At 38.9% G+C, this 114,212-nt stretch overlaps 1 protein-coding gene across 8 annotated transcripts; it reads right to left on the bottom strand.

Annotated features, from left to right (window-relative positions):
* Positions 1 to 324: 324 nt before the first annotated feature.
* On the bottom strand, positions 325 to 100,974 carry TMEM131 (transmembrane protein 131). 8 transcript variants are annotated; one of them, XM_080613352.1, is made up of 42 exons: positions 100,794 to 100,974; positions 79,816 to 79,877; positions 65,466 to 65,506; positions 57,504 to 57,572; positions 49,726 to 49,849; positions 48,685 to 48,801; positions 47,688 to 47,810; positions 47,013 to 47,093; positions 44,741 to 44,891; positions 44,507 to 44,563; positions 43,450 to 43,511; positions 38,130 to 38,238; positions 36,541 to 36,649; positions 35,550 to 35,703; positions 35,276 to 35,446; positions 34,822 to 34,932; positions 34,601 to 34,735; positions 34,033 to 34,137; positions 32,618 to 32,704; positions 28,758 to 28,910; positions 28,522 to 28,597; positions 28,313 to 28,430; positions 26,110 to 26,248; positions 25,893 to 26,002; positions 25,448 to 25,514; positions 24,434 to 24,512; positions 23,981 to 24,038; positions 22,956 to 23,098; positions 21,060 to 21,246; positions 20,034 to 20,219; positions 16,202 to 16,360; positions 15,044 to 15,642; positions 11,983 to 12,158; positions 10,666 to 10,793; positions 9,151 to 9,275; positions 8,843 to 9,001; positions 7,954 to 8,122; positions 7,498 to 7,619; positions 7,281 to 7,377; positions 6,076 to 6,173; positions 4,735 to 4,898; positions 325 to 1,305 (listed from the first exon to the last, which is right to left on the bottom strand). In XM_080613352.1, exons 1-42 carry the CDS (start codon positions 100,948 to 100,950, stop codon positions 1,009 to 1,011), a joined length of 5,634 nt encoding a protein of 1,877 aa, XP_080469478.1. In that variant the 5' UTR covers positions 100,951 to 100,974; the 3' UTR covers positions 325 to 1,008. The 8 variants fall into 8 exon arrangements, with proteins under 8 accessions (XP_080469478.1, XP_080469477.1, XP_080469479.1 ...); XM_080613351.1 differs by lacking the exon at positions 23,981 to 24,038 and having other exon boundaries at positions 24,361 to 24,512; XM_080613353.1 differs by lacking the exon at positions 23,981 to 24,038 and having other exon boundaries at positions 24,361 to 24,512; positions 28,824 to 28,910.
* Between the last annotated feature and the right edge of the window lie 13,238 nt (positions 100,975 to 114,212).

The raw sequence follows: 114,212 nt of genomic DNA, 5'->3' as shown, positions 1-114,212 counted from the left end.
AACTCGAACATTGTGGACATTTTTCCAGCATTTTGCTATCCAGCACATTTTCAAGTGGGTGGCCCTGTGTAACCCGAAAACAATTTCTAGTGCTCCACTGCTGCACAAACCCACGCTGCTGGGAAGCCAGATCTCATCTGCAGTTAAGTTTCTGTTAACATAAAGCCCTACACACAGTAGATTTTGGCCTGAAGCTGCCACTGCAAAGTGGATTCATGCACACACAAGTTTAGAAAATAGCAAAATAGAATTCCAGCAGACAGATATTGAAAAAAGCATTATTTATTTTAAAGTACAACCCAAAGTTGTATCCATAAGAAATGCACAAGGTATCTTGTTTCTTCCACAAGTCTTGGCTGTGTGCATTTCAGTTCAACTTAAAAATGCATTCAGGTTTACAAATGTACAAACAGCACAGAAAGTGTGTTACAGTCTCAACAGAATGCGCTTACATTCAGCCATTTTGCTCCTAAGGTTGTGTGTTGGTTTTGCTGTTGTTTGTCTTGATTTTTTTTTCCCTCTTTTTTTACATTCTTAGAACCTGTGTTAACAAAGACAGCCTTATTTTAAAAAAATACTCTGCATTTTAGCACAAAGTGCCTTTTCATTTTAAATTAGAACTTGGAGGATAATACTGGAAAAAATTTAAAAACCCAAACTTGTACTTTTCAGAAAAGTTTTGCATGCCAAGACTGCTTTAGAGTTCAAATTATTTCCTACAGAAAGATGGCAGATGGTAAAACATGAAACCAGGGAAACCGGTGGGATTTACAGCTTCAGCTGCAGTTGGGATTTGTGGCCACACCCAGACTTTTTCAAGCTTATCCGCAATCTCACACTACCATATTGCAGGACAGACTTTAAAAAAGAGCAAGTGATGAAAGCAGGACGGGTGGGAGGTGGGGAAGGGGGAGCAATGACCAGCAGCAGCCCAAAAATAATGTTTGAAAAATTTGCATTCAGAATTGTATCATGACCTGGATAAGAGTTCTTTTATTTTGCTTAACTTCAGTTTTCATGAGGATAGTGTGAATTAGACCAAGGATCTGAACTTCTTCTTCCAATTGTTGGGCTCCAAATTCTCCAAGGATTGTAGGTCTGTCCCATGTCTTCAGCAGGATTGGCAACGGTGGCAGCAGCAGGCGCAGGAGGAGCAGCGGAGGAGTTTTCACTACCCATGAGATCGATGCTTGACAGGGTGTTTGTTGGAGTGGTGAAGGGAAGGCCACTGTTGAGGTTACTTGACCAAATGGAACTGCTGAATGGAGTAGTGGACCACAGGCCACTTGGGTTGCCTAGGATCGACTGCAGTAAAGACACAGCCAGCTAAGGAGCAGCTTGGTAACTTCCACTTTCACCCTGTTTACAGCTCCCCCTCCTCTCCTCCCCCACTCCCCACCCCCCCCACACCCCAGAAAGAAAAGTATCTAAGCAGCAAGACTCATGCTGTGGAATCCCTTCCAGCTTCACTGCAACATGGAGTTCCAAACTTCCTTCACTAGAGCTTGCCCGGAGGAACCAAACTACTAACAGTCACCAAACATGTCTGGTAACTGAACAGGCTACAGAGTGCAATTACATTACAGCCTTTTAAGCTGTTTTCATTTGAGCTTGTACATCCCCATACCATTACTAATTTAAGCACTACTAGTATCCAAGCTTTAACACACAAGAGCCAGAAAGCTCCAGCTTAACTAAACAAGTTAGAATGAGGCAAATAAACATGGCTCAGGTCTTCAGGTAAACAACAAAATTCAAGTTGTAAGGGAAGGTAGCAGTGAAATCTATTCCTTGATCCTTTTCTGGCTGTTTGCAAGCTTATCTCCTCCCATTCAGGCAAGGGAATCTGTTTAAATTGTACACTTTGGATGAACCTACCTGTGCTAAGCTCCCTGTACCTCCCCATATTCCCAATGTATACTTTTTCCCCCATCCAAAATTTCTCCAGATGAAGGGACTGGCCAGATGAAGCACTGGCCATTTATCACATTTATTCCAGTAAGTCTGTCCTGGTTCAAGACATCTGGAAGTCTCTCACAAATGGATCATGGTCATGGTGCAGATGCATGTGTGCTGCTGCAAGATGTCACAAATGCATTTGGGATGCGTAGGACAGGTAGCAGCAAGCATGGAGAACACATGCAGGAATTAACAAAGCCCAGGTTTTGTCCACTGTTTTATTAAAGTCCAAACAGTAGCAAGCAACAAGCAGGGGAATCTATCCCATGGTGTGGTGGAAAGTGATACCCAGAAGCAGACAAAGATGGAGATGAGAAAGGTGGCATAACTTTCAACCTAATATTAGCACAAAACCTGCTACATGTAGGCGTAATGCAACTACATACCTCAGTGCCAACAGATTTAGTGTACATATGCTGTAAATTCAATTTGCAAATATACAGTAAACGTGATACATCCAAAAGGCAGTGGACTTGTTGAGTAAGTGCTGTAAGGTATAAACAACCTTAAGTTTGGATTTACTGGTTGGAAACAGGGCATCCCTTCCCAAAATCTCTGCCTTTAGATAATGCATACTAAAGATTGACCAGTATCAGCATACTCTGCATCTGAAGATGAGAATAAAAATCCCTTTAGAAAAGGAAACAAGGTAAACTGAGAAAAAGTGTTCCTTTCAGGGTTTTATTTACTTTTCTGGAATGAAGATATGCTCTGTTGAATCATACTCGAAACTGGTTGGACACTAATACATTATCAAAGGGTCCACATAAAATTTGACACTGAGGGCTGGGCAGGGGTTTTCAGCATACTTAGTTAGCCAGGCCAATGCTGTTGGAACTCTCCAATGTCACTTGGAAGCTGAGCTAAACTAGGGTCACGCTGTAGTCCTGTTACATAACTACATGGTTATATTTAAGCTACACAAACATTAGGCTACTGAGAATACAGCAGGAAACAGTCTGCTGCTCAGATATCAACCCTAACACGCTAAAAGTCCACCCTATTTCCAGATGTGGGCAAGAGCCAAGAAGTGTTCCTATGTGTCCCAACACTGTTTGGGAGAGCTTAAGAGAAAGGCAACTGCTCATAAAGTAGAAGCAACCAGGAAAGGAGCAGCAGGAAAAAAATAACTTAGATGAGCTCCCTTTCAGGGCTGGTAGAGGGAGGTACAAAGTGGCTGGCAGAAAAAACTACAGGCAGGGAAATGGAGTAAAGGAAGTGCAGTTAGAAACAAACTTGGGAAGAACTACCAGCAGTGCAGCAAGGCCTGAGGGGAGACAAGACCCCAAAGTCAAACGCTATTTAGTACAGAAGCAAAGTTGCACATAAAGTGTGAAAGCAAGAGGAATAAGAAAGTAGGATAATCAAAATCAACTCCCCAGAAACCTTTCTAGAAAAGAGGGTAATACAGAAAGCACTGTGTAAGTGTGGTCTGCAGGAAAGGATTTGCTCTTTTGGAGAAAGCAGAAAGGACAGCGCTGGGGCCTGGTACCTGCTCTCTCATCTAGCACTCGGAGCAAGGAAGTGCAGTAACAGAACAGCCAGGTTTTCCTGTTCTGGCTTACCATAAGCACTTGTAAAAATATCACTATCACTACAAAGGCTTTGAATATTTCAGTCCATTTGCTGCTTCTGGTTTATTAAGTGATCTCTTTGAATAACCTCCTTAAAAGACTTTTCTCCTTTGTCCATGAAGTATTTAAAGGGAGAGACTGACAATTCTTCTATACCATTTGTCTGGCTTCCATATCAATGCTTCCTGAAGCACACTTCCAAATATCTTTTTCAGAAGCAGCCAGGAAATAGAGGTTGGGAGCCAGAGGATTGTTCTGGTGGTCCTCAATCCCTCCTTCTGGCAAATGCTGAGAAATCTGCCCTCCATGTGACTAAAAAGCAAAACTCTTGCCTTACACAGTTTTAGTGAGACAAGGGTGGCATCAGTGAATGGGTGTCTATAAGAAGCTGTGTGACCTTCTTCAGCCTGCTTGCCCTTCCCCCCCACCTTCCCCCACTCCATCTGAACTGCTACCAGGTAGAGTAAACACTGCCTCTTACTCACTACAGAAGCATTTTCAGAAGACATGATGAATGATTTCAGCTGGCACTGAAGACAGCTGTTGCAGTGTAAGTTTAATCCTGACAGAGGCACAAGGATGGGAGAGCAATGCTACAATCTGCATAAAAGTTGCTTTTTCTTCTTCTTTGGCTATGCTCAAGATCTCCATCAAAATTAGTGGACATTTTAAAGGCTTTGCCTTATGCTCAGCCCTTTAGTGTTTTTTCTAAACTGAAAATAATACATCTGCAGGCTTTTAGATACGGTTTTTTTTGACCTTTTGTTAACTTACAAGTTGGTGCAACACTGGAATGAGGAAGCAGAATTGAAGTCTGAAGGTTACTATATTGGCTATTTTGCAACTGTCCCTAAAACTGGAAGTGACAGCAGCAGTGTCCAGCCATGGCATGGGAGGAGAACAGCTCTTTCCGCAGTCCCAAAACACATGGTAATGTAAGTGCTGCTCTTGGGAGAAATATTTTTATGTAAAGCAATTTATGTGGATTCATCATCCACAAGGAACAGACTACTCACTCTCTAACAGCCATGTCAACTTAACTACACAGAGACAGGAATATGTATAACTTTCCCTTTTCCTTATTTTTCCACTGTTGGTTTGGGTTTTTTTTCATCCAAATTTGAAAAGCCTTTAAATGAAATCAGATGGCAGAACAGGTTGGTAACAGGAATAAAACACTGGATTTGAGCTGAATACTTACTGCAGTTGTATGAGTCGGGGAACTTGAGCTTGTTGGCCAGGAGGGTACAGAATCTGTAGCTGAAGGATCCCAGATGGATGATGGAACATTATTGAATTCACTCCAGTTTCTCTGAACATCCTGCCCGTAAGCAGATCGAGCTAAACCAAGTTTGCTAAAAACCTCTAAAAATAAAATGAAATAAAACTGAGTATGTTACTCTTCCTCTTTTTCCAAGAACTATGGCAGACTAATACTCTTCACAGTTATTTCCCATATTTTTTCTAGCAGGTCCTGCTGCAGCCCAAGAACTGAGATTAGGAAAGGTCACACAGTAATACAAACTTTATCTCATGTGCCCTGTGCTAGTTCTTCTAACAAGTAAGTTAGCTGGAGGTGCCTCTCATAACCATAGCTCTCACTTGCCTTGCAGCAGTTCCCCCCTCCCAGGTAGCTCCTTGTGCAGGAGGTAGCACTGGCTGTGCCCAGGCCCCATCCATGTTCTGAGAAGGGGATGGCAGCACCAGCACTTATGGTTCACCTGGTCCCATGCACAGAACTGACCCCCAAGCATCTTACTGATGGTCCCCAGAGTTGCTGGTGCTGAGGACTGCTAATGAAGACCAAAGAAAGAACCCCCCAGCATTTTTCCATAAACATCCCATTTTTTCAGCAGATAGCATTTTTTTCAGTAGACATACAATCCATTTTACACATGGCGCATACTACGTTTGCTTTGCTTATCATCTTTTACAGACACCTTAAAAATTACCATGCATCCTCAAACATAGTATGCAAATCTGTATAAGTAATTACACAGAGCATCCATGCTCTGCAATGCAGCCTGCCTGCATCAAAGCCCATCTCAGTAGTCACTTCTGGAAGGTTTACCCAAATATTTAAATACAGGAATTAATTGCCAGGTTTAGCATGTATCAGGTCATCATGCAGCTATACAAACATTAGAGGAAAGCAACATGAGGGATTGGCCATTGCTTCATATATACAGCAATGGTTTTATGCAGGTGTAAAGTGCTCAGGTGACCCCTGGCCTGGTGGCACCCTTTTGAGACCTACAGTAGAGCTTCAGGGGGGAAGGAAGACTAAGGAAAAAACAAATGTAATTGAAACAGAGAAACTTCAAAAATTAGTATTTCCAGCCAACAAACACTGTAACAACTTCCACTAACTCTCTGGGCTGAAACACTTGCTACACCACCAATTTTTTAATACACCTTCCTATGCAGTCATCTTTTTGGGGGGCAGAGATGGGAACACTGTACTTAAGACCAGTGGAATGGAGACACCCCCCTTTTTTACCTGTATTTGAATATGGAAAAATATTTGAAAACAAAAACTCACCTCCAGTTAAGTTAAAAGAATTGCCAAATGCAGAAAATGAGTTGAGAGGCGTGAAGTCAGGACTGCTGGGGCTGCCGACAGTACTCCACAAACCAGAACTAAATATTAGGCAGAAACAGGAAAGCAATACATAACTCATTAACACAGTACTACTGACAGCTTTAACTTACTGATATAGGTACACACGTATATGTGCAAAAGTGCGTGTGTGTATATAACTATATATTTTTAATGGTGATAAAGAGTTAGGAAATCAGCTTGGCTTTGTTTTATCAAGAGAGTTCAGTGAAATACCATTTTCCTGTATATATACCCACTTTGGTATATATACACACACTGCTATAGCCATAATGCTCTAATCCACAGACTGAGCTCCAACAGAAACCTGACAGTAGCTCTTTTGTCAGTTTTTCAGAAAACTTACTTACAGGGTCTAAGCTGTAGCACAGATTTTTTGACAAGCAGCTCAGAAGGGTACAAATGCTCCCAACTCTGGCTTTTGGGCAAGCTTCTTGGAAACACAGATGAGTTAGCTGGAAGCAGTGATAAACATTTACAAACCCAAACCAAAATGCCATCCACAAACTTTGCTCACAAAAGCAATTCCTTTGCGTACTGAAACTTGAATTCAAGCCTCTCTCCTATTCCAGAAAGATTACAGGACACTCACTCACTGCTTTTTACAACTGAGGCAGCCATGCACTACCAAAATATGTCAGGAGTACAGCATGCCTCAGGGTACGTGACTGAGCACAGCTGTATTCTGCTCCTGGTCATAACACAAAACGCAGTGACAGTTCTGGTCTCAGTGTTAAAATTGGGAGTGAAAGACACTGCTGTACAGCAAAGATACTCTGCCTGCAAACTATTTCAAGCAACTTTGGTACACACTCCTCAATACCACAAGAGCCAAGCTGATTTCTCAATATTTGGATGCCCAGGAAACACAAGATTGTTGAGTTACTTGGAACAAGGGGGAGAAAGTCCCCATCACATTCAGTACATCCTTCTCTCTGCTTCTGAGTCACTCTTTAAGTTCTACATTTTTTTGCAAGGTGAGAGATGCTGTGCCCAGGCTTTGAAAAGTAGTTTAAAACCCCAAAGGAACAGGAATGAATTCTGTCACTACCTTCAAAATGCCATTAACAGCTTACAGTATTCTTTCCTAGGGCCCTACGTATCTACCTAGAGAATATAAAAATTACCTGTCAGAGCCATCACTGTCAATGACTGTGTGAGAAATGCTGATATTGCTGGAAACATCTGTCTTGCTCAGAGAAACCTTTGGTAAACCACTGCCACCTGCAAGAATACATATATACATACATATATATAAAAAGCTACATTTAACAAAAATAACAAAATAACAGAATATTCAGGAAATATTCAGAAATATTTAGAACTACAAACTGGTTCTAGTACCTGGGCTCTTGTCATAACCTGCAGCTACAGCAGCAAAAGTGGGGTTACCATTCCTGCCTGGAAGAGAAGCTGCCTTTGCCAGCTTATGCTTGGTACCATTAGGCTGCTTGCTTTTCATGTCACTTGAAGGAGAGAGGGGAGAAAAAAAAAAAAGTAAGGTTTTGGACTTGAGCAGCTTGATAAAAAAGCAGTAACTTAAGCTAGCATTCATGAAGATGTTAACAACAGATCAACAGTTCATGTAATTTGCACATTTTTCCAATCTACCAAGTTGTCAGAAACCCCAGAACAATATAAATAGCATGGTAAGACATGCACAGTAGTATCTGCCAAAAAGCAGTTTCCACAGGAAAAGGAAATGGGTGTGAGAAAAGGGAGATGCACCCTCTGAAGCACATGGGTCCTGCCAGCATTCTGTGCTTGGGAAGTCAGTGGGAGGTACAGATTTGGACTCACTGGCTGCAGCTGCTGTTCACAATGCTACTGTAGGTGCCTCCTCGTGGCCCAAAGGCAAAGGATGCAGGAGGAGGAGATGGAGAGGCGGGTGTTGGGGAGGGCTGTCGCTGCTTCAGGAAAGCATCTGCATTCAGGGTTTGCAGAGAGAGTTTATAAAGGTTGTCTGTGGCTGGAAAGAGAAACAGAAAACATCTTCCTGTAGTACTTACATTACAACAAGGCTTCCCAAACTTCTGCTATCCCTTCTCTTCAAACTGAGGAATTATGACAAAGGCTGTTCCCAAGTAGCAGCTCCTTCTCTATATTTACCTATCATTATTCAGGTTATATTATACTACCTGTTTTCGGAGAGACTGTATTCCAGTAAGAACACTGATATGATAAACTGATTCGTACAAAAGTGAGTGCTGTGGAGAGGGATGACTTTATGTAGACAAGCAACCAAGAGGAAAGTGATTTAGCTCCCACTCAAGGGACTTACTTATAACACAACCAGAAAGCTTATCATGGTGTCCCACACTAACCACTTCATTAAGGCATTTTCTCCCTTAAGGACAAATCAGCTAATTAGCTTCAACTTTAGCTCCAGTGGACTTGACCAAGCAAAACCCATCTGCTGTTGAAAATACATTTTGTTTTTGAGTGGCAATTCTTATTTCCTCAGTTCCTCTAGCAGCTTCTGAATCCTGCTCGTCACTGAAGAGCCCATGTTCTGCTCACGCTGTTTTCAAACCTCCCAAATCCTACCATGTGCTATCAATATGAGGCCTACAGCAGAAAACAGGAGCACTACACAGTGAAAAAAAGACAGGGAGGTCTATTGACAGACCAAGCCTACCTATGGATATTCACTGCAGACCAATTCTGTCATCCTCTACCGATTACTTACAGCTGCCAGCTTTGTGAAGAGGCACAGAGTCCCATTCTGGTGGTGGAGAATCCTTTTCCCCTTCAGAGCTGCTGGTGTTTCCTAGCTCCTGTCCAGAACCACTGGGGAGAAATTTTGCTAATACTGATGGCCTGCTCTCCATTAACTTACTGTTGGTACCTATTAATACAGGAGAAGAAAAGCAAATCCGTGGATAGTAAAATGCACAGCTTCCTTCACACACCAGACATAGAATTAAGCACTCAAAAGTGATTACAAACAACCAAACAAAACTCCCAAGGTATTTATAAATAACAGCCTTGCACTACCTCTCATTTTGGGGATGTTTCTTGATTTAGACCCATTCGTCAAAAGGTGCTGTGTAGATATCTTGGATGGAAAGGTTTTGCGCTGCTTGTTTTCCAGTGGGGGTGTATAAGATAATTCCAAGGAACTAAATGAAAACAGAGATCCATTTATTTTCAAGCTCTCAGAAGCAATGAAGAGATTTTATATATATACACATATGGTTTTATATATATGTGCATGATATGGTCTTACAAAAGACTGGTCTCCTGTGGCTGTCTCACATCAAACTTGTGCTCATCTTCAAAGCTATTCATAAGCAGAGTTTTGTATTTTTCCTACATGCAACTCCACCCTTCTTAGCCTTGGCTCATTTTCTATCTACACTGCTCCACGTATTCATTAGGGCTCACTCACTTCCAGGAGAAGCTTCAGCCTGGAGCTCCAGGATTACAAAACCTACTTGGATATATACAGAGGCAAAAAGAGAGGGCTACTGCCATTTTTTTTCTCTGCCCCCTCTCGCTCTTGTTTGATCACATGCTCCTGATGATACACTATTGCTCTGAATGTGCAGGATCATCTTTTAGTTGATGGCACAGAACTGTTCAAACCCACCACCAAATTCATTTGGATATACACTGTTCTTTTTCTCCAGATATTAGATTATGTCTCTCAAACTTTCTAGAGAGGACCTATTTTATCCATTTCTAGCAGAAGAATTCCAAACTGGCTCTCATTGTGGCCTTCAAATACTGTCACATGTAATAAACTTGTGATTCATGTGACTGATCTATACGACAAAGGAAAGTAGGTAAGAATAAATGAAATAAGGAGACTTTGGCAGGCAATGTTTTTAGAAATTTTGAAGAAAATTAATTTATACTAACTCCTAATCTCAGTCTAGCATTAATTACAGCAACAGGGAACAGAAGCCTCAGTTTGGGGAAGTTTATTTTTGTGACACTTGGATAACTGTTTTCAGAATACTTTTTCAGAATGAACTAGGTGTAGTAAGATTAAGGTTATTCATTTTTCTCTTTTCTATCTAACTTCTGCATTCAACCACCTGCCAGTAAGGGAAAGAGCCAGGCGGCAGCAGCAGCCTCCTTTAATAACACACCCAAGACTGATCCATGATACGAAAAAGTAAATTGCATACTGTAATTTCACCAAGAACAACTAAAGGCTTGCATGTTAGCACTGGCTTACTCTGCTGCCACTAGAAGCTCCTGTAGAAACATTAACCCTATTTTGTGTATGTGGGACCTGTTACAAAAAACCTTAGCATTGCTTAACCTGATTTGCTTCACTAGATTTGGTTCTCATTTATGCACCGTATCACCATTAAATAATTTATCATTAGCAAGCTTCAGATATTCCCTGATATCAAGAAGGAAGAAGCATCTGCTCAAAAGTACCTGCTGTTGGCATTAGCCACACTGACAGTCACAGCAGTCAAATACACAGATTTTTATCACTCCATCTTCCCTTCAAGCATGATGCCGCCCCTGCTAAAAAGCCTTTGTTGTGCTTACCTGGTTTTCACATCTACAGGGATTTCTTTCTTGACACTTGTTAGCAGTTTTTTAGTTTTCTGTTTTACTTGGACTGTTTCATTTTCAGGTTTTTCTGGTATAACTTTTCCCTTTTGTTTTTCAGGTTCCTATAAAAGGCATTATAACAACTTGTTACTATTGAGGAGAAGTGAAGTCCCTCTTGCATCACAACATACATAAGTGTAAGCAGGGCTGAGGAAAGAATGCTATTTGAACACATGAGCATTTTTGCAGCTCAGAAGGTATTTTTTTACTCCTTAGTGAGGATACCTATAAAGCGTGGTATCTGTTTTTTCCTATTTGGAAAAGGAGAAATGGAAATAACCAGCAAATTAATGTGTTCCAAGCAGATATGGGTAACTCAGGCCATGGCCTCTGAGTCTGCTTCAAAAGACCTATGCTGCACTTGTTGTGCACAGCCCTGGCCATCTGAAACAAATTCTTCCACCAAGCAAAGAATAGGAGCAACTTCACCACCCAATTTATTAGCTTTTTTAACTGCATTTCTAAGTGCAGTGTCAAATAGCCATCCCGAAAAATCAAAGGTGATTTTCAAATCACCTTCTAAACCGTAACTTTTAAAAGACACTACATGGATTTCTACACCCCACCTCCCAGCTTGAATCCCTATCTTAACTTTTCCAAAGTTCAAATTTAAGACATGTCAAAAATTAGGCTTGGTATTCTCTTTGCCATTGCCTTTGCTTTGGTTGGTTCTCCTAGCACAAGCTTTAGGACAGAACATTTACAACAACCTGACCACCACACAAATTCTTAGAGCTTTAGTCTATTACTTAGAAGCATGTAAGCCAAATGAGTAATATAAAGGTAGGGGTACTGTCAAAAGCAAGTCAGTTAACTACCTGCTGACAAATTAGCACCCCTGAATTGACCCTTTGTAACTGTTGAAATGCATGGCTTTAGCCTGCACCTTAATTATTGAGTAAAATTGATGTCCGTATGTTGGCATTTCAGTCTGCAAATAGAATAGGCTAGGAGTGTGTGGAGAGACAATTACCCCGATGCTGCTGACAACCAGCAACTTATTGAAGCCAGTCACTCAGGCATGTTCAGTCCTCAGACTGCATGATTCAAGCATGTTCACACTCACAGATGAACAAATCTTACAGAGAAGAAGTGAAGGCGAGAGTTGGGAGAGGTATTTTTAAATTAACGTTCTTCCTTTGTTAGGTTTTATACAAAAGCTGGGGGTGGTGTGGTGAGAAGAGACTGTTCCACCTTTAACAGGTGATCCACCAGCTAAACAAGAGCCTCCTTTTATGAGCAGTGCCATACCTCTTTGAGAAGTGGTTCTGTATCTGGGTTGGAGGTTTCGGTTGTGGTTGAAGAACTATCATCATCTGCCAAGGAGTCCTTCAGTTCATCATCCTGTTGCTTTCCTTTCCCTCTTCTGTCCTTTTCTTCCCGCTTCTTCTGTGGCTTAGCCTTCCGCTGAAGCATTTTCCCTTTCCCTAGGAAGGCAAGGATGCTTCAGTTTTCAGTAGCAGTGCTCAGGAGATGGGCTAATTCACTTCATTTTGGAGGGTGACAAACATGATTAAGCCTCTGAAATTCATCATTTGTTTCAATACACCAACCATTTACAGCCACCTCAGACCAAATGTGAGCAATAGCATCACACCTGATGAACCCTGATCTCCACCATCACATTTATGCTCCTAAGCCCCACCTCTGTTGCCTCTCTGTAGATGGTGGACACCTGGCTACTGTGATTCTTCTCTGCTCTGGTCCTGGCATTCCTTTTAAACACCTCAAAATCCAATCTGACAGTTTAACTATGTAAGACTAGATTTGAACTGCAGAAGCTGGCACAAGCTTTATAATCCAAACAAGTGAAGAACAGAAATCATTAGCATGTTTGTCAGTTAAAAAGAAAACCAAACCAAACACAACTTGCAGTAAAACTAGAGCAGGTGAGAAAAATCACTAATAGTATTTTAGCAAAGATGTATAAAACCCCACCTCCACAAACCTGAAAATCTCCCTCCCAACCATATTTTCTCCCCTTGACATATTTAATTTTTTCAGAGTAGACTATTCTACGAGGTCTGACGAAGCTGACTGTGAAATAGTTTGGCTTGACACATCAAAGCGTTACTGCATCTCCAAGTAGGGGAAACAATGCGTTAAACACTCCAGGGGATGTTTAAACAATTTTCTTGAAGCAATCCCCATACAAGTAAATAAAGCTACTGGAACAATTACATTTTTCCCTGCAATTTCTACAGGCTAACTGAAACGAAGCATAGGATAAGCTCAAAACGTAGAGGTTTAAGAACCTTCCAAATTAAGGTCCTGGCACAATGATAGCTGTCCTATTTCATTTGGCAAAATGCCCCTCAGGTAAAGTTTGTACCAAAACGTAAATTTGCCTTCAGTATTTTGTCAAATACCAAATACATACCAAAGGGAAGTGCCTTCAAACTTTGGGTTTTTTTCAGACTTAATGTTTTCACTATCAACAGCTATAAAAACATCAGAGATAAAATATTCCTTTTAGTGTGAATACAAATAGAAGTGTGAATACAAGTGGATCTTTGTATGGAAATGTTCAAAAGGTCAGCTTCCAGCTGATTGCGGGCATTGGGGATATGCCTCAGAAGGCCTCATTCTAAGATTTAATTCAAATTTAGTCTTCATTTGGGATTGCTAAACAGTTTAATGTTCATCATTAGAAAACCTATGTAAAATGTTAGCATGACATAAAAATGTAACGTGAAGCAGCTGTTTGACAAAATACTAATCTAGCCTCTACAGCAGTCTGCTAGGATCCAAGTTTCAGGAAGCTGAAACAGAACACTATGGAGACAGGAATCCTGCATGGGATGTTGAGACAGGCAGTTGTAGTCCAGAAGCTGCTGCTTCTGCAGATGTCTGCGAGTACAGTTCTAGTTATTCAGACAAAGCCAGACAGCAGTATAGGTATGCAGATCCAGACAGATATCGGAACTTCCCCTGCGGTTTTACATTTTTAAAGAGAGCAAATGGAGATGGTTGGGTTTTATTGGATGCATGGAGCTTTTGTGAGTCAAGTTACGGTTTACAGATACTGTTGGGGTTTTTTTTATAAAGCCTGTCCAAAAAGCAATCGACATGCATAAATCTCATTTATTCATCTAAGATGATGAAGAGGTCAAGAAAACTATCTGAACCGCAAACTGTAACATTCATAATGTATTTTGCAATACAGAATATGGTTAAATATTCAGCATACCACCACGTCAAAGCACAAGTAAAGCAAAGCCTCTCTAACAGGAGAAAAACCATGAATTTATCTGAATGAATTCGTAGTTAGAAGAAAGTTGCACAGCAGGAAAGTCATGCCAAAAAAAAATGGAACCCCTGCATTATCACATCCACTCTGAACTGATTTAAGAACTTTCTGCTCATTGCTGCTTAACAAGAGTGAAGCTTTCGTCTTGGTGGCACATGATCATACAGGTGGCTTCAGGCTTTATATGCCTTTCCACATTCATTTTCTTAACTTTAATAAGGAACACAGCACCAGCACTGTTTCTGTGCAACAGAGTTGTTAGGAAAAGGTGAAAAATTCATTAGAATCAAACATACATTTATAACCACATAACCCTAGGACACAACTGAAATAGCTATTACAAGAAGCATGATTAGAAGTTCTGCTCTAATGAAGGGTTTATAAGAAGGAATATAACCGACAATTTTATAAGTCTGAACGTAGATAATCTATGAACTGCAACACATTATTTTAAGCATTAGACAACTGAAGAAATGCATAAACAATTCAAACTAATCTCATGCAAAGATGAATGCTACTTATAAGCACAGGTGCTGTATATTCATTTGCTGACCCTCTATCATCAAGGATTTTCTACAATGGCAAGTCTGGGCATGACAAATTCCATTCCCAAGCAACACCCACAGGGTTATGCCCATCTCCCTCTCTCCCCGTTTGTTTTCCTAACACACTAGGGTAACTTCCTTTTCCTTTCCTCAAGCCCCAAGTACAAACACTGGAGGTATGAGGGATGGAAGCCAACCCAAAGACAAAGGAATACCAACTAAAAGAATCTTTCTTCTTCAGAGAGTCAGATGCTTAAATATTCACACCTGCTTTCATCAAAACATTCCCAAAACACTGCATGAAGAATCACAAGCTAGCATTGTAGAGAATGTCACTGCCATAAAACAAATGAAGTGTTCAAGACACAGGCACATCCAGCAGAGTAGGGAACAGCTGAGAAGCTATCACTTTCCATGCTATGAAAACATGACCTTTACAGTTGACTAAATCTTGTTCTGTGGCTTATATAATGAATCATCCCATTAAAAAAAAAAAAAGCAAGCAGAATTGCATTACCTTTGTTTTTTGCTAGTGGAGATGGGGGCTGCTCTGTAAACACATCCGGGGGAGGGGATTCTGGGTGGTCAAAGTCTTTTTCCATAGTTTCTATGAGCCCGGTTAGATCCGAGTCCTCTGAGCTGTGCCTTCTGCTCCTGGCACATTCGCTGTGAGGTGGGCTGAGGAGCGTGAGCTGTGGCAAAGCACCTTCAGTTTGCTGCTCTTGCTGCTGTTGCCCAGGTGCAAGGGGTTGTTGGAGGGGCTGCTCTGCCAAAGCTGCTGCCTGCTGCTGCATCAGCTGCTGGTTCTGCCTCATCCCCTTGGCTCTTTTGCCTGCAGCATGAGTCTGAGCTGTGGCACCTGAATCCAAGGTAAACGGGCCCCCGGCTCTGTTCATTGACTGCATGGAAGCTCCTTGTGCTGAAGTCCTGTTAGGTATGCTTGAACTGGGTTTGGATTTGATGTTTTCAGCATCTGGTGCATTTCTATTGCTGTGAAGGTGTGCTGTTGCATTGCATTGTTTATGATTCCCTGCACTGGATCGTGAAGATGAACTGCCTGTTCCATAGATCCCTCTGGATGAACTGTGATTAGAATCTGATCCAAGTGTGTTCAAGCTGGAAGAGCAACAAGTGTTTAAAGATACTCTACAAGTTTCCATTCTTCCACATGAAAAAAAAAATCACTATGCCCAATGGAAACCTTGAACTACACTGTTCTTGGCGTATAACTGGCAAAAATGCCTAGAACTTGTTTGTCACGTCAGCAGCCTTTGCTATTTCCTGTGCGCTTGCTCACTGTACATATGAACGAAACTCCAGTACAGTGACAGTCAATATATATGTTGGAGAGAACACTGAAAGGAGAAAGTAGTTTTTGAACTGAAGACACCAAAGGTAGGAACTTCTGAAAGGAACACCTTTCTTTTTGGAGAAGATTAACAGGAAGCTTGACAGGGTTTGGTTTCGGTGGGGTTTTTTTCCTCTCCTTTTTTCCCCAAAAGATGAGAATTTCTCAAACACGAAATCCATCTTTTTATCCAAGCCATCTTTTATAAGTAACTGTGAGGATCTTAATTTATTCACCTGTTCTGAAGTATTACTTTTTTATTGGCCTTATAAGTAAGGAGGAAAAAAAGAGGAAAACATTCCACAAAACCCCCAAATGTATACTTACTTTCCATCAGATGAAATTCCAACTATTCTCCTGAGATCAAGTGGCCTTCCCATATCAAAGGGAGGGTTTGAGGCCTCAAAGGACAAGCGTCTCCTAAATGGCTCCCAAATTCCTTGAGCTTCTAGATAGGCTGTTCCAATTACCAAGAGAAAGAGTACACTGCAGAGAAGAGAGGCAGTCATCTCAGTATTTCTTAGTTTTGAGCATTTTAAGGAAAATGAATCTAATCACACGAGGCAAAAAGATTGTATCTGGTACTGAAAATAGCATCCAAACCACACCTTTGTCTGATAGAAACATAAAATGCATGAATCTAGCATGATATTACACATCACTGACACTGAGAATGGAAGCTAGACGCAAATCTGACACGCAGTTGCCAAGAATATTAATCCAAAAGAAAAAGAAAGATATATAATTAAAGCATTAAAATGGCTTCCAAGTGGTCAGCTCTCGCAGCTTGTGGGTGCGATCCCATTTAAAAGCAGAGACCCTCTGCAGAGAGTTGTACTGTTGCTCAGGGAAGTAAAATTCCAGAGCACTATTTCAAGGGCTTTTACAACTAACTGCATCTGCTGCAATACCGTGTTGGGAGTTCTCCACTTACATAATGCACTGCAGTGAACTACATTTTTGAATGAAGCAATAAAATCACTGCAGAGACCTTCATTGCACTGCTATTGCTTTCATCTTCTAACAGGTGGGAGGAGACACAGTGACGATGACTAAAGCTTGCCTTGCCTATTACCCTAGAAAGTTTATGAGAAAAGAACCTTAAATTAGCAACTTCAGTTTCCGTTCTCCCCCCTGTTCTGACTGCCAGTTTTTAAGCCAAATGTATGAAACCCAGCATCAATTCACAGAAAAGGACGAGATACCTCTTGCTTTATGTTAGCTGAAAGAATCTACTCCAGAAGATACCACCTTTTAACTGTCACCAAAAATACAAGCAACTCTGGAGACCAAGTCAGCTGTTGATAGCTGGTTATCAGTGTGTTTTTCCCCTGCCACAAGGATTAAAAAGGATTCTAGATGCAGAACCAGATGGGAGAAGGTTGGAAAGATAACTTTCATCCAAGATGTTAATAAGCAAGAGAGAAGTTAGAGAAATAGGCGGATTTTTCAGACAAGCTTACATAAACTATTACTCAAAGGAGTAATTCTTGCTTTGGGTGCCATGCCATCAAAAATAGAATTATCTTTGGGATGTAAGGAATAAGACATAATCTCTTTCACTTGTTAATTGCTAATCCATGAGGCTAGTTGAAAGTTTTACAAGACTGATACCAACAAGAGCATCACATCTCAACCACCATAGTGCTACACAAGCTCGGAATGAAGTGCACAGGGTTTTGGTGCACTGGGTGGCACCTTACCCTCAGCCCCCTGGCACCCCCCTCCATGGCATCAATGCTGGGCTATGTAGAGGCTGTACAGGGGAGGCTGCAGCAAAAGGTCACCTTGAGCTGACTCTTTTTCACTTCACCTCCTCTGCCACTCTCTGGGTAAGGACTCCACTCCCTCTGCTGAGGTCAACTTTGGTGTTTTGATAAACGAATATGAGCTTTGAAATGAAAACTAGAACAAATCTTGTTCTGCGTCTTTTTAACTGCCCTGTCTGGTGTTGGGCTGGTGGGGGTGGGAGCAGCGGTGCTTTGGGGGTTTTGACTTTCAAAACTATTATTATTGAAAAGGAAAAAAAAAAAAAAAGTGGAACTAGCCGGAAGTGTTCAGTCATTGAAATGCCAAAACAAATTAGTGTGAGGAACACCACACAGTGAGCAGTAACAGGGTCTGGACACCCAAGAACTATCTGGGTCCATCCCTCTTCCACCCCCCACAACACGGTTTTATCTTGGAGCACACATATGCCCAGCTGGCAAATTCTTCACAAAAAGGACTGGCTCCTTTGTTGCATTTCTACATACCCCATTAAGTTTGACTTAAAACCTTGGAACCACAAGTATGGTAACAATCCAAACCAATAGTGATTTAGGGAAGGCAGCAATAAAAATATGAACTGGACAAACTCCTACAGTTGTTCATTCCAAAATTAAGGACAGCTTCACAACAATATGGAAGTATTGTTTTAGAGGCAACTAGCAAACCCCAATGTGACAGCATCCTAAAAATCAGAGGCTGCCTATGCACAAAATCCTTGGAATATTATGAAATAGTTACATCAGGTCTCTTCTCTAGTTTGCTGCTAAGGAGGTTTTGTACTTACAGGAAAAAGATGTAGTGAGGGAAAGTATTAGTGTTCTGTATTCTTTTGTAAAGCCTAATTAACACATACAGTACATATAAAATTACCCCCGTAAGCTACACCTGTAAACTGACAAGTGTTATTCATGCTATCAATAAACTAAAGAGAAAGTAAACTTTAAAATTTCTAGCAAATGTACAGAAGAAAGCCACTTACTCAGCACTTTCCTAAGTAATGCAGTATGAGCAAGGAAACAAAGTTACCTAAGTGGATGGAATTTTCCTGTTACTTAGGAAAACGCAGTTTCCTAACTAACACTGCATTACTTAGGAGAGGACTGAAGAGTCAGAAAAGAAAATGTAGCAGGCAGTAACTTTCTTTTATCAGTCCCTCAAAGGAAACAGAGAAGAGCCAAACTGAACATCAGTGCAATACAGTACAGCAAAAACGCCAGAGCCAGCATCTTAGTGAATAAAAAAAAAAGAGCAGGACTAGTATATGTCTGTGATAATGCTTTGGATCTGCAGCACACAGAAAGACCCCTTTTTCATCATAGGTATCTACAGCAGCAATCCATCTCACACTAAGATAGAAGCTTAACACTAATGACAAAGGAGAACAGCATTTGCTGTTACTGGTAAGTAACAACTTAGCTGCTAAGTGTCTATGCCAGGACTTTCTCTGGGTAAAGAGAGTGGGGGAAAATGTCTCTCATTCAAGACGTGAGCAGGGACATGCTGTTTATAACCTCAGATTTCAAATAGATATAGATAGGTAGAGGCTAGACTAGGAAAATGCGGTGGAATTTTCAACTCATATTTCAACCAGTCATAGCTAACACATCTGCTTGCTGACAAAAAACTGCACTAATATGCTACTATGTAACCTCCAAGTGCACAGTGTTGCAAACAAAACCCTTCAGTTCTCAGAAATTCCATTATTAGTATCACCAGTTGCCTGTCACATACAAGTGGCAGCAAAGTTTATAATTCATCCAAGGCATCTGCTAAGCTCATTACAGTCACTGCCTCCTATCTCTCTAAAGCATGATACTCCAGAAGGATGCTTAAATTCCCATGGGAATTCATGGTTAGCAGTGCTTTAATACTTAATTCAAGTTTGGCTTAATTCATCAAAAGCCTTACACATTACCAGAGTACACAGGAGTACGTACATCACTTTAGGAAATAGACCCAAGCCAGAAGTGTATTATTTTATAGTATCATAGAATGGTCTGGGTTGGAAGGGACCTTAAAGCTCATTCAGTTCCAACTCCCCTGGCATGAGCAGAGACACCTTCCACTAGACCAGGTCCCCCAAAGCCCTGTCCAACCTGGCCTTGAACATTGCCAGGGATGGGGGACAGCCATTTTGCCCTTGGTCTGAGCACGAAGTCAGTACTCCTCAGCCTTAAACTTTTAGTTCACACACAATCCATAGGAGTGTTTCTCTCTTCTCCTTTCTGACCTCACCCTGTTGGGGTTTTTTCACACCAATAATTTTACACAAATACAATTTTACATCAATGGTAGTACACACTAAATATAGTATCTCCTTCTCTATAACCTGTATGCAAGCAGTGGTAGCTTGTGTGCACATACTAGTAAGAACAGACACACACACTACCTCATTATTCCTGAGATGATTATGTACAGTGCCAGTTCCCAGTTGGGTCTGGGTAGTGCTTCTGCACACGTTGCTAACATGTGATATGGAAGAGATGCGTTCAAGATAAATACAAATTCAGAACCTCCTGCAGTGATGAATTTTAACTCCCGTATAACTCTGGAAGCAGTGAAATCAGGTGTAAACCTGAAACCAAAGTAAAGCATGTCAGAAAGTTTAATACGAACATATGAAAGTTTGAGGTAATTGATATTAATCATAAATTAAAACAAAACAAACAAACAGCTTCACCAATTACTGCCATGACTGGCATCCCAATCAAATATTTATAACAAACAGCCCTATTGGTACAACTAATAACCATCCTCACAATTAGCCTAAAAACACTTAGGAGTGTCTTTCAAATACCTCAAGATATGCTTCACTAAGTTCATAAACACCTATACTTCACACATCTGACACTAGATTACCTCTGATACACGGTATGAAGATATAAGAACTGAAAATAAGTTTTGACCAAATCTGTTACAATAAAGCTATGGATGCAGTAAAAAAATATTAACAGCAGCTGTAAGGAAGCAATGGAACTGACCATTATGTGAGCTATGAAGTTTTTAAGCACTTCACTTTTAAGTCACAACAGCATGCCTGTTCAAAAACATCACCCCTACATCCCTGTCTCATCACAAACTAGGATTGGTGCAAAATCCTAGTGAAGCTTCACTGCCTGCAGTATCTTGTATATCCTCACAGAACAGAAGCATCTTCTGAACTGTTTAGATACTGTACTCTGAATAGTTAACTTTACATCCAAGCAGTTAAAAGATCAGTGTTAGGTGTAAAGATCTTTTACAATAAAAACTGACAGAGTTAAAGAATTATTACCCTTAAGGCAACAGACAAAACATTTAAGACTGAAATGCTGTGCAATAAGGTAATAATCCTTAGACTAAAGGCTCTTTTCCACTTACTGCAGCCCACCAAACCCACATGTAAATCTGTATCTCTCACTTGTATCTCACTTACAATATGACAATGTCTTTAGAGGCATTGGCACTTAGTGCAAACTCGTGACAGTTAACTACTTTAAATCCATATCCTTCACATGTGTAGCCACTGATTTCCATGGTTTTCACATTAATCTGCAGCTGCCCTGTGTTTTCCACTTTAAATGTTCTTCTCAGTGTGAAATTCGGTTCTTTGTATTTCATTTCTAGGAACAAACAGCAGAAAGCGGTTAGCATTGTGCTAGACAAATATCCTTCACTATATTAGATTCTAGAGCAGAAGAGTCCTGTCGGTACTGTAGCAGGAAAGGGGCTAGCGAGGCCCATGGAAATCTTTACGTAACCTGCAGGAATGTATCTCTGCAGCCAGACTCATCACTGTCAAGGTAGGGAATGTGTGCAATTCCAGAGCACTCTTACTCACTGGGGACAAAACAGAAACCTTCAAACCTCTGACAGCACTACTGCCTCACAGACAGAAAAAAAACAAACCCAAAGCAAAACATCTAAGCTGTAAAGTTCTTTGATGTACTGCTCAGCAGCCTGGTACTCTGTCAAAAGTCAGAGCATGAGCATTAAAGCTTACTCTTTTGTCTCTCAAAAATAAAATCCACAGCTGAGATACTGTCCTGGTTTTGGCAGGGATAGTGTTACTTTTCTTCCTATTAGCTGGTGCAGTGCTGTATTTTGGCTTTAGGTTTAGGATAATGCTGATAACACACCAGTGTTTTACTTGTGGCTAAGTAATGCTTACTGTAAATCAAGGACTTTTCAGTCTTTCATGCTCTGCCAGTGAGGAGGGGCAGGAGGAGCCAGGAGGGAGCAGAGACAGGACAGCATGTCATGCCCAGTATATAAACTGGGTGGAGTCACTGAGAAGGCCCAGATCAGTGCTTGGGTCAGGCTGGATATCAGTCAGCGGGTGGTGAGCATTTGTATTATGCATCACTTGTGTTTTTTTCACTTGGGTTTTATTCTCCTCCTCCTCCTCAGCCCTCCTCCCTCCAATCATTATTATAATACTTTATTTCAATTATTAAACCGTTCTTATCTCAACTTGTAAGTTTTACCTTTTTTCTGGTTCTCTTCCCCATCCCACCATAGGGGGCAGGGGATGGGGAGTGGGCAAGTAGCTGCATGGTACTTAGTTGCTAGCTGGGGTTAAACCATGACAGCTACACTTATCTTATTAGCTAACAAATACCTGAACCACAACATGTAAGAGGTAATGACTAAGCTTTACCTGAAGTTTTCTTACTGATCCCTCAAAAATAGGGATATAATCTCAAATAATAATTAACATGGCACCTTACAAATATGCCTGGAGAGCTGCAAAGCAGCAAAGGAGAAACATCTCCATACCAGATACAACCAAGATATGACTAAGCCTCTTTTACCAGTTCTTTTTAGCAATACAGGTACTCTTAGCTGTACTCTTAGCTGACCTCTCAGAAGCAAGCCTGTGGCCACAGAGCGAAAAACCTCTGACCCCAGAGTAGACTCTTGTTGGGATTTAATTTTTATCAAGGAACATACCCTATCTTTTTCCCTGCTGGCTATGTGCATAAACATTCTGAAGGTGTGAGGGAAAAAGAACATACAGAAAGTTACATCTGTGATCCAATTTGTCTTAAATTTAGGAATTGGAGATTATCCTATTAAATATACTAGGATCTTCACCTCCTCTCATTGGATTTTAGTGGATGAAGGGCTTTTGTTTCCTCTTTCTTGACTTTCAAATTAAACAAAAAAGCTAAAATACTTATTTTTATGCCTAGAGAACCAATTTTACTGTATTCAGATGATTTAAACTTCTGGGGCACTAGAACAGGAAACGTATTTCCACACATTTCAAGTTGTACGTATAGAATGCAAGTTCTTTTCTGCTCAGCAGAGCAGCCCAAGAAATACTCACTTTCTGAACAGTCTTTTAATAATGCTTCTGTAATTTTAAAGCGTAAAGAACTTCCTGGACCAGGAGGTTTGCCTGCAACCTTCAAGCTCTCAGTCGTTCCTTGTCCTTGTACCATTATGGCATCTATTACAGTCAAATTATTTCTGTGTACAAAGAAAAAGGAGAAACATCCGTGAAAGGATTATGCAGTCTATTGGCCCTGCAAGCTTCTCCACAGACTATGAAGTTACATCCCAAACCTAGAGGACAGCAATATAAGCAGTTCCACACTTAATTCCTCACAATATGGAAGTAAACAGTGGGGATCTCAAGCACAGTGTTTGCAAGACAGAACCTTAAGAAATCACAACATAGCATACAAATAAAAACCCCAATGGAGTACTAGTTAAAGTTCATATTTCAACATTATATTAACGCATCATACCTGATACAAAAGTGAAATAGTTATTCAAACAGAGCTCTTTACTAGAAAGATTGAACTACATTGCAGCTTGATCTTGCAAATGGCATCTATGACTAGAGTCCCTACTTTCAAGACAGCATAGAATGTATTTAAGAATTCAAGTCATCAAGTACTGGTGGATGAAAAACTGAACATGAGCCAGCAGTGTCCATTTGCAGCCCAGAAGGCCAACTGCCTCCTGGGCAGCATCAAAAGCAGTGTGACCAGCAGGTCAAAGGAGGTGATCCTGCCTGCCTCCTCTGCTCTCGTGAGAACAGTACCTGCAGTACCGTGTTCAGCTCTGGGGCCCCCAAACACAAGAGGAACATGGACCTGCTTGAGTGGGTACAGATCAGAGGGCTGGAGCAGCTCTTTAATGAAGGCAGGTGAGACCATTGGGGTTGTTCAGCCTGGAGAAGAGAAGGCTCCAGGGAGACCTCATTGAGGCCTTTCAGTATTTAAAGGGGGCTTATAAGAAAGATGGGGGCAGACTTTTCAGTAGGGCCTGTCGTGACAGAACAAGGGGTAATGGTTTTAAACTGAAAGAGGGCAGACTTAGATTAGATACAAGGAAGAAACTTACAACGACAGTGGTGAGGCACTTGCACAGGTTGTCCAGAGCAGTGGTAGATAACCCATTCCTGGAAACATTTGAGGGCTCTGAGCAACCTGATTTAGTTGAAGATGTCCCCGATTATTGCAGGGGGTTGGACTAGATGACCTTCGAAGGTCCCTTCCAATCCAGACTATTCTAAGATTCTGTGATGTTGATTATATATTTATATGTACTGAATACAGTTTAATTACTATAAAACATATGACAATTACATTTATCTTTATCCAAACACATATGATTCTGTACCTATTATTGTAATAGCGACAGTTTCTCATTAACAGCTAATCATGAGTATGATATTATATGCAAGTGAAAAACATCAGACAGTTTTGAAATATCTATCATACCTGATAACAATTAACGATGAAACAGTTTTATTAAGAACTGGAGTGAACTTTACTTTGACAGACTTTCTCTCACCAGGTTTTAGTATTAGGCTTAAAACTGAATGACGAGCCATTCCCTTTGTAAGTCCTGCAGGGCTCTGTAGTGGCTGTACCTTAAAAGAGTAAGGAAAACAAAATGACACTTTTAGAAATAGGATTTTCTTACATATATTTGATAGAAATTATATTATTTTAGTTAGAAAATTGGTTTTGTCATAAAGAAGTGTACTACCCAATGACATAATGGCCTTTTTTTAACCAGAAAGTTTGATAGCACATATATTCCCCTACTTACTAAATAAACTATCTGTATTTATTAAGAAGCAGAACACAGCAAGACAGAACTGAGCTAAACTACACCCTGTGGATTCATAAAGTTCTAGTAGAACAGAGAGTTCAGAGGTTCTTAAATGTGCATTTAAACACTAAATTAGCATTAAGCCACTAAGTAACACTTTCTATCCTTCAAGATCTTCCATTGTTAAAATATTTTGGGAATGTATAAAGGGGGAAAAGCAAACTTAAAGTAGAATAACTATTGAAAAAAAGTGTATTTTGCTAAATTTGCTTTTAGACACTGTAAGCACTGAACTGTTAATCTAAACCAAAGTGCAAATAGAGGGGAAAAGGCATGTCCATTGCGCAAGAAAGTGTTCAGGATATGGCATGCTCTATACGAGAGAGTGTATGCACTTAAAGTTGTCCACAAACCCTGAATCACCTGAAGAACAAAGCAATGGAAAACTCAATACTCTCCTAATTTTAGAACTAGCAACCACTACACTGAAGAAAATAATCTTGTATCAGTAAAAGAATAATTAAACAGTTTTCCTGTAACTTCCACAACTGTATTATAATGTAAGCATACAGAAAAGTCACATTTTAACTGTTACATCTGAAGAAATACTATTTTTCCCAATTTGCTGAGAGCATCCAACAAAAGCACCACATTTTTCACATTTGAAGAAACATACAACTGAACACATATTAAAACATAAAAAAAATCATTAAAAGTTTAAAAATATAAAGAAAGCATTGAAATACTTACGCAGTTTCTGAAGACCTGGAACTCTAGAGTCCTCAGGTTGAAATTAGCTGGCTTGCTCAAATTAAACCTGAAACAGACGTACATTTTGTTTTTCCTCTGCGTCAGGGAAAATAACAACAAACTTGCTTTCATGGATTTCACCTCTCTATGGCAGGACTCAAACAATACGCAGCTGAAAGGATCATTTGATTTTTTTTTTTTACATCCCTCCCCCATCCATCAAGTTAAGGAAGAAATTAAACATAATTTTAGCTCAGCAAAAAATACAGATGTGTGTTCAATGGCAATCAGCCTAGATTCAGTTCTCAACTGGCCTCATGATTCAATTCTAAAAGTGGCCAACACTGTAACTGCCAACACAGCTGCCAAATACTGCATGCAGTTTTTGCAAAATGCATTTTGCGGCAGAGTGAGAATGCCCAAAGTACTCTAAAACAATGCTTACCGTTCCAACATCTTATCAACAAAAGCGGATGGGTTAGCATACAGAGCAATAGGAAGGAACTGAACATGCACAGGAACATCAGCTGGATTCTCTAGAAAAATTTCTTCTTCCTGTTCATAAACACAATTTTTTTAAGTTTACATTAGGATGAATGTAATTAGAAATAGTTATTAAAATGCAGTGCTTACAGAATGATACCATCAACAAAATAACTTACTGATGAACTGTTAGTGTTGGTAAGAGGGAAGCTTAGATGGCGTGGTGAGCTAAGTATGGACGGCCAGGCCATTTCTGCTGTAATTTTTAGCCGGACATCCTTCTGGAGATCTGTGTCTACTTCAAATACGGCATTCAGTCTGGAGAAACAGTTATAAAACTTACTTTACAGGAAGAAAATAGGAAAAGCCTGGAAAAATCTGAGGGCTTAAAAGCACTCTGACAACATCAGTTTGAGAAATAGCACAAAACATTGTATTTATATCCACTTCAGAAACCCATTGAGCTCTGCCCATATGTACTGCTACTAAAATGCACAACAGAAACGATCAAAACATGCTATAGGAGTCCAACCCAAAGATTCTTAAGATGTTCTCTATGAAGTGTTATTGTCAACATCCATCCATTCATTCCAGGTTCTGTTATGGCCTTTCACAGATAAAAGTGAGCAGAAAAATATGGCAGGGCTTATGCACTGCATCATGAATCTTTCGTATTTGTATTTCTCTTAAATCACTGCTCTCTGGACAGTGAGACAAAAATGCCATCTTTCGTTAGAAAGTGCCCAGCTCCTACTATTGCAGAAACAAATTTTTATAACATAACTAAGATTCAGATCAGTATTTTTCACTAAGAAAAATAACCCAAAATATGTTTGATGATTTGCAAAGGCATAAGCAGTAGGAAGGAAAAACATCAGTCCTGCTACAGTCTGCTTTCAGCACATTATCCAGACATCCATTATCCAGAAAATGTATTTTGCCTGCTCATTTGTAATGTAATGGATATATGGATATATCCTCTCCATCCGTGGAGAGAAGGGATGCCATCCAGTGGGACCCTGACAGGCTTGAGAGGTGGGCCTGTCCACCCATGCTCATGGCAGGGGCTTGGAACTAGATGATCTTTAAGGTCGCTTCCAACCCAACCATTCTGGGGTAGTAAGTGCCTACACTCCTGCCTAACAAACCTAAAGCAAAGCTGACCCAGTCACACTTGGTGACAGCTACTATTTCCGTCAGTGAATGAAGTTCTTTGCTATCAACCCACCTCTGTAACAGACTTGGTTCCTGTTCTTTCCTACAAGCTCTCCACCATGAGCTGAAACAAGACTAACAGTATTGAGTTCTCCAGTCAGCACAACAGATGAAATGCTAGACTTCAAACCTACAGAAGCATTTTGGAGACACTTCAAATGAAGGCAGAACCTCTCTGTATTCAGAAGGAGCAGTTTCTCCTTTGCTGAATGCTACCTTGGTTAATTTTAACTCTCTTTAAAAGCATTACATATTTTAGGTTATATATTATATTGAATAATATTAAAACATTGCATATTATTCTAGCTAGAACTGCTACTTAGTAGTTTTTAATAGAATTTTCCTTCGCTGTCCTGTTACTGTAGGTAATAGGACATTCTTCAAGTTAAACAGATTTTGTTTAGATCAGATTTGTTCAGGAGTTACCAGTATTAGAACAAAAAGTGATAATGAAGGTATGCTTTAGTTACTCTATTTAGCTACGTACAGTCTTTTTGTTTCTCCACAAACACACATACATTTTTGGAAAGGTAGTCTGGATGCTATCATCACAGAAGACACATGCCCTCATTGTTAATGTCAACTCTGTCTCTTGGAGATTAAATCACCCTATGCATGAGAAGGCAGATGTTTAAAAGGTATACAGCAGCCTACAGAGTTTGACTTTTCCTAAATATTAAATAGCAATCATTAATCACCTTCTATTTAGCAAATCTCAAGGAAGAATACCAGGCAATTTGATCACTCACTGAAATGCAATAATCTTAGAAGAGTAGCAGTAGGAAACTTTATGAAATATTAGAGGGATATTGAGGTTACTACTTTAAAATGGATTAAGCAGGGACACTGTATAAAGATTATAATCTGATTTTGGAAATTTTTGCAGAGCAGAGACTGCCTTGCTGCTGCCATGTTTTCAACAACTGCAGCATAAGCCAGTGGAAAGGAACTGACATGTCTGACTTCAGGAAATTAGTACTCCTTTTTAAACTTCTAAAATATTCTCATTAGAGGTTTTGCAGAGAAAGCCAAGTAACTCCTTCCTGGCCCCCTCCCCTCTCAAAGAGCACTGCAACATTAAGGAACCTTATATTTTGTAAAAGCACACATACACAGAATTATCTTGTGATTTAAGGCTTGAGAAAGTAACAGGGACAAAATACTTACCTATGGCTTGAGTTCTCTTTAATTTCTGTCCATTCTTTGAATAAGTTCTCATGCAAATCCCAGTCAGAATCCCATGCATCTTCTTGCATTGCTATGCTGTGCTGAGCTTTAGATTCCGCTTTAAGAAATAATGTAATTTTAAACTCTTCATGTAAAATCACTGCTTACAGAGAAAACTTTAAGGCTTTATTAAAGTTGAAATTACTTACATTTAGATAGGAAAGGCAATCCTACATAACAACGATCTCCACATTGTAAACCAGGATCAAAATAAATGTTTGCAATCTGCAAAACAGGTAAGAACAGATCAACTAAGAAACAGCACAGTAAATCTAATGACCAAAGGAAAACAAAAGAAATAAGATTTCTGATGACCAATGAAGCTTAACATATGGTATATATAAGAGAGAACTTGTACACATGTAGAAATGAGGCATAAGCAAACCTTTGACTTTTTTCCGGGCTCTAAATCTTCCTTATTGCTTTTTAGTCTTTTATAATAAAACCTTACATCTTCTGTCAGGGAGCGTATGTGTTGTATTTTCACTTTCTGAGAAAAGGAGTTCATGATGTTCAGGCTGTGGTGAACCACTTTCCCCTAAAGAAAAGAAAGGATGAAGAAAGTCTGCAGGATATGCATATGTATTCACTTCTGCAGGCTGGCAAAGACCACAGCAGAGGGGAAATGTTAAACTGAGACTTTTAATTATGCTATCTTAAAAGAAAAAAAAAAAAAGCCACTTGTAACACTTCAAGGTAAGTTTCTGTGAAGTTCTATTCTCTCCTCCATCTGCTTCCAAACACAATTTATCCCTCTTTCAAAATTAAGTACACCTTAAATGTCTCGAAGAGCTGCGACATGAGTTCTGCTTAATCAAATCGTGTTAAAAAAATAGCAGAGGAGGAATGGCAAAAGACAAACTTCTGTTTTCTGAGCCTCCTATTACAAAAGGGAAACAAGCTTCTTGTAAGAGACCCAGTATATAGTTGTTGGTATTTAGAAAGAACCTGAAAGGAACTTTAGTAGTAAAGCTACAGGTTACAAACACTACAGGTGACAGAGGGCATTTAAGAAGACAGGTACAACCCTCCTTCTCACTCCCATAGAACATGTAGTTTAATTGTTCGTCATGATCTGGATCACTACAATGCTCAAGCTCTCCCCCCACTCTCACTTGTAAATACATGATTCCATAGCCATGTTTTTTGCCTTATCTCAAAACCAAACCCTGACAAGTAGAGAATAAACAATAAATAAAAAGCAAACCAAACCAAACAATGGAAATGCACAACTCGGGACCACTGACAAGAATCCAGGTTTCTATAAACTAAAGGAATACAAGCAAATTTAAATACTCAAGACTATTTTCTAATGAACACGACTGGAGTTTCTCATGTTCCCCTTAAATCAACACTTTCAGCTTTTTAAAAATTTCTCTAAGGTCACGACTGAAGTGGAGAGATGGGAGAGGTGCACTTCTGCAGGCTCAATCTGCCTGTGGCCTCAGGAAATAGTCACATACTATAACAGTCTCAAGAATAGCAACTGCAGAGGGAAAGCAACTACAAGAATAAATCTCTAAACAGTACAGTCTTGTTAAAAGCTGAATAGGAGGTATACCTGAGCCTCAACTGTGGAATTCTATGAGTAACAAACTACCATCAACTGGGCAACATAAAGGTTTGTTAAGCTCTGTAGAATAAATCAACAGTATTTTACTAATGCCCTTATGCAGCATTTAGACATGAAACAACAGATAAGGGAAGTCTTTACCCATCAGTAATAAAAAAACAGAACAAAGCTACTTAACATACAGGTACTCAAAGATGAGCTTTGACCAGGGAAGAGTTGAGAGGCAGCACTGTGAACTGAAAATGCCATTATAAAGCACAAATCAATGCAGTTAAGATCTGTTTAAATCAAGACACTGCTCTTTACAAGGCCTGTATACACTGTCAGTGTACTGCTGACAGACTTTGACAGAATACCAGAAATCACACTTAGGTGCAAATACACTAAAATTCTAAAGCCAGCACTGGGAACCGGGCAGCTGCAAAAGGATTACATCCCAGGTACGAACTGAAATCAAGTGTTACTGAAATTGTAGTGCCTAGTTATTCCTGGACCTTATAGCTGTCAAATGCCTCTTCCAACACTGAAACATGAAGAACTGATGCTATTTTACACTTATTGTCATAAGTAATGGAGGCATTACAAAACAACTACATGTAAGAGTATCATGAATTCAGTGATCACAAGTTTAGTTTTAAATGAATCTAAGAAAAAGGAAGACTGCTGTCAATGTTCTCAAATATCAAAAGAGCTAATAAGTAGTAAGTGAAGCTGACTGCTCTGAAAAGCTTGGGGCTTAAACAAAGAAAACAGTCTAGAATCTTGTCAAAGGTGATAATTACATCTGAATCTACACCCCCGAACAAAATGCTGGAAGCCAAAGGTCCCCTGAATGAATAATAATGTGCAAACTACTAGAGAAGAGCATGAAACCAATAAAAACCACAGCAGTCTGGGGATGAGAAAGAATGATGACAGCTATGGCTTAGGGGCTGAGAAACAGGTGCTACAAGTAGTAGTACCTGCCAAAACAAAACAAAATGAAGCTGACCAAGACCTTGGGCATATACTAAGATACACTGAGAAGCTCTTCAGCAATTCCAGTTAGACCAAAATAAAGCACAGATTTAAATAAAATTACTGCCTTGTGGCCCAACATGGAACAAAGTATTTTCATGTGGCATTCAAGAGGGACAATGATTTTGCCAGGAATCAAATCAAATCAAATTAGGATACAGAATATAGAAATTGCTCTCTTTTTAGTGAAAAGGAAACAGACCTTTAAGTTACTTCAGTTTATGAAAGGCTTATCAAGCAGCTCGTAGATGAGGTTACAGATACAGTAGTCAGTGCAATAAATATTCATATAACGGTGAGGCCATATAGTCAAAGAGAAAATACAGATCCTCAAGACAAAAAAGAACAAGTGATCTTTGCAACTGTGGGCATGACCATTTGATCTCAAGAGTAGCAAAAGACTTCAGAACAAATTGTGAAGTGGGAGCACAGAAGGGAGATAATGGGGCAAATGCAGCAACGATTTACTCAAGTCCTGCTGTCTGACCTATCTCCCTCCGATAAGATTAGTGCATTACTTTGCCAAAAATTTACCATTTATCTACTAGACATGAGGTAAAGCATTTAGTAAAGTGCTAGTAAAAAATTACTATTTGAGAGTGCACAAAGGTAAGGTAAGCAGGACACACGAAGGAACTACTGGAAGAGGAGGTGAGAACGGAGTGCTCTACAACAGACAGACTATAAAGGACAGCAAGAAGCAAAATCCATTTCCCCCAACATGCATGGAGTTAGTTTTATCCTTTCAGAAAACTGCCATCTCTTTTTGCTACTTCCCTCCCTCGCCCCAGTTTTCAATCTGTTGATTTTCCTATTATTTTCCCTATGATTTTCCATCATATTACATTCCCCACTAATCAGAAAGTCACAAAGTTCAAACTTCAATGAAATACCAACTGCAAAGTCAATATACTTTGACTGCCTATGCTTCTCTGGTTATTCTGAATGCCAAGTGAGAACAAGTATTATGTGGTTAATAGCTTACTGCCTGCGTCTGTAGCCCTGAGCAAAGAAGCTGCTTTCAGCACTCACTGAATAAACACTACTGCAGGAGCAGGCATGAAAATAACCATTACATATTTTGGCAGAGAGCTGCAGGCCCACATGGCTTGCTTGATTTCTTGTTCATGTACTTTACCATGCACCCTCCAGAGATCTGCTTTCAGAGTGGAAGGACTACAGTAATACTTCCACAGAGACTAAGGACTTCTTATACTAAGACACCAGTTAATTAACTGACTTTGTTGTCTTTGGTATTACACCTGAATTTGAAAAATGCATTTGTGTAGTTTCATCTCTCTCCTACTCTTGGTGCTAAATAACACAAATTAATAATAACCTGCGACCTCAGCTATGTCACAATGAAGCTGCAAAGAAATCAAGTTTGGGATCATATCAGTATTCCATGATCCCATTCAAGTGGGCAGTAGAGAGGATGTAAGGATAACTCATGTTGGGGGGGGAAATGAAAAAAACTAAAAACCCAGCCAAAACTAGTGACAAACTGAACCATAACAGTTCAGTAGCACAATTGTTCCAGCAATTTGACATGAAACAACTCAAGACAGTGGTTTCTCTTAAAGAGAACATAATATAAATAATATAAATAAGAACACAGCACGGAAACATGAAATGCTATGACCCAATCCTCTTACCGGAAAAGAAGGTGGAAGAAAAACATGTTTGGGGGAGCAGGTCAGCGAGCCTACAGCAATCACTGCCTTCACTGGTATGGTTAAAATCTGGGGGGAAAAGAACAAATAAGTTTTGAAAAAATATTTTAATTTCAGCCTTTAAACATCTCTTCCACTTTTAAACTGGACAGAATAACAACCCCTGAAGCTCTACAATTAATGCAGTCTAGGCTTATATACACATTTAGAACATGAAGATATGATTTCAATACATCATATTCAGAACAGTCACTCCATATCACCAGGAAGCACACCTTTGCTCAGTCATACTTAGCACTATTCTGTATGTAAAAGAAAAGCACAGTTAAAATAGAAGCTCTCCAGTGGGGTATTATATAGGTCTCACTTGAATGGGGCTTACTTTGTTGGAACACAGGAGGATAACATCTTTAAACTAAGTGAGTATGAGGGAAGACAACATAAGTAGTCATGGTAAGACTGCAAAATAGATGTAGACTTAGAAAACAGGAGAGTGAAAGGGATGGCAATGAGATCCTTTCTCTGTTTTATTAAAGCTGTCTTTTTATATCATACATATATACATAAAGGTATATAAATATAGCTTACATAGATTCTATAACTGAAGGGTCACATACCTGAACGAACATATTAAAAAAACCAAAAAAGCTTAAAAATCACAGCCAACTGGCAGAAATTGGGCATTTCCCCTTTTTTGTAGCTTCATCAGAACCATACAATAAGTTCTGACTTCATAAGTCATGCCACTTTTTTTCCCCCTACCTGTATCACTCAAAGATATTTAATACATATTCCATTATGTATTAGAATCTCTCTTTTGAAAAATAATTTATTAACAGGGAAGGGATAAAAAGTTAAATATTTACTGGTTGTTCTTCTCTCCCTTATTAATCTTGGTGTAAGGACTCTGTTTCATCAACTGTCAGCAAAGTGTAATTTCTCCAAAACAACTTTCACATCGGGTTTTGACACAAAAACCCCCTCTGAAATTATATTTCAATTTCAGTAAATGATAACGTACCCAAAAGTACATTGTCAGCATGTGTTATGCCAAAAGATCCATGCATTGATGCTTTGAGCATGTGTCAAGTCATTGATGAACCCATGCCTCAAAACACTGGGTCAGATTTAAATGAATATTTCTGAAAGCCAGATGAAAATCATAATGAATATCATTCTTTATTCCTTCAGAGAAGACACAGCATAAGTAGCATTACTGTTGTTTGACATGAGGCTAACTTGCAGAGGTAACTTGATCTCCAGAGGTCCCTTTCAACCTAAACTTCTCTCTATATTGCAATCTGCCCACTAATACAACTCTTAAAACTTCACATTTACAAACTGGGCACTTAAAAAAAATCATATGGGCAACACTCATGAATATACAACCAATATACCTCATAATCCGTCGTGATTTGTACAGCTCCGTCATGAATTCCTTCAAGTTCTTTTGCTATTAGTTTTACTCTAAACACAGCATAATAACCCGATGCTAGTATCACCTGTAAATGGCAGAAAGAGTATTTCATTACACGGAAAGAAAATTCACTAAAAAACATACCCAACATCATCTTATTTCTTTTAAGTGAATCAAAATCCAACTGAAATAACTGTCAGTGGTAAATAGAAAAATTCAAACATGTAAGATACTAGCACAAAAATTATTGATTCCTTGAGGTGATAAATTCCACTCCTCACAAATAATGAGCATCATCCGAGGGTACTGAAGTTACTGTTTCTGAGGCTTCCCCTTTCAAAATCCAACCAATCTGAACATAATATTGCTTCCTAAAAATAAATCATTAAAATTCTATATGCTTTAGCATAGTCAAATTCAGACAAAAATTAAGAATTCATATCCTTCTTCCCCCCGGTAAAACAAAGCTGCAAGCAGTTGCGGAGATTTGTGTTTATTTTCCCCCCTCCTAAATCTAGCTTTAAGCAATGATTCAAAGGATTACTTACTGAAGACTGATCAGACGCACTAACATTTTGTAGCTCATGGTGGTTTGCAATTATTGTTGTTCTGTTTCCCTTTTCAGTGGTCAGAAGTTCTATGGCCAAACCATCCCCTATAATATGCCAACTTCTTATAGCCAGCTTAAAAAGAACAAAAGGGAGCGTTTTCAGTAACAACACTGATGTAGATTTTTTAAATGGCAAACTAAAAATAAATCCATCCTTACCTCTATTGGATTGCTGTTGATGACTGCAAATAAAATGCTCGTAGCTTCTGTTGCACTCAATATGCCAAAATCTATAAACCGTTCCTCAGTTTTTGGAGGCAGTACAAAGTACTAGAAAAAGTGATAAAGGAATTCTAGCATAAGCTAAATAGAAAAACGTGCTCAAACTCAAAGCTCATTAACAAATGCATTAATAAATCTAATACAGCAGTACTGGGACAATCTCAAAATTCTGTACATTTTGTATGTAAAACTAAAGGGAACAAAAGAATTTTTCAGCAGTGCCCAAAGCTGTTTGAGGAAAATCATTTTTGGTAAATGATTGGTAAAATCATTTTGAAATTAAAAACCCCATCCTCCCATAGAAATAGAATAAAGAATTAAAACAGTCCTATGAAGTCTGCCTCTAATTAGACTAAAATACCTACAGAAAATAGAAAGGGAAAATACTTACATCTAAAAATCCTGTGTATGCTCTGACAGGTAGGTTAAATTTAGAAGCATTGGTGATAAGTAAAATATTATTATCTATGTGAACAGATGATGTGGAAGGCATAAAATGAAGTGTAAAAATATATCTGGATTCATTAGGCGGAATTAAGACCGGTTTACTGAAGTTCTGCACCTAGATCAGTGAACAATGAAGATCAATGTTACAATTTAACAAAGTGCAGGACATTTAAATGTTTACTATTAGGTAAAAAAATGTTCACTGAAATGGGGCTTACTTTAAACATTGGTTTTGCTTCTTCTGGTAGCACAACATCATGTATAAGGACTGCAAAACTGAATGTGTTTGTTAGATAGATCAGTCTTTCCACGGAATCAGCAGCACTGTCACGGATGTGAAACAGTGTGGCAGCATGATCAAATCCTAAATATCTATTTTAAAAAAAAAAAAAACAGTATGAGAAAAACGAAGGCTTTCCTCAAACATGCAGTGGTTTTCTTGCACAAAAGACTAAAATTCAATTAATAAAACAGCAAAAAAGGTACATATCCCACTGCATGCTGAAACTATATTATTAGCATTTGCAGGTACATTGATCATTCAGGAATTCAAACAAGATAAGAATACATAAATCAGCACATTAAGAAGAATAAAAACAAGTGTTTAAGTATTAAGATGGTCTGCAAATCATGCATATTCCTTATTAACCAAATCAGCCATCCACAGCACAGAAATTCTGATAGGTAAGGTTTAGTTTGTTTGCCTTTCAAATACTCTGTCAGTTCTGTTGATAAAGTTGCACACTGGATTTCAACAGTATTCTACAAGTCAACTTTGCCACACTTTGTAAATAAATATCAAAAATAAGGAAGCCCTGACAATTCTTTTTTGATTAAAACCATTTTCTCCACCCTTATTTCATAAAGTGAAAGAACAGCAAATGCAAAACTGGAAAAATTTCCAGTACTGCATTTTTAAACTGTGTCATCTGCACCCTCAAACTGCTCTGAAAAAAACAACTCACTAAAGTCACTTTGAACCCAAGCCCTGAAACTAGCTTATGCATTAAACTAAGACCACCTCACCTTCTACTGTAAAACCTGAAAAATTCAAACAAGTAATTGCTCTTCTAAAGGAGCTCCAGATTGAGAAAACCTGGGTATTAATTCTTTATAACCCCTCTCTCCCTGAAATGGCTAAATTCCCTGCTACATCTGCTAATATACAGCATTCAGTTTTTGAACTGTGCTCAATTACTGTAAGCTTACCCATCCAGCACTTCTGCTTGATACGGTATTTCAAGTTTAGAGTAGCTCTTCTCTTTTGCTTTAACAGTTATTTTCCCAGAAGACTGTGATGCCTTTTTTGCTTTTGATGCTGTGCACGTAAGAATATAAGAAGTTTGTTAAAGCAGACAAGGAACAAAAAAAAAAAAAAAAAAAAAAAAAAAACAAAAAAAACCCCCACAAAAACCCAAAAAATCTATTAGGTTAGACCAGCATGGGTAGAAGAATAAAAGCACAGAGCTAGCTCAGAAGAAAAACAGATCTTGAGGACTTTTCAGTATGCAACTGACACGGAGTAAGTCTAGGAAGTCGGAGTTCAGAGTTCTGAATTCCTCCCCTTTAACACCAGTTAGCTGATCTGCCTAAGTAAGTAAGCTTATCTATGATAGCAAAGCCTGGCTGTTTCTGTAAAATACGTAACTTGGACACATGATTCTATGATGCTATGTCCAGAGCATAACTCAGATCCCAGGTGAGCTGAATTCCCCACTTCAAGATATAAAATATATATATATACCTCTACTAACATAAACTTGAGATGAACAGGCTCCTCACTTAGAACTACCAGACGAGCAAGACTTTGGGCAAGGACATTTTAATTACAAAGAAATCAAAGACATGCTAAACTTTACAGAAATAGAATTGGAATCCATGTACAAACAAGAACTAACAAGCTCCTCTCTATCCATACAACTTCTAAAATTACATCTGAAATGAAAAACATTGCATCTATAAACTTCCATTTTTGAGCAATCCAGGCAGAAAAACTTACAGCACTAGCAAATACCCTGAAGTAGTAACATCATTCTGATAGCTAATTAGAACACCTATAAAAATGGAGGTCCCTTTCCTACAAAATATCAGCACAGTGTTTACAGTCGTACTGTATAGGAGGAAAATAACAGAACACTTCTTCCATGAAGATACAAGTGAAAGTCAGTATCAACATGCATAACATATCTTTGTAGGAAAGGTACCAGTAAAAGGTTTTTCCACCTTCACCTCCCTTTTTCTTAAACATGAATTCAAGATAGCAAAATCAAATAAGCCACCTTTCACAGTATGGTTCTCAAGAGCACGACAGAGCTTTGTTTCCATGGGCATTCCAAAATAAAATTTAGAAATAAGACTTTGGATTCTTTTTTAAACTTTGTAAGGATCAAAGGGCAATCTCTTCTAATATGCATTACTGTGAGGAACGCATCCTGGTTTGCTTTCATCAAAACTAAATCTCTATTTAGACTAATAATGTATTTTAAATAATCAGTGTCTTAACATAAAAATAATGCTTATTATTTTTAAAAATAGAGAAATTTTTTTAATAGAAGAATTAAGAATTCCTTCTCTTCTCACCAGTATTTACCAGTCTAAGTTACCTGCTGATTATGATCAGACAATCCCTTCAGAAATAACTGAAGGTAGAAGAACTGTAAGCTTTTTCCAGGTAGGAAAATTCCATTTCCTTCTCAAAATTATAAATAACATTTTGTTAAGAGAGTAAAAATAATTCATGACATTTCAAAAAGTTTTAAGAATCACTTGAAAAGTTCTAAGACGACAGTAGTACTTACCATCAAAGCTAATACTTGCAACTTTGGTATATTTACTTTCAGAGGCTTTTAACGTAACTGGCTTGAAATGTACTGTAATAGCTTCATTCTGTGGTGTAGGTCTAACACTCTGCAAACAGTCAAAATAGGAAGTAAATTTATCATCATTAACACACTATAAAGCCTTCACATATCCTTCAAAGTGATACAACTGCAACTAGTTTTGGCTGAGTTCCTACAGGCCTGTCTTTCCTATAATAAAGCAACATTATAAAGAGGCTTTCAAACTTCTTTCTAGTTCTGCAAATTACTCAGTCTGCATGCAGTAAAGTGGACAACAGAGTTCTGCATGGGAATGCACGATGAAATGAGAATATAGCCAGAAACATCTTAATAAAATAGAAAATAAGCTTTATTTAAATTAGTATTTATTTTTTTGTCTCATTGCTGCAGGGTTACACTAGCTAGATTATTTACTTCTGGTGCACGCATTAACAAAGCTCTTGACTTGTGTAATTACTAGAGCTGATATAGACATCTATCTTGTCTCTGATCCCATGCTATCTGCAGAGCTGCCACACCAAAAAAACCCCAAGCCCCCAAACTCTACCAAACTGCATAGAAAATGGTTTTGCAAATCTGAGATGGCACTCGTTCTATACCAACACTTTACAAGATCACCTTTTGTATCTGAGGATTACTGTTTTAAACTAAAAATGAAAAAGGTAAATTGGCCATTACTAGAATAGCAATTGTGTCAGTTATCAGGCAGAGATGATTTGTAGAGATACTCATAACTATGCAGCACAATTATGGATTCCATGTCAACATCTGAAAACTCTATAAAGAGTGCTAGCAAAATCTTTATCTAAATTCCATGGGAGAATCTGGGCATAGAGCATTTAAATACTCTAGCTCTTGTTTTGCTTAAAATTAGGATGGCTGTCGTGACTTCTCGTCCCCAGATGTCTTCTCCTGCTGTAAGAACAGCTCAGTTGCTCGTACAGCAGCTGTTAAGCTGCCACAAATCACAGGATGCTGTATTAGGGAAACAAAATAAGTGCTGGTTTACCTTATGCTGGGCTACAGAGGTTTAGCACCTGCTTCATATGCAACTGAGCCGTTCTTGGTCAGAGAGGAGCAAGGGGAAAGCTAGTGACACAAACCAGTAACAGTTCTTTCAAGCTAAGCTGTCCTTGATTGTAAATTAAAGCCATAAAATCATGCATACATAATTAAGTTCTGCAGACCACATGATCCTCAGAGGAAATCGGCAGCACTGCTCCTGCAGCTAATGAATAATCTCTGTTAGCTCAACTAGAAGTTCTGTATTTTGGATTTATAGCACTGACCTTTGCCAGCCATCTGCATACACATAGTGCAAATATTTGCTATTTCTCTTAATGAGGCAGTTCATAATTATCACCATTTTATTCTAATGAAAATCCATGCTATGTATCTGAGATCTTGAGGTATCTTTAAAAATAAAAGCTCTTAAAGCAGACGAAACCAAAGCTGCAATCAAGTTCCCAACTTTTGCATAGCAGAAAGCATAACCATTTCTAGCACTTCTCATGCAAGAGCCTGCTTTTTGATTATTGAAGTTTCAAATTATGCTGATTTCATTTAGTAAATCAAATTGAAAATACAAGGACAGTCTGTTGCCAGAAACCTGGCAGGTTTCACTTAAACGACAAGTGTAACATCCTAGATGTATTTAACCAAAATGTCTACAGCTAATGAATTCAGTTAAGGAAAGAATTCACACTGTTTTGTTGAAAATTTCTTAACTGTAATTTCTCATTTGTTGCTTGACTGCATGCTATAAAAGGAAATACAGAATTAATACAACTAAAACAAACATCCTTAAGAATCCTTTCAACTTCACTTTCCCCAAATTTTAACCTATATCAAATAAAGCCCAAGCAAAATCTGTCCTGAGATGTGCCTTAAGAATTATCAAATACAGACAGGTCATGAGGATACAGGCAAAACAAGTTCCATCAAGAATTTAATATCACCAATTCTCTCAGAAAATCTCCTAACAGCAACTTCTGTGCGGAAGAAGGATTTTAAACAGATACACTTCAGTAACATTTGACTCTCCCATGGAGTGCATCCCAGTCCAGATTCCTGACCCTGCTGTATGAAAATGCAGTCAATATTTAGCATAAAACCATAAAATTGTAACCTTAAATGTTCTTGGAAAACACAGAAAGGGAAGATAGCTTTGTGCTATTGCAGCAGTAACTGGGAAAGACTTCAAAGGTTTAAAGACTCTCTGACTACACCTATTCTAATAAACTAAAGAGGAGAAGAGTATGGGTTGAAACACTGGCACATGTTCATCCACACTGTTTACCTGTCAGCTAGCTTCTGAAAGTAGTTTTGTCTTGCCCACCTAGTATGTTGCTCTAAAGACTGAGCAGGCTGTAGACTTCTACTTTACAGATAGTAAAGACACAGCTGCCATGCTGCAAGAGGGAAAAAGCCCTGTGGCTACAGGCAGCAGACTAAGGCTGATTCCATTTGTGTCAGAATCACCTCTGTATGGTTTTATTTGCTTTTACAGACACAATTATTTTGTCAGTAATAACTTGGCCTTCAGTTTAAACAAGGACACACAACTAACTAAAGCTCACTTTCACCATAAAGCACCATTTAGAACAGCCACTACCTACTAGATTTTAATCCTTTAAGGTAACTTTCACTTGGTAACTTTGAGACACGTGCAGACTGAAAACTCAATGCAGAAGTAAACTACTTCTTGCAGGTTGTGAAGAGAAACAAAAAAAATCTACTCTGAAGTATGTGAATTGTGACAGATTTATGTAAATACTTTCTTACACAAACACTTATCTTCAAACTGACAGAACTCAGCTCCGATATATGGCTGTCCTGAAGATTCAGGAGCTCAAATTTTGAAGTGCACCTCTGCTTTTAATAGTCAAATGGGCTTAAACTGTCTTAAGGAAACACAAGATTTTTGTACTAGAGAAGGTATAAAGAGCTCAACAATCTATAGTTACTAGATTTTTGACAACATGGCTTAATTGCTGCATCATGTTCATCCATGCTGCATCAGTTCATCCAGTCATGAATAAACATGATTCTCCTTAATAATGATGAAACCCTACAAAATGCATTTAAGGAAGCTTTTCTTTGAAGAGTTTTAGAACTCAAAAAAAGGAAGTCAAGTGACTTGCTCTTATTTTCCTCTGCCAATTTGCTGGACCACAGCATGACTAAGTATTTAAAGGCAGAACAACTACAACTACAACTGTGGCAACAGTATTAGCAGTCTTGCACACACAGATGACCTGAAGATATTTAGTTCCTCCAGTACCCAGCTTAAATATATGCTAAATATAGCCTTGGCCTTTTCTTCTGACATTAAGATGAAATTTGTCACAGAGCTTTGTCCCATTGCTTTTAAACCCTAACTCTAAAGGGTCAGAAATAAATTTCTCAAGCTTTCCTAGAAATAAGCTACTCACCAGGCTCCTTCCAAAAATTCTTTACCCTTGTTCAGCACTTTCTAATTCCCTGATTGGCACAGCAGCAGAAATTCATACCATCACAGTGCTTCAAATGCTAGAAAGGTTACAGACTTACAACAAAGTTGTGCCTTAATGAGAAGAACAATTGACTTGATGTGCCATATGTGGCACATTAAAAATACATCATATCTGAACCTTATGTGCACCACATTTACTGCTTTGATAGACAGCAAAAGAATAATTCACCTGGAAAAGTTCCGTCATGGCATGTATAATGGCTATCAAATGACAGCCATAGACTGCAGTCTACGGTTTACAGTCTATGATTCAAAGACCCTAGCTTAAAAAAAATTGGGTAGTTGTGTTTTTAAATGGGGGGAGTATGAATTACACACTATGCTATGTTAGAAGTGATACTGATGGTTTGAACATACAGTTATTTGCACTCAGGAAGTACTATACATTTCAGGGGGAAAAAAAAAAAATACCAGAAGAACATAACCATAAAAAACCCCAACAAAACAAACCCCACAAAATCCCATTCCTGTGCAAAACCCTGGCAAACCTAAGATGGACACGATATAGGATAGCAGACAGACGGAAAAATAATTTAATAAATTTACCAATTCTCTAACTGTAAAAATCATATGCAGGAGCTTTTTTTTTTTCTCTCCATTAAAAATCCTTCATGAATGGCCACAAAAGACCTTACAGGATCATCTGACCTCACTAATGCCATATGCATTAGAACTTTAATAAAGTAAATTCTGCCTGTGCTACACTGCAAGTTTCTCTCCACTTGAAAATTATTAGTAAAGAACAACTTAGCAAACATTGCAATGGACTATTATCACAGTGGCAAGTTATCCTCATTACTAAAAGAGTGTCCTGTTTCTAGTTTAAATGCATCTAGCTTCAGCTTCTACTACTTTTTTGTTAAGTTTTTATTAGACCTCTTCTATTAAAATACCCTTCCCTACAGTCACAGCTATAAGCTTTAGAAACACAGAAATGTTCTCCAAGAGCTCAACAAGAAACTTCTGCCAATCCTTTAGTCATTCTTCTGGCTCTCTTGGTTTCTTTTCAACACTTCAACACTTTCTGAAGTGCACTAGAACAAGGTATGGCTAGCTATACAACTAAATCTGGAAAACAACGAAGACGGGAAGAGGAAGAAGTAAGAAAAATAGTGGGCAATGAGAAAAATGACACAGGAAAAAGGTATGAATGAAGAAAGGCAGACTACCAGACCAGAGCCAAAATTCTGTAATAGAAACAGAACGTAGAAAATCCAAAACCTAGAATTCTGAAGCTGTCTGCAATATATGTGCAGCTGCAGTGATCTCATTGTAAAGGGCTCTAAAGTGTTTGCAGTCATTTCTTATTTCAAGCTACAAAGCAGATAAGCCCAAGAAAACAAAGGTCACTTTACAGTCTGCTCTTGAAAGCTACTCCTTGCTCATCTTAAAAGATAATGTTGGGCAATCACTTTATACACTCTCATGGGAGTGTGCGAGGAGGACAAAGAATCCCACAGACTCTGCATTCATCTCTCACTCACTGAACAGGAGTTAATGTTCTCAAGTATAAAAGCTTCCAGAGCCTTAGATATTACAGGCACAACCCATAAATGCCAGAACAGCCATTCGAAGAAAGGTATGAAGCAAATGTATTTTACCATGCATATAGATTATTTGTCTTACTACTAAATTACGTTTTCAGTCACACATGACTTATCTTCCAATTCTGAACTTTACATGGTGAACCTGTGAATGATTAGTTTCTAAAAGAGAAAGTAAGTTCAAGCAGAAAATTTCAAATGGAAAGGAAATAAAACTTACTGTGATTGGCACGTCTTTTGTTCCTGAATTTAATAAATGCAGATTTAAAATTTTTGGCAGATCTGTTAAAGAACAAAAAATACACCTGGCTATTAGGGTATTTTAACATAAGAGCTTCCTAAAAAGTCAACTGTACTAGCTGGTTTCTCATAAATCTGTTGTTCAGTCTTAAAAAGTTAGACTAACACAACAGTACAACCAAAATAGTTAGTCTCCAGAATGACAAAGCTGCATTTTTGTGTATTGATAGGTATTATATGCTTCAGTTAACCATTTACATTTCTAACACATTAAGAAATGAACAAATAATTCTAAATTCAAAACATACAAATAAAGCTAAAAAACACTACAACGAATGATCTTGCCAGATGCACCAATATTCAGCAGAAACTAATCTTACTTAAAAATCTTTACATGTTAAGTTGCAAGAAAAAGTACTTCAGAAGCTACCTTTTTTTTTTCAGCTGAAAGAAGATACATAGTGTTTTTCTTTGGTAATGAGTCCCTTTTACAGTTTCAAAAGATATCTTCAGCTTTACCACTTTCTGCCACATACATACATATTTAGTTTTATCAAGCAATATTAATTTTAAATGTAAAATGTTAATCACAAATGTTTGTCACTTCAAGAAACTAGAATATCTTATCATAAGAGATTTGATTAAGTTCACACACTTTCACTATTCCTGTGTCTGAAAATTATTTAAACTTAAGCAGAGATAAAGCAACCTTTCAAAAAAGTTCACAAATTAAGTAAACTGACAATGGTTTTCAGTTTAAACCATGTGCAACTGTGTAAGACTAATGTTATTACTAGACTTATAACTGGATGTGCAAGCTACTGCTTGTTTGTACACATCTCAAGTATACTTGCAGGAGAATACATTTGTGCACTATTCTAACACTGTTGTCCTGCTCTTGAAACTCTCGCTTTTGAAAAGCATTTAAAAGTTTGCAGACTTTGCCAGAGGCAACCCTGAAGAGCACAAAGGTAACACGGCTTTCTCCTTCCCACCCTACTCCTCACAAATACTTTGAGACTTAAAGCATAGCTTACCTTGTGTTCGTAGTGTACCAAAATCTAGCATTTCTGTTGATGAATAGATTCCTGGTGCTTTAAGAAAAAAAAAAAAAAAAAAAAGTTACAATTTTCTTATTATACTTGATATACTCAATTAACTTGAAAGTTAAATAAGCTGAATAACTAAAACCAAAACCACCCAAAACCCAACAAAACAGCTAAACAAACTTAAACCCAAGCAAAAAAAAAAAACACCACTTTTCTACAAACCTGTTGTAACTTCTACTTCAACAGGGAGAATGATAAATTCTGTGCTGTCTGAGGCATTCGTTTTTATTCTAATGAAGGCTGTATGATTATCTGCTTCTCTTGAAGAAAAGCTGGCTCTCATCACTCCTTTTGTTTCATATGGAGGTATTTCCTGATAAATAATCAAAGCACATCTATGAGAGGGCAATAATTACAAAAAAAGCTGCGACACACAAAAAAATTACAGTAGAAGCATTCAGTATAATTGCGTTAAGAGCAAAAACTGCAATACCAGTAAGACATTAGCTACATGTTATTAAAATTACCATTAAATTTAGTGAGGATAGTTGCAATCACCTAATACGACGCTGATTAAAAACTGGCATATGCGAGAGGATTTTCACATCCCACTTGATTATATTTTATGTATTAAAAACATGGTAAAAAGACAGCAGACTAAATTGACAGAATTTTTTTGTTTGTTTTTTAATTGAAGAAGAAAACCTCAATTTGAAATTTCGAGCATCTTCCATTTTAAATCCAAATAAATATGGCAGAAAGTAGGAATATTTGATGAGTAGTCCTTGTATCAATTGAAGCTGTCAACTGAAATTGTTATTTCATTTGACAGCTTCTTTCTTTTGTGCTTTTGCTGAAGGAAACTAGACAGGGCATAATCCATACAGGGGATGATCATATTATATACCTCTTCTGTGCTTTCTGTGGTACAAACTTATAACAATCCATTCTGGAGGTCAAGCTGTATTTTCCATAGCGCAATGACTACAGATGTATTCTTTGAAAACTGTTGAATATCAAACTAACTAGCTTCAACTGCTACTACCTGGCAAGTCCCTAAACTAAGAAGCTTTCAGATTCTGTTTTCACACTCATTCACAAACCCAACATAATGCAGCCGTTCATTAAAGTTTCAAAGGCTGTGGTTTGTCTCTTCCGTATGTGTAACCAGGGATTCAAGGTTTGTCAGATCCCTGAAGTAACTCTGAACAGTGATTACAAAAATACTCCTACATATGCAGACTGTTTAATCCAATCATCCAAATATTTGGCATCAAAACAATTTTAGACAATGTGCTATCGCCATATTTCAAATAATTTCTTCTACTTAGCAGCTTTTTCTAACTGCAGTGCAGCTCTTGATATAGCCAATACAATAATGTATCTGGGTGTTTCCACCTACTAGCTGCTACAGGATTCAACATTCCTCTGGAGTTCTTTTGACAACAAGAAAGGGGTTCTCTTTAGAAGCAACGCCATTTGACTAAAATGGTGTCAAAACACTAGGATCTTAATTTTTTAAAATCCATTTTAATGTTTCCATCTAAGCCTCAGCATCTGTTCACTCTTTCCACTGCATTTTTTAAATGCTCATGCTCTGCATTCATACTCACTTGTTTGCAACTTTTGTATTTAGAACTAAGATACTGCTATTCTCACAGATTTTCTCCAGAAAAGCCAGAAGTTTTGTGATTGTCCTTCTTAGCTCACTTGGAAATATCTTGGCTTTACTTATTACAACAGATGTCCTGTCAGTGACTGAAATAAACACTTGAGCAAAAGACAAGTTTCGGAGCCCAGTAACTTTACGGTATTTCCAGACAAAAAAAAAAGTCATCAAAAAAAGGAATAATTCTAATTAATGAGCAAAACAGGTTTTGTATCTAGTTAGAAATTCCCAACAGTGTGATATACAGCACGGAGGCAATAGTTTACCTTCAAGGTGCTTCTATAATTTATTTCACTTAAAGGTATCAGTACCTGATACTTCAAAACTACATTCAGTGAAGAACACAATGAAAGAGATTTAATGTGCCAGACTGAGTCCATCCAACCCACTACTCTGTCTTCAGCAGCAGACATGAGAGTAAAGAGTAACTGCAGGGCATGCATGTGGAAATACTTTCCACAACAGTTTCTGGCCACTCTTGATTCATGATCTATGGCCATCAGAAGCTCACAGGCCATCAGAAGGCTTACATTGTCTTGAACACTCAGGTAGGTGCGCTTAATTCTACTGGGAATCATCTTATACACTTCAAAAAAGCATAGCTCAATACACATCATTGCTTTCAGTTAAAACTTTCCTTCAATTCCTAGTACAGACAATTAACAGACCCTGCTACAATTTCAATTTTTATGGAGTATTTTTAATGATGAAATGACAAGAAATAAACGTGGCAAAAAAGAAAAAACCAACTCAAAACCTAAAATCATGTCAAAACAAAACTTCCCCAAGCAAGTACAATGACTGCTGCAAGACACGACTACTCACCCATAGCTTCCTTGTACCTCCCTGCTGGCCTGTTGGAAGCTCCAAATGGAGATCACCTCCACTGGAATACATTTCTACAACCTGAAGTGGATAACAGGAAAATGTCAGCACCCAACTTCAAAGTGATCCTGTTTCAGTTATCAGGTATTATAATGTATAATGGCATGAGTTAGCAACTATTTGACCACTGAAGTATCTTATTAATTAACTTCTAACAATGAATGTACAGACATTAATCCTGCCTTTAACGTAAGAATGCTTGCCAGCATTACATACTAAGGTAGTCCATAAAGACACCTTCTGCTGTGCAAAACAAGCAGAAGGAAGCAAAGAGGCATGCCTGGATTAAAAGGAAAGGATCTATTTTACTTTGCTTCAGTATTTTTCTTTATTACCAGTGAAGTTTCTTTATTTTGCAAAATTGTGACAGTTTTAGAAACAGAAATTTCATAGTAACTCCCCAGTTTAGCAAATTAAGAGATCTGGGAGCAGAGTCTACAATTTCTAGAACCACTGATTTGCATTTATACGGAAAAACTTTTATATAACATGAAAGACTTGGCCTCAAATAGCTCTTAAGTTCAAATAGAATTTTAAGCAGTACCAAAATAAGCAAAAATTCAGTTTATTATTATAAGCATGAAAGAACATTCAATGATTTTCTCTTAGGCTCACCTGCAAGGGTTCACTGTGAGGGTTATGTATATTTATTATAGGAGAAAAACTGCTATTTACAGGAACTCGTGCCCCAATAAACGGGCGCAATCGATAGGGGTTCGGTACTCCAATCCCAAACACCTGATTCAGAGAAATAAGAAAACTTCAGTAGCTGTAGGTGGTTGCTGCAGAGCTTAACAGATGCGCACCAATTTTAACAATCTACCAAGTACTCTTTTCAATTCATTTTATACTATACTTCTAACTGAACATTTAAACCCAGTATCATGCTAATAAACTGGCTTAGTTTTCAGGTAGAGGGTATTTCTCACAGCTACTGCTTCCTTACACTGACATATTTAGAATATGGGAAGTCAAAATACCTTTCCCCCCCCCCCCCCCGATACTCTGAAACACTAGGTACCAGCTAAAGGTTAAAAAGATGTGAAACATCTTTTAATCACACTGTTACGGAACAGACTATCCATATTGGACTATCCATTTTTGTTGCTGTTTTCAAAACACTGCCATGGTAAGAGTCATATTCTTTCAACAGGAAGATTTCTCTCATTTTTCAAGCTCTCTCATCTGTCTGGTTTATCTTTCTGAATCTCGAGTAATTTTTTGCCAGCTTAATGAATAACATTGTCTTGTCACTGGATCAGATGAGTAGAGACCTAAAGAATGAACTGGATCACTGCAATGAGCCACTAAAATAACACACACAAACAAAAAAATGTTGTTGAGAGGATTTTAAACTTCACATAATTTCATTGATCAATCTTGCAGTACTGCCCTACAGATATTTACACTGGTATACCTCTGTGTTTCAACAAGAGGGATGGAAAATGTCTTCAACCAGGCTGATAAACACCTGCCACTCCCCCCCACTATTGTGCAAATATACTTAGATGCTTAAGCATGCCATAACATCCTTTCCAACCCAAACCATTCTATGACTCTATGATACTGCTCTGGTTGATCCACACTTTCTGAAAGAGTATAATTCTCTTACCTGATAAGTAAATACCCCATGATTAGAAGTGTTAATAAATAAAGTGTTCTCTACATTTCCCACTACTCTTGCAAGGAAAACTACATCAAACGATGTATTCCCTCCTGGAAGAATTTTCTGGGAAAACAAAATCATAAAAGAAAGCACACAGAAGAATAAGTAAAGACATTATTGAAGACATTCCACCCTGCAGATGAACAACCGTTGTTGTGCTACAGAAGATCTCCATATGTTCATTATGGAAAGCTGAAGTTAGAAAGTCTACTGCAGATTTGGAAAAGAAAAAAAAAGTAGAAGTTTCAAATAAAAATATGTAAAAAAATAATAGAAATACTAACATGTTACAACTATTATCTAGTGCAGGATCATATTTAATTGTATCTTTATGTTGAATTCTGTTGAGTTCAGATTATCATGGACATATTTTAGACCGACAGTTTACCGAACACTGGAGAAAGGCAATTACCATAACACTAAAGTGAAATAGGTTAGTTATAGACAGGTTTCCTGAGTTTTTCAGTGTTTACACGGCCCCTGCTGAGCCACAGGCCCTGGAGACAAAACTGAAACTAGGCGACTGTATCTGACAGCAATGTGGTTACAAGTTAACCCTGCTAATACCATGCTTTTTAAAGTTGCAAGTTCCTGTAACAAGATTACAGGAGTTTTAAGTGCTTCACACTAACAATTTTCAGAAAAAAAAGAACAGCTTGTTCCTGTATGCATTCTAAGGCAATGTACACAGTCACTTCAGCAACAATGGAGAACTGCTGTTCAACTGTCTATTACCATTTACACTTCCAGTGTACTCAGAACCCCTATGCAATATTTCATTCCCTCTCTTCTATTAGGGTATGTGTGTGTTTTTGTGTTCAGTTCAAATTTGCTCGGTAACTGACAGGGGATCAAGAACTGCAGTACCTTAAAACTTTTAGGTACGTAGTTCTTGCAGTAAGTAGCTTATCTAAAGACAGGAGGGAAATCAAGCTCCCATTTGAGGGAGGAAGGTAAAGCGTATTTTAAGGAAGTGGAATAACTTACCCTATTTTGAAAAAATGATGCATGAAAATGTGATGTTGTAGCAGATATTGATACTAACGTAATTGTTTCTTCTGAGCTAGGGTTATGTAGGTAAACTTTTTCCATTTTTGGCATTCCAACTGGCCTGTCAAAACAGAGAGAGAAAGAAGATTTTTGAAGTGTTAGAATTTCAGAAAATGGAGCACTCTTTGTCCCATTAAATCAGTGAACCTTGTATTAAATGTTTTTTTTTTTTCAAGTAGCATCTGTAAATTCTACCTTGAAGAATTACTTAGTAAACATCTTTTCCATTATTTTACTGATTACTTTTCCTGAAGGCTTACCTAACACTTTATCATCCACTGAAATGGCTCTTACCCAAAATGAAATTCTATTTTCCAGGTTTTTACTTCAGAACCAGAAAAGGCAAAGTTTTATATTTCTGTGCTAGAACTTCTAAATAATTATCTTAAGAAAGGTTCACAAAGGAACTTAAAATAAACAGAACACACCCTAGGCAAAAGCAGAAGTCTAACCATATTTTTTTTTTTCCTGATAAGACTATATAGGTAGTCTTGCCCCGAACCTAGAACTTTTCAGGAATTATACCTTGTGATCTACAGAATTAAGTATACAGACATGTGCTGCAATAAATATTTTATTTTTTATATTGCATTTGAATCTGTATCTTAAGGAAAGAAAAAGAAATGCTTGAGAGAAATTTTAGAATTTGTCTAAAACACAGAAGTCAAAACAGTTGAACAGCAGCACACATTTTCAGTAACAAGACATGGTAACAGTTTATTCCACACAAGCATTAGGCTTGTTCCTCTTTGCTTTCAACAGCTGAGGTGTCAATAAATTCTTCAGTTTCACCAATTACTTTTCAGACTGGTGTCTCTTCAGAATGTTTTTCATTCCTTTTAACACTTGTTAAGCATTAGCACCAAAACACCACTAAAGCGTGTAGATTATAATTCGCTCCAAATTAAATTTTGGAATCCAAAATATTTAGCTCTTAACTTTCAGGCTAGATACATTCCATGTAGCATTCCCTCCCGTGTCACCTGCTCCGAATATTGCAAGGACTGCAAAACTATTGATAAGAATTACTACCTGTAGTACCTGAAGTGATGATGACCAATAACAGGCAGTTGTTCTGCCATCCTCAGTTAACTTTAACAGGCCAAATTAATAAGCAATACTGTAGTTGCACATTTCTACACCTTGGAGGGGAAGGGGGGGGGAGAGATGTGTCTCAACAGATAGAGCAACATAAATTTACTGTAAATTAGAGGTTGCATTGAATGAGGATCTAGCAACAGTAATCAAACTATACCACAATTCAAAAAGCGACTGCAGTTGAGACAGGACCTCATACTTATGAAACACGGGCTAAACAGATAGATGCTAAAGACTATGATATTAATATAAAGACACAATTATTAACCTTCAGTAAATTGTACCGTCACTCACAGGAGACTATATATGCACTCTACAACTGTAATTATATTTGCTTTTCTTGCTGAGTCCTCCTAATTTCATGTCTCCATCAGCAAATACTTGTTCTTCCTCCTTCTTTCACCACCAAAAACAAATCTCATTTTTACTTCTCTAACTTAACTAGTACTTAAGACAATTTTAATCATTACCTTTTAAAACCTGTACAAAACTTAACACCCAGGCTAAGCCATAAAAGTATTCATATCTGCTACCAGTATACAGGGGGATATTACTCATCGTTTAGAGAAAGCGGTCATGCCTTAAACAAGTACTCTCTGATTCTACCAACACAACAAAAAAAAAGGAAAAGAAATCGAGCAGAACAGTTCCCACCAACCACAACAGCAGGAAGCGAGAGAAGATGGGGTAGATTTTAAGCACTGTATTACATGTGAGCAAGCGACATGATTAGTGTATCGCCTGTGGTCTCTATAGAGAACCAGTTCTGTACTGAAAACCTAAGATCAGAGTTGACTGAAGTGACACTTTTCTGCTGCATAATGTATGAAACATCACAAAGCCAAGAACTCCATGTTGAACGACTGTAATAGTGAAGTGCCAGACTGATGCTGTCAGAAAGGCAGTTTGGAAGTAAAACTCCATACCAGGAAATGTTTCAAATATTAACAATTATTATTAACAACTTACATTTTTAATAATTTAATAAATTAACAAATTATTAACAATTAACAAAAATTAACAGCCCTCATGCTTTCCTGGTACGGAAAAGAGGGAAATACAAGACAATATATTTGAGAGGCTAAAGCCCATAAAAACAACTAGTAGGGAACCAGCAGATACAACGGTTCACTAACTTCAGATTCCACACTAAACCACCACAGTATGATTACAGGTGATAAAGGCAGAAGTCAGTAAAAAGGAATTCTGTTGCTAGCACTATGTTTCACTTTACTATTTTGGTGACCATTCTGATTTTGAAACAATGAAACCAGTATTATGTTTTCCTCAGATACAGCTTTCCTTATATGCTTTAAGCTTGAAGTTCGCCAAATCTACAGAAGTAGGACAAACCTCACTTATCCTTTCTGCCACCAGATATGGTAAAATTCAGGTAAACAAGTGTGCACCAGACACCCTTATAAACCTACATCCCAAGCAATAATCACATACAGGCTGCTTCTCCAGGCTGTGGATTATCAAGCTGCAATGATCTGCACAAGTATAGTTTTATGTGGTGCCAAATTTTACAGCAGAATTTCCTGGAGCACTCACAGCACTTTTCATTGCAAAAAACTGGAACAGACACACACCTCCAGGCAAATACGCACTGTAAAATCATGTAAGATTTTGCTTCTGATCTTTTTGTCCCTGCATAATGCTAGGTCCACCTACGCTGATAAAAACCAAGATACCACAACCTAAATGAGAAGATGGCAATTAACAAGGGTGAGGTGCCTGTTCAAATGGGTAAAAAAGCCTGCATTAATGTTCTTTACTGTTGCAACTCAAGTCTTTCTAAAGTCTGAGTTAGTATCTCCAGTGTACTGTCAGCATGTCCTTGTCATAGAATTCATTGCTGCTTTAGGGATTAAGAGATAGACTCTTTTTAACAAAGGAAACCAGTGTCTGCATATAGACACCTCTGTAAAATGCTCACTTAATTTATGAAAACTGATACAAATCTATTACTGAAAAGCAAGAGATATAAATTCAGCAGATAAATTCTTCCTCTTCCATCTCCTATTCTTGCTAATGAAACTGGAGAGACAACTGAAGTCAACCAAAAGCTTTCCACTTAGATTTTGTTATGCTGGGAATATAGATAAATATACTCAAGATTCAATTCAGACAAACTCCTAATGAATTTTAGAGCTTAACAAATATGTCTTCCCCTAAGTATTTTCTTATTTTAGAATCTTTGGCAACTGCTGAAACAATTGTAAGATCAGTTGTCGTACAGCATAAAAGTTTCACATGGGTTAAACCAGTATCCTGTGTCAGACAGGAGAGAAAGGCAGATACCTAGAAGGCAAAAGGGCAATAATGTGAAAAGCATACTAAGTCAGGTGCCCAGAAAATTCTCCCAGCCTCTAAATGCATGCAGCTTGAGAGCTTCCTGAACCAATGCAGACGCTTCTCCAGTCAAAAGATCAGAGGGAGTCAGTTCCAACAATAAGAATTTGGGTGTTGTCTTGTAGTGTATCCAGCTACTTTTAATGAAATGAAATGAGCTGGTCTTGCAAGATTTCCTCTCTAGAGACTAAAAAGGAATGCCTTTTGTACCCCATTCTGAAGAAAATGCTAGCTCCTGCACTAGAGAATTAGTGACTAGAGCATTCTTCCTGTTTCACATGAGCATTGTATGCATCACTGGTTGAGTGACCTAGACAAGTTACTCTAACTTCAATGAAAGAAGCAACTGAATCATCTAAGCGTGAGAATGTAAATGCATCTCCAACTTGGAAAAGCAAAAGAAAATAGAAAGGGTTGGTTTTCCTACATGCACTAGCCTCTAAACCAGTTGTTTCTCAGCTTCCAGACTTCACTGGCTTTTAACAAATCAAGAAAGTTGTTTTAACAACGCAAATGTCCCATTTTAAGTCACAGATCCAACTTAGATCACATACAACAAATCATACCTTTTCTAAACAGTTAGTAAAACCCCATCTACAAAACACTAGTAACAGAGTCTTATCCAATCACGTCATCAACTGTGATTTGAATGAACTGAGGAGTGTAATAAGCTATTATTTCCTTTGCCAGCATTTTGCAGTCTATCATGATATGCTAACAAAACCAGAGGTAGAATCTGGACGAAACATCAACTTACTGTCAACAGTTTCTTACATTTAACAAATAAAGAAAACTTTATTTTGTAACATTTTTTAAAAATTCCAACCACTCTCACACATTAGATGTGTATATATCAATTGTAGTGTGCTAACCTTTGGCACATTACAGATACCTTAGAGGTCCTTTCACCATTTGTTAATGTAATAGTTTGCAATGTAACAACCCTAGTGAACTGCATGAACACTCTAGTTGCTAAAATTCTCCACTACTTACTGTTAAGAGATCAGAGCTCCTGAAGAAAGTAAGTTAACATAAGTTTAGGATAATTAGCTAAACTTATGCTAACGTTATGTTACTTCAAGTAACATAGTTTTTGCAGGTCTGAAGACCTGCAAGGAGGTCACAAATATTTAAGCATTTCCAAGCAACTGCTTTCAAGGCCAGCTCAAGCTTTCATAGAACATCCTGCCAAATACTAGAGCTCACAAACAAACATGAAAACATTATAAAAATCCCCTGAGAAAAACATTTCAAAGAAAATACAAAGTGAGATTATTTATCAACAGAAAACTGAAAGCCAGGTTTTCAGAATACTGTCCTACCAATGAGAAAACTTTGCAGAATGTGACCTTGCTCAAATTGAGTGAGGCAAGAACCTCCGTTCACCACAGAAACATATGTTGATCAAGGATTAAAATATCACTTTTGCTAAAAGTGTAATTTCATACATTGCCAATCACTTCTATGAAGCAGGGGTAAGATGTCAACTTCATCTTTAAAATAATTCCACATTGCTAAATTTTTACGGTAAGTCCTAGCTCATATTATGTTGGTATCCTAAAATACACAACACCCAAGTGCTCCATTACTGAAAATTACTTCTACCAAAAATTTACTTGCGAAGAATTCACAAGTTTACTTTTGATATAGTCAGAGTTGAATTATCACAGGTGAAGGCAATGTATCCACATCTATGAAGAGTCAAGGTTCCCCACAAAGCAGGTACAAGAACTGAATGTAAACTGCCTTGCAACAGTGTTCTTCAGTCTTCACCCAGATGGGACACCTGCAAGAGCTCGAATGTGAAGACTTGTCTCAAACACAGGAAGCCATATAGGTAACGACTGTTCTGCCAAAATAGCCACAGAGCAGCCAATTCCCAAAGCTATGGAAGACAATGTAACAGTTACTGTTTAGGTGTTAAAACCACCTCATTTATTTAATTCCCATTTTATAGCAGAAGGGGGTAACAGATTAGAAGAGATTACAAGGAACAGAAAGCAAGTTAGAATGAAGGGAATTAGTTGTGGAACTGGTTTTGAGTAGAGGGTTTTATGCATGTTCATTTTCCTTAAAGCCCCAAATCTCTGATAGCCAACATGTGGCAGAATTTGCTCTAAGGGAAGACTGATGTTGCTTTAGAAACACAAGCAAGCAGCTTTCATATTAAATAACCAAATGAGTATTCCACTTACTCCAAGCAGTCCCCTGGAGCAGTGATATGGGAGAACCTGCCTCTGTTCCACCTCATTCCCAGAGGCATAATGTATACAGAGAACATTTGAGATCTCTTTAAGTGAGCTAAAGATTTACATATCCTAACATACAGAACACATTTCCTTTGATAAACATGAAATTACCTGGCCTGTCTTCAAAGTGGTAGAATATGGTAGCATTTCTTTTATATTAGAACAGCATTAAAAAAACTCCCAACTGTTTCAAACCAGGAGTATAAGGCCACTGTAATCTCATCTCCACTTGGAACACAGGAAGTATGTCTACAGAATCTATTTATCAACTTAATTCCGATTTTGATTTTTGGAAATCCATAGATAAAGTAACTTTTAATATTATTCCTGCTCAAGTTGTCATGTTCTGGAAACATCTGATTAAACCCACGCATTTAGCAGATCAGAAATGTCACAGGAAGAATGGGTTAGCTTACAACTGAAATTAAATATTGCAACTTTCTTTAGCCTAGGAATGATACATGCATAAACATGAACTTTGAACAAGCTTGCTCTGGTAATTTTTGCATGCTACCTATTAACAAAACACCATTTAGGTGCAATATTTATTCGGAAACTAAATATGCATTTTATGCTTTTCCTAAAATTCATTATTAACAAAGAAAGAAGAAACAGAATTCGAATGTGAAAACCCTGCCTATTTTAAAAGGCAAAAGAGCTGAAAGCTTAAATCTGCATCATTTAACTTCCAAGGTGCTTGGCACCTACAGATTGTTCCCACCATAAGGTTGAGTTATTCAGCATTTCTCAGAGTTGGTTCATTTTTAATTAAATGCCAAAGTACAGATTTTAAACTGAACTTTGGGGCTTCGTATATAGACATTTTCTAAAACAGCTTCTGACATCTGACTGAAGTTTTAATAAATCAGAATATGATCTCTGCTCAAGATTATAACCTAAAGTATAACAGATACATTAATTAGCATCTACTGTCAGAAAAAAATAATGAACCAGGATCTTACATACAGGTTTCCTATTTTAATGGATAGGAGGCAGCAATCCCTCAGTACACTTGCATTTATTGCACAGAACCCTTCCCAAAACAATGTGCACTACTTTAGCAGTGTAGTAGATCTACACCCTGTTTTCAATGCCTTCAGCTCTAACAAGAACAGCTTATATAAAAAGTCAAAATACAATGAAGAACAGCTTGAAGTATTTATGATAGTGTCTGGGATCTATTTTTTACAAGAAAATAAAAAAACATGCATCTTTGGAAGCCCACAAAGTAAAGAAGCACATGCAGCTTTCTTCAGATTAGCACACAAACTAAGGATGACAGCAAAGCAAGCTATTTCAGAGCACATCAACAAAACACTTTATTAACGGTAGAAAAAGGTGTATAAAATACATTTCAAGTGTCAAATTCGGCGATTACTACAAACTGAAAACCTTTACAATTTAAAATTACTTAAAACAAAATCAATATGTAAGTTTACAGTAAGTCTAAAAAAGACCAAACTGCTTTACAAGTTTGAGTTTGTACTGCACTCACCAGTGTAATTTGTAATCTATAACCCTGCAGCAACCAGCTGCAAGGTGGAGCATGGAGCTGGGTTCTTGGAGGCTGTTCTCCCTGAGGCTGGTTTCACAAGCCTACATTACTTCTCTAATTACTGCAGATCCACTGAAAAAGTTTTTTTGCCGCCAAAGCAATAGTAAAATGGACATGCTAGAGTAGATGCTCTCTGACATGGGTTATGTACAAGCAGAAAGGTAATCTTACCTCAGGACGTTAAGTTCTACACTTACACTCTTTCCACTATGCAGAGCAGTTGTACAGGTACCTAAAAGTAAGTACAAGTACTTACACTACCAAAACCATGGCAACTTATCAGTCGCTACATGATGTTTAAGACTGAGTACACCAGCTCTCTGCAACAAGTAGGTCAACTACACTTACAGATAATCTATCACTGCAATTTGGGTATACAGCCTTCTCTGTCAGGTTAAATGCTCTTGAGATTTTTCTTCTATTTGTCTAACCAAAGAGATCAAAAGGCTTCAACTTACTGTTCATGGAAATCCAGCATCGGTGGCTCAAACCGGAGAGGTCGGCAATTTCCCCGATATAGGGATACACTGCAAGAAAAATTAAAATGCTGTAACAGATACTGTTAAATTACACATTTTTGCTCCCTTCCCATCTCAAATTGCCCTTTCTTAGTAAAACATTAATACTAATAACAGAGCAACTAATTCAAAAGAAGAAATAGCCTGACAAACTTGTCCAGTCGGAATACCTTAATTTTACCAGCCACTTACATGATTATGTGATGTCTCCAAGAAAGATTATGCAAGAGTACATATCTTGGGAACGGACATAACTGAAGTGTTAGTTTTCCTCTATACAGTAAGGGCTAAGTGAAACAGTAAACTAAATAGATTAATATCATCTTTCATAGCAATATCCAAACATCATCTTCAATGTATAACAGTAATTTACATGCACATCGAGTTACATCTATACTAGTACATAAACAATCCTGGATCCATCTGATGGTACTGAGGCCACATGGGAGAAAACAACCCATGTCTATACTGTTAGAAACTCAATCTCCAGAAGACAGCAACTCTTCTCTAGCAACATTCCTTAGCTTTGCTTACACTAACCCTCCCCCTGCAAGCATTCTAGGAGAATGTTAGTTGATGAAGACTAAAATACCACAATCCAGCAGCGAAGGCAGCAAAGAGTGGAGCATCTCCCTTATGAGGAAAGGCTGAGGGAGCTGGGTCTCTATAGTTTGGAGAAGAGGAGACTGAGGGGTGACCTTATTAGTGTATATAAATATATAAAGGGGGAGTGTCATGAGGATGGAGCCAGGCTCTTCTCAGTGGCAAACAATGATAAGACAAGGGGTAATGGGTATAAACTGGAACACAAGAGGTTCCACTTAAACTTGAGAAGAAACTTCTTCTCAGTGAGGGTGACAGAACACTGGAACAGGCTGCCCAGGGAGGTTGTGGAGTCTCCTTCTCTGGAGACATTCAAAACCCGCCTGGACACATTCCTATGTAACCTTATCCAGGTGTTCCTGCTCCGGCAGGGGGATTGGACTAGATGATCTTTTGAGGTCCCTTCCAATCTCTAACATACTGTGATACTGTGATACTGTGAGTCTGGAAACATTCTCTGGTATTGCTTGGTTTACCAGTTCAGTTACATAGAGCACAATCAATAACCCACAATGTAAGTTACAAGAAAAAGTACAAAGCAGTTTCATTGACTGAAGCATTTTCTTATTCAGAATGATGTGACTGTGATCACACTTAAGTATCTCTGTAATTCAGTAACACTTTATTTTGGGCTGAATAGAAATCATATCCTTGCAATGAAACATAACAGAGGGAGACAATAACATGAAAGAAATAAACAGGAAAGTCTAAAGAATGGCTCAAGACCAATGGCTTTCTTTTTTCCTTAAATGCTTTTGTATAGCATATTTGTTTTAGACCTTTGTTTTCTGACTCTATTAAATCCTAGATGCCCAAAGACAGAGCTGCAGCCACATGTTCCAGGCAACCAAAGCCGCTTTACAAATCCAGCCAGGGCAGCAGAACCACCCAGTTCTGTCTCAACAGAGGTAGAAACCAGGAGACGGAAGATGCCCTCTGACGGGCACACGTGGCTAGCCTTAGGAAAGCTGAGGCCTTGAATTCAATCAATATAATTCCATCCAGCATACTTCCAGTAAAACTAATTATTTATCAAATTCAGATGTCTTTCTATACTCCAGAACTACTTCAACAAGGAAGCTATTTACAGGAGTAGAAATTTAAGAATAGGGTATGAAATCAGCTCCATTCTCTAACAGCACAGATCTGGGAAACAACAACACTACAACAAATCAACAGCTTTTTAAATAATATTATCTCTCACTGACTCACTCTAGTACTCCACAACTGAATAGTAACATCTCAAGTATAATACATGCGTAAAGAGGGAGATCTATTCATACTGATCGATTTATAGCTCTCTAAGTTTGGATATCCAAGCATCTTCAATACTACTTAGAGATTAGTCATTAAAAATAGCTTCATTCACATAATATAAATAAAACACTATTGGGGCAAGAATAGGCATATTACAGTCAGCTTTAGTGCATACTTATATATGTATGTGTATACATGCGTGCATATAGATATCACAAAACAATAGAAGTGAAGATGTAATACACACTAATAGGAGAACTGTATTCAGGTCCACAGAAAATTACAATGTCTGCTAGTATTAATTGCTACTGTGACTCATTACAGTTGCTGAATGAGAGGCAGCTTGTATGTATACTTTCTAAGGCTTTGAAGAACAAGTGCCCAAAAAAAGGAAGTTTACAGAGTCACAGGACATAGGAGAAAGTTGGAAAATTATATTAGTAGTGATAAAAGGATAAAATAAGTTGGTAGTAAGTCTTTGAAGTGATCATCTCATATGTCAAAGTTTATGGTCCAGTTTTGAAGAACATTTAGGGTGCTTTTTTAAATTGATAAGGACAAAAAGCTCACTTACCTCCAAGATAACACTTGTCAAGATAACACTTGTCAAGATAACACTAGACAGAAACTACCCTTCTTTGATAATGATTTTTAAATAGCTTTGTCAATTCCTTCCCAATTTAAAAACTCTGACCCTCTCTGAACTCTTTAAATGAGCCAGAACCTCTTTTTTTATTGGTAATGATTGGTAAAAGGGCATATTATTGATGAAAAAGTTATCAGAAATGTTTATAGTATTTACAAAAGTGATAATGAAGTTCCTTATTTCAAACAGAGTCAACAGTAACTTGACCCAACTTGAACAATCAAGACATACACAATTCTCCACGTACGTGAAAAGTTCAAGGAACATTTTTTCATCTATATTATCCTGGATAGCCTTTTAGGCAACACAGGATTTTTAGATGGACGAGGTTGGTAAAGCAGTTATATCATAATGAATTCCATCTGTTATTATAAAAGTAACAACTGTAATAAGGTTCAAATGGGAACAAGCAATATTGGAATTCCCAAACTTTGCGTACTGAAAGGCTCAACATGAGTCAACTTGCAGCAGACTTCCAAATGATGATAATGTCTGCTCTGCTGGGCACTTGCTCACTGAAGGCTAGATACACCCATGGGTAGGGCAAGTTTACAGCATAATGACATTTAAGTTAATTACTATTGTGTGCATGTAGAGCTATGGCTCCAGGTCTTAAATCAGAATTTAAACATTTTTCTTTCCCTACCCCTCCAAGTTCTCTAACTTTCAAAGTCAAGAGCAACATGAAAAGGAAAAGATGCATTTGAACTGAGAAGGGACTACTGACATCTGCAACAAGATCCAGCAGACCAAGAATAGGCCAGAAGTCATCTGGACGTGTGAAGTTTCAGGAATGACTAACTCCTGGCAATGATTTAAGATGGTCCCAGCACTTTTTCCCTTCAGGGAGAATTCTAGGGGAAAAAAACCCAAAAAAACCCGAAAAAACCCACAAAACCAAAAACAACTCAAGAGCGAATTACAAATGGTCCCTGACATGATCATTACCCTCACTATACCATCCAGTCATCCAAGTTAGAGGGCATTTACCTCAAGTATTAACTACTGTACTGCTATCACTCAGAAGCAAACTACTACCAGATGCAATTCACTGAAGTGCAACTTCATGTCTCTATGAGGTTAGGCACAGATGCAGTTATAAAGACGGTCAAAACATCAATGCCTGGAAAAACTTTAGGTGATATTGATGTCCATCTGTGCTGAGACACAATTTTCTTCTAAGGACATTCTGCAGCATTTCTATAATGTCTTGCTGTTTATTACAAAGTACTCATAGGCACTCAAATTTAAATAATCCATGCACATCTCTACATTTGAGATGAAGAAAATCTTTGTAAACTATAGTATTTAAAGATATCTGCAAAGTTGGGCAGTAACTGTTTCTCTGTATCCTCATTTTACTTCTCTAGCTGTTCTGGGATTTCTGGAGGAGGTCTGTGCTTTGTGCAATCTTATCTACACCATCTTTAATTGCTACTGTGGAAAATTCAAATCTAAGCATTGCCCTACATGTATTTTTCCCACATTGCCAGTTGTTTAAAGGGTTTTATTTCCTCTCCTGTGCCGTAAGTCCTCAAGAAATAAAGACAACAGCATTAAACTGTCAAATAAACTGTCAATAAATAAAAAGAATTTATTTAGCAACAAAAACTCTTAGAAAGCCACCACTACATTATTTCCATTGACACAAAGTAAACCAAAAGTGTGTCTAAAAATAACCATGTGAACTTTTAAAATGACAAATAGGCAAATACTTCAGAGAGGGTACTTTTTGTGCCAGAATGTCCTTGAAAGTCACCTCAAAGACAGATAATTTTTGGCTAAAAAAAGTAAGTAATCAATCATATTTCCCTGAGTACATGCATGACTTCTTAATATTTAAAAATAAGGCTGAGCTGCATACATGAGAAAACATTCAAATTTTTTAAGTTAGAATTATTTTAGAAATACGGGTATTAAACACAGCCTCGGTGAGAAAGTGAATTCCCACAAAACATTTGACCTCTTTGGTATCTAGCAGTAGCCACTGCTGTAATTGCAAATGAATGAAACAACTAGCAACAAAGGTTTTTCATAAACTACACCCAGAGAGTGGTTGGCTCAGTTATGCCAACGTTAAGCCTGTATCAGGAAAAACATATTCATGATATCAAACATTAAACTTCAAAGCTTACACTTCCTGAGGGGGCTGTCTGGGGAAAGGGTGGGGAAAGAACAGGGAGAAGCTTGAATAAATGCACTGTAACCTGACCATGGGCAAGAACAAAACAAATTAAATTGCTAGTTAATTTCTCTCCTTCCAATTAGTGCTAAAAAGCAGACCAAAGAACTGAATAAACTTTCTAGATAGGGAAGAAATAGCTGCAAGCTATATCAAGTAGGAGATATTATAATTTCTAATAAGGACAATGAAATACAAATCTAGAGAAATTAAGCATGTGGACCAGAAACCTAGGGGGTTTAGCAACACCTTTGGAAAAAAAAGAAAAACGTCAACCCAAAAAACAAAACCAAAAAACCCCAACAAAACCACCTAGAACAATACTTGAAAGATCCATACAAACCCACCAACAGAGATAGAGAGAAACACAGTAAATCAGGTATGTACTTTGCAGCATGGCATCTTGGGGGACAGACCTTTATCGTATTGTGACTGAACCCCAAATAGGCTAGCGCTCTGAAGTGTAATGGACTATTTCTCCTTGGCAAACCTGGAGATATTTCAAGTCTGTAAACTGGTGTTTTATTAGAACACAGAAAGAAATCATCTTAGATGAGAAATGAAAATAAAAAAATCCAGGAAGCATATCTAATCCATGGCCTCAGTCTCATTCTCGAGGACTGCCAAATTCAGTTGTTTCCTGGGAGACAAAAAAATTGCACATAATCCCTAGGTCCCAATAAAGATATTTTCCTGCCACTGAGACTCAATGTTTGAAACCATACAGTATTCCATTTAAGCTGTCTCCAGAAGGTTTGACTTTACCCAAGACATAAAATACAGTGACCATGGTTTTCAGAAGTTCAACTGCCTTTCCTATATTCATGTTCTGATACTTGCAATCTGACTGCCAAGTATCAGTCAGATTCTATGCACCACATAGCTACAGCTGCTTAAGCTCCTATTCACAGCTGTGTCCCCTCTACCACTTTGCAATCCTCTAGCAGGTCTTGAAGAGGGGAACAAATACCCACAGCACTACAGCTCCAGTTTACAATCCATGTACAAACCCATCATCACTGGCAGGGTAAAATAAGTCACTGGACCACAGACTGCAGCAGCTGAGCCACAGGCACACATACCCACTTTCTCTGTCACAGGAAAAGAGAATCTTTGGCAGGAAGGGCAAGTAAACAACTGGGGTAACTAGCTTCTTAAACGACTCATATTGTTTGTGAGTTACGAATGACCAGAAGTCAACCATAACAGGGAAGAGAATACAACGATCACTTAGTTTAAGCTACTTGGCTTACAAAAATGGAAGTTTAGGTAGTTAATATTAGTTATACTGTTCTGTAACCTATTTTGTTTATGCTCTTCTGAAAGCATTAAGGATCATCTTATTTATCTTTCAACATACAAGAGAAGTTCAGTAATGGTATTTAAGAGCTTCTTTTACCGCTGTGCAAAGTCTGAGTGCAGGGTTTCACACAAGCAGTCTAAGATAACAAAATGGAGAAAACCCCCTAGTAAGCAAATTATTAAAGTATATAATTTTAATTTGATCTTTAAAAACCAACTATTATTTAACCTTGACCAAGATGTTACGATGTGTATGATTGCAGCAACCAGGAAAACTAAATTCACGTAACTCTAAATGCATGGTAACTTTGCATGTGGTAATTCATTATCCTATCACAGTACAGTTACACACATGGAGGTATATATACAGCATATGTAACTGCTTAACAGGGAAACTAGTACTAATACATCTTTGGAAGTTATTATGTATGGGAAATGCATGTTCTGCTTACTTAATCCAATGTTAACATGCACGTAGAAATCAAATAGGTTAGTAAAAGCACCAGGTAGAAAGTTTAATTTGAGACTTCACAGATAAGAAATAAACGGTCAGAAGTCCTAAAGGGCAGAGAGGAGCTTCCATTGCTGGTTAAGGGGAAAGAAGACAGGTTCAGGGAAGGTACAGCAGCACAAAGTTTCAAGTTTTATGCAGAACAAGATAAATCTTTTTAATTAAAAAAAACAAATGAGAAGTTCATATAACACAAGTTTGACAAAATTCACATTACCATAATACACAAATTGCCTCAAGCTTCAGATCAAAATATAAAGTAACTGCCTTATTTCAATACATAATAACTCTTTAACATTATAATAATAGTGTGAACTTAGGTTTGAATTTCACCTGGAGTGAAAGACTTGCCACATCCTCCTAAGATTCTTCAGCACCTTCATGTTCCCTCTTTCCCCCAGATATCCTGAATTTCAAGCACACTCAGAAACCCAGCACTAGGTAAGCCAAAGCTTATAGTATTTTCATATAATCCAGGAGATTTACATTGCAAGATTTACGTCCGTATCTAATCAGAACACAGAGCAGAATGATGGCAAGTGATTCAAACAGGATCAAGGTTTTTAAATTAAAAACACTGCCTTTTTTTTTTCCCCTCCAGAGATTTCTCAAAACTTGTTGCAAAGAGAATGCTCTTAAGCCCATGTTTAAGCAACTGTATGCATAGTAAAATAAGAGCTTTACACTCATCAGAAATGAAAAAAGAATGGTCACTTTATTAGATTTCCTAGGGAGGAAAAGGCCCATGAAAAAAAAAATCTAGCTATATATACCGAAAACAAGCTACGCTTTACATAACAGTCTGTGGAATGCTATTGTATAAGAAACCAGCTTCACTATTACTGCTCAATGTACTCACTAAATACACAAGAATATTTGAGGAGTTCCCAGTGAAAAATTAGAGGCTACTTCTTTTTCTTCTTAGATACTGTATATGCAGAGTTCTTTGATAACAGATTACAACGTGGGGAAGGAGAGACGGCACAATGGGAAGGAGGAAGAATCTATTAAAAGTAGCATCATAAAGTTTTTCTTCAAAAGGACCCCAAGAACTTTTGAAGCAGGTGAACAAACCTACTGCTTCACAATAAAACTTCAGTAAAACGACAGAACAAATTGCAAGCTAGGTCTCAGTCAGCCCTCTCTTTACACAGAATTACTCTATGGTATGTATTACAAAGTGAACAAAAGAATCATTCCATTTCTTATCCCACATGTGAAGTGACTTGGCTGTCCAATATTACAAAATATTTTCAGTTTAAATTTCCTCTGTATGAGACAGATAATTGAAAAATGACATGATTTGTATTTTATCTTGATTACACTAAAACGTCATTATTAAAACTACCACAAATCTCACAATAGGATGGCTATATTAAACTTTCAGAAAACCATGCTTACCTCTTCTGTTGATACGAACTGAGGCCTATAGTTGTCTCAGTCTGTAAAAGAATAAAAAACAATTTTACATTGAAGACACTGACAGCATTATACTTTCTGTGGGGGAAAAAAACCAGCAACCCAACAACAAACAAACAACTTAAACTGAGAGCAGAAAAATGTCCAGGAAATTATAGCACTGTAAGAAGCAAAAGAAAAACCTTGCATAGATGTAAGAACCAAATTACAAAGAAAAGACTATAAACCAAATAAAAGTCAAGCAATTATCTCACTGGTGTAATTTAATGAACTAGAAAACAAAGAACACTGTAATTGCCATTATAATGGCAATAGGAATTCATATATAATACTGAATTAATATAATAGGAATTAATTTCTCAGCTTAAAAACTAGAGAGGAAACTGAATCAAAGTGAATCAACTTGATTAGGAAAAGTCATCTCCTTCCCTGCTAATCATCTTCTAGCCTCTATTATTCATACCTTTACTACCACTCTGCTGGACACTACAGTCAATGACCTGAAAACAAGGTGATTAGATTGTCTAGGAAATTACAGCTAGCTTACCCTTGTCTACAAAACCCCAAGTGGTTTAGAAGGCTGCATATGGAATGTCCTCCTGATCCACAGCATTTGGGGATCAAACTGAGGATTTCAGTCCTCTCATGGGCATTTCATGGCCAAGATGAACATTCCTCTTTTGAGAGCGGGAAGAAACTTACAAGTATGACAAAGTCTACGGCACACCTTGACTCATCTGACACAGTTCACCTCTAGTATAAGGGTGTCATTTGTTTGCATGGGGAATGGGAATTTTTCATATCTGATTTCAGAACTAAAATCAAGTCCCTTGGCTGGGCATTTCACTGATTTCTATTTCAATTTTAATTATTTTATTTACTACAAATTAATTACACTTAATTTCCTTTTTTTTTTAATAAGATGAACATATTTTTTCTTAAAATGGTTTTTAAAAAATTATCTTTACTTACCATATAGACTTCCTAATTAGAGGCATTTTTATTTTGGTTTTTTTTTTTGAAGACACTAGTTTGAAATTTTGTAATTATTAATATTAAATCACTTAGTCCACAAACATGAATTTTTGGATCATTTCAAGGATCAATTCTGGACTGTAAATCTAAGGAGTGTTTCAGATTTAAAATAAAATTATTTCGTTTATTCACCCTCCAATTTGTAACATACTAGAGAAAGCTGGAAGCGTATTATTTATCATTGTAAAACAGAGCTAATTGCAAATAAATCCTCAAGTTAGAGGATTTATTAAACGTTAAGGCAGAACATCAATTCGTTTCTGTTTTAAAACTTCTGAAATCTAAAGAATTTAATCAGGAAAAAAAAACCAAAAACAAAACAAAACAACCAAGAACACAGCTCTGCCTTCTATACCTTACTTTTAGCTCAGACTGGAAGGGTGAGAGCAAACCTTCCAGTTTTAAACTACCACCAATTAATTTCTCAGCTTAAAAACTAGAGAGGAAACTGAATCAAAGTGAATCAACTGAAAGTATTTTCTCTTCATCCAGAAAGGACCTGTGCTGTCAAAAGTTGGTTTAGCACTTCATACAAGCACTTGTCCAAAACATTAAGCCAGTGATTTCCTCTACTTCACAACAGCATGATTTTATAAGCTCTGCAGAAAATACATATTGCTTGCATATTTTAAAAATGGATTTAATAAGTTTCAGCTACTTATAATTACATATGCTTATTCTTATTATCTACTTTTCTATCAAAACTCTGACAACCATGAATCACTGTCTGCCTTTCCAATTCTCTTTTTCTTCTTTTATTATTTTAAACTACATAACTGTTGCCTGCAGCTTGCATATGTACCCAACTCTCTAAAAGCATGACAGACTACACCTGGCTCTGAAGGCTCTGCAGGGTCTGCAAGAGATGCTGCACAGCCTACTCAGTAGAAACAGACTACTGCTAACTTACAAGGACTAAACAGCCCAAGTAGTTTGACTGCAGCTGAGAGATGCTGATCTTCACCACAATCAGCTACCATTGATCTAGGCTAACAGACAAATTGCTCAGTAAGTCTCAGCATTTATGAGCTTTCTACGCATCTATGATGCATGCAGCAAATGGTATACTCCAAGTGTTGATGTTGAGGAAGTTTTGGATTTGGAGATCTACGCAATACAATCAGTAATGCAGATGTATTTGGGTCATTATTGGGTACATTTTAAGTGTTATCTCTACTTCTGAAATCATCTGTTATTCCTCCCTACCAAACAACTCCATATAACTCTCTTTTTTTACTATAGCACAATCATCTAAAGTTACTCTCCTCCCAGTTTCACCAGTTCCATTCTTCTATGTTGTGCATTCACACTACGGATTTTCCTGCCTACTGGCGGGAGACAACTAAGAATTGCTGATACAGTGTTCTGTGAAAAACTGTTAACCAGCCACACTTGTTTTGGCTGGGACAGAGTTAATTCTCTCCATAGTAGCTAGTACGGTGCTGTGTTTTGGATTTATTCTGAAAACAGTGTTGATAACACAGGGATGTTTTTGTTACTGTTGGCCAGTACTTACACAGACTCACGGGCTTTTCTGCTCCTCACCCTACATCACCAGCAAGTAGCCTCGGGGTGCACAAGGAGCTGGGAGGGGGCACAGCCAGGACAGCTGACCCCAGCTGACATCCCTTAACATATGGCATCATGCTCAGCATATAAAGCTGGGAGAAGGAGGAAAGAGGGATGTTCAGAGTGATGGTGTTTGTCTTCCCAAGTAACCATGACATGCAATGTAATGCTCTGCTTTCCTGGAGATGGCTGAACACCTGCCTGCCAATGGGAAGTAGTGAATGAAATCCTTGCTTCGCTTTGCTTGCATGCACGGTTTTTGCTTTACTCATTGAACTGTTTTTATCTCAACACATGAGTTTTCTCATTTTTGCCCTTGCAATTCTCTCCCACATCCCACTGCAGGCGAATGAGTGAGTGGCTGTGTGGGGGTGAGCTGCCAGATGGGTAAACTACAACAACAACCAAGCTTACTCTATGAAGTTAACAGATGCATAAACACCCTGTATTTCTTACCAACATCCTTCAAAGTGCATTAATCACTACAATTAAATACAACTTTCAGTAACTGATTTTTCTTTAGAAACTTAACTAAAGCACATAATCAAATTACCAGCAGTTACTTGACAGTCAGGTGATGGAGCTAACAAGTTCAGATTCTATGACAAGGCAATCAAAATAGTCCTTACCAGCATTGTCCCATCCCTGACAACTAGCTTTGGCTCTAACAAGGGAGCATATTTTATTAACTTTTAAATTATTCAGTAGAGAAAGTTGTTTGTTATCTATGCTCTTAAGCATCATAAACAGCCAATACCCCCAACATTAGTATATTATCTACTATTATATATTATCCAGGCCAACTTACAAAGGGCAGTGGAGATCAAATTTAAATCCAGAAAAATACAGAAGCAAATGGAAATATGCATCATAGACAATTGCTCAACTACCACATAGCTATGGCTGCAGTTAACTATTGGGAGTTAAATTCTCTGGCTGATCATACTGCTATGTTCTGAAAGTACAGATTTGCTACTGAAAATACTGGTATAGTAACTGTACACAAAGTTTAAAAGCACAAATTACTTTGGTAGGACACCACACACGTTAAATATATTTAAGAGCAAAAATCCATCAAAGAGTCACACTTGTAAAGAAAAGCCTGGTTTCTGCTAAATACAAACAAAATGACAAATATATTTCAATAACACTTTGTGTTTTGAGAAGGAGGCTGTTCCTTTTTTTGGCTTGTTTGGGGGTTTTGTGGGAATTGTGTTGTGTAACTTTGGGTTTGTTTTGGTTTGGGGGTTTGGGTTTGTGGCTGGTTTTTAGGTTTTGTTTTGGGTTTGTTTGGGGTGGTGTTTTAGTGGTTTTTTTGTTTGTCTTTTTGTGTGGTTTTGCTTGGTTTTTTTATATCAGGCTCAATCAAGAGAGAAGAAATGGCATACCAACTTCAGCAGCCCATCAACCATGGCATCATGGAGCTCTACCAAAAATAAATCTCATGAGGCAGTTTCTATAATTGCCACTCATTTTTATTACATGCCAATCTTTAGAGTCGTGCAGTAAACAGAAACATACAAATGTGATCACTGACATGTTCCCTTTTTTTTTTTTTTTTTTTTCAATTCGATCATCAATGCAATCAGCCAGCACAAGTTTCAAGACTTAACAACCATTTCTCTTCAGAGGCTCACATCCTCAAGAAAGATTTCACAGAGAACCTGTACCTGAAAGCACACTTTGCAGACTCAACACAGTTGGGGAATGACACCAGACAACAATCTTGTGCACACAGAGAATAAAAAACCACATGCAATCTTAAGGCTGTCTCTATAAAGACATATCCATGCTGGTGAACTTCAGCCAGACAGGAAAAAAAAAAAAAAAAGAAAAAAAAAAAAAAAAAAACAAACAAACAAAAAAAAACCCACACAAAAAAACCCCACCCCCCACTGCCACCAGAGAAGTTATTTTAACGTGTCACTAGTTTGTTATAATAGTTATTCTTTACTTCTTGGTAAAAGGTCATATTTCCTAGCATTACAGTCAGTCATCTAAACATAGGCATCTGCTGCCACTGGAGATAAATGTCCTAGGGCAACTTGCCTGGTCTCAGACTGACATGCAGAAAGGCACAGAGCTTCTCCTGTGCCCTGTGTGATTATCTGCCAGGCTCCTGTAGATGTCTGGGACAGCCTTGGGCATCTCAAATAGCACTTGTTACCTATGTTTAAGCAACTGAATTAAAGCCCTAAAGTCTTAAAGGACAAAGGAGGAGGAGGGGCACAACAATGCAGGGAGACTGTCTTAATCAAGACCTGAGGTTTCTGGACACCAAATACAAACATTTATTGAATTTTACCAACATTCTCAACAAGAAAAGCATTCTGTTTTCCTACACAAGAGTAGCCACACTAATTCAAGACTCTCAGGCTGAAACTCTTTCAGTATATTTAACATAGTTATTCCCTAGTAATGCTGGTTTCTTCTTGTAGAAAAGCTGTACGCAGCTTGCAACAGAAAGTTGAGAGCTACAAAACCAGTAGGTAACACCTTAAATCTTTATTGCTCCATTCATGAGCTCTATGCTAGTAAGTAGGATAGTTAAAAGAACCATAATTAATGATGAATATCTAAGGTAATGAAAAAAAAAATGATGTAACTGAAAGTGAACTGAACTGAGTCATTCTTGCCATGCCATGCACTTTCATGACACAGATTCACATAAGAAAACAAAAATATCAGTTGACTTTAACTGATGCAACATTTGTTATTGACATTGGCTTTGCAACAGTCACTTAATCCTGGGCATCAAATTAATTATCAATTAATTATTTTTAAGGTAAAGCCTAGGGATGACAATTCTTCCTGTACAAGAAGTAGAAACTGCTATTACTTTTTCTGAGCAGCAGCAGGACTTCAGCTGCCCACAAGCAATGGCAATGAACTGAGATAACTTTTCTGTAAAATCACACGCTGGAAGGAAGCTCCAAAGACCATCTACTCAACCCTTCCTCAGAGGAGGTCTATTTAGTGCAGGTTGCTCACAGCTCTGGGCACCTCCAAAGGCAGAAATTCCTACAATTTCTTTAAATAACCTGGTCCAGTGTTTGGTAACCCTCAAGTCTAAAAGCTTTTTTCTTAGATGGGTTTGGAATATCCCAAGCTGAAATTTGTGTCTAAAGCCTCTTATCCTTCCACTGTGCACAATGAAAAATCTGGCTCTTTGTCAGCTCTATACTGCCCACAGCAACTAGTTTTCTCCTTGGTCTTCTCTTCTAAAGGCTGAAGAAAACACATCCTAACTTGAGAAGCATTCCAGACCTCTGATTATCCTGGTATCCCTCTGCTGTGCTTGCTTCAGTGTATCAGTGCCTTCCTTGTACTGGGTGGCCCAGACTGGAACACAGTACTCCAACTGCAGCCTCACAAATGCTTCAGGGGGGAGGGGGAGGGGGAAATCCCACCCATTATCTTCTGGCTCCACATTTGCTCAACAGGCTGCAAGGGCACACACCTATCAATTGTCCACGAGGCCCTCCCAGTGGGCCTCTTTTCTGCAGTGCTACTTTCTAGCCAGTCACTGCCCAGCCTGTCCTGTTAACACAGGGTTATTCTCTCCCAGGTGCAGGACTTGCATTTGCCTTAGCCCAATGTCATGAGCTTCCTGTGAGCCTGCCAAAGTCCTCTGAATAGCAGCCTTGCCTTCCAGTGTATTAACCACTTTGCTAATTTGGTAGCACCTGCAAACTTACTGAGAGTACTCTATACCATCATAAAGGCTGCTAATGAAGACATCAAGCAGTATTGTCCTCAGTATCAAGATCCATCATGGATAACTGACTGCCAGCTGAACTTTGTACTGTAGAGTATACCCATCGACATCAATGGTCCAGCCACCCTATTGCCCAATTAGGCGATCTGTATCATACAGTTTGGCTATAATGGGTATCAATGGAGATGACACAATCACAGAATGGTTTGGGTTGGAAGGGACCTTAAAAGTTCCAACCCCCCTGCCATTGGTAGGGACACCTTCCCCTAGACGAGGTCGCTCAAAGCCCTGTCCAACCTGGCCTTGAACACTGTCAGTGATGGGGTAGCCACAGCTTTTCTGGGCAACCTATGCCAGGGCCTCACCACCCTCACAGTAAATAATTTCTTCCTCAGTAGGCTTTTTTTAGTAAAAAAAATTTTACATTTCAAAACCCTTTTAAAAGTCAACATACAATATGAAAACTTGAGGTAATAAAAATACACAATTAAAATTTACACCATGAAAACACTATCACTGATACACCAGAAATAAGTGGCCACTTCTATTAAGATACTTCTTTACCATGCCATATGAAATGAAGATCATGCAGAAAATATTAAATTCCTCCAGTAAGAGATCCGCATTGCTGATTCCCACGCATGTAACAGTCACGTAGCTTCCCAGTTGCAAAGCTACTCCAAAACATGTTAAGTTTCCCGCTATCTGATATTTAGGACCATTGTAATTCTCATTACAAGCTTTTGCGACTAGCAGTTTACAGCAGCTTATGAGCAAGGACAGAAAATATGTGTTAAGTATATATAACCACACAGGTTTTTTTCCTCTATTTTAGCTATTCTGCAAATCAGTATCAGTAAAACAATTTCTAGAAGTTAACCTGTAAAAAAGCATTTCATACACTTAAGACTACTGCAGTAAGGGTAAGTGCAGTGATTCACATTAAGAGAATATGACCGAAGAGTCTTAGAATTTTCCTTTTTCACTTTAAGGATATGCTACTTTAAAAATACCACTACCATAAGCAGAGTATTTTCCAAACACTTAGTCTGCACAGAAGATTGCTCACTGTGGAAAACAGTGGCTCTGACTACATTGTACAGAAAACATGAGATACTCAAGGCAAGAGCTCTTAATAAATACAGTGACTTGGGAAACAGGCCTTTATGAACTAAGAGCAAATGAAAACCTTGCTCTGAAAAAAAAAAAATATTTACTTTGCTGTTCAAAATAAGGTCCTCAAAAAGTGAGACTGTATGTTGGCTTAATAGGAAAGGATAAATTATTTAAAATAACAGTTGTAGCTTATTTCAGCACTCCTAATATTTGCAGATTACAACACTGTCAGGAGCTTGAAGCATCTGTCAGGTTTGAACAAGGGTTCAAATAATCAGGACATGTGGAGGAGATGGCCTGACACTGACAAGGCAAATTTGAAGGAGAAGCTCAAATCTGAAAGCTGAAGGAGAGCTCAAATCTAAAGCTGGGAATAACTGACTAAGGGTAATACACAAAAGAAAAGAATGTGTCTTCAGAGCATAGTGAAATACAAGCCTGTCCTGGGTTCAGAAGCAGCAGCAAGTTTTTCTTCTTCTTAGTAGCTGGTGCAGCGCTGTGGTTTTGACTTTCAGCCTGAGAATAGTACTGATAAAGCCGATGTTTTCAGTTGCTGGTCAGAATGTTTACCCTGAGCAAGGACTTTGTGAGTCTCATGCTCTGCCAGGGAGGAGGAGAAGCCGGGAGGAAGCAGAGACAGGACACCTGACCCAAACTAGCCAAAGAGGTATTCCATACCACAGCATGTCATGCCCAGGATGTAGAACGGATAGCTCCTGGAAGGGCTGGATCACTGCAGGGTAGGGGTGAGGTACCGGTCGGTGAGCAGTTGTATTCTCTTCCTTGTTATTTCCTTTATCATTATTATTACTGGTGGTAGCAGCAGTGGTTTGTGTTATACCTTAGTTACTAAACTGTTCTTATCTCAACCTGTGGGAGTTGCATTCTTCTGATTCTCCTCCCGGTCCCTCCAGGAGCTGAGGGAAGAAAGGTGGTGGTGGTGGGGGGAAGTAGACTGCGTGGTTCTAATTTACGGCCTGGGCTTAAACCATGAAAAAGCCATATGAGCAAATGAAATGCTGTAAAAAAAGTTCCAATTAATTTTGTAATGACTAAAGCAAGTGTTATTATACAGGGAAGCAACTACTCTGACCTTGCTCAAAGCCTCAGAGTACTACTTTCCCTATTAAATGCTACACTTTAAGTCTGTGTAGACAAATAAATAAAATCCAGTAAAGAAATTTACGTGGTTTTAAAAGTTTGCATGAAGAAGCTGTAGATGTCTTTTAGTACAAAATTATCAGTATGAAAAGGGAAAAAACCTAACAAAAAAATCAACTGAATATGTGTTGGAGAAAGACATGGCAAAACCAAATTAGGCATTAACGAAATATCTTGATGGAACTTGTGAAAGTTACTTCTTTAGAGGTTTTAAGAACAGAAGAGTCAAGCATCTGCCAAGGGTAGCCTGTCTACACATACTAACACCTGAAGAAAGTACTAGGTGATCTCCTGAGGTCCATTCCAACCATCTACAACTTTGAAGTGCCAATCAATTGTATAAGCATCTGTAAGTCAACTGCTATTGAAGAAAAAAAACTAAACCCTGCATTGCATCGAGCAATGGACAACTTACATTAATACAATTCTTACCCTATGTTCAGGATCTAAATAAATAATTTGAAGAGCTCAAAAAGTTGTTGAGTCCTTAAGGGAACTGATTCATGTGAAGAACAGACAGAACTATGAAATTCTCTCATTATTGTAATTTAATCCATAGGCAGCAGAAGCATAAGTTTATTCAGATATAAACCTTTAAGCATATATTCTAAGGAGAAAAAAAAAAAAATATCTCATTTTTGCTCTGTTGAAACAGAGGGCAAAGACACATGGTGTAGCACTTTCCAACCCATGTACTGGAAGTCAATACCCAAAATGTACAGTCTCTACTTCACTACTCTTACCCCTAGTATGAACTAATGAAATTTCCATTGTCAGTTCATTTTTCCTAGATGTAAGGGGGTTTTACTTCAGTATTTAAAGATTTATGCTCTTTCAATAACTAACTGCTTTAAGTCAGCCTGGTCAAACACAATTTTCCAACACATTTATTTTTTTGCAACAAAAGTCCTAAAATGCCATTGAAACACATAAGGACTGTTTCATCAATAGTACGTAGCCCAAGTAAGGACAAAAACAGTATCAAGAGGATATACTCTAACTGGAGGGAGGTGGCAGGAATCCCTCATGATTAAATCATGTAAGACTCAGCATCTGATTCACCTTATTTGTAAAACATCTCCTTCAGACAAGAAAAGGGCTTGCTGCCACTGTGAAGATATCAAATTTTCTGAGGTGAGGAAATAAACCAAGGCTGGAAATGGCTTTGACACTGCAATGATTATTAATCACTTTGTGAATTAGTTATTTTTTTCCATATTTAAAAGATCACCAGAAGGTGACATAACATTAGACAATACTGAGTTATTAGAGCATAAATACGATGATGTAGTAGTGATAGATGACCTACAATCAACAAACACTCATGAAAACCTATAGAAAGCTTGAAAGAGAAACATTCAATGACATTATGCTAGGTTTAAAGCTGTAGTAACTGCTGTTCACAAATGTAAATGTTTTTACAACAATGTATTTACTTTGGGTTTAGTTTTTAATTGCAGGAAGTAGTCATGAGAGGTCACCAAATTGAAATCTACAGGAAAAGAACAAATAAATTGCAAAACATGCTGTATCATTCTGATTAAAAAGAACTGGTTTAACTTATGTAAGTATTTTTGTCTTCAGAGCCACAACCATAACATAAAATATATAATTCATTTCTTAGAAATTTTGTCTCGCTTGCTTTGTTTTAAATCAAATATTCAGCAGTGTATTAGGATAAATGGCAGCCAAATGCAATCCAAAGCACTGCAAAGTTTACAGTGCAACAGTGAGAATTGCTTGACTTTGTCCCACCATAATATTTAAACTGATTCGCCTGTCTCTGTTGCATCTTGCAATAAAGTTTGCATGATTAACAATCCATCTTGATTTTCATCTTTATATGAATTAGGAGGTGGTTCACAGCATTGCCAGTAGTTTCTAGTCCTGAGAACTACAGTGATTAATGGAGTGCTAGATTTCCATTATAAAAAAAAAAAAAAAAATCCTGATTAAAAAAACACCTAAAATATAATGATTGAATTTGACTACATAATTTTTATCTTATCGGACCAATGCCTGTCTGCCATTTCTAAGGCACTCTTGTAGAACAAAACATTCCTATAGAATATGTAAAGGAAAGAAAGAAAGCCTAGTGATTTTTTTTTCCCCCTCACATTTTACTGATATGTGGTCTCTCCATACAAGTTAAATTCTAAGCCAAAAAACTGCAGTAATTGAGACTGTAACCACTATATGGAAAACTTCCACCATTCTACTCTCTCAATATCCAAAAATACGCTTACATAATTATGTATTATGAGAACATGTTTAGCACACGGTATCTAAACAACTGTTTAATAAGAACCTGGGCCTTTTTTGTTTGCTTGTAGGGTGTTGTGGGGGTTTCCTTTTCTTTTTTTTGTCTTTCAGGGAGTTTGTGGTGGTGGTGGTGGATGTTCATTTGTAACTGCAACCTTTTCTGTCACCAGTTCAGATCATTTTGAAGTATCTCATCCTTGTACATCATAATCCTAAAACCTATAGCATTCCCGAATTACATTAAGGACCAAGCAGTGGAAGGAAAAAAAAAAAAAAAAAAGAAACAACAAACCCATACAACTTAGGTAGGTGGGGGGAAATCTTCATAAGTCTGAAACAAATAACTTTACCACCAGCCCAGAACTATACAGCTTTTACATTTGTTGGCTCTTCTAGACTAGACTGGAGGTACGAATTGCAAATCAGGCACTGAACTGCTAGTGAGCACCATCACATGCCATGTGTTCTAATCATATAAACAACTAATTGCTTTCTTTTTTCTTCTCTCCTCCCTTCTCAACTACCAGGACTAACATCATCAAGGAATTTTAAACAGAAGATATTCACAACATAAATACAATCCACAAAACATGTGTATGAATTCCTAATCAGCAGAAATTCAGACCTGTTCTACAGTCTCAAGCCATGATGCTACATATTTCATCCCAACTACCACATATCAAAATATCAGCACGTATTCTTTAAAGTTTAACTTTTCATCTGTTTTGACTCACACCAAAAGAAAACTTGACAGGAATGGCAACATTATACATGAAAAATACGTATTTGCAACAGCAATTACCTCACTGCAGTAATTTGAACTTCCTTTAAACCCTGTGGCTACCTGGTCACAAGGGCCACCCTTGCATTTAGTACACAGGGTACTCTGTGGTTTTACCTGTGAGACCACGGAGAGGACACGAGGAAGTGCGACAGGAAACCTACTTTGACCTTAGAGGCACATGAATTGCAAGGAAAAACAACCACAAATGGCGGCTCTTGAGGAAAGTTGCTGCTCCAGTCTCTGGTGGGCAGTTAGCCAGAGTGGGAGAGCTGATTTTACTCCTGATCCTATGGAAAGTAATTCTACTCTGTTTTTACAGGAAGTAGGGGAAGAACCCTATGAGAAGTACTAGAGGGGCCCTGCCTTCAGACAGGTGGAGGAAAGGGACAACTGTGTCCACTAAACTGTGTGGATCCAATGGCCTGGCATGGCAGAAACACAGGAGTAAAAGGAGACACTGATGCACAGTGTACCCTAATACCAACAAGTCATCAAGGGGCAGAACCCATTTGTATTTCTGGAGTGACAGGAGGATCTCAACAGCTGACTGTACTGAGGCTCAAATCAGCCTGACTAGGAAAGAGTGGGAAAAGCACCCCATTGTGACTGGCCCAGAGGCTCTGTGCATCCTTGGCACAGATGATGTTAAGAGAAAGTATTTCAAGGACCCAAGTGGGTACCAATGGGCCTTTGGTATAGCCGCCTTGGAGACAAAAGAAATCAAGCATCTGTCCACTTTGCCTGGTCTCTCAGAGGACCCTTCTCTTGTGGCGCTGCTGAAGGTTGAAGAACAACATATGCCAATCACCACCACTACAGTATTGCCACCGGTGCACTACTACAGTGCACTAGCAGCAATATTGTAACAACTGAGATTCCTTGATTCCCATCCATGAGCTGATCCATCGAGTGGAGAGCCAACACTTGATAAGCAGGACCCACTCACCCTTTAAGAGCCCCATACGGCCAGTGCAAAAGTCTAAGGGAGAGCAGACACTAACAGTAGACTATCATGGCCTGAATGAAGTCGCACCATCATTGAGTGCTGTCATACCAGACATGCTAGAACTTCAGTATGAACTGGAGTCAAAGGCAGCCAAGTGGTATGCCACAACTGATACTGCCAATGCATTTTTCTCAATTCCTTTGGCAGCAGAGTGCAGCTTTTACTTGGAGGGGTGTCCAGTACACTTGGAACCAACTGCTCCAGAGGTGGAAACACAGCCCTACCATCTGCCACAGACTGACCCAGACCACAGTGGGTCAGGGGCAAGCTCCAGAACACCTGCAATACATTGATGACATTGTGTGGGATGATACAGCGGAAGAAGTTTTTGAGAAAGTGAGGAAAATAATCCAAATCCTGCTGAAAGCTGGTTTTGCCATAAAACGGAGTAAGGTCAAGGGACCTGCACAGGAGGTTCAATTTTTAGGAATAAAATGGCAAAATGGATGTCACCAGATCCCCACAGATGTGATCAACAAGATGAAAGCAACGGTTCCACCAACTAATAAGAAACACAAGCCTTCTTAGGTGTTGTGGGGTTCTGGAGAATGCACATCCCAAGTCACAGTCTTGATTGTAAGCCCTTCCTATCACATGACCTGGAAGAAGAATGATTTCAAATGGGGCCCTGAGCAACAACAAGCCTTTGAACAAATTAAATGAGAGACAGTTCATGCAGTAGCCCTTGGCCCAGTCTGGACCAGACAACATGCAAAAAGTGCGCTTTACGCTGCAGCCAGGGAGAATGGTCATAAAACCATCACTAGGTTGGAAAAGATCTTTAGGATCATCAAGTCCCACCTCTACCCCAGGACTGCCAAGTCCATCACTAAACCATATCACTGAAGGCCTCATCTACAGAGTTTTTTAACACTTCCAGGGATGGAGATTCCACCACTTCCCTGGGCAGCCTGTTCCAATGTCTGATCACCTTTTGGGTGAATAAATTTTTCCCAACATTCAACCTCATTCCCAAACCTGTCCTGGTGCAGCTTGAAGCTGTTACCTCTTGTCCTATCACCTGTTACTTGGAGAAGAGATTAGCCACCTCCTCACTTCATCCTCCTTTCAGGTAGTTGCAGACAGCTGTAAGATCCCCCCAAGCCTTATCTTCTCCAGACTAAACAACCCAAGTTCCCTCACCTTTTCCTCAGGTCCTACCTGGAGTCTCTGGCAGAAAGCACCAGATGACTCGAGGTCAACCCCTCGGCTTTTGGAGGCAGAGATACACAGGATCTGAGGCTCACTATAATGCAAACTAAAATTACCTCACTGCAGTAATGCAAACTTTCTTTAAACCCAGTGGCTACTTGGTCCAAACGGCTGCCTTTATATTTGGGAATCTTGCAACACTTCCTCATTGCTGTAGTTGTACTATCTAATTGCATCCCAACTCTACATCAAGATGAATCTTAAATGTGAAGCATCCCCCAGTTTTTCTGAGGGGAAAAAAACCTGGACAAAGAGGCCAGACAAAGCTCTACCAGTTTCCCAACACACAGGTTGTGGAAACCAGAACCACAGGACACACTAAAGCATACTGTTGAAAATAACTCTAGAAGGTCCAAAAGTTTTTCGATGCTTGCTTATTTTCAGAAGCCCACTCACCCACGAATTTCAAAAAGCAGATGTCCAAAAGATGAAGCATTGTTAGTTCACATGATTTATTCAGACTACATACCTGCAATAGGTCTCCTTCATCAAAACGTAGCATTTCTATTATGCCATCCGACTGGATGAAAGCTGCAAATAAAAACAAAAAAAACCCTAAGTAACTTAACAGAAGAACATTTTGTTAACATCATTAGATTAGAAAGAGCAACTTAAACATCTAAAATCTGCTGTACCTCATTTTGCACACAGAGCTATGACAAACCAAAATAACAATACAGTCTAGCAAAATACCAAACACAAATCTGTGATACTAATCTTCCTCTCAGCTCCAATTCCAAGAGGTTCATATTAATGAGTAACACACTTCACAAATCAGTCTTTTAGCATAAAAATTATTAACTCCAAAGTGAATAACTTCTTCTAGTTTCTCTAAAAAGACAGGCTGTGCTACCAAGCTAACCCAGTACTTCAACCAATATGCCATACCGGGTACCTAAACAACTGAGTTTAATACATTTAAGCCCACAAGGAATTCCGATGGTTATGAAAAGAAATTCAGTTTCATTTATACACATAAAACCTTATCTGTACATCTAGAAAGCCTTGTCCACGCTGTTGCCCAAACCCCTGTGTGGCAACAACTCTCTATCTTGACAGTAACATAAGATTTGAAACCATTTAGAAGTGTTTGCACCATATGACTAAACTCAATGAAAAGTTCATGCCTCAGCCTCCTATAAGATCCTCAAATAAAGCATTCCTCCTCCACTCACTTCCTCTAAATGCTTGGTCAGGCAATTGTTCTTCAATTCCTCTCAAAATGTAGGGAATGCTACTTTCTTTTAGAGACAAAGAAATAAAGGCATTGCCCTTCCTGTAAAATATAATAATCTTCACAAGAATAAACATGAGTTAAAGAGGAAAGAAAAGTTCAAAGAGGTTTAATTTTTACTCCCCAAAACACTATTCATATACACACACACACAAAAAAGCACAGGTATTTAGGATAAAAATACAGTAGCAACTTCAAACTAGAAAGTTGTATTAAAAAAAACCAAACCAAACCAAATCAAAAAACCCCACCACCCTATATATTTCACCTTTTCCCATGACTGCCTTTACCATTCAGCTAGACAAAGTTGAGAGAGCAATAACATACCCCTTTCCACAAAGAGGAACAACTTCAACAGGAAGAAGTTAGTTATTTCCCAGCACACAGAAGCATAGTGTATGCTTCTGAAAGACGAAGTTTGAATCCCAGTCTGAAAAAGATTTAAACCTTCATCTCTCACTTTGAAGGTCAGTGTTCTAACAAAAACAATTATTATCAGGTCACCAACACTGCCACTTGTCCATACACTATTTTAAAAGAAAGTGACGTTACTTTCAGAAAGTAAAAATAAGAAAAAAGCACTCTTGGTAGACAGGAGTAAAGGCACCTTCCACACAGAGAAATGCTATTTTTGACACATTTTTTAGGGTTAGGGTTATTAGATCCAATCATTTCCTCACTGGCTGCTTAAGTGACACCTCGACTCAGCACCCAAAACCTACCAAAACATACCACTGTTTGCACATCCCATTCTGCACCTCTGAATCCCCCCAATATTTTGATACCTTCTCTGAAAAGGTACAAACTCCACAACCTTGCTTTCATATGACCAAAAGTAAAAGTTAACAAAAACCAAAGACTGCTGCTGTCATCTCCAGAAGTCACTTTTGGTATGCAAAAAGGGCAAACTAATAAACAAAAACTCCAAACCACAAGATATTACACAAGTATTATCCAAGCTACCACACCTCAGAGTTCTAACATTTAATGACACAGGCTGAGAAAGCGGCACATGGAAGTGTGCAAATCACCACAGAGAGGAAGGGAGGGCTCAGATTTTAAACAATATGCCTATCCTGCAATATTAGAAGTGGCATGAGCAATACTAGTCAGTCATGTCAGCAATATCTTGGACGTATTTTGAGGGGTACTTATTAATGATTTTCAAAACAAAAGCCATCCTTAATCCAAGAATCAGAGGTTTGGCCAATCATTTATACTGAAGAATTACACAGAACATTGGCAAAGAAATTAAAAAAAAACAAAAACCCCCAGCATTTTAACAGCTGTTATGAGATCAAGTCCTACAGCTTATGAAGATTTGGGCTTTTAAAACTTATATTACTGGAGTAGGTCTAACAGTTTAAAGTTTAATCCCAGAAACAAAGAACAAATGGATTCTTGTCAATTTAACTGGCAATACATATGCAAGACATTCAAGTCACTATTTATTTTTGCCTTTAAAACCACTCAAAAAAAAAAAAAAAATCTGTAAAGTGAATTGCAGGGCTAGTTGTAAGAAGAGGAAGTTTTGACATGCTAGTTTAAAAAGCAAAGTATGACAGTTAACCACACTTTACTAGAAATGCCATGCCTATCCTGCCTAGCCTCTGTGCACAAAAAAAATTCCCAAATTATAGATTAGCTGACATGGAAGGGAAATTCTCAATTTTTAACTTAAGAATGATAATTTTTTAAAATTACTTTTTTTTTTTTTTTTTTTTCCCCCAATACAAGCACACCTTCCTAACAGTCGAAAGGAATTGCACCTCTGAGATTGTGCCTTTTGGCATTCTTTCGTTTTCTAGCTTTCTGCTTTGGAAACAAAGAATAAACAGCACTTGATGGTGAAATCAGGCACAAAAAAAAAAAATAAATTAGAAAACAGCTTTTTATATTCATAATCTACCAACAACCAGTAAAACATAAAAAGGTATTTCATCAAATCACACATTCTTAATATTTTCCTGAGGCTTTTTTCCCCCGTTTTATCTATGATACACTGTAGGTACAAAGAGCAGAAAGTAGTAACAATTCTTCCACGAGCACAACACAACCAGAAGCTCACAGTAACTAGCCAAAGCTTTCTACTCAAGCAGCCTGAAAGCAGGCAGCCCTTCTGTAAACCCCAAACACTTTCTCAAGACACTCTTCAGTTATTTCATCTTTGTTGCCACTTACGAACAAAGCAACAGATGTTACAGAACATTTTGAGTGGATGACACTGTTAAATAGAAGTGCCATGCATCATTATATCATTTAAGAAACGTTTTCAGAGAGCAGATGACAGTTAGTGCCAGGTGAAGTCAGATGCACTGCAAAGCTTGGCCGCTGGCCATTTCACAGCAATCACATCTCAACTCAAACTGTGATGAAGTTTCTGTGGTTATACCTTTTATTTTGCTTTAGATTAACTTTCAAGCCTACTTTATTAGTTATTTCATTAAAGCAAGGAAATGGCAAGTAAATACATACACCTTTGTGAGATAAAAGCTTGTTCTTGCAACTGACTTCAGACTCCCAATTCAGGATGAAGCAACGAGTCACCTCATTCAAATGAGGCAAAGCCAACTACATCTTAAAAAAGCTCCACTGACACGTCATAAAGAATCACCCAAATCCCTGTAAGAGCAGCTCTCAAATTGACCAATATGGACCACAGAAAGGATGAAGGCTTCTTCAAAACGAAACGCACACAGTGCCCACAGAGTACAATGCTTCCTTCTGGGTATTTGCCCATTCCAAAATTAGAAGCAATTGCTCACCATTTGCACTCATACCACCTGAGCTAAGTAAGTTCACAAACTTCAGTACAAGTCCAAAAATAGTCTTTACTGTCCTTTTACACAAAATACGTATGTCACCCATAGAGAATAGGTTATTACCAATGCCAAAAGATTCTGCAAGCAATTAAGTATGAGATCACTTGGGCATGCTTTACTAGGTGAACCATTCCTCATGCTACAGAGGAAGATGACTGTTTCTGCAAAGTCCCTAACAATTTCTCCTGGAAAAACTTCCCAACATCTGGGCTGCTACCATCATGCCCCATTATCAGTCTAATACTGTACAAATACCTTCATACTCTGGAACAGTAAAGTGCAGCAAATTAAGAACTGCCAACTGTGCCACTTCAGTCACCCCTGCCACATGACTGGCAACTGCTACAAGAGGGGCACAACATAACATTGAGGGTAGGAAGCATTTCAGCTGTCACAGCATGATCTGCCACTGCACAAATCAGCAGCCAAGAAGCCAAATTACACATTAGGAAAATAATTCCTTCCTGATCCTGCAAGCAGTTAAAGCCCTGAAGGCTGAACATAATAGTTATTAGTCAAACTTTAAATGTTATTAGCATGTTCGCAGCCAAAAGAAGGAAAAGGATGAAGACTCATATCCACAGATTTTAAGCCCAGAAGAATCACAGGCTCCTTTCCTCCTCCCCTCCTTTCACCTATGCAGAACAGAGTATTTTCTCCTTAGAGGTATGCACAGATCCCTCTTGACAGAAAACAGTCTTTTCAAGCTCCCACAAGAAGCAAATTTATCAGATTCACAAGAACCCGAGACAACTTCAGTCAATCTCACTACCAGGATATTTAGTGATTTCAAGGTCAAATTTTTCCAGCTTCTAGCTCACATATCCTGGTTTCCTCTTTTCAGACAGTAGGTTACTATTAACAGAAGTGACATAAGCAGCAGAATACACTAAAAATACCCTAGTTTCATTTTCTGTTTGTTTTCAATCTACAGCCTTTAAAATCCACCTTAAGTCAGCTTTTCTATGAAAAGCCCATAAAAGATATTACAGAAAGACGACCAATGTAGGTCTTTCCACTTACTCCAATACATTTTTCCTGCAGAGAGCATTTTCTAAGCTTTCCCAAACTCTTCAAAAAATGACAAAACCAAAACCACCACTGCAGCCATAACCCCTACTCCCAAACCACAGCTTTCTGAAACAGTACAAACACTATCTAGTCATTATTGCCAATAGATTTCTAAATACTTTCCCCTGTCTTTCCTATTATCACAGTGCTTGATGGTAAACACCTAAAGTAATAAAAATAGAAGCAATACTTAAATTCCTCAAAGCTTAAACAGCCTTTTCTCACATTCTTATATATAGCTAGCAGCTAAATTTTGCTCAAATACATTCTTATTTTAATTATCTCTAGTCCAAGCCCTTTATATTTGAGCTTAAAATAAGAAAAGTACAGATTTATAAAGCATCAACAAGAACATTTTAAAATCCTACACATGTCCAAAGCAAGCCAGAATTTAATATCCAAATCACTTTAGCCAACACCAATCTTCAGATGTGCCCGATTTACACATAACAATAGATTTGCATGTAATGTGAGACCACTGAAAATGCCAAGACTCTTGATGTGCAAGGACAGAAAAATTCTCCATGGTTCACAGGTTATGAGGCCTACTCTGACTGAGAGCTGATTTTTAAGGTGGCTTCACAAATTTCTCTTTTATTTAGCCACTGCCAATTTCTTCATTTCAGTAGGAATGGACACTCTGGCACATATGCGTATAAAAACACTATTCTGAAATACTACATAGTTCTGGAATAGCTACTCCATAACACAGTGGTCACTTATTTTTATGTTAATCATCATTATATACCCTCTCACATGCTTTTATAAGAACTGTTTTCTCTCTTAACTCTTGTCCAAACCAGTTTTCTAACTTTCTTATAAGCTGCGCTTACACAATCCAGCATCATCTAGCTTATGCATTTTCTCTAAATTCTAGAAATAGTGTCCCAATTTACCAATATAGGGCCAGATTATTTAAACCTCTCCTGATTTACATTTAGTTTTGTACAAGTCCAGTTTCTAACCCTGTCTTAATGACTAAGCAGATTTCAAGGTAACTATAACATGAGCCAATGACAATGTGTTAAATGTCATACACTTCCATGTAATCGTAATTACAGCATTTTTATCACTACCAGTTAAACAGCACAACTGAAACTGGATGAGTTGGTTTTAAAGCTATGAATTAACTGCATATACAAAAACCACACAATTTCAATTTTCCTGAACAGTAGAAAACTGAGAAGCATGAGAAATACATGCAGGTGGATAAAGAATTATAAAATGACATTATTACAAAAGAAAAATTACACTGTAAAAAAATAAATACCACACAGATAAAGAAAAAACATTAAGCTCTAATGCAAGCAACCCTTTTTTATCAGCTTCAACAACACAAAAGTCCAGTGAGCCTCAAGAAACATGAGCCAGCTTCAGTGTGCGCTCACAGCCCAGAAAGCCAACCATATCCTGGGCTGCATCAAAAGGAGCGTGACCAGCAGGTCAAAGGAGGTGATCCTGCCCCTCTACTCTGCTCTCCTGAGATCTCACTTGGAGTATTGTGTGCAGTTCTGGTGTCCTCAACATAAAAAGGACACGGAGCAGCTGGAACAAGTCCAGAGGAGGGCCATGAGGATGATCAGGGGACTGGAGCACCTTCCATATGAAGACAGGCTGAGAAAGTTGGGGCTGTTGAGCCTGGAGAAGAGAAGGCTGCGTGGAGACCTCATAGCAGCCTTCCAGTATCTGAAGGGGGGGTTATAAGGATGCAGGGGAGGGACTCTTCACTAGGAACTGTAGTGACAGGACAAGGGGCAATGGGTTTAAACTTAAACAGAAGAGATTTACATTAGATATAAGGAAGAAGTTCTTAACTGTGAGGGTGAAGAGGCACTGGCACAGATTGCCCAGAGAAGCTGTGGCTGCCCCATCTACGGCAGTGCTCAAGGCCATGTTGGATGGGGCTTTGAGCAACCTGGTCTAGTGGAAGGTGTCCCTGCCTGTGACAGGGAAGTTGGAACTGGATGACCTTAAGGTCCTTTCCAACCCAAACCATTCTATGATTCTTTGTCCCAGTTCAGCGTTCAACACAATAAATGTTGTTTAAAGAAAGCCCTATTCTTTGAGTTGGAAAAGTCAGTGTAGTTATCAACCTGAATTTCTGCCTACATTCCAACAAGTAACTGGTAATGTAAAAGATCTTTCTCTTATGAGAAAGTGAATCTCAGGCAAGATGCTCTGAGAATCACCAGCCAGCAGCCTCCTTTCCAGCCAAATCCTCTTGCACTTACGTAGCCAATCCCTTGTTTCTTTTCCAGTAGTCTGTAACGAAGGGAAATCGATAATTTTTCCAAAAGACCACAGGAAAAGCCATCACAGCCAAGACAGTAAATACACACCAAGTAGTAAACATCACATGCAAAAATAACTCACTTTGAAATCTTTTTACATAGACACATATTCATTCTTTTTCTTTATAAAAACCCTAATTACCATATCTCAAAAAGCCAGCTTGGAATTTTTTATTTTCTGTTTACATATTAGAGAGATGAAATAAAAACATTCCCAGATGCACTTTAATCACCACATGAAGCTAAAAGCAGTATGTTAAATTAAATAACAAAAAGCCAGACTTCTCATTAAAAACCTCATTTTGTACTACTGATGGAGAAAAAAAATACTTTTATGACTTTGCATAACACATACCCAAGTAAGTTCATATGCTCCAACCTACAGTCAAGTTAATACAAGCTAAACAGACACAGTAGATCACGTGCATTACAGTACCTGAGCACACAACTCACTATTCCACAGTGGTGGGGGGGAAAGGTCAAATAATTTGTATTTTACTGCACACAACAGCACAAATTTGAGTGTATACAGTTACCCAACTAAGTCTACATATAATCTTTTCTTAACTTACTTGTGTTATTTCTAACTTTGCATACAAGACAAGCTTCTTTAGACAGCAAGGCTCTTCCTTAGCAAGGAGAGCTGTCACACTGTGTTCATCCATTCATCTCTCTTCCCCTTAGTTAGGCCCGATATAGATTTTTAGGAATTCAATGATCAATTCAGTCTTTAAAGGCAGCTGCAAACCAGAAAGTAACAGCTCGATTCTGATTCAAACACAGGCCACAGACAGACAATGAAGCTACCACTAAGTCTGAGAAAGGAAAAAAGTGGCTCTCCATCCTGAAGACACAGTTCACATATCTGGCTCATGGAATTCTTTTCATGCTTCAGAAGATGGTGCAACTGCTTGAAGGTTTCTTCTATGGGGCTTACACTGATTGCATGTGTTGTGTAGAAGATACATCTCTGCAACAGAAGTATAGAAACATACCCAGAAACAACAAAAAAAACCTCACTGGAAGTAACACATACTACATCTAGTATTCTGCTTTTGTTTATTTTTCTAAAATTACTTTTGATGATTTTAGATGGACAGATAACAGACTCATACATTATTCTAATAGCTTTATTCTCAGAGGCTCATTCTGTACTCTGCCTGTGTTTCCACCTTACAGATAATTGAATTTTCATCCATTTCAGATAGAGCAATTTTTATTCTTCATTTTTTTGTAATAAGAGCTTAAAAGGTTATCTGCCATTGATCAAAATGGTCTATTTCAGATGGTAGCAATATCATCAAACTTCAAAACTTAGAATTACAATAAAATAAAATAAAAACAAAAACGACTTTAAAAGCTGCTAAATGCTTAAAAATACCTATTAAAAGTATTTGCTTTGAAGTTGGTGCTTTAAAACATTTTAATAATTTCATTTGTTCCTCCAAAGACATTTAATTGATGGTTCCAAAATGCTTTTCAGAAAATAATACCCAATTCTAGTTTTCCACAAAGATTTCATAGGGAGTATGAATAACAACACTTATTTTTAAATAAAAATGAAAATAGAAAATTTAAAAAAGAGCAAGGAAAAATAATTCTATCATCTGGAGAACGTGGCCAAAGAGGACAGTATTTCTGAAACTCATGGTAATTTCCCATAAATCATTTAAAGAGAGGGAAAAATGTAAAAGGAAGTTAAAGAGAAACCCAACATCTGCAAATAGCATCCTTCTTTCTGGCTTTGGGCCACACTTTTTATGGCTTTTTATTCTTTCTTATGATGGCAATTTTAAATATTTCAAATTTTCAATATGCTAAATTAGGTTATACCCCTAAGCTTGTTGTTACTGAGTTTGTACAGACATAAAAATTAATCGGAACTAGCCTTAAACAAGACGACCTGTCCTGCAATGAGAGAGAGGCAAAGCAGCAGCCCCCCCAAACTATTCCTAAACCTTCATCACACTTCAGTTCTCAAATTTTAGGTTAGAAATTCTAATTGTGCCCATAAGTTTTACTGCTTATGTAGCACTGCATATTGATGTGAGCACATATAACATGGTCTTACTGGAATTCTAACCTTTTCAGCATACAGAAACATTTAATATGTAGTTTACAGGAAATTACAGTCAGTTCATAGATTCTGCAGCCTCAGGAGAACAACACATTAGCTGACAATAATTGTAACCATTATCATTAATGTCAGTCTTGCAAACTTGCACTCTTCTGAAATTAGCCATTGAACAGATCCACAAAACCCACTTACTCAAAACAATGGACTGCATCAACACAGTGTAAAGACCTACTTAATAAACGTACACTCAGGCTGATTAATAACCTTAATAAACCTACACAAAGAGCAAAAATTGTTCTTTACATTGAGAAAAGAGGAAGGAGGATGGGATTTCAGAGTTTCCAAAAAACCCCACAGAAGAGGAAGACAACACCACCAGACAGATACCTTCCAATATCTAAATGTCTTGCTGGCAACATGAATACAACCAAATGAGAACTACAGCTTATGCTTTGTGGACACTGATCAGTTTTCAATCCTTACTCCTACCGTGCTACAGAGAATTCTCTGTATCACTCATCTTCACCAGTGTTACGACACAGAAACAGTGGCCTACTGAGAGTCAGAGTTCTGCTCTCTTCCCTGCCCTCAACATCCCTTCCTCCCATTCCCCCTTTTCTTAGTCACTTATCAGGGTGGAGCTGCATAAATTTCTAGAACAACAAGGAAACCCGGACAACACACTAATTCAGATTTTGCTGCATAACACTTGCAGCTCAGTTAAGACTAAATTACAGCTGTAGAGAAGAATCATTGGGAGGGAGGAACACAGTTTCTCCATCCTCTCTATGGTCATGTAGCAATTGTTATTCAAGTGCCCATTGGAAACAGCTATTAAGCCTGGAGAACAAGTAAAAGAGCAGCAAGGTAACGCTTCATCAGCTACTATACAAAGTCTATAAATACAACTGAAGATCAACAAAAGGTAGAATTGCCTAATGATAAAGCCCTAATGTTAATGATGTAGCAGTAATGGTACTTACTGACTGTTTAGCAAAGCAGTCTGCTGATTTGCCATGTGGGAACACAGACCAGAAGGAAAAAACTAGCTGTGATGTCTGATAAAGACAGAAAACAGATGGGTGGAGAACAACAACTGCAGGAAGTTTTGAAAGAAGGTGAAATATACAGCAAGAAGAATGAAACAAAACAGGGAATTCCAGTTTTGGGGGGAAAATCTGAAAACGCTAATAATAAATTAAAGGTGCTGGTGGGCTATGGAAATTAAATTCTTTAGTATGTTTAACTGCAGAAACTCAATTCAGCTACCCAAAATACCTTGGAAGCAGTTACCCCTCAAGTAAATAAACAACCTCTTTCAGGTTTTTATTAAACAACAAGACTTTCAGAGGCTACTAGGATGACCTACGTTAAAACCCTGCACAACACAGATTCCAGATCCTAGGCATATTTACAGAATATGCTTTGGAGAGATATCTAATTCTCCTTCAAAGACTGCAACCCCACTAAGCTGCCCCTCAACTAAGGTAACAGTCAATTATCTTCACTCAAAATACCTCTCATTTCTACTTTGACATGCGTAGCACCAAGTCTCAACCTAAACATGCGTACTTTTGATAGATTAAATGGCCCTTCAGCATTAGAACGTTTTTTCCCCCTTTTAAAGCACAGGTACTTTTAAAGCACAATTAAATAATGGTAGATAAATATTTTTTAATTCAATTTAATCAAAACAAGAACTCATGGGATTCATCAAGGACTGGAAATCTGATGAAATTTTCCTTGATAAACAGGAAGTTTGTTTCAGTCTTCTCTCCATCAGATAATGCCATTTAGTACTAACAGGCACAGTGACCTCACCTGTTAAGATTCCATCTCTGTCAATGACAATCATCTCTCCTTCAGCATCAGATATAATCAGGTTTCCCTCCAAACAAGCTATTTATTCATCTTTTAATTATTTTGCAAGATACAGTTTAGCCAAAGCTATTTGGGCAAATCACGATCTAGTTAAGCTACATGAAAGTATATAATAATATAAAAGCAGATATATCATAATGCAAAAGTTTCCCATGCACACCTTCCTTTTAATATTCAGGAGAAACAACTTAGTGGGCAAGAGGAGTCTCATTAATATTTAGGAGAAACAACTTAGCGGGCAAGAGGAGTCTCGTTAATATTTAGGAGAAACAACTTAGCGGGCAAGAGGAGTCTCGTTAATATTTAGGAGAAACAACTTAGCAGGCAAGAGGAGTCTCGTTGCTGTCACTCAGTAAAGTAGCAGGATGGCTGGGAGCAAAGCTGTCACTAGATAATGGTCCTTTCTGGTACCTCAAGACTGCCCATCACTGGCTTCAGAGACTGGAATACACAGAGATCCAAAACACCAAACCATATACACAAGACAGAAATGGTTTGCAGTAAGGACCAAGTACATCATGCCCCTCTGCTGCAAGAAAGCAACAGCCAAACTTGGCAACATTCAGTATCCAGATCTCTCAACATCTCCTCAGCTATACCACCTGCACAGATTGTTTAGTATTACTTTAATACATCTTGAATATTAACATGTCAACCATAATCCAATTTATTGTCATATTACCAGCAGCCAGCAAAGTTGGAAACTAATGGCTATATTATGCTTTGTGTGAAATACGGGATACAAATATTCCTGTTTAAAGAAATTTTTCAAGAGAAAGAATGAAAACTAGGGGACAAATAAAGCCTATGTGATGCATGACAACAGAAACAAAGAATGGCCAACAGGGTCTTTTTATTATTCTACAATCATATTTCTTTACTGATGCAGCAACATGTTAAACTTCCTGGATCCAATTCCAACTCCACTTCTATCTAAATTATATGTGTATTACTACTACCATAGCACTAATTTCACTATGGAGTTACATAGAAACCCAGAATTCTCCTGCCTTACGCATATTCCCATCAGTTGCAATGAAGAGACCCAAAACAGAGAGATGGAGCAATTCAGGGTGGAATGGACCTTAAGATGTCAGCTAGCCCAACCTTGTGCTGAAGCACAGTAAATGCTGAATTTGGACAATGTTGCTTAGGCTTCTGTTTAGCTGGGTCTTGAAAACCTCCAAGGTCAGAGATTCCACAATCTCTCCAGGAAATCAGTTTCAATGCCTGACTGTCCTCATGGTGAAATACAGTCTCTCTATGTCAAGCCAGAACACTGTAGAGATCCTGACTGGAAGATGGTAATACATCAAGGAGTCAGTGATTCACACAAGAGGAAACCTGAGTAGGCCTATGCCTGTGCTGCATGTACGGGCTGGCTTTCAGGACTGTGCTGTGCTGCCACATACCCTCTGGCTGCAGGATGAGCTCAGCCAGCTCACTGTGACAGAGGAGCCTGCAGGCATCTCCCACTTGGTACCAGCAATTATGCCACCTGGGTGGCCCTGCCTTTATCTAGAAGTGAAGCTAGAAGTTCTCATGTGAGCATGCTTTCTGCTTGACAGTAGAAATTATTAGGAGTTGTTTTCTTGTAAGGAAATCCAACAAGAGCTTAAAGGACCAACATGGGGTAACCCTTTCCATGGACAGGGTCTGCACGTTGCACCAGACTGGAGGCCTGTTGGATGCTGCACAGCTCAGGATTCCCAGCATCAAAACAGATGTAAGATTATCTATACTATTTTCTCTTTACAGTGTTAGCTCTGATAAACCGCATTTTCACTGATATTGTACATTGTCTGAGTGCCTTTCTTACTCAGATCATCGCAGGCCAGCATCTCCCTGGTACAAAACAAACTTTCCCTGTTTTACTTTGACCACTCTCAGGCTCCTACCATGCATCGGTGAGGAGTCCATTTTCTTCCTAATGTCTACTGCAATATTGGCAAGCTGCCACAAGTTACCTTCAAAAGCTCATCTCCACGCAGCTTTGGATACCTCGTCTTCTTTTCATAGGTCATGTGCCCACAGACCATCTTAGCAGCCTTTCAGTGGGATGGTTGCAAGCAAAACTGGATGCAGTGGTTTAGGTGTGGTCTCGTAAGTGCTGAGTAAACTGGAATAATCACTTTGTTCAGTCTAGTGGCTACACTCCTGTACACAGCACGGGTACATTGCTGACTCAAGTACAGCATTTCCAGCTTGTATCCCCCACAAGTGGTTATTCTGTCCCACATGAAGTACTTTTCATTTATCCTTTTTGGATTTCATGAACGTCCTGCCAGGTCATTCCTCTGTCCTGCTTAGATCTCTCTGAAATGCAGCCCTGCCCTTGAGCATACTGACTGCTCTCCAGATTTGGTATACTCCAACTCCAGATCAGTGACAAAGATATTAAGCAGGACAGGTCCCAAAATAGAGCCAGGAGGAACTCCTTGTAACCAGCCTCCAAGGTAGAGCACGAACCAGTGCTGGGAATAAGCCAAACCCAAACATGCTGCAGTTTATCTAGTTGCCTCAATAGCTTCTATCATTACCTATAAACTCCACCGGCAAATATTTGTACAGAATTTTGGTGTAAATCACTGATTGAGACTTTTTCTATATTGCTAGATAATTTCAGATTTATTTACAAGCTTCAGATAACTAGTTTTTAAATTCACTTAATATATCAATATCTCAAATAGGGGACCCAAAAATCCCTTAGTGGAAGCAGATGTCATGAAAAAAAGCTTATTTCTTTATCTCCATACTAGTATCTTCCATCATCTTCAGTCTGAGCCAGACATCTTAAGTCTGCAGCTTATCCACTACAAAATAAATTTCTTAAGCTAATCACATCAAACTACGCTGAAGCCATCCAATTTCACACTGAGGAAACCACCTTGAGATGTTTCCAACAGAGTATGCCTGTAAGGAAACAAAGTTTTCAATTTTCAAAAACTAAAATTCCCTCTTTAAAAACCTTCTCTGAGACCTTTTCTCAGTCATTTTTTTCTTCACTACTACCCTCCTCTACAAGGACCCCATTCTATTTCAGATCTATGGATCTAGAAAGTCAAATTGATAAAAAGTGGGTATGTAAGAGGTTTAGTGAAAGCAAGAGTTTATTTAAGTCAGTACCATGCTTGTCTACAACTCTGTCTCTTATTCTATCATCATTCCCTCAAATGGTGATTTAATCTGTTTAACATCACTATTAGCTGTACTCCCAACTTAAATAACTTTAAAAAAATCCTATAACCAAGGGTTCTTCAGGATTTTTTTAAGTTTAACTTTTAAAAGTCTGTGTATATTCTATTATACACAATTTGTACAGTCCAACATAGCTCAAGATGTTGAACTCAAAAAACCCTCAAATTTGTCTTAAAACTTCACTGTTAATATAGATTGCTTTATGAAGAATAGTTAATGGATGCATTGATTAAATAATTTTTAAAGCCCACGCATGTTGTATTAATCAATTAAGCAGTTCTATTGAATAACATTTTGTAACTTTCTACAGCACAAAGACAGAAGGAGCTGTTAGGTACATAGTTTCACTTCCTGTACACTTCCTTATGTTAAATTTTATTCAGGTATTCCTAAAGGCAGCTCAGTAACAACAGTAAAACTCCAGTTGTTCTCAAATGGTTCTCTACTGCTATGCATGTCACGCAGTAGGAGGAGAGGTATGAAAATTCCTTTATGACAGTCTTAGTGAGAAAACAGATCTGGTAAATGTAGCAGGAAAATCTCAAACGGGAGGGGGGATGGGGGGGAGAGGGGTGTTTCCTTTTCAGACAGTGGAATTATATTGCAAGCCTTCACTTCTTTGCTATTTTCCCATTACATCCAAGGCTTTTAAAAATAAAAGGAGCATGCAAGTGCACACAATCCTGCTTTAGCCTTTTTTATATTCCAGAATACAAGTTATCCAAGCCAATTTATCAGAAAATTTTTGAAGCAGATTTAAAGTGTTCAGTGCAGATGATGCATCACATTCTTCTTGCTACAGCCAGTAAGTCACTAATTATTCCACATAGACAGTTCAGAAAACAAATAGCCAACATTCCTGCATCACTTGTTAAAATTTTACCAACTGCCTCTAACAAACCCATATCTGACACAGGATTATTCTTTGCCTGTATTTGTGACTAGAAAGATAACTTTAACTCTCACAGCCATTAGTTCCTTTGGTTTCCTAAATTAGGCATCTACATATTCAGTTTACAAGCTTTACGAAACAGAAAAAGGGAAGCTAGTGGGAAGAATTACTGCCTCTGTATCTGGACTGTTTGTTAACAATTCCTCCATATAAGAAAGGTGGACTGTAAGTTGAACTACATTCCTATTTCCAAATTAACAAGCTCCATTACTAATTCCAAACAAGTCAATCACAAAATAAAGGCCATTCCAGCAATGTGCCAATATACTCCCCATGCAAGAAGAAATTCTGCATCCCCTATCTGGGCATTAATAATTAAAAATGCTGTAATACTAACACAAACTTTTAGAAAAAAGCATGAATGATTTTTTAAGATAATTGTAGTTTCAACTCAAATAGTCACAAATTTGGCAACTACCACAGGTAGTTGCTTCTGTTTATTTACAGAGCATGCGGTGTGCTCGCCCTTTGTTAACTACAACATAACACAGGCTGGAAGTGACCCCAGAGGCCTCCAACTCAGTCACCTGGTCAGAGTGGGTCCATTCAGAGCAGGCTGCTCGAGGTATTACCCAGTCTAGTTCCGAGTACTCCCACTTACTTCCATGAAGAGTGCAGATCTACTTCAAATGCTGTCTTTTAGGGGAAAAAAAAAAAAAGACTTCTTCTCACAGCTTGTGTTACACCCTGATAAGTTCATGCTGTAGACTGACAAAAGTCAGATGCACCACACTGGACAGCAGTTGCTAGCAAGAGAAAAAAGCAGATCTTTACTGACTTTTCTTCTTGCCGAACCCACAATCATAGGAACAAACCAAACCGGTTGTAGCCTGTGCTTCAGTCACACAACTTTTACTGCTGAACCACAACATCCACCATTTACTGATGAACTCCCAGGTGATTTACCAGATTTACAGTTTGAAAGATTCTTTATACTTACAAACTTAGTAAATTACACCATGGAATCATAACATATATGGCTTTAATCAGAGCAAAATGGAGCAGTTTTTGAAATAAAGTGACACACAGCAAATGCCCGAGCTTTACTGCAAACAGCTGAAATTTGAACATGCACAAATGTATCCAAATGACTCAAAGTAACCCATACTGCAATACTGTCAATCAATCACAAAAATCACAACTGAAAGTTTTGAATAAAACAATGCCTATAGACTTCTGCAAGCTTTGGAGGAGCTTCATCATGTTAGCCACTATACAAATACATAGCAAGTTGCTTCAAGAGTTTACAATCCAAGGCCCTGAACTGAAGCACACTGTCCTTCAATAAAACTCTGCAGGTGAGGGTACCTCAGTCTGCCTGACATGTGCAATATAACTGCACACCAGTGAGGGAGAAAGAGATGCAGAGGAGAATAGCAACCATTTCAGCATTACACAGCAGGCCACAGAGAACATGGGGTCTCAACTGTCCATTGCATTACCATTTTTCCTTGTATTTAATTTAGCCCAAAGATTCTTCAGACAAGTATGAGACCTTTCAATCCAAACACACTGTTAATATTTATCATTCACGAGAGCAAAGACATAGTACAAACCTAATCAGCTCTTCTATACTTAAGTTTCAAAATGACAGTGAGATAGCATGGTCAATTTTTATTCTTGCTGTTTTCCTCACACTGTTCATGATTTTGATGTGCTACTTCAGCAACTAGAGTGTTTTTAGTTCTATTGAGGTCATTCTTTCTGGATTTGATTTAAGTCAGGGTTAAAACATTAACATTAAAATAAAGGGTAGCATGCTATCTATTAGTTCTGACAGCAGGATATGACAAACAAGCAGCATATGTGAAGAGATTATTTTATATTATTTGAGACATAAGCCTCATCTTTCATATCACCTTACAGCATTAGTCTACTTCTGATACTTATATGAAATATCCTGGATTGACAATTTAGATACTGGTAAAAAGTCAAAAGGAAAAGATACTTGTCTAAGACAGAATGACAAAACTGGAACCAGAACTCCAGCACCCCAGTGCACTGTTTTAATGACACCTCCCTTCAACTCAGTGATTATTTTACCTATCATTTACACTATCTCAGATTCTAGGATACTAGCAGAGAATATGTCAAGTTTTAGAAAAAAAAAAAATTTTGCATTTTCACTGACCTATCTTATATCAGATCTTAGATGCTTAAGTAGCATTTTTTCACAGATCCAGCACTAAGACATTACTTCAAAAGTTATAGTTAGGGATTGAACCTGGACTAAATATCAACTTTGTTCTAATTGCACCAATCTTGTGAGCAGGTGGGTAGGTAAGAGAACTCCCAACACAGTCCCAACAGGCTTGCAGTCAGCTGGCCAAATAAAAAGTGATTTTAAAGATAAATAAATTTCTGTTGCATAAAATTCAGACTTTTAGAACATATAAATTAATATAAATACAAGAACAACCACAAAACAGCTCTCAGGTAAAAAACATGCTGATGGCAGACATCTGTCTTCAAAGCATTTTATCATGGCATTTATGGGATTACTACAGCTTCCTGAAACCCAAAATACTGTTGTGTCTTGAGCCCCCACAAAAAATTAAAAAATAAAAACAAACCCCCAAAGAAAAACAAAACCCACAACAAAAAACACACACCCCAAATATAAACTGAAAGTTGTCCTCAATCCATGTGGCAATACAGAACACGATAATTACACTAGGAAAGGATGAGCCTACAAAAAGCCTGAAAATCATATGTATTTGCAAAAGAAACCCTTACATTATTTTTGCCCCTCCTAAATGACAAGAGGCTCTGAGACTGAATGCAGATTTTTTTTTTTCCCCTGCCATATCATTCTTTTGACTTGGGTTCACAGATTTCCCAAGTGAAAAAAAAAAAAAAAAACATTTTGCAACCTCCTCAGCCTTATTCCTTCCTCAGAAATACATGGGTACTGAGGACACAGCTAGACAGAAAGAAAAAAAAAAGGAGAGAGAGAAAAGTCACATATCAATGTTTAGTCTGAAACTGATGGGTTTTGACTGGTCCACATGGAGTTTTCTCTGCTCTCATATTCATTCAGATACCAGATACTTCCCACAAGTTCTATTTCTCTAGCACAGAAAGAACATACAGCAATATCACTGTTCCCTGTGAGTCTGATTTACAGTTTGTCTACACAAAGGATTTCAGTTTTGCTTTCTGCTGTTAGATAAATGGCAAAGCTGTTTATGTTATGATTTCACTCTCAAACTCTTCAACTCAGATTGGGGACTAGAAGCAATCATGTCAATCTGGAATACTCCAGCATCAATCTTCTTCCTACTCATGACAGCTCCATAAAGAACTGCTTGCTGCTCTTCATAGAAGCATGAACCAGCATACTCTTTCATGCATCAGAGCTCCATCTCTCCCGAGTGTCTTCTCATGTACATGCAATGTAAGAGGAAAAGAGTGTCCTCCCCCTTCATTTGTCACTTTATTTTGCAATATTCTGATCTATTCCTTTGTCACTTCTATCATTTCTCTGTTAACAACTTCTCTGGAATATATACTAAGCTGTGTCTTACTACAGTCACCTTCCACTAAGCAGTGTAGAAATAGCACAGGAGCAAGAATGCACAACCAATTTCTCTCCACAGCTTCCTTCCTGCAGCTGTAGTGAAACGTGTATGCCCACATTTGGGAGATGTAAAGGATATTCCTAGCTATTTCCTTACTTCCAGCTTTTTCTTTTTAAACTCTGTCTTACTACGTTTAAATTGACACAACCCAGCAGAAGGCTAAGGCACTGAAGGACAGAGCCTGAAGCACCCTCCCTTTCTTCGTTTTGAGCTTCTACCTTGGCATAAAGGTCCATGCACTATCAAGGCTGGTCCATCTTTTCCTATGCTCAGTTACTGCCCCTTGCAGACTGGCACTTGGACTGTAGTTCAAGATCAGTGGGAGTGGATCTCACAAGTCAGTTTGACTTTGTCTTGCTTTAAAACTCCACTATTCTTTACCCAGAGTATCAACAGGCATTGCACTCAGCAAAAGGAAGACTCCAAGACAACAGTTTCCAAAGTGTGATCCACAAATGCAGATCATGAAGGAATTCTAAGGAGTCCGTAACAGATTAAACCACCAACACCCCCCCCCAAAAAAAAAACAACAACAAACCACCAAAAAAACCACAAGCAAATTAAAATAAAAATAAAAAGGAAAAAAATATATATATTCAAATTGAATGCACCTTTTGAAAACTACAGAAGTGCTGCTAGGATAAGTTTTAAGTATTACACTGTATTAATTGAAGGAAATGGTTATCAGTTCAAACTAGTCCATTTTCTTGAAGGACTTAATCACCTCCATTCAAACTCTGTGAATCCAAACCTGCCTTGGTTTATTTAGGAGTGCCAAGGAAGCCTACAGAGAAAAACAGTATCTCCTTCACAAATTAACAAAGCCAGGCCATGGCCCCAGCTGTCACAAGTTTTAGGGCATGAATCAACTCTATCATACCAGCATATGACATCACTGATAAAGCTTACGAAGTCATACAAGCTACTACCTGTAAAAAATGCTATCAAAATCAGAATCAAAACCAGGTATTTCTGAAGTATTTGAACTTCTAGCACCTCAAGACAGTATAGACTGAACTGACAGGCTTACAAATTCTCTTCACTAAGGATATTGCATCTTCTTCACACTGTTTCCTAAATGTTATATTTTCTGAAGAAAAATAAAAAAGAGTGACTGTGATGCAAAATACTTTTTTTACCACCTTATTATCAGCATCATCATATTTGTAAAAACGAATTACTAGAAAATTACTCAAGTTGAGCCCTTCATTAGAAAACGAAGGGTGTACCTACATTTATTCTTATACATGCACTGCTAGGATGCATTTCTTCCCTCAAGTTTGGTCTCGAAACATAATTAACTAAACTAAACTCACTAAACTATTATTTCAAGTTGCCGCACTGGAGGAGGGTATACTGGAAGGCGGCTGAAGTGTATCAGACCTCACCTGCCCTGATACACTTCAACCGCTTTCCAGTATACCCTCCTCCAGTCCGGCAACTTGCTAGAAAACAAATCCTCGTGTCACACAAAGTATATCTGTTTCACCTACTTCTGCAATACATTACATTTATCTGCTGCTTTTCAAACACTGCCACACAGCCAACAGCTTTAAGTAGACCGGGAGCCTGCACCTTGGAAATGCTTTAATGCCGTTCTCAGCAATGGTACAGAATGCGCTTAGGTGTTTCGCTCGGGGCTCTTTTTGCCTAGTTAAACCACAATGAAAAGGCAATGTGCCAAAATCAAAGACGCTGCAAGTTAAGAAGTCCCAGTCTGACTTTCACTAGGGTTTGGAGAAAAGCCACCGGCCTGGGGAAGGCGTCAGACACCTGTCAGAAGTTCGGGGAGGCGAAGGGGGTCCCGATGTTACTTCCGAGCCTGCATTTCTACTCTTTCTCAGCCAGGTCTGCCCGCCTGTTTGCCTTGGCTCGCTCTCCTGCTGGAAGCTTGCCGCAGGGAAACCAGCTCAACGCGAGAAAGCGCTTGCCTTTTTCTTTCTCCCTCCCCTTTCTTTCCTCTCTCCTTTTTAAAGGGCAGCTCCAGCTCCATCCCCGCCGCTGTCAGGGAGGAGAAACCCCATCGAGTTCACCCCAGAGTAAGCAACCCTCCAACCTCCTTCGCCACCACACACACGCACAGACCCGCCGGGGCACCCGGGCAGCGGCGGCCGAGAAGAAGGGGACGGGGACGACGGAGGGACACGGGAGCGCACGGTCGGGGGCTGCAGGATCTAGCGGCTCCACCGAGGGGGAAGGGGCGACGAGGCCGCTCGCCCCACCAGCCGCCCCCCCACCCAGACACGCGCTCGCGTCGTTCCCCCCCAGCGCCGCAGCCGTCAACGGCTCCACAACAGCCGCTGGAGGAAGGACATAAAAGAAAAGAAATCTGGGTCTCACCTTCCTTCTCGGCCCGGGCCGTGTGGAGAAGCACCGCCAGGGCCAAGCGCAACGTCGCGACCCTCCAGACAGCCGCCCAGCTGCCGGCGCGAGGGAAGGGGGAGCCGGGGCAGCCGGGAGAGCCGGGGCCCGCCGCCGCCTCCCGCCGCGCCGTCATCGCACTGCCGCAGCCGGTGCGGGTCCGCCGTGTCTCCGGCCGGGCCGCGGCGCGCGCGCGGAAGAGCTCGGGGAGGGGCGGGGCCCGGGGTAGATGGACGGGGAGGGAAGGCGGGGGGGGGCGGGCACCCGGCAGCGCGCTGCGTCTCCTGACGCGTGTGTCACGGGGGGGGAGGTCATTCCGGAGGGGTGCGCGCACGCACGCACACGGAGGTGCGTACTTTGGTGCCTGGGGCGGGGCTTCCAGGCGACGGCGGAAGCAAGTGCCATTTTAAGTATGGGCAAGCGGCCGGTTTTTGCTGCCTGTGGTAGAGAGTTTGGGTAGTGGCTTGTTTTGGTTTTTTTATTCGGTTTTATTTTGTAATGTAACTTTAGGTCTCTTGTAGGTGCTGGCTGCTCGTGGACGGGTCATTCCACCTCTTCAGTAATCTCTTCACCCTGTCTTTTGAAGAGTTGGGGTGTCGCTGCATTGTTTCCTGACAGAGAGTAGCGGAGCTAGTCCTGCCCACGTCCAAGATGGCGCGGGATGGTGGCTGAGTGCAGGGCTGTGGCAGAGGGCGTCCAGCTTTCCCTGGGCTGTGTGCGGTGCCCTATGGCCTCCCACGCGAGCAGGGAGGCAACGGCCTCTCGGCGGGGATGTTTTTGTCTGGTGTTTATGTCTTATTCCATGCCTTAGCCTCCCGACCGCGCCTTTGGAGGCCCGGGATGTTGCGAGGCCCGTTATGTCAATAGCTGTCCCAGTGTGGGAATCGACTGGGCCGGGCCGGGATTGTCTGCGCAGCACCTTCATCGGCAATAGAAGTCAGAGGACAGGGACGTATTGTGCGCCTGAGGCATAGTGTAAGGCCCTCTGCTAGAGCAAGGTGTGGTACCACACTGCAGCCACTGTTGAGGAGAGATTTGTACCTGACACTCACTGTTTCTGCGACACTAGTGGCCATAGGGCCTTTGTGAAATGCGTGAATTTGCAATGGGGAGGAAGGCATGTTGTTACAAGTAGGAGGTTGATGCCTGTCAAGTGGGTACGCTGGCAAATGGCCACGTTTTGCCGGTGCTGAAAGGAGCTATGATGCCAGGCACGCAGTGTGGCTTTGCTGCTGATAAAGAGATGTGAAGCACAGCCACTGCTTGGTCTGGGTATCATCTGTCCGAGATCAGGATTGATAACTGCTAAAGTCATCTCGGATAAAGCGACAGAGAAGTCTATAGTACAGATAGTAGTACTGTTGAACTGGTTTAACTTCTAAGAGTAAAAAGTTTTTGCTCCCATGCTCTGTGCCTTAGTCATTTGTTTCCGTACATGATCAACACATTATGTTGTGTTTGAAGTGCTTGAACACGTGGTGGAATTTCAGCTGTCACAACAGTGTAATAGATTGGGATAGTGTAATAGATCCTAAGTCTCTAAGGGACTGACTAATGCACAGCCTACCTAAAAATAGTAACATTTATTATGGCTCTTACACAGTCATAACATACACTGTTCTTTATTTTCAGAATGCCCTAAGGACACCTTGAAATTCTGGATACTGTTGTGTTGTTGAACTATGGTCACAGCACCAGCTAGGTTTATATTAAAGGGAAAAATAGAAAGTGAGAAACGTTAGGTCAAAGCCTTCCCCAGCAACAGTGATCGTTTCCAGAAGACGTATGAAGAATCAAGTTAAAGGCTTCTTACTAATCTTTCAAACTTGCATAATCTTTTGACCACTGCATTGAAAAAGGGTATATATGAATCAGTGATTTAGGCACGAGTGTCTGTTCACAGCTTTTGGAACCACCCAAACCACAGTAAACACAAAGCCCGATCACTGCTGTGAGCAGAAGCTCACATCTTGACTTCTGTGGGGGATAGACATACATCAAAGAGCACAATCAAATCTAAGTAAAGACTAAGAAAGACAAACAGCTGCTAGTGCCGCTTATTTATTATGGTGGGCCCTGTAAGAGTCTGATTTTTGCCTTCTTCACTAAATTACTGCTGTACACACACTATTTTTCTGGAAAAGGAGTCAGCTATTTTCTATTTCTTGTATTTCAAATGCGGAGTTGCACAACTGAGCAGCCAGACTTTCTTGCTGTAATTCATACTGTAGAGCATCCTACCCACTAAAATGAATGGGAACTCTAATGAAACTAAGATGTAAGGATGGCAAAATCTGCCTTGGAGTAAAAATGGAAATGCCAACTGTGCTATTAAAAAAAAAGGCCATGATATAAATGAGAGAACAACTGTGAGTCCTACCATTATGGGATGTATGATTCTTAAACCTTACAGCATTAAAATATGGACAGTTTTTAATTGTTCTATGTACAGAATGTCTTTTACAAAAGATATTATTAGATGTGTATAAAACAAATAGCTCACAGTATGCATTCTCCCTTTCATCTTTGTCCAGAACTCCCACTGTTTTCTGTGCAGGAAAAAACAATACAATATGGTTCAATGTCTGTAAATGATAAAGCAAAAAGCATTCTGTTAATTTATTTCATACGTGTTTGAGGCTATTCCAATTGCTTGGTTTATGCATGCAGTGTATATAAATATTAACATTTGGATATTGCAGTATTGCTTGAGCCTACTGAGCAATTTTTTAAGAAAAAACAATTCCTATACTAAAAAAATCCCAACCTTCTTGTAATAAACTATAGCAAGACATAGAAATAGTTCTTATGGAAATGTACTTGTGTTGATAAAAAGAAATCACATGAGTACGTACACACTAAAGTGCAGCAGCTGTCTCATCAGATGAAGAAATCTCCTGTTCCACTGGAGAACACATCAGAAAGGCTTTGAAATGGGGAGCTGCACTCTGAATTCTGCAGCAGTTTTAAGCTTTGTTAGCATGACTGCTAAAACAAAGTAAATTTAACACCAGAACAGATATGGTGGGTTTGCCTCAGTTTTGCCTACCTTAAGTGAAAAGGTGTGTACTTAAAGACAGCAACATTTCCTGAGCTACAGTAGTGTATAGTATTCCTCCTAAGCACACCCAAGTGTCAGCATCCAACTGTAATGTCACAGGAGTCATTGATGGTTTATACTTTTTTTCTGGGCGAGGAACCAGGATGTCTAGAATACGGGTGTGTGTGGTTTCTGTCCTGCCACCTTTTGCTATGGAAGCAGAAACTTCTGGGAGGGTGGCAGAATAGTTAATTAGAAGCTATAACCCCTTAACTGCTGGTACTCATTAGAGGTGATCTGTCTGACAGACTGCAAAAGCAATAATCAAATGTTTGAACCACATTGTCTATCATGCATGGGGTTACCTCCTTTATGTACATGAAACAAATCGAGGTGATGTTGCATTTTAATAAATGAGAAATGTTCATGGGGTCCCTTTCTCAGGTTCAGCTGGGAGGAACTCGTGGTGGGAAATAGGCTCTCAAACTGACAGTGGCATTTCTGTCATGAATGAGCCTCAGATTACTTTCTCTGCGCTTTTACCAGATGTTGTACGTGTCAATTGGTGAAAAATAAACCAAGCAAGGAAAGAAATGTGGAGAGAGGAGGCTGTTGGATTAGCCAATCAACTTTCTGGCTAGTACAGACTTACTCCTGGTGGCTTGTTTATTGGTATTTTTCAAATTCTTTTTTAAATAAGTAAAGGAATTCCCATCCACTTCCTCTGAAAAATTTGCACAAGCTCTGCTCTTCACTGCCAACAAGATTTCCTGATATTCAGTCTTCCACCACCCTCTTTTCATTTACTCCTACTAGTTCCCATATGTATAAGCCCAAGTATTTCTTCCCCATCCTTAAGGTTTGTGTTACTTAAGCATTTGCTGGCTGGAGACATGCCTCTATCTACCTCTGCTTTAATGAAACTAGATGTATTAAACTCTTTTAACCTTTCTCTATAAAACCATTCTTCCAGATAACTGTTGCCGCTGTTCCTTAAATTGCCTCATTTGCCTTGACGTTATGATGGATTGCACAGAAACGATGCATGTACCAGCGTTGAGTCTGCTGGGGAAAAGTTGTCCTTTCAGAAATGTTTCAATAAGCTGGAGCTGCCAAAACGAGTTTGCATCACTTCAGTTTTTTTGCATCACTTGAATACACTTTTGAGCACCCTAAAACTGGATTTTCCAGCCTTTGGATCTGTGGTGTGTCTTTTAGTTACTGATACTTTGCAGTTCCGGTACTTGGCTAGACCTGTGTGCTGAAGGCAAACCTGCAGTGAGGACAAGTGGCTCAGGGCTCCTGCCCTGCTTCAATGTCCGTAACAGCTTCAAGTCATTGGAGGGCTTTGTTTCAACATTTTATTTGTGGCATTGTGAAACTTGTGGATGGAGAAAACAGTAGGTGTGATACACTGGGGTTTTAATATTCAGGATTGTCTACAAGATTTATTTTCAGTGAACCCTCATTTTTACTTAATGACTTTATTTTCTCGATAAACAGTGGTAAATTTTTATCATTTGTTTACTTCTAGTTTCTGTTTGCCCAATCACGCATATGATCATACACCTGAATTAAAATCCAAGGTGTGTCTGATTTTTGTTAACCCCTTGAGAAAATATATCCTTAACTTTAAGAATTTTACGTTCGATGAACTAAATGTAATGATCCAGGTGTTACCTTCTCAGAGAAAGGGATGACTTCTGATTGGGCTCATTATTTACGATACACGCTTGCCTAATGAGAGCCTGCTTTCAGCTTTGCCATGAGAAACCCCATGAAATTCTGTGTGATTTGGGGTTATTGGTTTACACTAATAAAAGAACTGATGCAGTATTTTTCTGGTGATAGTACTAGCTGTAGTATCACTCTTATGAACTATGATGTGAACTGTTGCTGTGGATACATACCTGGAAAGTTGTATTGTGGTAAGCTCCATCCCGTTGACCAACCTCTTCACATTTCCCCACTGCTATATCAGTTCATGCAATTGCCATATTGTAATCCCTCTCTCCTACTGTGATCCTGGCACCAGACAGGTCTGATCTGGGATCCCCTAATTATCTGTGTCTGGCATGTAGGTTGGATATATAAAAGGTGAAGGCACGCAGAGGAGGCTGCCTAGGAATGGGTGTTGTGTGGCAGTAGTTTAGTGACAAGAGCTCTCCATTCTGAGTTGACAAACCACCGTTACTTGACCTAATGCATTATTAGTGTCTTCGTGCCTTATCCCATGTGACGCTGTGCACTGGGACATAGCAAACTTGGGAGATAAAGCACAAAGAGCTCAGTCCCACCAGAGTCAAACAGAGCAGAAGACTTCAACTCAGGGTTAGGTCCATGCATAAGAGTGCTGTCAGTGAAAGGAACTGGCTCCCATTCAACCATATATGTGTTAGATGCCTTGTTCCAGACTTTCCAGATTCATTCCCCAGGGGTGGAGCAATGCGGCCCCCTTTTGCTGCCAGCACAGTAGTATTGCCTCCTCAGTGTTTTGACAACCTGGCACAATTTCTGGTATAGTTCATACGTATTTGGTGTAATAGCAAGACATGTGATATTTATTCCCCTCATATTCCACACTGATTCAGCAATGCTGGAACTTTGTAACACAGGACTCCTTTCAATGGTAAGTCTGGTAGAAAATCAAGACTGCTGAAATGGTATTGAAGTGTCATACCCTCTGAACCATGCTAGATAGCTGCTAATTGTGTTGTAAATTCTGTGTGTTGATTTTTCTGCTGGAAGAAGAGGCATCTAGTGTAAAACCACCCTTGACTGCAGAAGCAATTTGCTGATACATTAGAAAGACAGAGAAAAGAGGAAGAAATAGAAAATGAATGAGCCTGAGCAGAGTGCTGACCAACTAAATACTCTGTTCAGCCCAAAGATACACAGATACATTCTTAAGTTCCCAAAGCTTTTCTGAGTGTTAAAACTTCATTGTAAATCTGTTTGTTCAATTAAATGGGATTCTATGAAAATGGTGATATACTCAGCTACGCATATGTTTTCTGGTGAGCACATTCAACAACATGCCCCAGTGACAAGGGGTATCCGTACATGGGTGAAAATGATGTTTTCATGGCAATTTGAAAATGATCAGCATGCTTGATCATTTATCCAGTTGTCTCCATGCAGATTCAGCAGCCCAGCCGCAAACACCTCCATCTGAAATCACTGGCCAGAGAATTAATTCAGCCCCAGACTACCTGCCAATGCACATTGAACTCAGATATCCCTATGGCATGGGGAGGCATTTTTGTGAGGTGCTGTTGATTTCAATTCACGAGCTGAACAAAGCAGTAGATGAAGCATGAAAAGAAGTCACACATCAGTTGCTGTAGATTGCAGTTGCTGCCTAGGCCCTTGATGCTCAAAGAAGGAGACCCAAGTCAGAGACATCTGCGCATGAAGATTAATGTGCAGGATGAGGCAGATTGAAATTCTGATGATGGAACTTGATTAAATGCCTTAAAATTTGAAAGCAGCTCCATCTGCTTCTTCCTGCTTTATGTGCTTATGGTGTGTGTTCGTCTCCATCTTTTAAAATCTGTCTTCTGGAGGAACTTGAATAGTTGGATGATTAGCAGCTTCTCTTTGCCCTTCAGACAGCTCCAGATATTTTCTCCATCTGAACTGAGACATATGCTACACAGTATGAAAAATGAGTAGATGGATGTCTGGATTTTCCTGTCCTTTCAGGTAGCCTATGTTATCATTAGTACTGCCATTTTGGGTACAGACTCTGCAGTTTGCCCTTTTTTGGTCTTCTGCTGTCTCTTTCATTTCTCTTTCTGGATTGGGTTGTATAAATGATGACTTTTCACTGTTGTCCAACTTCCCCTTCGCTGCTGTGGGTAAGCACCTCTTTCACTTCTGCATGTTAAAATGGGAATAAATAGATAAATAAAATGATGAGACCAAAAGCTAGGGTAGACTGTCATGGTGCAGCTTTGTAGGCTTGGAAAGACCTTTCCTGGTATTTTTATTGCTGTGGACTGATTGACATCACTTTAACATGTCTCCAAGTGCATATTATCTCATCTCTCACACTGGGAAGTAAGGTCTCTCAAGAAGCAAAACAGATATTTACAAATGAGGGTTAGCCCCAAGGTCTACAGAATATACAGGTATCATCTTTCATGGCTCTATTCCCTCAGCTTCCATTTTTATTTGTGACCTCCCCACCTTCTTTTAAGATGCGCTGTGCTGTCCTTTTTGTGCTATAGGCTCTGGAGCAAGAGTGGGGTCTGCAGAGCTGAGGTGTGGAGCACATGAGTGTTGTATGCTCCCTTTCACCCTTCTGAAAAGATACCAGATCTGTCAGGGCAGGAAAAAAAGAGAAGTGGCACCAGCTGAGAGTAACACAACTCTACAAGAGGCTTCAGTAACAGTGTGGAGCTGAGCAGTCCCACAAATGTGATATAGCTGGTGCTTCAGGATTTGGCTGTAGTCCCCAGTGCTGGCTCATCCTAACTAGGCTAGCCTCACACTGTCCTGCAAAATTGTGCCTAGTGTCTATCAAATACCAGTTTCCATAAGCTGAGATATGGCTGAGTATGAAACATCCCAGTCTTTTGTAATACACCAGAGTACAAAAAGGTGGAAAAGGTGAAGTGCTGGCTTGGATGAGGAGCTGTGGCTAGGTTAAAGGGCCAAGGAAGCCTGAGCTTCTAAGGCTCCTGAAAAAGTAGTGTATTGGAGAAGTTTGTTTCTAAGAAGAACCAGCTGCACTTCCAGGTACTGCTCTCCCATCAGCAGCACAAGACGTGCCAGCCTTGCCTGTCTGAGCTGAGGTATAGACATCTGGGCATGCACTGAGACAAAGGTGGAATTTCATCTAACAGAAAGAATGGGGGGAGAATTGACAACACAGAAAAGACAGAGCATTTGGGAACCAATGTCTTCTCTGGAATATTAAAAGACCATATACATACGTCAGGGGTTACGTCTGCATGAATGGTTGTGAGAGTTGCTTGCCTTCTGTCACACTTTGAGGTCCCAGGATGCAGGCCAGCTCTGATATGAAAACTGAAACTCCAGCAATATGACACTGTGCTCATCTAAGTGCTCCCTGCAGGACATAACAACACAGCTCTGAACTTTTGATTAATGCAGGTACCTGATATCCAGACCAGTCTGGCTTATGTCCAGCTAGCTCTGACCACAAGCAACTGCATGCACCACTCTGCATGGACACTTCTGGTTAGTTGCAGTAGTTAGCTCTCACAATGGCTTCTGCAGCAGTCATACACAAATACAGAGCAAATTGACAATCATTGCACAGTGGAAGCAAACTGGTTTTGTGACAACAACACTTTTAGTATAAAATTTCGTATTTCATAGTACATAACTCCTTTGGATTGTTCAAGAAAAATGTAAAAATGACAATATATTGAAAACAAAGAAAAAAATAGTTAAAACCAGAGCAGCTCTAAACTGACATATTTAAAATTACTTTGAAATGAAATTAATCTTTTCAAAGAAAACTGGGTTTCATGTAGGTCCAAAACAAGTAGCAAGCAACAAAATCCAGAATTGTGCAGAAATTATTTACGTGATGAATGGGGAAGACATGGTCAAACAGAGCTGAACTGAATAAAGTACATTTGCAAGTTCTTGAAAAATCCATGTAGGAGGGAGTCCCGCAGAAAATCTGTAAACTGAATATGACTCAACTTGAACCAGATAAGGGTTTCATTGGGGGGTAAAAGACAAAACCTCTGATCTTGGTTCTGTTAGAGAAAATTGAGTAATAAACAACAGTTCTGTTAATGTCTTAATCATAGCTTATACAGAATTTTCTCTTGCCAACATTCCTCTGCTTCTCATTGTACTTTGAGACAGTGTGGTTTGCGTGAGTGTCTCAAGTGGTGGTCACAATAGCTCTTACAGAAGGAGGCCTGACTCCTTGTAGGCCACCAAAGCTGGACGTGTCAGAAGAAAGGGACTAGATGAAAAGCAGCCAAAGGGACTTCCGGGCTGGGGATTGTACAGACAGCCATCAGCCTGCTTTCATGGCAACACTAGTAACAGAAACATCCCGAGAGAGCCATTTGGGCAAACAACGACAACAGATGGATCTTGGGAGTCCAGCTTCTCCCTTAAGCAGCATCTGCTGATGTTAAAAGTATCCAGAGAGCCACACCACACCACACTTAAAAATGAAACAAATGTGCAGGAAGAAGAACAAACCAAGATAAATTAGCTGCCAAAGTGCATATTTGTTGCGATAACCCGCATTTTAACAATAAAGCTGCATTAAAATGTTGCATAGAAGCAGTCATGCTAGACAGAGAGCAAAGATCGTTCGGTATCATAATCAAGAGTCTGAGGCCGACGAGGGCTGGTCACGTCCAGAGCTTGCAGATATCAAACTCTCGATCATGCTCAAAACACATTTACTATCCCTTCTGGTTTACCTGCATATCCCTCCTAAATTATGAGGAAGGAAAACACTTAAAAATATTGGAAAGCGAAGCTTGTTAGATTCTTGTGTGGTTCATAAGTCTTGTGATCTGTTTCAAGTCAGAAAACTGAAAAACAAAATATGTACACTGACTGAAAGGTGGGAAGAGGGAACACCAAAGCTTCACATAGGTAACCTATGCATTTATAGAAGAGATGGGAAAGCATGTTTTTGAAACTACTGTCCCTAATTAAAAACAAACAACAAAACAATAGCAAAAAAAAGGCCAAACCCCAAAACCCAGCACTGCAGTGACATTCTGTGAAATTCTCAAACTTGGTACTACATCTCGTCATTGATAAATAAGTTGGTAGCCTGGTGGCTGCCTATACAGAAAGCTGTGCAAGTTTCTGGAGCACAAGTGAAAACTGAGTAGTTTAGAGTTTAATTTAATTTAATTTTTCATATCATTTAATTTCTATCATGTTTCATATCTTTGAAACCAGTGTCATTTTTAACTCTTCAAAATACAGGGGCACCAGTTTCATTTTTGCAAGCCTACATATTTAAAGGAGGGTGTTTAAACAGTGCTGGCAAGTCTGTATTTCTAAATGTTAGTGTTCTGGGTTTCAGCTAAATAAAGAAAGCAGGATTTGCAGTTGAAAAATTAAGGTTGTAAGCTCAAGAAAATATGGTTAGAAGTATGCGGAAAACCAAAAATGCCAATTAAAAATATCTGTGTTAAAAATGGACCATAACGCCTGCTGCAATGGTACTGTTACCGACGCAGTTGCTGTAGAAAGCAGAGCACCAGGAGCAAGTAAGGAAGCACAGGAATTAACTTCTAGCTACTCCAGCGGGGCAGAGCCCAGTGAATCACACTAGGAAGCACAGATCAAATCCTCTTACGTAAACATCATACGGGGCTGGCACTGATCCTCCATGCACCCTAGGAGGACTGCTGATGTGGCATTCCCCAAACACACATTTGCTTTGCGTAACTGTGGGCAGTCGTTCTCGGGTATGGGAGGCCTGAGCATAAGCCTGCATATCCTCTGCTCAGGGTGAGCAAAAATAGATGGGGAAAAGCAAACCGAACATGGCTTTGGGCTCCCAAGGCGACCTCATACCCCTCTTGTGGTCACTGCCCTTCCCAGACACAGGATATCTTCCCCCAGCACACCTGTGCCTCATGCCTGTGTCCAAAGCCCGTGGAGACCTGGGTGGCCCGTCCCAGTCCCAGGTCTGGCTGGATATCCAGAGCCATGTTGCTGGCATTGCTTTAGGTTTCCCAGCGGTTTTCCACTTCAGTGCAGAGTGCTGAGGGCCTGTCTTCTCTTTCACACCAGTGTTTAACTTGCTGAATCAGGACTCCATGAACTGATTCAGACCTGGTTTCTGGTGACTAATGCCAGGCACTCCCTTCCTCCTAGGCAGTGGTAGCTCCACAGTGCTCCCAACCCTGGTTCAGCCAGGCAGTTACTGGATTGGAGACCAGATGGGCTGCTTCACCTCACTGAAGAAGTGGTGACGGATAAGGCCTTATTTCAGATGGCTGGTTTTTATTTATACAACAATGTCAATTTGTAGTCTGAATATTTTTGTTCAAGAATATCGTAGTTATATGACCATAAAGTATAATCTCTACACATACGGATCCTACAGTTTACAGGACTGATCTTCCCGAAGAGATTGTGGGTGGGGTACTGTGAAATTCCAGTTGTTGCTCTTCTCAGTCAGCTGGGATCAGGTGTGGAATAAAGTAAGTACCTTAGGAGTACTTTCAGCATTGAAGACTTTATGATAGGCATAACTTTTATCTATGGAAAGCTGTCTTTTAATAGGCTGTTTTATCATTCACACTTAGAAGTCTTAAGACTTAGAGGAGCACTCAGTAAAAGCTCTGGCACAACTTCCATTAGCCTCTACTCACCCATCAAACACATTACACAAAAGTGTAATATAATACAAACAACTTCCAACCAAGACAACTGCACAGCATCACCACCAGGCATCCTCTCCAACTTGTCCCTGTTTTGTTAGCAAGAATTTTTAAACATTAGCAGTTTGATCACTGCCGTGATCTCTGTGGTTGCAGGAGGAGCACCAGTGTTCGCAGGTTCCTCCAGCATGAGACTGTCTGGTCAAGTGTGGGGGATACCCCACATTCTTCATTCGAGGTTACTGGTGAGACAAAAATGTTTGTTGTGCTGATCAGGCCCATGCGATGCGTGCTATTTTTCTCTTGAAGGCTTCAAGTGCAGAAGCTTAAAGACATCCCCAGTGAGTTAAACCTTCTTAAGTCATTTTCTAAAAACGCCTCAGAGATCCTTTAGCCTGGGGTGGATTTTCCTGCTGAGGGTTTTCTTGGGTGTCTTCAGTTTTCATACCCTGAGTTAGATAATTCTCATCCTCTGAAATATCTCTGGTGTGTGCATGAATACAAAAGGTAGCTTGCAGGACTTGCAGTAGTTTGTCTTAATTTGTCAGTGTCAATGTAACTGGATGACCCAGACTCCCATTCTGCTCTTGAGTTCAGGAGTGTCCCATCATTTTGAGTTGAATTTCTCAGGGTTACTGCTAAGCTATGACTCAGGAAGTTGTTGAGTTTCATCTGTTTGTGTTTTTTTCTTTAATAGTTGCCTATGGGAAGTTCAAGATGTTGTAAACATGGTCAGGCCATTTCCCACCTCCAGATGTGATCCTGCACAATTATCCACTATGACAAAAAAAAAAGATGCAAGGGTGCATTGTGGCATGTCACCTCATACTACACCCATTTGCATTGTTCAAATACTTGCAAATTTAAGGAAAATAGGTTGTATTAGAGCATTAGCTTCTATTGTTTGCCTTTTGTGAATGTTTCCCTAATTTCTAGACAAAGTTGGATGTTCCACACTCCTTTGCCATAGCATGCTGTAAAACATTTGTCTGTTGTCCTTTGGGCCTGGTAACATCAATCACATTTTTCGGTTCTTAGGGATCAAGTTTTGATACCACACGAGGCAGCGTCCTGACAGGAAGAAAACCTGATGGCACAGCTGTAGTTTCAAATACTCCAGCAGGTTCACTTAGGCGTACTATTGCACAATGACCTAGTTTAGAGCTATCACAGGGAGCAATTAATCTTTGTCACTCCATACTCATTCTAGAAGCACCTGAAGACCAGAGAACTCCCTGAAGCCACGTCTCTTCCTGCCAGCTTTCTGCAGAGGGGCTCAGTTCTGCTACAGAGCACATTTACTTGCTTCAGTAGCCTAGAGCCCCTCCAGGGTCCCTAGATGAAGACAACTGTCAGTACAATAGCAACAGAAGTACTGGTTACACATTGTAATCCACTGACTTCTCATACACACTCCAAATTTGAGGGGGGATTAGTTTTTTTTGGTGTCTGCATCAGTCGGTCCTTATCAGCTCCTGGTGTTACTCTGGCAGTACATTTTCTTCTCCTTCAGCTCCTAAGTACTGTTTGTGGATCATATTTTCTCCAAATCACATCCCTTTTCAGCTGTTGATTTCTGCAGAGAACAGCAGGTGCCTGGACAGCTCGTCACACGTGTTGTTCCAATCGTTGTGTGCCGACATCTCTGCAGCTCCTGCTTTCCTGTATGAGGCTTCCCCCCCTCATAGTTGGAGAGTTCCACCTCCTTTGGCCTTTGTCTCTACATCATATGCAAATACCTTCTGGCCAGGGACCCCCTTAAGTTTCTTTCATCTGACTCATGGGATGCCTATGAATGCACTGCATTTGGGCCTCCTCCAACTCTTTAATCACTTGACTAGAAATGATTCCTTGAAATTCTGCATCTGGTCTAAATGACTCACCCTGAGGCTGGGAATTCACAGCTGATGCCTTTGAAAAAACACCCTAAATTTCTGTCTCAGTGTTTAGAGCTCTGTAGGTAGCCTGTCCATGGCGTTATCAGTGACATTATCTTCTTGAGCT

Source organism: Psittacula echo (genome assembly GCF_963264785.1).
Source record: "Psittacula echo genome assembly, chromosome: 3".
NCBI lineage: Eukaryota > Metazoa > Chordata > Aves > Psittaciformes > Psittacidae > Psittacula > Psittacula echo.
This window is presented reverse-complemented; position numbering and strand designations above follow the sequence as displayed.

What these genes read in the sequence shown, in the direction of transcription:
- TMEM131 (XM_080613351.1), bottom strand. Translation starts at nt 100,950, where the DNA reads ATGACGGCGCGGCGGGAGGCGGCGGCGGGCCCCGGCTCTCCCGGCTGC. An exon ending in CATCATTTTTTCAAAATAGG is followed by an intron (nt 48,802 to 49,725) that starts GTAAGTTATTCC and finishes TTGTTTTCCCAG; the next exon opens with AAAATTCTTCCAGGAGGGAA. An exon ending in CATACACAGGATTTTTAGAT is followed by an intron (nt 34,933 to 35,275) that starts GTAAGTATTTTC and finishes CACTTTTTCTAG; the next exon opens with TACTTTGTACTGCCTCCAAA.